Source organism: Macrotis lagotis, chromosome 1, assembly GCF_037893015.1.
Source record: "Macrotis lagotis isolate mMagLag1 chromosome 1, bilby.v1.9.chrom.fasta, whole genome shotgun sequence".
Lineage (NCBI taxonomy): Eukaryota > Metazoa > Chordata > Mammalia > Peramelemorphia > Peramelidae > Macrotis > Macrotis lagotis.
The window spans coordinates 729,733,469-729,877,647 of NC_133658.1; the positions used below are offsets into that span (position 1 = coordinate 729,733,469).

At 34.5% G+C, this 144,179-nt stretch overlaps 1 protein-coding gene across 1 annotated transcript; it reads left to right on the top strand.

Annotated features, from left to right (window-relative positions):
* The first annotated feature begins 20,974 nt into the window (after nt 1-20,974).
* On the top strand, nt 20,975-116,305 carry UBL3 (ubiquitin like 3). Its single transcript, XM_074216120.1, has 5 exons — nt 20,975-21,780; nt 105,143-105,251; nt 112,088-112,174; nt 115,106-115,183; nt 115,741-116,305. Exons 1-5 carry the CDS (start codon nt 21,754-21,756, stop codon nt 115,791-115,793), a joined length of 354 nt encoding a protein of 117 aa, XP_074072221.1. The 5' UTR covers nt 20,975-21,753; the 3' UTR covers nt 115,794-116,305.
* Nucleotides 116,306-144,179: the final 27,874 nt, after the last annotated feature.

The window sequence follows — 144,179 nt, forward strand, 5'->3', positions numbered from 1 at the left end:
GAAGAAGAAAAAACACAAACAAAGCAAAAGATTACCAAAAAAACCCTACAGAATCTGGGGGCACAGTGGATAGAGTACCAGTCAGGAGGACCTGAGTTCAAATCCAGTCTCAGACACATAATAATTACCTAGCTGTGTGATCTTGGCCAAGTCACTTAACCCCACTGCCTTGTAAGAAAAAAATAATTACCCAGCTGAATGACCTGCAAGTCACTTAAGCCCACTGCCTTATAAAACCAACCCCCTCCCCCCAAAAAAACACAGACTCCAAATGGATGCTATGTTCACTTTCTAAATTTTTCTTATGTTTTTCCTTCCTATCCCATAGTTTTCTTTCTTTTACTCTGGTCCTAATTCCTTACACAGAAAACTACTATTATGTAAATATGTTATACACAAATGTACATGTACAATGGTCACTTGACTGTTAACTTCTGAGAGAAGAGAGGTAAAAAAGGGAGAGTGGAATGAAATTATGGAACATAGATATGCATGTGGATGAATGTTGAAAAACTTTCATAACATTAATTGGAAAAATAAAATAAAATATCAATTAAGGGGGAAAAAAGAAAGAAAAAAAGAGCCTTTGCTCTTGTTGGCCTTAATTCACCATGTAAACCTATGGAGTTATTTGTCCATCTTAAATCTTTGACCCATATTTTAACCCTCCCTCTCAGATTTTGTCATGTGATATTTCCATGGATATGTCTTCTATGTCTTTATTTCAAACTAATGATAATAATAACTATTTCTAATGATTATTACAATTACTAGTATTTATTTAGCATTTATCATGTGCCAGGTACTATGCTAACTACTTTACAATTATTATTTCATTTGATTGTAGAAAAAACCCTGGCAGATAGAAGCTATTATAAGTCACAGTTTGCAAATAAAGATACTGAAGCAAATAGAGGTTAAGTGACTTGTTCAGACTCACACAGTTTATATCTGAGGCCTGCTTTAAATTCAGGTTTTCTTGACTCCAGACTCAGGAATCTAACCACTACACAACCTAGCTGCACCTGACAACCAGCCAAAAGCTGAGGACTGAGTTCTAGAGCAAAAAAAACCTACAAAAGACCTTCCTCCAGAATGGCTTTGCTACATTAAATAAGATTCTTTTAAAAAATAATTTATTTATTTATTTTCCCAATCACATATAAAGAAAATTTCAACATTCATTTTTGTAAAGTTTTATCTTTCCCACTCTAAGATAGCAAGTAATCTAAGTTATGCAGGTATAATCATGTTAAGTATATATTTTTTTGATGGGGTTAAGTGACTTGCCCAAAGTTATACAGCTAGTTAAACTTATTTTCATGTTGGTCATGCTGTGAAGGAAAAAATCAGAAAAAAGGGGAAAACCATGAGAAGGAAAGGAAAAAAAAAATTTTTTTAAGTGAAAATAGTATATTTTCATCTTCAGTCAGATTCCATAGTTCTTTCTCTGAATGGCATTTTCTATCACATGTCTTTTAGAATTATTTTTGATCATTTTATTTCTGAAAAGTGCTAAATCTACCATAGTTGATCAATGTACAATGTTGCTGTTAAAGTATAAAATATTCTGATTCTGCTCCCTTCACTCAGTATCAGTTCATGTCAGCCTTTCCAGATTTTTCTGAAATCTGCCTGAAATCATCATTTCTTATGGAACAATAATATTTCATTACATTCATATACCACAACTTGCTCAACCATTCCCCAATTGATGGACATCCCCTCAATTTCCAATTCTTTGTCATCACAAAAAGAGCTACTATGAATATTCTTCTAAGTGTACGATTTTTTCATCTTTTTTATGATCTCTTTGGGATATATTCCTAGTAGAAGTATTGCTGGGTCAAAGAGTATACACAGTTTTATTACACTTTGGGCATAGTTCCAAATTACTTTTTAGAAGGGTTGAAGCGGTTCACAAATCCATCAACAATGCATTAGTGTTCTAGCTTTCCCACATTTCCTCTAATATTTATCATTTCCCTTTTTTGTCATATTAGTCAGTCTGATGTATGAGGTGTGAAGTGGTACTTCAGAATGTTTTAATTTGCATTTCCCTAATCAATAATGATTTAGAGCATTTTTTCATATTTCTATAGATAGCTTTAATTTCCTCATCTGAAAACTGCCTGTTCATATTCTTCGACCATTTATCAATTGGGGTTGATATAGTCTTATAAATTTGACTCAGTTCTCTATATATTTTAGAAATTAGGCTTTTATCAGAAACACTGATTGTAAAATTTTTTCCACAACTTTTTGCTATCCTTCTAATCTTGGTTGTACTGGTTTGGTTTGTCGGTTTGATTTTGATTTTTACAAGTCAACTGGATTAAGTGACCCAAGTTTACCCAACCAGGTAATTATTAAGCATCTGAGGTTGGATTTGAACTCAGGTACTTCTAATGCCAGGGCCAGTAAATAGAGATAAGAGATAGTGGATAGAGATCCACTGTACCAACTAACTGCCCTATTGTTTTCATTTTGTTTATGCAAAAATTTTCAATTTAATATAATCAAAATTATCCATTTTTCATTTCAAAATGTTTTCTCTCTTGTTTAGTCATAAATTTTTCTCCTCTTCATAAATCTGACAAATAAATGATTCCTTGCTCTTCTAATTGACTTATGATATCACCCTTTATGCCTAAATCATGTATCTATTTTGATTTTTATCTTGTTGTGGAAGGGGAAATATTAAGGGAAATATTATCTGTACTCACCTAGCATATCCTGTGATCTTCTAATTTCCTTACCATTGTTATCTAGCACCCAGACCTCCTGAAATGTGAATATCTTAGCTTCTTTCCAAACTCAATGTAAATGTTTTAGTTTCTTTCCCAAACTCACCCCATGACTTCCCTTGACATTGGACACTGATATGATGGGAATCACATTAACTCTTTCTGAGATGTAAAGCCATTGAGAAAATGGGAGTAAACTCAACCCCCTACTCCTCCCTTAGCTTTCTCCTAGCATGCAGCACATGCTCTGCTCCCCTCACTTAGCTACCTGCCTGACCCCAGTCACAGTAGGTGTTAGCCACTCGTTTAACACCTCCCCCAATAGAGATAGCAGGCTAGGCTCCCTTAAAAACTTGCTCTTCCTCTCTGCCATGCTGTTCTTACCAGCTTAGCTGCAAGCATGTCCTTGCAGCTGCCAAGCCCAGTTCTTCCTTCCTTTTCTTAACTTCTCTATCCTTCTTAAGGATCTTACTGCTTTATTAAGGAAACTTTGATGTCTTTGAGACAGCCTATTTTGTTGTCTATATCTCTGTATTTTGAGATTTGTTACCATAAACATTTGCAGTAACCTGTGGATTAAAGTTCATACCTTACACTCCTGGATCAGAGAGCCATGTGAATTCTTCAATAATTGATGAACCTTCAGTGGTCTTTACAAGTCCCCAGCAATGCCATTCATCTGCCTGGCAACATTGGTATAGGGAATGAGGTAAACCTTTAAGCATGGTTGTTGATGTTTTGGATGTTGTTATTCAATCACACATTTACTCAGTTTATTGTAATCTAGCTCCTATTTTTCTACTTTGTTAACAAGGATTGAGATCAGTAAATTCTTGATTGAATTCAAAATACACCTTGGACACGTGTTAGTAGCAATACTGAGCTAAGCAAGGCACTTTATAAGTTTCAATTATCTCTCTAGATAGAGTTGGAATACTACTTTGAACTAAAATGAAGAGGGAAAGCATAGATGATGGTGGTGAAAAGTTTTGGAGGAGAATTGAATGAGTGCTCATCCTATAAGGTCTCTGTTTGCAATTAAGGAGAATAAATCATCTGCTACAATGGTAGGAAGATGGTAGAGTAGTATGAAACTTAAAGAGAGGAAAAGATTCGTAAAAGTCACTATAGGAAAGGAGATATAAAGTGAGGCAAAGTTGATATTAAACTAAATTCATTGAAATATGGATTCCACATCTTGATATATGAGTGAGGAATTGGAAAGAGGAGTTATGATAGCCAATGTCCTTTCTGTGTGGTGTAGGAGGGATAGGAGAAATAAGATTTGCTTTTTCCAGACACACTGTCCCTAAGGTACTTTTGGTGAATCAGAGAAAATGGCTCAGAGGAGGAGGGCAAAGCAAGGTCAGTATGTGGGTTCATCTGATAATTCTCCCATAAGAACTACCTTGTCTCATATACTCCTCATGAGAAGCATATTTAGGTACACTTAAACCTTTTAGACTGTCAGTGGAGAACACAGGAAGGAACTCTGCTAATTGAGTTCATGGCTCTTGTCTTTGTGGGCAGGAAAGTGGAAAATTTGCTAGCTAATAAACCATTAACATTTACTATCATTTGTAATGAAATTGTATTCTTCACAATAGCACTAAACTTGGTCATTGAGTTCAAATTTGGCCTCAGACACTCACTGCTGTGTGACTTTGGGCAAGTCACTTAACCTTGTCCTAGGCTTAGTTTCCTCTTTAGTAAAGGGGAGATAATAAAGGCATCTACTTTACAGGGCTGTTGTGAGGATTCAATGAGATAACATATAAAGCAGTTTGCCTTAACCTTAAAAATGCTATGGAGGCAGCTAAGTGTTACAGTGCATAGAGTACTGGGCCAGGAGTCAGAGCTTCAGAGCTGGTCTCAGATACTTAGTAGTATGTGACTCTGGGCAGGACAGTTAAGTCACTTGCCTCAGGTTCCTCATCTATAAAATGAATTGGAAAAGGTAATGGCAATTCATTTCAGTAACTTTACTAAGAAAAGGGGCCCCTGAAGAATCAACTGAACAACAGCAATAAAAACACTTTAATTGTAATAAAATAATAAATAAATAAATAAATAATGATAAAATAAAAACACTATAATTGTAATACTATTAGTATTTTATTTTCCAAACGTTTTTGCTGTACTTAAATATCTTTAGTGTTCTTTTTGTATCTCATATATAACAGATACTGTCAGTGATGATATAACAAAAACAAAAGCAACTAAATCAGGCTACAAAATCTGTAAGGGACAATAGTATCATCAATCTTAAGCAGCAAGGGATCTTAGAGACCATCAGTCTAATCCTTTCATTTAAACATAATAGGAGATAGGCAAAAAAGCCCAGTTGTGCATGTTTAGTTTGATGCACTGAAGGGCTGGTTTTTCTGTTGGTTTTTCTGACTTTTCTGGTCCCTATAGGATTTTCCTTTGTTTCTGAACTGGAAAGAAGCATGCATACAAAAGACCATAATGACTTGTTCTTACAATAACTATATTGTAAGCCCTTAGGTATGGAGAAAGTGGTATTGGTGGATGGTAGCAGCCTCCTGCTGGCAGATGACTATCTCTCCTGAGTCAACATAAATTTATGAGCTCATTAGCCCTGCTTTTGCTTCTGTCCTTACTGTGTATATTCTATCCTGCCTTAGTTGAAAACTATAGTGTAGTATTAGAGGGGTGGAGTAGCCTGTGACCTTGTGTACTTAAGTCAGGGCACCAGAAACAAGAGTCCATCACAGTGTTTGTAGGCAGCCAAACCTGGTGAAAGGTGATATCCAAAGGGACCACAAGCAAGGGAGCAACTTTTGTCTATCACCTGTGCAGCATTTGGAAGTAACCTTGGTAGGGAGAAAGTTTTATAAAGTTTTTGCCAGCAACTTAGTTTAAGCACAGTCTCCCCAGGCATAAAGGTGATATAGGAAAGAATGTGTTCCAGATCTGAGGAATTTGATTGTACTCTTGTTCTTTCTAAATCTTCTCAGTAAATAACCCTTTTGTCTCATGGAGAGGAAAAGGGGGGTGGAAAGGGAAGGATCAAATTTGGAACTCAAAACTTAAAAAAAATTCTAAATTCTTTTAACATGTAATTGAGTAAAATAACATTCTAAATATATTTTTAAAATATCCCTTTTATAAAATTCATTTGATGTTAATTGGTTAAATGATAATGTGGTGCTGATCAATTATAGAGATAATTTTGAGGAGATAATACTGAAGAGATAGTTAGCTTTGTGTGAATTAATTATTCAGGAGAGTAAACAGTGTGAAGAAAGACTGATTTCAATAAAGAGTAAAAAGAGGATTTGGTCAGTCAGGAGAGAGTAAATATGAGGGCAAATGCAGAGGCTGATTATGAAATCTGAAGCAAGTAAGACTATATGTGTGTTGGAGTCAGGACATAAGGACCAGTGTGGAAGAACACATCGGAAACTCATTTGAGTGAATGATATTAAAGGAGAACTTGGACCCCTCAGGAGTTCCCTAAATACCATAGTTTGTAAAGAGAGAGAGAGAGAGAGAGAGAGAGAGAGAGAGAGAGAGAGAGAGAACCAAATTTGCTCAGTTGAGATGAGGATTCATAGAGTATATGTGGACTACTTAACAAAGCTAATTCGAGGTCACTCAATATGTTAATGTTTGACTAGACACTCCTCCAGGTCTTCTGACTCCCCCTCACCCAGATTGGTATTATTATTCATGGTTCATCTTTATGATAATGGTGGTTGCATTTCTTGGCTGTGGTAACTTTAAAATTCAAGAGAGGGAAAAGTACTATCTAAAGCAAGTTCCTTAAAAGTAAGAAGTAAGATCTTTGGACAAATTACTTACCAACAAATCAGAAGGGATATTTTGATTCATTTGTACTCTTTGAGAAAGCATTTATTAAGTATCTACAGGTAGGTGATATTATAGATAAGAGCTCAGGGTCAAGATGGTCAAAATAATCTGAATTAAAATCTAGACTCCGACACTTAGTGCTTTGTGACTTTGGGCAAGTCATTTTTCCTGTTTGTCTTAGTGAAGTAAGGCACACAGAAAATGCTGTAACTGTTTGATACTTTTCTGTACTTTGGAGGGAATTCTCCATTCTTCAATCTCCTAAGCCACGTTGGACTCAAAGATCACCCTCTTTAGGAAAGGTTTAGTACTTGGTATGTAGTGTGTAGAATGCCACCCATGAGCAATGAGTCTTGTCTTAGTCACTCCTTGTGGCATACCTATTGGAGAATACCTGTAGCCAGGTACTAACCTATTCCTCAGGCACGATCCTTGTAGTCCTTAGCCACCAGAAAATTGTTTGAGAGGAAGACTTGTGCCAAATGAGCCTCCCTTTTACTGCTTGTTGTTCCCCTGCTAGAGCAAATTGCTCTCTCCCTTTTTTCTACTTTCTTCTCTTTAAAATTATATTGACCCCTGCCCCAGCTCCATGTGGTTGGATCTATGTAGATTGAAGCTTCTCTTCTCTTTCTCTCTTCCCTCTCTAAGCTTTTCTTCTCTTTTCCCTTTTGAACTTGAACTACTTCTTTCTTGTCTTGTAACTACCAATATGGCCCTCAAATCCATGCTGGATCCATGTGGGATCTTAGCCCAGTCACTTCTGTGACTGTTTCATTTGCTTTTCTCTTTTTCCCTTAAGTACTTTAACCTCATCTTTTGTTATTCACCCTGCCCTTTAAGTAGCTAGCTATCTTGCTACCTCTCCAGAGAGTCTAACCTGTGAACTTTCTATAATAACACGTGAACTTTGCAGTAGCCTGTGAATTAAAATCTAAGGCTTTCTTAACTCTGAGGTCATATGGTCTGTCTGAGTTTTTCACTTAGAATGAATCCCTTTCTCTGAGGTCACCCCATTTTTCTATCATCATTAGAATCCTCAATTGTAAAATGGGAATAATACCTACCTCTTGAAGGGCTATTGAAAAGATCAAATGAGATAATATTTGTAAAGTGTTTAACACAATGCCAGGCACTTTGTAGGTGCTGGCTATATTATTCTTTTCCTTCCCCCTACTGTATATTTATTATTGCATATTGGGGGTGGGGAATTTTTAAAAAATATATGTAATCTCAATTCTCTACCATGTCCTTACCCCTAAAGGAACTTAAAGAGTTTAGTTGGGAAAGCAACATTTACCCCTAAGAATAACTTTAAAAGATAATTTCAAGCAGTGGTATGCTGATAAAAATGTTTAACTATAGACTTTCTAGACAAAAAAAAAACTATAAAGTTTAAAATGCATTATTAACATTTTCTTCAGTCTAGACAATCAACAAAACAACAAATCAAGCCCTGATTTGTAATATTTGCTCATTTTTAGGGCATAAATGTTCATGCTAAAAGTTAAAAATTTGTTCTTCCAAGCCAGTACAAGCTAACTCTAGAACATTCTTGATTTCAAGTTACCAAATGATTAAAATAACTATTAGATAACTGTAAATGTACCAAGAGTGAGAGAGACCGACATAACCAAGTAATTTAAAGAAAGTTCAGGTCAATAAGAACTGAGTTCTTATCCAGTCTCAGACATTTACTATGTGACCTGTCTGCAAGTCACAAACCTCTGCTTACCTCACTTTCCCCAATTGTCAAATTGAGGTAAAAATAGCACCTTTCAGTGTTGCTATAAGGATCAAATGAGATAAGATTTGTAATGTTTAGTGCATTTCCTGGCACACAGTAGGCACCATACTCAGGCTAACTATTATTATTAGTTCAGTTGTTTAAAGTATACTCGTGAAGCCAAAGCCAGGGGTTGAGATCCCCATATTTATTTCATTTTGCTTTGCTTTTTAGCTAACTTTGACAGAAGGTAGATGACTCATTCAACAAACACTTATTAAGTACCTACTTGCTTTCTTTTTTTTTTTAACCTACTTACTTTCTAAGTGATATTGTATAGATATTGTTCTAGGGACTGGAATTGAAAGACAAAAGTCAAACAGCCCTACCTTTGAAGAGATGATACCGTAGTTTTGGGGGGACCACTCAACATCTAGAGATATTTGCAAAATATACATATGATAATTTGGGAAGGAAGGCACTAACAACTAAGGAAAGACTTCATGAAGGAGTTGACTCTTGAATTAAGTCTTGTAGGAAGCTAGGGGTTGTAAGAAAAGAAGAAGAGCCAATATATTCCAAGCTTGGGCAATATCCAGTGCAAAGGCATGAAAATAATAGAAGACTGAGTGCAGAGATGAAAAAAGTAAAGTTCTGCTTGTTTTAACTGTGGTATATAGAAACTATTGGGAAAACTCCTCAAAAGTAGGGAAGTTTGGGGCTTAAAGAAGAGCAAAAACTGAATTAGGTTAAAAATCAGTGGAATATTCCCAAAAAAACCTTCTTAGGGTTAACTTTCCTAGTGAAGTCCTCACAGGGTTAAGAAACATTAAGACAAGAGCAGACTATTATTCTTAGACTACTCCTAGAAAGACCTTGCATTCTAAGTTAGCCACCTATCTTATGATAAAACTATTCTTACTAACTGGGAGAGCAGTAGACTATTCCCATGGAAAAACCTTGCATTCCAAAGAAGTTCATAAGCCTCCTCTTGTTTGATAAGTACTGAATAGGATAGTAGACTTTTCTTAGAAGACCTTGCATACTCAGACATTATTTCATTTAGATAGATGAAACCATTCTATTCTTCTTTTTGTTACTGGGTAGATTTTTTTTTCCTAAAGACTATAACTGAGAACTCAGCCAATTGGGTTGGACAAGATGGGGCAAGGGCAGGGGAATGGCATTGAGCCATATAATCTTGCACTTGACTATACCTTGGATGCAGCTACTTAATCTTCACTACCTTTGTGAGACTTGGAGTGTGCCCTTCTCTGGAGAGTGCCCTTCTCTGGAGAAAAGCAAATTAAAATTTTCTTTTACTCAGACCAATCCCTGAAGATTTTGTTTAGTGTATGCTTATCACACACAAAAACACATTTATTGATAGTTCACTAAGCCTTAACCTTCAGCCAGTCTGCATGGCCAGAAGGCTGAACTTCCCACGTGTGGGATGTTTACTTAAATACCACTATCCTGGCATTTCTGGCTTGTCCAACCAAAAAATGGGTATGACTCCCACTATATGATGGGATAGGGCAAGGTGCAGAAGAGTCAGAGGGAACTCCAGGAAGGCCAGGTGGGTAAGGAGACATTCTAGTCTAAAGTCCCAACCCAAAAGTATACTTCTAGGGCTTATAGGTATTACAAGCTGAGCCTTTATTTTGATCTTCTCTTTGCAAGTGCTAATTGACTTAATTATCAGGAGGTACTTTATCTTGACTGAAATCATTGCTCTCTATTTCCTAATTTGATCAAAAGGAACTTTCTGTAATAACATGTGAATTTTGCAGTAATCTGTGAACTAAAATCTAAGGCTTTCTTAACTCCAAGGTCTTATGATTTGTCTGAGTTTTTCACTTAGAATGAACCCCTTTCTCTGAGGTCACCCCATTTTCCTATCATCATTAAAATCCTCAGTTATAAAATAGGGATAATACTTATCTTGAAGGGCTATTGTAAAGATCAAATGAGATAATCTTTGTAAAGTGTTTTACACAATGCCAGGCACATAGTAATTATTTGTAGTTATTATTTGAAACAGGACAATTTCCAATGATTTCTTATAGAAATAAAAGTTCAAAACTCATTCACCTTTGAATGAGAATAATAGAGAATAAATCTGGAAAAGGTGGGAAAGAGGAAATAAGCATTTATAAAGTACCTACTCTATGGGTTGGGTCAGATTGTGAAGGGCTTAACATACTAAATACTCAGTCCTAGAGGAGATAGGAAGTAAGTGGAGTGACATGGTTAGAAGAAAATTACTTTGACAGCTGCATGGATGAAGATTTGGAGTAAGAAATACCTAAGGGGAGGAGACCAAATTGGAGACTCTTGCAATAGTCTAGGCAAGAAGTGATAAGGGCCTGAATGAGGATAGTAGTCATGTGAGAATAGGAGTAATGGGCCAGAAGTTGTGAGGGTAGAAATAATATGATCTGGCAGTTGATTGGATAAATGGGATGAGAGAGACAGTGGTGGAAGTAATGTGGGGGAAATATTAGATGGAAGAATATGTTTTATAATTAATCTATTCCCTCTGCACTGATCATGTACCTTATACTGACTATTGTCCAAGTTATGAGATGAAATCAATATCAATTTCTATCACCTTTTTTATGTGTTGTAACTTCTTTTAATTAATCTCTATCTTCTTTCCAAAACCTGCATTCCTGAGTCTGAGTTGCCATTCACAAGAAACAACCAGCAGCTACATAATATGAGTGTAAAGAACCTTACCTTTCCTGCCCTCTCTCCCCAAGTCTTTGAACCACTACCTATCTACATATCCCTAATTACCTCATCTCTCTGCAGTCTAAAATACCTCCCATTGTTTGATACCTTCTGCTTCTTTAAAAACTTACTCCTTAGTTGAGTTACTTGTCTTCTTTTGGAGGGAATCCCACTCTGGGTGAGTGTGATCCCTTAAATAACCTTGTGTCCCTTTATCCTTCTTTACTAATTATCCCCTGACTGCTCATCTTCAAAGCTAGCTTGATCTTGGGGAGCATGATTCCCCAGCTATATCTTGGGGACCATGATTTCCCTTGCTCCTATATTTTTTTTCTTATTGTCCATCCTCTCATGGTGGTTTGGTTTGCTTAGGGATCAGGGACTCCCAACTACCTTTACTCTTTCCCTTAGCTTCTGCTATACTAATACTATAGCAATACTTCAATAAACCTTTTTTGTCCCTAAAATTTCTTCTGAATGACTCAGTCTTTTGGTTGATTTCTTTCATGTTCAACCTGGACATAATTTCTCAGCATCAGAAGGGAACAACCAGGATACACACCTGAGTTATTGGAAGAATCACTGAGGCAGGTCCTTGACTGAAACAGGAAAGTCTTGAAAGCAGTGGTTTGTATTTGTTCAAATCCAATTCCATTACTGGAAAAACAACTCAAAGTACATGCCCTTTTGGTAGAGCTAATGTGCTAATCAGAGTCAATTCTATCTAAGAAAGAACAGTTTTTGTTTTGTTTTAAAACTAGGTTTCCCTATCTCACCTAATCTGGAAGTTCAGGGCATGATTCCACTCTGATTTAACCTGCTCTATTTCTAACTTGGGTTTTTTTGCCCTTTCTTAGGCAACCTATTCCTCCCTCTCCCATATGTTCCCCTGTTCTCATTACATTAATGCTGAATAGTGTAGACACCTGATTGGCTTAACCCATTATAGCCTCAATTTCTCCAATAGAAGGGATTACAGGCATGTGTCATCATACCAAGAAAGTTAATATAGTTAGCACAAAATACATACTGAGAATTATGTTGTTCTGAACAATCAGGTAAAAGGATAAACTTACCAAAAAAGTAACACTAGAATATATCTATTTGGCAAGACAAGCACCCTTTAATTTTAAAGCAGACAATTCATATATGAATTAATTTGAGACTATTTTCTAAATTAATGGTCCTATGCCAAATGTTGTTACAAAGAATTTTGGAATATCAAATGCTCTAGCTAGAAGGCATTTTTATCAGGCATATATCTGAATCACAAACATTAAATTAGGCAGGAAGTTGATAGAATGACTGACATGCTGGGACTTGATGCCAAGTTGAAGAAGATGATCAATTCTTTGCATTGCTGTCTTGTGAAAGTTAGTCTTTGCTTCCCTAATGAAGCCTCCAATTGGCATGCTGAAAATAACTGGATGTTCCAGGTCCGGAAATACAATCATAGAATTCAGGCATATTGACAGTTGACTAACAGGTCTTTCTGATTCAAGAAATGAAATAAGGATGACTACTCAAATAGTCAGGCTCCAACCATTCTACAGCTGTGATCATTGTAATGTAAATAAATAGTATAGTGACTGTACAGCAAACTTACAGAGCGAATAAGAATCTTTGGAGACATCTTTCATTGATTGCTTGTTCTCTGTTTATCTTTAGTATAATGAGCAATCTGTTCATTACCAGTCAGTACTGCTACCTCATTCATTGACTTAAGACAATATACAATTCAGTTTATTTGGACAGTTTGGATTAGTAATGGATCAATCAATGATCAAGAATTCGCTCAGTATTTACTTTATGCTGAGGGCTGAAATAGGCACTCTGGAAATTAAAAAAAGGGGGGTTAACTATCCTTGTTCAGAAGAATTCAAACTAATAATTTCTGATGTTCAAATGAATTTTTCTTTTCATTGGGTATATATATTAGGTATAATTTCTTTTGTTTTACAGGTAGAAAGGAGATCTGTGCTTTTATTCCAGATTACTGTGATTAAGGAATGATAATCAAACCCCAATTGTCCATTGCTTCCTGAGTGATGCTTCACTGTGGCATGAGGGAGACCCTGGGTTTTTGAAGGAAATGGCAGAGAGATGAGAGTTTGGCAGGTCCTACCAAAGTGAAAAGGTTCTGAGACTGTGGGACTATTTACAGACTCTATTCTTTGAGGAACAGCTGCATTTCCAGAGACTCATTTTTCAAAAACTGGTCAGTATATGATGATATTTTTTTTTTTTTTGGCTACAACTCTAACCGTATAACCTTGTGTAAGTCTTTACCTCCCTGTGTCTTGATTCCTCCTCTGTAACCGATGCAGAGAAATGTGGGCATAGGGGGTGAAGAGATCAATTGGAGACAAACTTGGCAAATCTCTTGTTTGCATTATTAAGGGAATCTTCCTTCTTCCTTTATCATCTAATTTAGGCCACACCTGAGGGCCTGACCTTCAACCTGATTTGGATTGTACTGTCTTTTGGTGTGGCAGCCAGGGACCACCCAAAAGAGGCCCCTCCCCCAAAGACAAAATCTCCAATGTGGGATTTGGGTCACCCACCCCCAGGTCACCACCCCCTCCCATGGAGAATTTAAGGAGATCAAGAAAGGGGCTCCATCTCTTGACCTTCCAGACTCCTGCTGAAAACCCTGGTCAGTTGGCCTGACCAGTTCTACACTTTAAACTCTTCTTTTCTATCACCTTTTTTATGTGTTGTAACTTCTTTTAATTAATCTCTATCTTCTTTCCAAAACCTGCATTCCTGAGTCTGAGTTGCCATTCACAAGAAACAACCAGCAGCTACATAATATGAGTGTTGGATTAAGTGATCTCTGAAGTCCTTTTCAGTTTTAGAACTATGATCCTCTAAGACTGTCCGTTAAAATATGGAAGGATACCTATGTCAACAAAGGTATGTTTTTATTTTTAGCAATATTAATGTAGCTAAGCTAATACTAATAATTGTATTAAAGACATAGTCCTCCAAAGGTTTCTCCAACCAACATTAGACAATAACATTTCCAATTATATGATAACCAAGTCCTACCACAAGTCCCACCCAACTGTGACAAAACTGGACTCCAGATTAAATCCACCCTGATCCTCAGCCCAAGTCTTTGTCCTTTATCAGGGTTATTAAATATCCCTGAGAGATATGAAATACTTTATCTAAATAGTTCTTGCTTTTATCAATAGCAACTCATTCACAAACAGAAAGTATCAAATTAATTGCACCACCTAGTTACTTTTAAAACATAAAAGGGACAGACCAGGAAAACAAACCAACCCTAAGTTTTGTTTTAAAACTCAGCCAACAAGTTTAGTCATTCCCTGTTGATTGCCCTATTATAGCTGGTGTGGTGGTAGTGGTATTTGAATCCTAAATCCCAATTTTCACATCTAATCCCCTTCCAAATATAACATTAAGGCTCAATATTTTTCATTGCTAATTTAGATTCCGCCCGCCCAACCCCCCCATTGCTATATGTTTTTACCTTCCCTACATATATACTTCCCTTTTCCTTCCTTCCTTCCTTTCTTCTTTCCTTTCTTCTTTCCCTCCTTCTCTCCTTCCTCCCCTCTTTCCTCCCTTCCCTCCCTCCTCCCCTCTTTCCTCCCCTCCCTCCCTCCCTCCTCCCTCCCTCCCTCCCTCCCTTCCCTTCCTTCCTTCCTTCCTTCCTTCCTTCCTTCCTTCCTTCCTTCCTTCTTCCAGGAAGAAAAGAAATTTTCATCTGAGAGTTATCTCTCTGTAGAATTTAAACTCTGTAGAATTTAAGCTAGAGGGATTCAAGAAAAAAAATAACTTCTCTTCCCATCCCATTTTCTAGATCTAAGCTAGATTTTTCTCCCTCTTCCTTCCGGTCAGTCACTTCTCCTTTTCCTCTTCTCCCCCACCCCACCCTCATTCTGCTGGATGTCAAGGTCTTTCTGATGATTCAGTATCTTATCTTCATTGTACAAACACTTTACTGAGCCCAGTCTGATTATAGACTTAAGACTATGAAAACATAGATTTCAAAATAGCTGGAACTTTTGCTTCCTAGGAACATATATCTTTCATTTACAATGTTATCATAGTGTTCATAAGTTTCATGGGTTGCTGTTTTTTGGTGGAGCAACCACAAATTGATTATATCAAACTAATTACATCAAACCACAGAACATTATGGGGCTTTCTCAATAAAATCCATGATTACTCAAAAGAGATTCATCTAACAATCCAGAGGAAAAACTAAATGGATGAAAATATCTACTGTACAGATCATGACATACCAACAGACAGCGGTCCCTTGAGGTAGTCTACCAGTTTATGTATCTGTGACAGGAACTTTAAATGGACAAAGGGTTGGGTTCAAGATTGAGTAAAAGAAAGAAGTGGGTTGGTTTATACTTGGTATACTGTGTAGTGTTCTCATTAATTTCATACTTCCCAGAACAAAGATTCATTGTTCAAAAAAATTCAAATATATAATGGTTATACAGTTATAAATTTTGGAACAGAATGATCTTTAAGAAGTCAAAGTTATGGAAGACCCAAATAGCAATGGGTGGGTAGAAGTAGATTGCATCATCATCCATATAAGCAGCGAAAAGTAATTTTCCTAAAGCACATGTCTGATCAAGCACAATCTGTCCCCAAATCCTATCACTTTCACCTTCGAGTTGTCTCTCTTACATGTCTTCCTTTTTTTCTGTGTCACTGCCACTACCCTGAAGAAGGCCCTTATCCCCTTATGTCTGTACTATTGAACCAGCCTTCTGGTTAGTCTTGTGTTAAGTATCTCCACAATACAGTCCATCCTCTACTCAGCTGTAAAATTGATTTTCCTAAAGCATATCATGATTTGCTTCTATTCAATAAACTTCAATGACTCCCTGTCACTTCCAAGATCAAATATGAAACCCTCTGTTTGACATCCAAAGCCCTAATAATCTGTCCACCCTACTACTTGTCCAGTATATTTTTTTAGTTGTTTTTTTTTTTTGCAAGGCAATTGGGGGTTAAGTAGCTTGCCCAAGGCCACACAACTAGGCAATTATTAAGTGTCTGAGGTTGGATTTGAACTCAGGTACTCCTGATGCCAGGGCCCATGCTCTGTCCACTGTGCCACCTAGCTGCTCCTTGTCCAGTATTTTTATACATTAATTACTCTGAGATTTAGCTGCTACTTACTTGTCTTCTTCCTTTTCCTCTCATAAGACCTTCCCTCTCCCAACTCCCTACTTTTTCAAATCAGATATCTAGAACAATCTTCTCTGGACTTCTTCGCTGTCTACACTTTCTACAAGAATCCTTTTCTGATCCCTTTTAAAGCTAGTGCCTTCCTTCTTTTTTTTTTTTTTTGCAAGGCAAATGGAGTTAAGTGGCTTGCCCAAGGCCACACAGCTAGGTAATTATTAAGTGTCTGAGACCAGATTTGAACCCAGGCACTCCCCGACTCCAGGGACGGTGCTTTATCCACTGCCTAGTGCCTTCCTTCTTTGATTATCTCATGTTTATCCATGAATTGAAAAGTATGAGAAAAAAGAAATCCAAGCACCCCAACCACAATCCTGAGTCCACATTAGGGATGGATGAGAGATAGAGTAGCAGCTTCAGGGAACTAGGAAAATGAAAAAAAAACATAAACTTTTCCAGCACTGCTTTTGTGGCCTATGAATTCTTAAGCTACCCACCCAACATCTGTATGTTCTGAAAATATGTCCAGAAAGATGTTACCGGTGGAACATGTAGAAGAGATGGCATTTTCAAAAGCAAACTCCAGATTTAATGACAGTTGTCTGCCTTTACATAAAATCCACCAGTCTTTACATAAGGGAACAACAGAAGTAAGAATCAAACATCTTTTTGGGTAAAGTACAGAAATATCTGGGTCTAAAGATAATATTAACATAGTACATCAAATGATAGCCATAGGTCATCTTACAGTCATAGGACAGCTTACAGGTCATCATTGCTTCAATGCAAGAAGGCAAGTTAAATGTTTTATAATCGTCTGAAGGGTACTCATGGGCACAGCCCTTTGTTGAAAATACACAGGAAACTCCTCTGAACTACCAGTAACTGAATAGTTTCCAAGATAATTACTGAATGAGAGGCAACATAACTGACTCTTCCTAGAAGAGCAAATGCTCCCAGTGGTCAATAATAGTGAAATGTGGAAGACTTCAACTGGTTCCCTCCCCCCAACTTTCTGCATTCCCAGAGGGTAGAAAGAGGGGAAGGGCATATTTTGCCCTCTGTACACCAGTGTGGGGAACTGTGCTACTTATATTTGGGGAAATTCAGACATTAGCTCAACCCAAATTTTATGCTGGAAATTTTCCTGAATTAATTCCAGGTGGAAGTAGCTAGGAAATGTTTTGTTGTTGTTGATTTTTTTTGTCCTTCATTCTTGAAGAAGATCATAACATCAGGGAAGGTGATACCATGACAAGCCCAAGAATTGAATTTGAGTGAGGGGGTCCTGTGCTAAGTCACCAATCTCATTTTCTCCTCCAGAGCCATCTGGGTGCAGTGGCCAGATATGAGTCAGGACTACTGAAGATAGCCTGGGATGTGAGAGAATTAGGATTAAGTGACTTGCCCAAGGTCTCACAGCTAGTAAGTGGCAAATGTCTAAGGTTGGATTTAAGTTCTCATCTTCCTGACTCCATGGCCAGTGCTCTATTCACTGTTTCATGGACCATCTCCAAGTGTCATCCTGCTTCATAGCTGGCCATTGGATCCAGATAGCTCTGGAGAAGAAAGTGAGGCTGGTAGCTTAGCATAGCAACCCCTCACTCAAATACAATTCATGTGCTTGTCATGACCTCCCTGATGTCTTGGTCTTCAAGAATGAAGGTAGTCAGGCAAAGAAAAGAAAAATGATCCTTTTTGGTGGGTGGGAATCAAACCCCAAGTTTAATCAACTATATTCTATAGGGAGGTTCTGAGTCTCCTAAGCATTTTTTTTTTTTTAGGTTTTTGCAAGGCAAACAGGGTTCAGTGGCTTGTCCAAGGCCACACAGCTAGGTAATTATTAAGTGTCTGAAGCTGGATTTGAATGCAGGTCCTCCTGACTACAGGTTCTAGCCACCCCAGTTATGAGCCTCCTAAATGTATGATCAATCAAACTTATTATTTGATTGCCTACCAAATGCAAAAGTATTGCAGGAGGGTACTTTGAAAGAACACCACTGACAGGAGTCCAAGAAAGTAGATTTAAAAACCGGATGACCTTGGGCTAAGTGATTTCACCTCTCTTGGGCCTCAGTTTCCTTCTAAATAAAATGTTGAGATCAGAGTAGATCTCCCCTAGGTTCCTTCCAGCTTTAAATATGTGCTTTTAAAGCTGAGTTGGAGATGCAAAGAAGTAAATCATAGAGTCTGAGACCTTGAGGAGCTTACAGTTTATTCAGGGAAGCAAAACATCCACATGATATGTAAATAACAGTGTCAGAGATAATAAATACCAGTTCCATGAAGCAATACAAAATATATTAAAGGGTGGAGTAAGATTAATTGTCAGAGATACAAGGGAAAAAATTCTGAATTAGGAATCAGGAAACCTAATTTCTAGTCATCATTGTGCTTTTAACTATGTAGGCATAGTTATTTAACTATCTTTGCTCTCAGATTCTGTGAAAAGGGGTGGCCTTAGCCTAGGTGACCTTTCTCTAAAGCTCATTTTGTTGACCCTCTTGAAGACAAAGATAATAACTATTCATATCTTAGAAAGTCAGAAGGAGAGAGTACTGTAGGTTTGGCTAGTAATAGGGACATTAAAGAGAAGAAGGGAATTAAGCTGTTTTTTAAAAGAATGAATAAAATTGACTTAGCAGAGTTGGATATGTTTTCTTATCTGAAACGGATGGCTAGACCAGATAACCTCTAAGGCACAGCTTCTTAACCTTCTTGGTGTCATGGACCCTTTTGGCAATCTGATGAAGATTTTGGACCCCTTTTCAAAATCATGTTTTTAAATGCATAAAATAAAAACATAGAACAACAAAGGAAATTGATTATATTGACATTATATTTAAAATTTTTTTGAAACTTCAATTTTTTTTCCTTATCGAAGTCAATGGACTCCCCTGACTGAATCACAGATTAAGAACCCCTGCTCAAAGATGCCCTCCAGCACTAAATTTTATGGTTTTATGTTAGCAAAAGCACTTTTGGTAATGCTTCAAAACTAATGAATCAACAGGCATTTGCCAAGTATTTATGTTCCAGGCACTGTTGTAGGTGGTGAAAATTTCTGTCAGGGGAAGTAGAGAATCATACTTTCATGGGTCTTGACATTCTGTACCTCTTGCCACTTTATTAATGTTTCTCCTTGATCATTGTGGTATGTGTGACCACAGTCTTGATTAAATGGAAGGGTGGACTCGGTCCTATCCATGAGAACTTTATAAAACATGTTCAAGAATTCCTTCTTGAATGTTTTGCCAAACTGAACATGTCTTTAAACATTCCTCCACCTGGAAGGGAAAGGGATGGAAAGTAATGAAAAGAAAAAACTGATAATAAGAGTCTGGGTAGCTTGAGAATATAGTCCGGCTACAGGCTCAGGAAATATGCATGAGGCCTAGTAAACAGTTAATCTTATTTCCCTCCTATTCTCACTCTTTTTTTCTTCCACCACGGTTTTCAGTAGGAACTTGATCCATCTGCTTCCATTTCTGCATCTACCCCATGGGAAGGTCTGGTTTATTCCAAGCCAGTCTGTTAAAGCAGGAAGGCTACTTACTAGGCTGATATTTCTTGTTCTAATCAGAAATAAATTGGGCTGCGTGATAAATTGCTCTGAAGGGACATTGGGGAGCTTATTAAAATTAGCGATTGTTTCTGATATTTAAAATAGATATGGATGATTGGTGGGGAAATGATTCATTGACTGCAGAGTGCTTGGAGATACTAAGATAAGGTATAAGCCATTTTTCTTTTAAGACTATTGAGCAGCATATGATCATAGATTTTGAGCTCAGAGATCATCTAAGTCCAACTCCCTATCTATAGATTAAAAAAGCAAAAAACAAAAACTTCAGCAAAAGAACTTAAATGATTTGCCCAAGCTTTCAAAAGCGATAATTAGCAGAATTGGGATCTGGGTTCTATTCCTCATTCCTCTGACCCTTGCTGCATAGCAGAATCAGGATCTGGATTCTATTCCTCATTCCTCTGACCCTTGCTGCATTTTATTTGAATTGTGTGTGTGTGTGTGTGTGTGTGTGTGTGTGTGTGTGTGTGCATTGCATGTGGATACGTCTCATGCCACTTTTTTGTTTTATTTTTTAAATTCTTTCTTAGGTTTTTTTTGGTAAGGCAGTGGGGTTAAGTGGCGTGCCCAAGGCCACACAGCTAGGTCATTATTAAGTGTCTGAGGTCGCACTTGAACTCAGGTCCTCCTGACTCCAGGGCTGGTGCTCTATCCACTGTGCCAATCTATAGCTGCCCCCCCATGCCAACACCGAGGGGTTTTATCACGTCAGGAGGTGACTGAGTTGAAGACCTGAGTTCAGATTTGACCGCAGACACTCAGTAGGTGTGTGACACCCTGCTGTCGCAGCTGCAGAAGGGAGATGAGATCGGTGTATACCATGGGACCAATGTAAAGACTGACAGAGTGCCTTCGGTGGGGGGTGGGGGGGAATTGTAAAACTCAAAATAAATAAAATCTGTCTTTTACCAAAAATGGAGAGGCTCACAAGGTCTACCTCCCAGGTGTCGCTGAGGCTCCGAAAGCCTTAGCAGGCGTTCTAACAGCTGGTGCTGCCTCGGTGGCTGGGGAAGGCCTCGGCGAGGCTGGAGGCAGCAGCGGGGAGCTGGGGAGTCCGGGGAGGACGCCCCCCCCCTCTGCAGAGGGAACTACAATTCCCGTGATGCCTCGAGGGTGGTCTCCGCGGTGACGCACCGGTGTCGGCGGCGGGGAGGGGGCGGGGAGGGGGCCGCCGGAGCTCGGCTCGCCGCTCGCCGCTCCGGACTCGGCCAGTCGCCGCCGCCCGCCGCCGCCGCCGCCGCCATGTTGGTTTAGAGGCGATGACAGGCGGAGGCTGCTGCGGCTCGGGCTGAGAAGCCGGCGGCTGGGGGAGGAGGAGGAGGAGGAGGCGGCCGGAGCGCGCGGCGGAAGCGAGGGGCAGAAGCGGCGCCGCCCGGCCGGGACCCGCCTCCCCGGGACCCGAGGGCTGAGAGCGCGGACACTCCCGAGAAGCCGAGGCCATGACTGCCGACGCTCGGCTGCGCCGCGCGCGGGCCCCCTAACCCGCCGGCAGGCCGCCCCGGCCCGGCCCGGGAGTGAGTGAAAGTCGCGCCGCCCCCGGCCGGACCGGCCGCCCTCGGCGCCCTCCGTGTCCACATCGGGACATTCTTCTCCTGCTTAATGAGGACTTGACTCGGCAGCCGCCGTGAATCATCCCTGGGCTGGCAGAGGAGGAAGGAGGATTTAACCCCCTCCCACCCCGCTTCATGTCCGCGTCTCATTCGCCTCGGTCTACCTGGCACGACCGCCGCTGACGGGGCTCTGCTGCCATCTCTGGACTTGGGCTCCCGCACGCACAGAGCCGCGATTCCTCGGGATCTTCCGCACCCATCCAACCGTCTTTCTCTTAAAACCAAGTTTCTTTTTAAAAAGCACATCCCCAACTGGAAGCAGCCTTGGTTTGTGGTTTGAAGAGCCTCCGTGTTTCCCTTTAATCATCAGGGTATAAACCAAACAGCAAGATGTCCAGCAATGTTCCGGCTGATATGGTAAGCCAAGGATACGGTATTATTTGTTTAGGATGATTATTTTTCAGTCTCGTTTACCTGGGAAGGCTGTTGGGTGCCAAGGGGAACGGTTGATGGAAATAGTGATTTAGGGCACTAAAGTTGCAGCCTCTGATTTTTTTTTTCCTCTCTTTTCTACGGGCCTTTTTTTTTTTTGGTTTGGAGAATCATAAAAAAAATCAGAAGTAAGGAGCTCTTGTAGGAAAAAAAAAGAACTTCCTATTTCCTCTAGAATCAAATGTAAGAAACACTTCTATCGTCATGCTTCTGAAAGGTAGAGCTGGAGAATTGATATTTCCTGTTCTGGAGCAGTCAGAAAAAAGACAATCTCGCCTTCATCACACAAGATCATTAATGCAGTAGTTGCAAACTTGACATTTTCCAAGGACAGTGAAGTACTCCTTCTTCTTGGTTAAAATTATATGATGGTCTGTATTACAAGGGGTAGTTTATCGCTTTCTCTATCCCCACACGATTCCTGCCTCCCCCATTCCCCCGTTTACCGGCTAATATGTGTCGGGATAAGGGGAATGTTAAGCTGTTAAGGAAATCTCACCAAATAAGACAGTCATGATGTTAGAAATTTACATCAGTTTTCCACGACTTCCTGAAACTGTATCAAACATTTGATATTATTAGCATCCCTAGACATAAATAAATAAAACATTCACTACTGAATTTCGCCATATGTTTAATAATTGAAACAAAAGTATTCTTGTTTGTGGATGCTTTTGTTCTGTTAAAGGTTAAGTTGTGACTTTGTTGCCTAACTAGAATGCTGTGTGTATGTATGTGTGTAGGCTGACAATATGGGGTTCTTGGTGTGAAATTACGTGCCCTTCGCAAGAATAATATAGGCAAGTGTGGTAAGGAGCTTAAAGATGAATAATTTTACTTAGACTAGATTTATAGTTAATAAAGGTGAGATTAATAACCTTGTCGTCTGAAATATGGTAGTTTTTAGGGGTTTTATTGTATTCTTATAGAAAGTTCCAAGAGAATTGATTACACCGCAGGAAACTGCATTGATAATTTTTTTTGAAATGGAAAGAAAAATAATTTAGTATATGTTCACATTTGTTGAACTCTTAGCTTGATTTTTCATTTAATATGCCATATAAATGCAGAATCAATGTAAGTCTCTACTTTCGTGACCTCAGATGGAATTCTCTCCTCATGCTTTAAAAAAGTCCTTGCATTCTCCTTTAATTTCTCTCAACACCAGGCACACACATCCCAAACTCACACATGACAAAAATCATTTTCTCCGATGAAGGATGCCTGGACATGTTATCTTTCACTCTCCTGAAGTTGACTAGAGGGGTCTCTAGGTAGTGCTGTTTAGTGCTTTTTCTCTTGTTTGGTGATGAGTACCCTGTTGGTCTGGGAACTTCAGCAAAAGATTTTTGTCTTTAAAATTATCATTTGTTTTAGTGAAAACCTCAAATTTCTTTTTATTCTGTCACAAAAACCATATTGAAATAATCATACAATCAAAATAATGTTTCTGTTATCTGGGCCTGGTTTTACAGTTGGAGAAAACTGAAATGTGCGTAGCATTATACTATATTGTCCCTGTTACAGATGATTTGGGAGTACAGTTTCCTGGTCACAGATAGGGAATGGAAACTGCAGGTCAAATATGGAGATTTAGAAGGAAGGCTATAGGGTTTAATTTACTTTTCTGCTGTATTGGTAAATCAGTTTTTTACATTTGTAAATTAAACAGCATAATTTACCTTTTTTAGATTGACATTGTTGTAAGACCTTGGTGTTCAATAGTGCTTTGAGATCCTTTGATTAAAGAGGATGTACAACAAGGGCAAAGCCATGTTATGTAATGTGCATATAACACCTTGAAGTAGATGTTTCTGAATAGGCACTAGGGTCCAAATTAACTTGTTCAGAAGTTTTTTAATTGTTTTTTTAGGTGTTGGGATTTTACCATGTCATTTAAAGTTGTTAAATTTCTATTTGTTTTTAGAAAAATAAGCTATTACTTTAGTAAATTATTTAATTTAACATTAGACCAGGATTCACAACCCAAGTTACTTTGTGAAATCATATATTAAATATTGGTTAGAAGTTGTAGATTGATTATTCCCATATTTGCTAGACTTTATGAATATTTACTGTCAGTTTGTATTTACACTGAGTATTCAGAACCAGTGGAAATGGTTTTCCCATTTTTGTTAGCTTTGAAATTAAAAGCCAAAACTATACCTCTGAAACTAAGTTGTGTTTTGTTGCAACAAAATTCCCAAATTGATTAGATGTTACATTCCGATAAGCTTTTTAAGCATTCTGTTGGATTAGCACACTTTAGTTTCATTTGACCACATTTCAGAAATTCCAATATATAAAATTCTATTATTCTATTAGAAGGTATTATTATTATTATTATTATTTATTATTATTGTTCTCTTACATTATTGTAGTGAGAGCTTGTTATCTGGGGATGGTGGAGCTATGGAGCTTTATGTTTCTATCAACTGATAATTCATTTTTAAAGTTCAGTAGTCATTAAATCTGCTGATCTTTTAAAAAACATCTTTTAAAAAAAGGATATGGTTGTGACTGTGAGCCTTAGAAATACATTTAAGTCTTGATTTTGTATTTTGGTATATCTTGTGACTTACCTATTTTTAATTTTTTTTTATTCACCATATGGTATACTCATTTTTTCAATACACATTGAAGGATGTTTCTAGCACTAGATCTTTGATCCTATGAGTAAGGTGGGGTTTTGTTTGTTTCTTTTGTGGTTTTGGCATTTTAAAAATCACTAGTAATACTATATAAAGTATTTCAAGTCATTCATCTCATTTGATCCTCACAATAACTTTGTAAAATGTGTTGTTATTATGCCCATTTTACTTATTCAGATGCTTAATGTCATTAGGCTAATATTTGCTTAAAATGTTTTTAGACATTTGTTGACAAAGGAAATTCTAGCACTTTAATTTTAAAATCAGTATCATAATTTGGAAGTGAATCATAAAAGTATTCTGTATTTTAATTCAATTCACAGGATGCAGTTCCTAGTGGGAGAATTTAATGCTTTATTCTGGTGGTTCTTAATAATGGCTTGAATTATTTTGATGACTGTAGGTCATGTCAGCATAAGGCTATTACTCCCTGTCAGAAAGAATGTCAGTGGTGTAGACAGGAATGCAATTCATCTTTTTGGAGTGTTGGGAGGAGTACAACAAAAAATTATTTATATTTTCAAAAATGTTTTGGTTTGCTGTTTTTGAACTATTTGAATCACTGGACTACCATCCCCTGTTTTTTTTTTTTTTTGGAATTAGAATTGATGCAAGTCTGTCCTTTTAAAGAGCCTTCTGTAAAGTAACACCTGTCTACCTATAAGAGTAGTTGGGTGTTAATGAAAAAATTCTAGTAAAGTATTTTTATCTTTGAGGAAAAGTTCCATATAAGACTTTTTTGTTACAAATAGGACTAGCAGTTATAACAAAATTCTCTTTTCATGTTAGCTCTGGAGTGGTATGATATGAAGTTAATTTGAATTTTTAATGTTATTTGAGGCTTTGCACTTTATTTTTTTAAATTGTAATTTTTGGTTAAATGTTTATTCAGTATATAAAAGAAATAATTGGAGCCCTCTGGTGGACAAAATGTTATTTTACTTTGTAAATGAGTAAACCTGAGAACCTAGCTGTTTTTTTGAATATACTACTTACATCTAAACTAACTAAAACAAGATATTGCCACACATTAATCAAATTTCTTTTAATATGATATTTTTAATCTCTTTTTTAAAGCTTAGTTAAAATAGCTTGTTCAGAGTATGCATGAATAAAATATCAGTTTAGTTGTATAAAGCAATTAATCTGTAGAATAGAGTATTTTTAAATATCAAATAGTCATGCTAATAAAGACATCTCAAGCTGTAAGGTTCTTTAAAGGCTATACTAAGTACTGCCTATAAATATAGATAGATTGATAAATAATATTAGTAAATAGTATTAGTGTAAGATAATCACTTATAATTTCACATCTTTTTTTATAACGTTTAGGGTTTTTAAACATTTTGTGTGTTTTGGATTGTTATTAATAAAAGAGACGGTAAATGTCCATTCCTTTTTAACAGACTCAATTTAAGTGACCTGTTTATGGTGTCATGGCTAGTAAGTATTGCAGTTGAGACTAGAACCCAAGTCTTTTACATTGAGTAATCATCATATCAGAAACAGTGAGAACTCAAAAAAAATCTTTTTTTCTTATGATTAAATTATTTTCTTTGCTACTAATGAGAAAGATGAGCATTTTCCCCATTATAATGTGATTATTTATAGAGTATAAAACTGTTCATATTATCAGATATTCATAAAGCATACTTTTTTGGAACATAGGAACATAGACATGAAAGGAGCCCCAATGTTTCATAAATGAGGAAACAGAGGTATATACAGGTTAATGGCCTGACCAAGTTACATAGAAAGAGAAAGTAGCGAGACTGGATTTGAACTCAGGATCTTTGATTCCAGATCCAGATCTTAACATTTAAAATTTGAAGCATAGCTGAAAACTTTAAAACTGATTTTAAGTATGCTCTTTTGATTCTTTAAAATAACTTTTTCCTGGGCAAGAAAAAGACAAATTGTAATATATTAAAAACTTCAACTTTCTGAAATTATTTGCATTCCAGTCATTCTGAATAACTGAGTTATTCATAGAACTGGAGACTTAATCCCTTCAAGTATCCAAATGACAAAAATATTGGGGGTTTTTGCATGGAAGTCTTTGTAAAGGTTATTCTGAACATAATTTCTTGGTGATTCTGGGTTATAAATAGCAAAAGAAACATGCTATTTTATACATACACACATACATACTTATCTATGCATTTACATACTACCCAACATACCTTCAGGTTATTGAGGTGACTAGGATTGTTTTGAAATCATGAATCTTTTTATAATCTTTCTTTCTCCTTTCTTGGTATCCATTATGTCCTCTACATATTAGCATGTTTGTCTGTAATAGATGCTCTCATCCAATTTGATGCTTCTGAATCTGCTGTGGACTTCAAATTATGACTAAATTTGTGTCATAACTAAGTAAAAATACATTCCTGACCTCCTGTAAGTGTATAAGGATTAATGTGTGTATTAAAAAATAATTTTAGATTCTGAGGACTTATTATTGCTATCATTATTATTGGAGTTTTTGTTGTCAGAATTTTGGGTAGTTAAGGTGCTGCTGGGTATAATATTGGTATTTTGATGGGAAAATAGAATGATGTTATTAAATTTTTCTTTTAAATCAGAGATTTTAACTTATTGGAACATTGAATTCCTTTCATCTTGTATCTCTCAGTACTTCAATGACTTGATATTTAATCAGCATGTATATTTCTTCCACCTATGCAGATCATAACCCTTCTGTAATTTAAATAAAAGATCTTTGAGAGTTGCAGAAACCAACTTAGTTGTGAACCTTTCTTTTATCTCTCTACATCCGTATATCTATAAGATAGAAACAGTTTTGAATGATTATTCTAGAATGATATATATTTTTTTTTGACATAGAACTCCTCTCTCTTACTCTTCTGTTGGTTGGATTACTTTAAAAAAATGCTGTTAAGTCGCTGATTCTTACTTTGTTGGGATACAGTCTGTAGGGACATCACTGGTAGCTGGAAGTAGAGGAAGGAGGCAAGGATAAATCCTGCAGTTGGTACTCTTCATTCCAAAATATGTTGGCTTACCTAGCCCCAAAGACCAATTTCTAGTACTCGATCCACTATTTTATCTTGTATCCATATATCATGTATCTAGCCCTATTTCACCCTTTAACTCAGAATCATATTCTTATCTGTAATTACACTGAAGAAACTTTTGAAAACTTGATTTTTCTCCTGAAAGTTAGATAAATTTTAATTTAGCGTTTTTGTGTCCATAGACATATACAATATAGTATCTTTGACTTTCTTTTTCCTTACAAGGTCAAAGTAGAAAAAAAAAAGAGATGTGTTGATTAGAAAGGAATAAGGACTTCTCGGCAGGAGGGACCATAAAAGAGAATGTTTTAATTCCTCTTCCCTCTTTTTTACAAGAAGCTAAGCCTCCCCTATAACCCTCTCCCTCCCAAAAAACCAAAACAAAACAAAACTACCAAACCTCAGAAAGGCTGTGTGGGAGATAGCATTTTATTCCTTGGTGGCCTAGTGGAGAAGCAGCAGGTGGTGTCAGTAAAAAAGGGAAGTTTGTAGTCTAGTCCCTGAGGCTGGGGCAAGAAAAGAAAGGTGACTGGGAAGCTTGCCAGAACTAAAAAGTATTCTTAGATTATGTAGCTAGAAGCCTGTAAAGTACAACTCTGTATAGGCCTTTTCCAGAAAATGGGGTTCATAAAATTATAGACTGTTATGGACATGGAGAAGGTGAGGAGTGGGGAAATCTCCAATTATTCCGTTACTGAAAGATGGTGAAGCTTAATCAACCCCGCATCAACCTCCTTCCAAGCATTTTAGACAATTTCTCTGCTAAGTGATCTCCACAAAGAAAAACAAAAACACTCTTAAGGAGCTAACATTCTGACATTATATGCAAAATATTATGTACATAAGATACATACATATGTACACATCGACATACATATGTATATATGTGGCAAATTGGAGCATTTTTAAAGTTTCTAATATGTGCCAGGCAGGTTTCATATTTGGGGTCTCCCTCTCTGAAATTATGAAGTCATTTTCAAAAAAAAAACAAAACCCAAAAACCGTTGTTCAACTTCCACAAAGATTTACTAAATATCTAGTATGCACAGAACTAAAAGTTCAATATTGAATTGGATTGGTCTTTTGTGAAGAAGTTATGGAATAACAAAAAATGGTTTGAGATGGGAAAGCCTGAATAGGTTGTGATTTTGCAATAAGTACATTGAGAAGGAGGAGAGAGTTGGACCGGTTTTCTAACATTATTTTATAGTCCAACACTCTACCTAAGTTAAATTATGGGTTAAATAGGTTTTTGAGGTTGATTTCTAAAACCTATCTACCACATATAGCATTGTGGGAAAATGTTTTCAGAGTGCTAACTACTGACTTAGCTCTAAACTTAATAGAATATAACATTCTAAAATTGAGGACTACACTATTAATATTTCATCTGCTAAATCCACCTTTCTAAATGTAAAAACTGTTACCAAGTATAATACCAGTCAGTGCGTGGCAATTTATATAAATAATTTATGAAAGGCTTAGCAATGAGTTTCTATGACATTTTAATTATCTGTAATCTTTACAGCATATGGTTTGGCAATTTTTTATACAAATTTATTTTAATTTGTACCTTTTGAGATAATTCAGGTAAAACTGGCATTCTTCTGGGACCTTACTGTAGGAGGAAAATGTTCCTTCTATGAAAGAAAACTTTTAAAATTGGGCATGAGTGTGTCTTCTTTTTTTCTGTACAGTTTTATTCACCTGGCAATTCATTTTGTGTTGATAAAATCTTAACTCAGAGGAATGATACCTGGCATCCTGAACAACATGAAATCAGAAGAAACTGACCTGCCTGAGACTGCTGTTTTTTGGATCTATTCAGATATCTGAGGGTTCCCTGCAAATTATGTTGAGGCTATTGCCATGATACTGGGTTGGATTTTTTTTTTTTAGTAAAATTGTGACTCCCCTCATGGGATACTCCTTTGGCAGGTGGATTTTCATATTTATTTTTTAAAATTGACAGTTTTTGGAATAAGTACAGATGATTTAAGCTCTTTTGAAGGCCTTTATACTAAATTATATCATTTGGTGTCTTGAAGATAGCAGTTTATTATGTAATCATCTTTCTAAAATTCACCAGTTCAAATATTTAAACTCCTTTGTGATCCTTTCTTGTACTTAATATAGTAATTTTTATCTTTATTTCACTTTCATATTCTACCTTTTGTTGATGGTATTTACATATATATGTGTGTGTGTGTATATATATATACACACACACATGATTTTTTCTACTGTAACCTCCATGAGGAAAGATTTTCTTTTTTTTATATATTTCAGCACCTAACTTAATATCTTGCACATATTATGTTCCATAATTTTTAATTGATCTAATTTAAAAATTAATTATTTATTAATAAAGTTTATATTCCAAAAATGTCAGAAAACTGAGACAAACAGGATTAAGTGACTTGCCCAGGTCACACAGTTAGGAAGTAACTGAGTTTGGATTTGAAGTTAGGAAGCTAAGTCTTCTAGATCCCAAACTCAGTGTTCTATACACCTGCTGCTGCCTCATTTCCCTCTTAAGACCCACAGTGGCTGTTTATTACTAATGGAATAAAATATAACTTAGCATTTAGGACCACAAGGTCAGAGAAACAAATAATTTCACTTTACCTGTAGCTTTTTTTCTCCCTAAAGCAGATTCTCCATTTCTTTCAAACCAATATCATTTCAGCTGCCTCTTACTCAGTCTTCCCATTAAGTTAAATTGTTATCTTTCCTCCTTTTAGAATGACCTCTTGATTCCCACAGAAATGGTCAACTTCCTCCAAAGTGAAACTCAAGATTCACTTCCGAGAGATTTTTTTCTAACCATACCTTGGAAATAGCTAGGTGTCAGTACTGGACCTGTTAGCAGGAAGACCTCAGATACTGTAGGATCCTGGGAAGTCATTAATCTCTCTTTGCCTTAGCCTGGAAAAGCAGTCCAGTATCTTTGCTAACAAAACCCCAGGGACCTTGTGGTCTACAAGGTCACAAAGAGTTGGATACAACTGAACAATAACTGTCTCTGCCTGAAAGTGATCCTATTAAAAAAAAGTTCCTGTAACATAATTAGTGTCGCATAATCTAGCTCTTGATTTTATGTTACTTTCTGTTCTTTAGATTGTAAATCATAGTTTGTAAATTTCTGAAGATTTAGAACTGCAAGAATTTTCTATTTATTTAGTGTCTTTTACATTACTTTGCAGAGTGGGCACAAAATTTGATATTTTAATTGATATTCATATGTTAATATTTTTTCTTAGCTTTTCTTAACATTTGTAGCTTTTTATTTTGAAAATATTTGGTCAACTGTATTATTTACTCATTCTTTTTATCTCAACTTACTAACTCACCCAAAGATAATTACATTGTATAATATTTGAAATTAATGATACAGTATTTTCTTTTTTTTTAGATAAGTTGTGTATCAGAATTTTCTTGTTTTTGATAGCAAAACCATTTGCTCTTGGTCATGATGAGCATACTAAAGATAATGGCAATGAATTAGTTAAGTAAATTTAAAGAGAAGGTAATTCATTTATCTCTTTCATATCCTGACTTTTCTTTTCATGGTTTCAGCCTAAAATTAAATGGGAAGTTTTTGGGAATTTCGAGGAATCCTCAGATGACATGCCAAGCCAGTAGCAGATACAGAAAAAGTTTAGAAACTCAGAAATGCATAAAATATATGTATAGTATTGTTTAATATCACCCAAATTTTATAATAATGTACACTAAACATCCCTGAAAGAAAAAGAAAAAAAATTCAGACTTCTGGTACAAGGGGGGGGGGCAAAAAAATTTTAAATGAATTTTCCAGATTGTAGGGGTGCAGTTAACATAACCCCTGTGATATAAGGATACCTATATCAGTATTTATTAAAGCCATCTAATTGACAAGCATATGTATGTGACTCATGCTGGATGTGTTTAAATACATTTGTATAAAATTTATGGTGAATTTTGTCCTTTTTAAGAATGTATTTATAAAAGAATTTAAACAATTATTAGGTTGTAAGTTCCTTTAGGGCAAGGATTGTGGTTTATCTAAATTTGTAACTTCCCCAGTGTTTGAAATAATGTTCTACATATTATTGTTATTGAGTTATTTCTGTTGGTTCAATTGGGTCTTCTTGGCAAAGACACAAGATTTTTCCATTTTCTTCTTATTTTATAGATGAGGAAACTGAGGCCAATATGCTTAAATGATCTGCCCAGGGTCAGATTTGAACAAGGGTGACTCCTGCCCAGATACTCTATCCCTTCACTATTTGGCTGCCTAATAGAGGCTTAATGACTTGTTCAAATTCAGACAGTGAGTAATCAAGAGATATGGATCTCAAACTGAGCATTCTGATGTAATCATGGAATATCAAACTCAAAAGAATTAAAATTGTAAGTTTCATGACTGCATCACCAGAAAAATATAAAAGTTAAAAATTGAATATGTATTTCTGAGAGAAGCTAAAGTACAATGCTTTTGGAAAAAAAATTTATAGTTGTTGGGGCAGCTAGGTGGTGCAGTGGATAGAGCACCGGCCCTGGAGTCAGGAGTACCTGAGTTCAAATGCTGCCTCAGACGCATAATAATTACCTAGCTGTGTGGCCTTGGGCAAGCCACTTAACCCTATTGCCTTGCAAAAACTGAAAAAAAAAAAACAACCTAAAAACTAAAAATTTATAGTTGTTCATTGAAGAATTATACTGATAAGCTTGATTTAGGAAAATTACATAGTCTTTATTTATAGGTATGTGATATGTGTCTTAATGTACAATTCTTTTCTCAGCTTTGGTTACCTCATCTGTAAAATAAAGAAAATTACTTATATTACCCACCCTAGAGAATTGTGAGGAAACTTACATAAATCTTAAAGCACTATGCAAATTAAATATGATTGTTATTTTTGCTTATGTACTACTCCTTTCTTGTGTATGAATCATATAAAAAAAGACCTAATACATTTATCATGTTAATGTTTTATAGACACATAAAAGATTGTGGTGCTAAAAAAAGACAAGAGATTAATAAAATTTCACCTGGTTTTACAAGCATGAAAATTCATGCATGTCTTAATGAAAATGGTGTTACTTTAAAGTCACACTGTAAAAGAATAGCCTTATTTCCTACAAACCATATTAATTTTCATGCATAAAGAACAAAGTAAAACTTTTAAAAAAAAGTTTTTACTACCTGTAAGTATCTGTAAATGTGTAAAGGGGAAAAGACATTTCTATTTTCAAGGAGCTTACTATTCAGTTAGGAAGGAATCTAATATGTGAGGAGTAAGACTTTAATAGGAGTAGACTATTAAAGTGTATATTTCACTTTTCTCAGTGGTACATCTTTTCATCCCTCCTCAAACTTCCCAAGATGTTCCCTTCCTTCATTCTCTCAGTTGAGAATTTGGTTACCTCATATTTTGCAGAAAAAATTGAGGGCATTCATCATGTGCTCCATCTTAGTCCCTCTTCCCCATCTCATATGGTTTCTTCCTTCACAAGAAAAACTGGCCTTAATCCTTACTAAGGCTAAATCCTTTACTTTTTCAAGGGGCTCCCATTCCATCTTGTCTCCTTCATTAGATTATCCCCATTTCTTTCCCATTCTTTAACTTATTTTCAGTTTCTCCCTTTCTGCTACTCAATCCAAACTGCCTACAGACCTACCCATATCTTCTCCCATCCTGGAAAAAAGCCTCACTTGGTTCTCTCATATCTGCTAATTAGCATCCTATATCTCTTCTGTGCTTTTGTAACTAAACTCCTTGCAAGGGCTTTCCACAATACGAGCTTCCATTTTCAGTCCTCACTCTCTTCTCAGCCTCTTAAAGAGCTTCCATTTTCAGTCCTCACTCTCTTCTCAGCCTCTTAACGAGCTAACCAAATTTGCTAACTCCAAAGTTACTAATGATCTTTTAGTTGTCAAAACTATTGAATTTTTCTCAATCCTTATTTTCCTTGAATTCTCTGTAGCCTTTGACACTTGAAAACTTCAGTGTTAATATTTTGCTACTTTTGTATTCACTATGGTTTTTGATTATAATGAAAATTCAATGCTCAAATTATTTGTATATGCTACTTTTTCTATGTTACTTTTTAATGAATAAAAATGGTTGATTTTTAAAATTAAAAATATTGGCATTAAGTTTGTTTTTCAAATTAATTTTTCATGTGATATCTTTTAAAATATCACTCAAGAGAGACTATAATAAAGCAGATTATTCATTTTTTTTAACTTTTATTTGGTTTTTACCATGAAGGAAGCAGGCCTCTTTTTTCCTTGTGAAGTTGACTTTGTTTAATGAGAATAAATATTGATCTCTTGTCAATGAGAGATTTTTTTCAGAATTGAATTTACTTTGTGAAATTAATCTGCCTCATATTCCTAATCTACAGTAGAAATAAAATTCCAGAGTTAGGTATGTTTTGATCGATGAAAGTCTGCTCTATCACATATAATGATTTTTGATAGAAAACACCAAACTAATTTCTTTTATATTATCCTAGTTTTCATATTTGTAGTATCCTTACATGTAGTGCTTGATTATTGGTTAATTACCAATTAATACTGTATTGATTTGAACATCTATTATTTATACATAAGACCTATATGAAAAGTAGTAGTCTATAGACAAGTAATGAATTTAAAATGTTACTGCTTTTCAGAAGGGATCCTTAAATAGAAATTATAGTATTATAGTAGTTAGTTCCTGAGAAATGTGACATTGAATTATGGTATTGAATACCTTGATTAGGAATAAAGAGAAGAGTTTTTGGACAAGTTTAGCTTTTGTGATAATTTTAGAGGAAAAAAAACCTATATCTATATATCTGTGTCTTGTTTAAATGTGGTTTTTTTTTCATTTTATTTTATTTTAAATGTGCTATAGGGTAGCTGAGGGGCACAGCAGACAGATCCCCAGCCCTGGGGCCAAGAGGCCCCAAGCCCACATACCACCCCTTAGGCCCAGCATACAGCCGACCCTGTGGTCCCGGACAGGCCATCCAATCCCAGCCCCTTGCAAGAAGTAAAAAAGAGAAAATGTATTATATCTGACCATTCTATCTCCATGGTCCATCCTCTCTTCCATCACTCACATCCCCCCCTTCCCCCTGTTCCCCTTCTCTCCTTACTCCAGATGTCTATACCCCATTGAGTATATATGCTGTTTCCTCTCCTAGCCACCTCTGATGAGAGCAAAGATTCCCTCATTCCCCCTTGCCTTCCCCCCTTCCATATCATTGCAATAGCTCATTGTAATAAAGAAAAATCTTATTATATGAAATATCTTAGCCTATTCCACCTCTCCTTTTTCTTTCTCCCATTAAATTCCCCTTTTAGCCATTGACTACATTTTTACAATATATTATATCTTCAAATTCAGCTCTCTCCTGTGCTTCATCTATACAAGCTCCTTCTACCTGCTCTATTAAATGAGAAGGTCTATATGAGTATTATCAGTATCATTTTTCTATGCAGGAATACATACAGTTCATCATCATTAAGTCCCTCATATTTTCCTCTTCTCCTCCACTCTCTTTGCTTCACCTGAGTCCTGTATTTGAAGATCAAACCTTCTGTTCAGCTCTGGCCATTCCAACAGGAACATTTGAAATTCCCCTGGTACATTGAAAGTTCTTCTTTTTCCCCAGAAGAGGATGTTCAGTTTTGCTGGGTAGTTGATTCTCAGTTGCATCCCGAGCTCTTTTGCCTTCTGGAATATTATATTCCAAGCCCTACAAGTCTCGGTTGCATCCCGAGCTCTTTTGCCTTCCGGAATATTATATTCCAAGCCCTACAAGCTTTTAATGTAGTTGTTGCTAAGTCCTGTGTGATCCTGATTGCAGCTCTATGATATTTGAATTGTGTCCTTCTGGCTGCTTGTACTATTTTCTCTTTTACTTGGGAGTTCTGGAACTTGGCTATAATATTCCTGGGTTTTTTTTATTTGGATCTCTTTCTCAGGGAGATTGGTGGATTCTCTCAATTCCTATTTTGCCCTCCACTTCTAGGATATCAGGGCAATTTTCCTGTAGTAATTCTTTGAAAATGATTTCAAGGCTCTTTTCCTGATCATGACTTTCAGGTATTCCAATAATTTTTAGATTATCTTTCCTGTATCTGTTTTCCACATTAGTTGTTTTTTCAATGAGGTGTTTCACATTTTCTTCTAATTTTTCATTCTTTGGTTTTGAAGCATTGTATCTTGATTTCTCATAAAATCAGCAGCCTCTCTCAGTTCCATTCTACATCTGAAGGATTTGTTTTCCTCAGAGAGCTTTCTTATCTCTTTTTCCATCTGGCCAATTCTGCTTTTTAAAGCATTCTTCTCAACTTTTTGAACTGTTTTATCCATTTGACCTATGCTAGTTTTTAACATGTTATTTTCTTCAGTATTTTTTTGGATTTCCTTGATTAAGCTGCTGACTTCATTTTCATGTTTTTCCTGCATCTCATTTATATCCCCAGTTTTTCTTCTATCTCCCTCACTTGATTTTCAGTCTTTTTTGAGCTCTGTCATAGCCTGAGCCCAATTTCTGTTTTTTTCTTGGAGTCTTTAGATGCAGAAGGTTGAACTTCCTTATCTTCAGATTGAGTATTTTGATCCTTCTTGGGATCATAGACAATGTATTTCTCAATGGTGTTCCTCTTTTTTTCCTGTTTACTCATTTCCCCGGCCTTTGTCTGGTTTTGGGGTGCTTTCTGACCTTTTGAGTATTATTGGGGACCCCCCCCACAAGGATCTCCTTGTGTGAAGCTCTGTCCTCCCTCCTGGTTTGTGAATGACCACAAGCACACCCCTCTGCCATGGGGCTGAGTGGGGGCAGGGTTGCTGTTCTATAGGGGACCTAGACTGCGATTAGAGTCTGAATGTGGTCAGAGCCCCAGAGTCCTGTTCCAGGTACAGAGGACAGAACTCAGCAGCCTTTCTCCACTCCCCTCCGGAGGCTCAGCACTCATACCCTGGGGGCTCCTGTTTACCGACTCTGCCTCTTTCCGGTTCCTGGATCTGGGCTGTCTCTGCTGCTGTTCGCTGAGTGCCCTGAGGACTAGGCTTTATGTGCTCGCTCTGGCAGAGGTCCCCCTGCTGATCTCCCAAGTTGTGCCCAGTGTTCCCTGGGGTGTAGGTCAGGAAACTGCCCCTGCTTCCATGAGCCTCAGCTCCCAGTGCCCTGGGGCTGCTTCCTGGAGGCTGAAGTTCCTTCACTGTGGAGGGCCACCCCTCCAACCCTGGGGAGAGGAGCCTTTCTACTCTTTTCCAGGTTTCCTTGGTTGAAGAACTGCCTCACTGGATCCCTCTGTGGATTCTGTCTCTTGAAAATGTAGGTAGAGTCCTTAGTTTATAAGTTTTGAGAGAGAGCACCTAAGAGACGCTCCTCTTCTCTCCTGTCGCCATCTTGGCTCTGCTCCCCTTAAATGTGTTTTTGAATGTTTTATATATTACCAATTTTTGAAAATAAAATCTTATCATGATTATAATTAGCTTCTTTAAAGTGCTTAATGAAGTAGGCTGAGGTTTTGCAGTTTCAGTTCTCATGTATGCAAAGCTTAGCACTGCACAGTCATAGTAACTGGTAGACAGACATCACCAAATTGCCAAGCATTTACTAAGCTCTTCTTATGTGCCAACAGGCATTGTGCAAAGTGCTGAGACCACTAAGAAAGCCAAAAACAGTCCCTTCCCTCAAGAAGGGGAGACAACAGGTAAATGCTCTAATGGGTGAGACAACAGGTAAAATCTGCCTACAAACTAAATGGGAGATAATCTCCAAAAGAAGGTACATACATTAAAAGGCACAAGGAAAGGCTTCTTATAGATGGTGGCATTTTACAGAGGGATACTAGAAGTCAGAGACAGGAGGTGAGCACCCCAGGTTTGGGGGATAGCCAACCATTCAAACTGTATGGAGTGTCTTATTCAAAGTATAGGAGAAAAAAGCCATTGTCCCTGGATTGTTGAGTATATATAAAGGATAAAAATATAAGAAGACTGGAAGGAGCGAAAGACCAGACAGATTATGAATGCCTTTTAAAGCCTTTGATTTTAGAGGCAATAGGGAGCCACTGGAGTATATTGAGTAGGGGGATGAAGTAAGTCATTTTAGGAAAATGACTCAGGCGGTTGAATGAAGGATGTACTGAGAAGGCTATTGCAATTTTCCAGGGGTGATAAGGGTTGTATCAGGTTGGTAGCAGGGTCAGAGAATGGTGCAAAGATAGAATTAACAGGACTTGGCAAAAGATTGGTTATGGAGAAAGAGAAAAGAGTAAGGAGTGGAAGATTAGAGGTTGCTTCTGGCAGCGATAGAGAAGTTAGGAAGAGATGAGCATGTAGGGGGAAAGAGGAATAGTTCCATTTTGGACATGTTGACTTTAAGATGTCTATGGAACGAGCATCCAGTTCAAGATCTCCAATAGCAATTAAAGATGTGAGACTGGGAATCAGGAAAAAGGTTAAGACTGGATAAACAGATCTAGGAATCATCAGCAGTATTATAGAGTGAAAAGAGTTCCCAAAACAAAGCTTTGGAGTAATCATCATCATCTTGAATATTCAGCAAAGCAAACTATAAAGAAGATATTCAGATAGATAGGAGAAGAGATAGTAGTGTCACAAAAATCTTATAGAGAAGCAAGTATCAGAAAAGAATGATGATAGTGTTAAAGGCTGTAGAGAGATCAAGAAGGATTATAATTGAGAAAAGGTCAGTATATTTGGTTATTAAGAGATCATTAGTAATGCTGAAGAGAGCAGTTGCAATTGTATGTTGAGATAGGAATCCAGATTTCAGAGATTAAAAAAGAGAGAAGGAAAGGAAGTGAAGACAAAGATCACAAGTCTCTTTCTGGAGGACATTAACCCTGAAATAAAAGAGAGATAGAGGATTACAGACAAGGGACATGGATATATCAAGAAGATTTTTTTTTATGGATAAGGGAGTCATGGGTATATTTATAAACAAGAACGATCAGCCAAAAGTCAGCGAGAGGGTGAAGATAAATGAGAGAGTGGGAATCAGTCAGTATTAATTGCTGCTTATGTGCTAAACTATACTAAACTCTGGGGAGACAAATATTAAAAAAATAAAGAAAAAAAATCTTTATTCACATGGTACTTAAATTCTAATTGAGGAAGCCCAATACATAAAAGGAGCTGAAAGGGATTGGGGGAAACTGGGAAAGGTGGAGACATGGTGGAAAACTCATTAGTCCCAAAGATGTTCATCTAGGTGAAAAATAAGGTGAGATTTTGAACTGAGGTTTTTCCTTAAATGGAGTTCAAGGGTTTGTGATGAGGTGACTGATGAGATCTGGCTGGATGATGATGTTTTCCTGGGGTTTGGTGGAAAAGTCAGAGAAGTCCCAAAAGTAGTGCAGCCTGGTGAGAAATGAGGAAATGGGAAGTGAGGGAAAACAGGGTGGTGATCAAGGGATGGAATGTGATCACTTGTGGAAGCAGAGGTTTGCCTTGGCATTGAGAAGGGCTGCCTCTTAATGTGAAGCAAGAATAAAGAAAGATGAAATGGAAGGGACCTCAAAGGTTCAAAAGTATAAATCTTTCTTGATCATGCTCTTTCACTATTGTAAAGAGTAAAATGACCCCCATTGGCAATCTATTATATCCTGCTGCCCTTCCCAACCCCATACAACCAATCTCAATACTTAATAGTAGTGGCTTATGGTTCCTTGCTTTGGTAAGTACTTACACATAAGACTTTATTAAATAGAGATAGTAACACTTGGAAAACAAAATAGAAATCTGTTGTGTTTACAGGTCTGACAGTTTCACAGATTTTGAAAATTCTGGTTAATTTTTTAAAAATCAAAAGAAAACCTTCAAACTACTTTGCTTATATTTTTAATTCTGTATCTTATCAGACCATTTTTTGAATTCAGTATGGTAATGGCTCACTCAGTATCAAGAGGGGAATTAAATAAAAATTCTAAGTTAGGTTTTGAAATCCTTTAGTCCAGTCCTTTTTATGGAGAAATCACCTCATCTGTCTCCTCATCTTTAGTCACTTTGGGTGTTTATTGTTCAGTTTTGAACAACTGTGTCAATTGCATGTAAGGAGAATGGTTAATTTGTATTGGTACATTATCTTTGTTGCTTTATTATTCCACAAAATGAATCCACACTCATGTTTGGTTGCTCCTGCTGCCATATCTTTGATTTTCCTTCTTGTCTTTGGAAGGAGTTATTTGTTTTGCTAGATAATTGAAATGTCTTCCTCTAAGAGACATTTTCTGCCTTTTTTAATATGAGTATCTTTTCTAAATATGTTTTATGTTTTGCTTGACTTATTAATGAGTGTAAACTGACTGTAATTTAATCTTATTGATGGCAGAGTGTCATAAATAGTTGTTATACTGTTCTGTAATGAAATGATCTCACCAAATGATCCCAAACTACTCAAATTTTTGAAATTTTGTATCTATTTTTCCTCTCTTTCCCTCTTGTTACCTCCCACTTTTTATTACTGTCAAGATAATTCTAAGATCACTAGATTTATTAGGACTATGACTAAAATTAGAGATAATGGGCTGAGTGAAAGGACTAAAGAAATCTGAGTAAATTGCATAAACTTTAGTTCATGTATCCTGTGACAGATCTTTTAGGTTTACTAAACTAAAGTTGTTTTACTAATAGTTTTGGTAGTTTTACAGACCAGATGTCTTTTTTTTCCTTCTCTGGTTCTCTGTTAGGATCTAAATATCTGATTGTGTCGGTTAAATAATGTGTACAAGAATATACATTTACCCAAACATAATTTTCTCATCCTCTTCATCTTAATTTTAGATTTTATCATCTGAGTGGTGGCTTGGCAACTCTTCCTCATGTATTATGATAGTTGCTAAGGATAATTATTGATGCAGATGTAGGTAAAATAATTGACACTAGCAGCATACCTTGACATCGAAGACTAATGACTTGTTTTAAGAGATCTATTCTTCAAATCTTTTATAGAAATAGATTGAGTATCTTTAGAAAATTATTCCATAAAAGATTCTTTAGCAGGGGGTATTTTTTAATCTTAAAAATTTATATCTTATTTTTATATCAGTTATTTACAAATAGATTCCTTCTCCTCCTCAACAAGCCATCTCTTGCAACAAATATTTAAAAAAAAAGAAAAAGGGAAAACAGTTCAGCAAAACCAGCCTAACATATTAACCACGTCAGACCTTATGTATAATATTCCAAACTCCCCACTTCTTCATTAAAACATTTTCTCAGTTAGTCTCCAGAGTCATAGTTGGTCATTTTAAATTATATAGTATTCAGCATCTCCACCCCTCTTCCCTATTCAGAGGGCTTCCCTTCTAGTTCTTTGCTGTGACAAAAGTGCTACAGTGAATATTTTGGAATGTGAAGGATTTTCCTGTCTTTTATTAACATGGCATATGCATATATATATATATATATATATATATATTTATGTAGACTCTCTTGATCAAAAGATTTGGACATATTAGTCACTTTTTAAACATATTTAAATTGCTTTTCAGATCATTTAGGGACCAATTCAGAGCTCCAGTAATAGTATATTAGTATGCCTGTCTTCCTACAGCCCTGGAGGGTTTTCTTTTAAAGAGGAGTTCCCTAGTGTATTTTAGTGTTGATTTAAAGAGTGTTTACTTGATAAATATGTATAAGGTAGGGGAGGGGAAGTTAACTGTAAAGAAGTTTTGAACTAGAGCTAATTGAAGATCAAGGAATATAAAACAACTTTCAAATAATTGGAAAACTGTGATTGCTCTTTACAAAATTGAATGCAACTACTTTTACAATGTTTAATTTTTTTTCTTGGTTGATAGCAAACACAAACATTTCCATATACAAAGAAAGATAAAGAACCCAAAAATCTTACTGAATATAGCTTGACTTTTCAAAAATTATACACCCAGGTCATTGTGTTTATTGTAAAGCTATTTCTCACTTTTCTTTGTTTTTCTCTCTGAACCTTGAGGAATCTTTCCTGTAACATTTTAAAAATTTTATTGATTTTCTTTCAACAATGAAATACTTCATTGATATTTAATCTTTTGTTCATTTTTTTGGTATCACTATTCTTATTCACCTCCAACCCCCAAAACTCCTATTTCTACATCTTCTTTGAGAATGCTTAGACATTACCTTTATGTCTTTGATCCTCTTTGAGGATAGAAGAGCAAACAACATTCTAAAAAGAAATGTCTGACCTTTTAAATTTTCTCAGTAAGTTTTCATTGCATAGAACATTTACCAAGGCAAAATTTGCTTTGTGGATGGTTGTGTTACTGTTGAACATCTAACCAAAGCTCTTTATCATAAATACTGAAAGGAATCAGATTGCTGCACTCAAGAATAAAGCAAAAGAGCTCAGAAGTAGTGCTAAAACAGTTTTAAGATCTTCTGGAAAAAATCTTATATCTAAACCAGCTATCCATCAGAATTCTTTGAGCTAATATTTGTTGGTGAATATGTTTTTGAGCCTAAATGCAATATGATAGGTTTTGACCACTTTGTAAGATCAGCATTATCTTAAGAACTAATAATAACTGAAGACTGAGGTCTTATCTCTCTTAGATCAGGTAAATCAGTTAAAAATTTTCATTGGCATTACTAAACTGAAATTTATCAATATGCTAGGGAGCATGAATGCAATGATTCATTTTTTTTTAAAATTCAATTTGAGTTTGAGTTTCAGATTGTTTCATTACCTCTAAACCCTCCTCCATTCATTGACAAGATAAGGAATAGAAAACTCATTGCAATATGAAATAATAAAAAACAAATTACTGCATTCACCATGTTTCTAAAGAAAAAATAAAAGAAAAAATATTCTTCAGTCAGCCCACAGAGTCTATGAGTTATCTCGCTGAAAGTAGTTGGCATTTTCCTATCATGAGTCCTTTAGAATTATGGTAGGTGATTGTGTTGTTTACCATTTTCAAGTTTTTCAGAGTTGATTTATTTTTGCAATATTGCTCATAAAAGTGTTTTGATTCTGAGCTTCTCACTTTGCATCACAGTTTATATAAATCTTTCCAGGTTTTTCTGAAACCATTTCCTTCATAATTTCTTATAGCACAATAGCATTCCATCCTATTTATATACTTTAATTTTTTTCAGCCCTTCAATTGATGGGTATCACTAAAGTTTCTAATTCTTTGCTATCACAAAAAGAGCTGCTGTAAATATTTTTTCCTTTTTCTTTTTTTCCTTTCCTTTTTGTTTTTTTCCTTTTCTGTAATGGAAGCCAATATAATGGGTGTGAGATGGTCCCTCAAAATTGTTTAAATTTGCATTTCTCCAATTATTAGTGATTTACAGCAATATTTCACATGTCTATTGAAATATTTTAGTTCTTCCTCTGCAAATTGCTTATTCATAACCCTAGATCAATTTTATTCTATTTTATTTTTCTAATTACATGCAAAGGTAGTTTTCAACACTCATACATCTGCAAGTTTAAGAGTTCTACATTTTTCTACTATTTTCCCTTCCTTCCCTCCCCCTTCCACATGGCAGTGAACAATCTGGTAATGTACAATGTACATATACAATCGTGTTTAATATATTTTCTTATTAGTCATGTTGTGAAAGAGAAATTAGAACTAAGGGGGGGGGGACATGAGAAAGAAGGAAAATTAAAGTAGTTTTTAAAAGTGAATATTGGGGCAGCTAGGTGGCGCAGTGGATAAGAGCACCGGCTCTGCAGTCAGGAGTGCCCGAGTTCAAATCTGGCCTCAGACACTTAATAATTACCTAGCTTTGTGGCCTTGGGCAAGCCACTTAACCCCATTGCCTTGCAAAAAAAAAATACCCCCCAAAAAGGTGAATATTGTGTGCTTTGCTCTGCATTTATACTCCATAGTTTTTTCTCTGGATGTAGATGGCATTTTCCATTAAGGTTTCTCAAAATTGTCCTTGATCACTGAACTGCTGAGAAGGAGCTGCAACTACCAATAGCTGATCATCTCACAATATTATTAATGTTTACAGTGTTCATTTGGTTCTTCTGTATGCATCAGTTCATGCAATCTATTTGTAAATAACTGATATAAAAAATAAGATATAAATTTTTAAGATTAAAAAATACCCCCTGCTAAAGAATCTTTTATGGAGTAATTTTCTAAAGATACTCAATCTATTTCTTTAAAAGGTTTGAAGAACATCTTGAAGACAGTCAATCTGCTTTCTGTGTCTACATTTATCTCTTTTCTTGATTCTGATCATCATTCAACTGAAACTGATCTCTTAATTGCCAAATTTAATGGCCTTTTATCAGTTTTTATTCTTCTTGACTTCTCTCCAGTTTTTGTTACTGTTGATTACCCCTTTTTTTGGTATAGTCTTTTCTTTCTAGGGTTTCATAACATTGTTAGGTAATAATTAGAGGTGAATATGGGATATGCTGTTATCACATAACAGATTTATGCAATGAAAAGGTGCAAAGCACTGAGCAAGTCAAAGGATGATCTAAATATTTTCATTTTATGTTATAGAAAGACTTATTCCTTAGAAATTTATAGTATATATCCTAATACAAGAATCATATATTGTCAAGTATAATTTTGTTGTTTATTTTTCATTTGTGTCTAACTCTTTGTGACCCCATTTGGGGTCACAGATTTATATTATACAATCTCACCTGGGCCCACAGAGCCACTAGGCAATTCCTCTAAACTTCCCTTGTTAATTTACTTATTCTACTCTTCATATTGACTCTTCCAAACTTACCCCTTTTTTCTCAAATCTCCTATCATTTCTCTCTCTGATCTTTTCAGCTGAGGACTTTGCCTCAAATTTTAGAGAAAAATTTGATCGTTGGCTATTCGAGGAAAAAAGAGGTAATGATTTAAAGTGGTTTTGAGAAAGCAAGAAGAGGATGCTCACTCCTTGTTACGTATTTCTGTACAAACCAGGTGACACAGGGAATAGAGCATTGGGGTTGAGGTCAAGAAGATTTGAGTTCAAATGTGATTTGAGGCACTTATTATCTGTGTGACCCTAAGCAGATTAATCAGTCTGCCTCAGTTTCCATGTCTGTAAAATGGGAATAATAATAACATCTATAAGATAATGATTGTAAAGCAATATAACAGTGCTTGGCACATAATAAATGCTAGATAAATGTTTGCTATGATTGTGATTATTATACAACTCTATTTCTAGTTATTACATAATTATTCTTACATAATTATTCCTCATCCTGTTCATCTGAAACTCTGATAAGATCCAAATGATGTAGCAGAAGATAGGAATGGGGACAGATCTCCCATTTTTCAGTTTGTTCCTGGCAAAATCCCTGATAAATAGTATCCAAATCCATACAGCAGTCAAGTCTTCAGAACAGCTTCATCTTTTCTTTCCTCACACTTCCTACTCTTCACCTGCCATTCTCAAAGCCAGATCATCAAGAGAGATTCTTAGAGACCTAAATGAAGTTTTATTTTCCTACAATATTGTGAAAAGATCTGGCATAAAACTTTTTATAATCTGATTTTTTTTTAACAAGGCAGTGGGGTTAAGTGGCTTGCCCAAGGCCACATAGCTAGGTAATTATTAAGTGTGTGAGGCCAGATTTGAACTCAGGTACTCCTGACTCTAGGGCTGGTGCTGTATCCACTGCGTCCCTAAAACTTTTTATAATCTGGAGTGACATGGCCAAGAAAGTTGAACAGGTTGAGGAGTGCTAGATGGATTGTGGTCTCTATATTTGGTTTCCCTCTTTTATTAATTTATTTATTTTTGGCAAGGCAATGGGATTAAGTGACTTGCCAAAGGTCACACAGCTAGGCAATTGTTAAATGTCTGAGGCCGAATTTGAACCCAGGTACTCCTGACTCCAGGGCCAGTGCTCTATCCACTGCACCACCTAGTTGCCCTGTGGTTTCTGTATTTGGAGGGAATACCCATATCAGTGAAATTATAGGCTGATTAAAGTATTAAAATTACAAATGGAGTCTCATTTATGAAAATTAAAAAATGCATACTATAAATTCTATTGGACTTAGATGTTCTATTTTCATCCTGTAAATCTGCAGGAATTCCCTACACTTATGAAATCACATACCCCAAACTTTGCAAAACAGTGTAAAAGGCACTGTGTTAGAAATTGAAATACAAAAGGAAAAATACAAAATCAGTCAATGAATCAAAGTATGTAGGATTTCTCTTTTTTCTTTAATGGCTACACTTTGTAAAAAGAAAGTCTTACTTATCTTTTAGAATTTACAAACTGTTATGCTTGGGCATTAGAATCAGATACATGCTCCTGTATATAACTACATTTAACAGTTCAGTATTGTGTAGATATAGGAATTTCTATGATTAAGACAATAAAATATTTTGGAAAGCTATAAAATAAGCCTCAAGATTTAGTATCAGTTCTTGCCCATGCCTTCCTATTATAAATATGACTATAATATGGGAAATAATTAGACTTCTATCTTCCTTTTTATTGAGCTTTTAAAAGATAATTCTTTTTTTGTGACTGGTCATCTGACCCAGAAAGTTTGCTCCCTTTTCCCTTTTCTTTGCAGAGATTAGTTATTATTTAAATAATTGATGTTAAGTGACTCTGAATTCCTGTAGTGTAAGGGCCTTGCAGATCTTATTAATTGCATCTTCCTGACTAATGAGGATGTGTGTGCTCTTGGCTCTTGGCTTCCATAGTCAATACGCATAGCTGTGAGCTGGAGATCTCTGACTTTTTTTTTTTTATAGATCTGGAGATCTATGGCCATTTTTCTTTTGTCTCTCCAGTATACACTATCTTTTCTCAAATTTTTACTTTCTCACCTGTTCAAAAAAAGTTACAACAGTGATCAAGTCAAGCATGTCTCTTGCTGGGTTGGGACAATTTTGTCATTGTAAGTTGAACAAAATAAATTCTCTGGAGATTAGCCTGCTATAAGAAGGGTTGCCTAAGGGACTTAATTCTATATATCCCAACTCTACCAGTTGCTTTCTCTTTCTTAGGAACTTCACTAAATTGATATCCCTGTTTTTCATCTGCTTTCATTTTGCTCTTCCACTTCATTAGACATTTATTAAGGGCTTGCTTTGTATGTGTAAAATGATAAACCTCATTGCCCAGTGGATAGAAGGTGCACTTTAGAGTCAGAATAACCTGGCTTCAATTCCTGCCTCTCACTCTTACTGACTTGGTGACTCAGGCTAGTCACTTAATTTTTCAGGGCCTCTCTCAAACAATTCTCAAAGGTTCCAAAGTGTAGAACATTTGGTAGAGAGAATTAGCAAAATATTGGTAGAGAGAATTTCTTTACAAGAAACTTTCTTTATGGATAAAAACCTTTATGGGATGCCCCAGCTATTGGGGGGGGGGAGGTGGCATTATGCTAGATAGAGATAGTTTGAGATGAAAATGAACCAACAGGAATTTATATGCATCTTCTAACCTATGTATGTTATCAGAAACTGTGCTTAAGCACTGAGAGTACCAAAAATCCAAACTCTCCTTGCCCTTGAGTTTATATTCTTTTTTTTTGGACTTGTTAGCATTATATTTTTTAAATTAAATATAAAGATTATTTTCAGCATTCATATAAGAAAGTATTTGTTTTTCCAACTACATGCATTGATAGTTTTTACCAATCAGTTTTTTTGCAAGGTTTTATATTTTACATTTTTCTCCATTCCCTCCCCTCTTCCTCTGACAGAAAACAATATGACATAGGCTCTGCATTCTTAATCATGCTAAACATAGATCCATATTGATCATGTGTGAGAAAAGAACTAGATCCAAATGGAAGAAAGATAACATTAGAGAGGGAAAAAATGACAGTACATAAGCCAACTTTTAAAAATTGAAGATGATAAACTTTGATCTTCATTTGAACTCCACAGTTCCTTCTCTGGATATGGATGGTATTTTCCATTACGAGTCTTTTAAAATTGTCTTTGATTATTGTACTGCCATCACCCCATATTGTTATTAGTTTGTATAACATTCTTCTGATTCTGCTCATCTTACTCAGCATCAATTCAGGTTTTTCTGAAATCCCATTCTTCATGATTTCTTACTAGAACAATAGTGTTCTATCACATACATATACATATACATATACACATACACATACATATATATATATATATATATATATATATATATATCTCACAATTTGTTCAGCCTCTCCCAATTGATGGGCATGCCCTCAATTTCCAATTCTTTGCCACTACGAAAAGAGCTGCTATGAATATTTTTGTACGAGTATGATTTTTACCATTTTTCATGATCTCTTCAGGATACAGACTCAGTAGTGATATTGCTGGATCAGAGGGTATGCATAGTTTTATTGTCCTTTAGGCATAATTTCAAAATGCTCTCCAAAAGGTTGGATCAGCTCACAATTACACCAGCAATGCATTAGTATCACAGTTTTCTCACGTCCCCTCTGACACGGATCATTTTCCTTTCTGGTCATATTGGCCAATCTGTGATGTAGTACTTCAGAGATGGTTTAATTTGCATTTATCTAATGTATAATGATTTAGAGCAATTTTTCATATGACTATGATGGCTTGATTTCTTCGGAGAATTGCCTTTTCATATCCTTGGACCATTTATCAATTGGGGATTGGGTTTATCTATTAAAATATATATATATATATATATATATATATATATATATGTATGTATATAAATTTTTTTTTTAGGTTTTTGCAAGGCAAAATGGGGTTAAGTGGCTTGCCCAAGGCCACACAGCTACGTAATTATTAAGTGTCTGAGACAGGATTTGAACCCAGGTACTTCTAACTCCAAGGCTGGTGCTTTATCCACTACGCCATCTAGCTGCCCATGGGTTTATATTTTAATGGGGAAACCTAATGTATATAAAATGAATATATAGAAAACAGAAATAGAACTAGTTTCTGTTCTCTTATAACTTTTTTATCTTCTACCTTAAGTTCTATACTATTTAACTTTTCCTTCTTTCCTTCCATCTAATTGTAATTCCTCTCTATTCCTTTCATAAATATTTGATGAAATGAATTGAAGTGTTCTTTTATTCCTGGAGCTGGTGCTACTGAACCTCCCTGTTAGGGTTCTCTCTACATCTTTCTTTTATATATGCCTTGGGGAGGAAAGAACCAAAGTTTCTTTAGGAGCTAATGAAAGATTAATGAAGTGAAATTTCATTTTTTTCCCCCTTATGTCTATTCATTTTCACCTTCACCTTAGAAACACAGAATATGTAGAAGGAATCTTAGAAATCATTTCATTCAAACTATTCATCTTACAACTGAGTAAATTTGAGACCTGAAGAGAGTTAATTGATTTTCCTCTAGTTATATAAGTAGTAAATATCAGGGCCAGGATTCTGGCCCAAGTGTCCTAATTAAATTCTGTACTCTTAATAACACTAACTGCCTCTCATCTTAACATGTACTTCACACACAAAGTCATTTTAGGTTGTTTGTTGCCAGGGTGTATAATGTATTTACATTATTAGGCCAAACAGCAGCTTTGGAACAATCCTGTCCTTTGCGTTTCTGTGTGTGTGTGTGTGTGTGTGTGTGTGTGTGTGTGTGTGTGTGTGTGTGTGTGTGTTTATAAACAAACAAAAAATACCAAGATTTAGAAAATTAAATCTAGAAAGTCCATATGCATATATGTAAGTATGTATGTATGTATGTATGTATGTATATAAATCCTCTACTTCTTTTTACATATGAGAACATTAAGCCCCAGAGAAATGTGACTTAAAGAATGTTACATAACTAGTTCACAGTGCTAGGGATTTTTGAACCTATACTAATTACATCCAATATGTACTATGTTATTTTTCCCCAAAGGTCTGAATTGTTTTAAGTTAGACTATCTCACATCTGAGCTTTTTTGGGTTTGCTTGCTTAAACAGATGATCATAAAGAGGGTTATTTGAAATCATAATATAGCAACATCATGCATTTTTACCACAACAAGAAAATACTTCTTTAGTCACATCTTAATAGTTTTTAATTCAGATCAAAGTAGACTTTAATAATTTTCTAAATTGAAAAAAAAAACCTGCCTGAGATCACACTTGTGATTTCAAGCTTTATTAATTAGAAAAGCAGAATGGTAATAATACTACCATATGTTAATTAAATTTATTTCTAGGAAAATTTCTAGAAAATTTCTAGAAATTTCTAGAACAATACACATAAGTACATCATTTTATTTTATTAATAATTACTAAGATAAGTAACAATAAGAACTATGGAAAGGGAAGTTAGGAGGGATTGGACACAACTTTTTACTGTTAATTGAAAAGATTTTGGTTTTGCTTTGAATTAATGAAAAAGCATTTATTACTGAGTGGTATGTACCACATTTTTGCCTTTCATTGTTTTCTCCAGCATAACACAGTTTCTGGCACATATGAAGTAATCATTAAATGTTGACTGTATGTCACTGTATATGTAAGTTGATTTAACACTGGACTAATCATTAGGAGTACATATGTAAGCAAGAATAGGAAGAGACTTATGCAAAATGGAATTAGAAGGGAAGGGGTGGGGCACACATATGACTGAGCATATCATGGATTGGAAGTGGGGGAGGTCTGGTTTTGGGTAAAGCTCACCTACCAGAACTCAGAGACATTTGGAACATCTAGGAACAGATTTCTAGATGCTTGAAAAGTGATGAGAATGGTTGCAGGTAGCATGGCTTGGTGTTGCACTACTGAGAGGGGTGGGAGTGAGTGTGAGAGTGTGTCCATGTGTGTTTTTGTGAACTTAAGTAGGGAGATTTGAAACAGAACACCTGATCTCTATGGATCCTTTGCGTTTTCAACACCTTCATTTGGAGATACTTGTCTCTTCCTTTAGCTCTTGTTGGGGAAAAAAAAAAGCTCGATAGTTAACCTATCATGCAGTATTTAGAAATGATCAATCTGTTTTTAAAATTTTCCTAATTTCATTAGGAAACTATAAATTGGCTTTTAAAATTTAATTTTTTAGCTTCCACCTAATCCAAAGAACCAGAAAGTAGGTAAAATCATAATTAGGTTAGGTATATTTCATAAATTTAAAACTTTGAAAATATATATTGGCCCACTGGTATATTTAATAGTAAAATATACTAGAAGCATATTAAAATTAAATATACACTTGTATGATAGGTATTTACAGAGAATTAGTAATTCCCTTTAAAATGAAATATTTTCTTTAATTAAAATGAAGTGCCTCATTCTGTCATCACTCCTTTTCTGAATTCTCATCTCACTTGACTTTAAACCTTTTTCATGCACATTATATGGGTAGGGACCCATTCTTATTCAACGTTGAATTACCTTCAGTACCTTGGACAGTATCTTGTCCATATTAGGTGTTGGAAAATTGTTGAATGAATAAATTTTATTAACCATCTGTTTTGTTTGAAGCTTTAGTGGAAAATGATGTAGAAGAATATATTTGCATTTAGAGAGTAAAAATAGATTCTTGTAATTTGTTCAATTTATCAACATAAGTATCTGAAATTCATTTAAATACTTAGTAGTTTAAGAAGTTATATCTTTATTTAAGCAGTACTAAGGGGACATTTTCCTCAATCAAGTGCCATCAATGCACAAGGAAAATTATTTGCAGACTACCCCAGATTATTTCATTTTTTATTATTATTTTATTTTATTTTTTATTTTTTTAGATTTTTGCAAGGCAATGGCATTAAGTGGCTTGCCCAAGGCCACACAGCTAGGTAATTATTAAGTGTGTCTGAGGCTGGATTTGAACTCAGGTCCTCCTGACTCCAGGGCCAGTGCTCTATCCACTGCACCACTCAACTGTCCCAGACTACCCCAGATTTAAAAAAAAAAAAGAACAGTTTCATATCTAAAATATCTTTCAAAATTACTTTTAAAAGAATGGAATACTTAAAACTATATAGAAAAAATGGTACATTTTTTTTAAAAAAACATCCTTCCCAGTTATATCTAGTTGACAGAGAAAGAGGGAAAGGATAAAGACAAAGATGAGAAGAAAAGGTGGGGGAGGTTATAAGTTTCAAGGAGAACATGAAGAGACAAAATATTTGGGTACCTATTAGACTGTCTGGACCTTTCCAATTCTCAATCAGTATGAACTTTCTGAATCAGAGTATGAAATCCTTGAGATCAGCAGCTGACTTATGTTTTTTATCTCTAGGGCTTAGGACTGTGCTTGACTCATAATAAGTGCTTAATAAATACTGTTTTAATTCACTAAGTATTCATTTTAAGTCTTGTTATTTTGTGTAGCTGAGGTTACAAATTAAGTTATTGACTGCTACCACTGACCTGTGAAGTCATTAGTTCTTCAGCAGAATGCAATCTCCTTTCTGCATCCAAAATAGCATATTTTTTTTTAAATTTTAAGGTTAATTTTAAAATACAGATTTCTTTATTTCTGAACATTGGTTTTGCACAAAATAGGAATTTGACAAACTTTTTTTTGCAAATTTACTTTGGAACTTTAGGGTCTTAATTTTACCTACTCTTGGTAGGTGCTTTGACATTAAAAGTTCTCAAATTATCTTCTTTGAAAGATTAGAATTGACACATTTGACTTAAACTGGACTGGTTTTAATATAATTATTTCCAAATAGTTTCTTTTGTCTGAGTCTGGTATTGTATCAAATCCAGAGGAGTGGATATATTTTTGCCTTAGTGCAGGTTCTAGTGTAGGGATAAACATATAATAAGAAGCAAAATGAATCCACCAAAAGCAATAGAGGGGAAAAAAGGTCTTTAAAAATAGGAACATTTATTTTTATTTTAACACCTATTATGTGCTAGGCTTTATGTTAATATACTGTGGACAGATAGAAAGAATGAAACAAACCCTACTCACAGGGAACATATCCATATCTCTTTAATTGCTCTTATCACATAAGATTTCTTCTGAGTATGTTGTGTTTAGATTTGGACCAAGGTTTCTACTTTTCCCTTGAATCTTTTGTTTTATTTTGATACAATCTTTTTTAGAGATAAGCACATAATTTATAGATTTAAAAAAATTTTTTAAAAAGAATTCTTTGAGGTTTTATGACATTTTAGTTTATCCCCCCCCCCCCCCCCGAGTTTGGGACATGGAAGGAATGTAGCTAAAATTCCTTTCATTTTTAATAAAAATAGAATTATGGAATTTACAAAAAAGAGCAGTTCTTATACAGAATGCTTTTAATGAATGTCACTTTTAGATTTCATGCCTTCTTGCAGCTTATTCACGTTTATTGGTTACATAAGGAGAATTAGACCTCATTCAAAACTTAGTGTGCAATATTTTAATTAGAAAGCCTGGTTTTTGGAGTAGGTAAGAAACTTTGGGCAACTAAAGGGCATCAGATAGTAGGAGATTGTAGGAAAGGCATACTTGCTGACCCCAATAGGGAGGGAGGAGCCATTGTGCCACTGAAGTCACTTAGACTCCCTGTATTCTTTACAAAGACTCCTTTTTCTCAACCCCTATCCTGCTGGCACAACTAGGTTAGATATCAGGACTAGTTTGAAAAGTTGAAAAGCAGTTTACCTCAGTTTAGCTTAGTTTTTTTACCTGACCAGAAAGCAGCTAGGTAACTAGTGGACTAGAGTTATGAAGACTTTGAGTTCCAGAGACACTTGGTAGCTGTATGACCCTGGAGAAATCACTTAACTCTGATTACCTCAGTTTCCTCAGCTGTAAAATAGGCATAATAATAGCAATATCTTCCATATTTGTTGAGATCAAATGAGTACTTCATAGAGTGCTTTGCACACAGTAGGTGTTTAATAAATGCTGTTTCTTTTCCTCACAGGTTAGAATAGTCAAGTAACTCCAGTTGACCATGGGCTAGATATTGAAGAAGAGGAGAATTGATGAGATACTTTAGGGATCCTAAGCTATTAAGCTCTTAGGATGAGTAGTAGAGTCTCTTTCTAGAAGTATAAGCTCTTAGAGAATACTTTTCAGTCCCAAGTTAGCTTCCCCTAGTTATTGTAGTCTTTAATTTTGTTTTTTCATTTTTTGGTCCCCAGGGATTAATGTCTTTTTTTTTTTTGGTGTTACTAGCACATATTTCTTTCTAAGTCTGCTCCCTGAAGCCTTAGTGGTTAGGAATATAGTTTCAGTTTCTTTTTATACTTCTGACCCTGCAGAAAGCATACTGTTCTTTTGATATTTTCCAGGTTTTGCTTTATTTAATATTAGTTATATCTGACTAACAAGGCAAGGAATACTCTCTGTCCTTTTACCTTTTTTTCTTTTCATTTAAATCCTTTTAGAAATGAATGATTTGCACATAGATTCTATGAATTTTCAGTGATTTGTAAAGCAGTTCATTTAGTTCAACCCCTTCCTTTTACATGTAAGAAAAATTTAGTCCCTAGAAAACTTGTCCAAAGGGGAGAAGGCATAAAGCTGATTGATGTTCACTGGTGTATCATACTTTTTCTCATCGAGAACATTATTTCAACTGAGGATTGGGTTCCTGAAGTAGTTAGCATTAAGTAAATTGCAGCTAAGAATATCAATTATATCTTATAAACAGTGAGCTATAAATTCTCTCTGAATCCCTGTATTGTGTGGATTCTGTCATTTTAAATAGTAAAATTGTCTCATCTCACAGAATAAACATAAATTTATAGTACACATTGATAATTTGAACATAAATCACAAATATTACATTGCATTTTAAGAGAATGTAGGTATTTCCTTCAATAAAACTTATGTGCCCTAGATATCTTTTTAGGTACTTGGGTGAAAACAACCTGCTCAGAGGTAACTAGGAGGCTCAGTGGATCAGAGCATCAGAGCATCAGCCCTGGAGTCAGGAGGACTCCAGTCTCAGACACTTACTATAAATAGCTTTGTGACCTTGGGCAAGTTACTTAACACCATAACTTTGCAAAAGAAAAAAAAAAGAAAAAGAAAACCTGCTATCTGATTATCTAGTAATAATATCATTATAATATAAAAATTGCAATTTTATCCTATCACAAGTTTAATCTAATCTTAATATGCTAGCATTTGAGTTAAGTTTGTAGGAAGCCAGGAGAAAGAGTTTTGTAGGCATGAGGTATAGCTGAGAAAAATAAGAGTGAGAATGCCTTTTTTGAGGAAAAAAGGGGAAAAAATCAATGTTACTGGATCATCCTTGGAAGGGAAAAAATTGAAAAGGAGACTTGGAAAGATAGGGGAGAGCAAGGTTGTGAAGGTTTTAAAAAACTAGATAGGATGTTTTGTATTTTGGTTGAATTTTTTACTTGTATAAATAATGAAGCAGAGGAAGGCCTCTAAAACATTGGGTTTATTATTTAACTTTAATTTATGGAAAGATATGTCTAGGAATTGCACTAGATGCAACATAAAGAGTTTTGTTCTGTCCTGGTGGCAGTTTCTGGTATCGATCTAAGTTTCATTTTAGCAAGCATAGGTATCCAAGATGATTTTTATTAAAATTTTCTATTTTTTCTTATATACACATTTCATATGTTTGCACATTTGTTATAGGTAATGCGAATTAATATTTTTAAAAGGAAGGGCTTTTCATCCTCTGATTCATTCATAGCTACAAGTTCAGTTGCTTCAAATCAGACCAAATAAAGGACTTGGATAATTTCTCTGTCTGGCATCATATTGACAGTTAATAGAGTCCTTTACATTTTTGTGGAAAGGAGGTTTGTTAATCCAAAGTTTCAAAGAGTTTCAAAAAGTCTTTCACAAAATTGTTAAAAACTCATTTTAAGTTATGTGTTGTAGTTTTCTTATGTTTGGACATTGGTGGAAACTGATAGACTCAAACATACAAGACCTTGTCATCTCAAAAATTACTTAGATGCCTTCTGCCAATTTTGTTCTTTTTACCCCTGCTTCACATGGAGAGCTGGCCCTTTTCTTTGCCAAGCAAAACCTCTCTCCTGCACACACACACACACACACACACACACACACACACACACACAAAGTGACCTCATTCCCTCCTATCTTCTCCAGCAAATTGTCACCTCTTATCTTACTTATCTTCAATCTTTCCTTATTTACTGACTGCTTTTCTGCTGCCCACAAAGTCTACCCTACCCTCTTTCAATTCATCTTTCTAGTTATGATCCAGTGTTTTCCCTTCAGTTTATGGTTGATGTCTTTGAGAAAGTAGCCTGTAATTACAACTACAGTGTCCATTGCCTTTCCTCTTATTTTCAACTCTTTGCAGTCTGACTTCTGATCTGAACTTTTAATTGTCATATCTAATGACAAGAAGTAGTTTAAAATCTCAGATAATTCATAGCATCACTTCTTGAGGGGAAAAGTGGGTGCCAATCAATTGAGAAATGTCTAAATAAGTTGTAATACTTATTTTTTGATGTTAAGAGTAAATGTGAATGAAGATTTCGGGGAAGCATGGAAAGACCTATATGAACTATTGAAAAATAAAGCAAGTAGAGCCAGAAAACAATTTATAGAATAACTAAAAAAATGCAATTAAAGACAAGATTTATTTTAATGGCTAGTCTTGGTCCAAGAGAACAGATGATGACGTAACTAGATTTTCTCTCCTTTTTATAGATAGAGGGAAGTTATGAATGCAGTGTTACAAATTTTATAAGAATTTAGTTGCAGGGGCGGCTAGGTGGCACAGTGGATAAAGCACCGGCCTTAGAGTCAGGAGTACTGGGTTCAAATCCAGTCTCAGACACTTAATAATTACCTAGCTGTGTGGCCTTGGGCAAGCCACTTAACCCCATTTGCCTTGAAAAAACCTAAAAACCTAAAAAAAAATAATTTAGTTGTTATGTCAATTAGTGAATACTTGAACTAAATTATCTCCTTGGGTATATCTGTTAATAGTATTTTATATGTATTTTTCATAAGGGAACTAACCGTGTTTGGGAATAGGCTTCAAGATTGCATTTTGTTCTGTGCTTTTAAAAAAATCAATAATTAATAAATGCAGCAGGTATATTATAGTCCCTGTACTTTTCAATCAGTTGAGTGTGACTAATAAAGATGTGGTCTGATATGGAAATATCTTCTTCTATTATAAAAGCTATTAGGGTAATCAATCCCTATGTATGAAGGGATATAAGCTGATTGCCATCTGGAATAAAAAAGAAATTTTTCCATATCCACTATGGTACAGAATTGTCTAATTATATGAATAGCTTCATACCTTTTATGAAGAGAATTATATTGTATTTATTTTAGTATGGCAGATACTCTGCCCCTGTTTTTCTAGGTTATCCAAATTAAATAATGGAATTATCCATAAGATTTTGTTTTAACATGTGCCAAGTATATACATTTTATTGCTAGGTAATTTCATGAGAAGTGTATGTTAACTACCCTTTTAACCATTTACAAAATATGTAGATGCAGAATTTATAATTCTGAAATGAAAGACTATGCTGTGAATAATCTAATGATTGTGCTAAAAATTTTTAATTACTTTGAACAGAATTAGAAGTAATCATATTTTCTGAGAAACATGAAGGAACCGTTTAAATTGTGTAAAATTTAGTCCTAAGATGAGAATTCTTATGGAAAAAATATTTTCTTCTCCATTGTCCTTATAAAATGACAAACATTTTTGTTTTGATATTTAGAGCATATGTTTTATATAAAACTTTAGTACTAGTGTTTCAGAGATATTAAATACCCTTTAATCATTTCATCTTTATAGATATTTTTGCTTGTTTAGTCTAATTGAATTGGCCTTAAGATTTGGTTCCAGATGGCAGTTTTGATAGTTAAATTTCTGTTTCTTTCAAGTGTGTTAAGGAATCTCTTATTTCTAAAGCAAAAGAATATAAGCATTTATAAACTAGTCTTCCTGCCTCTAATTTCTCTTTATATTTCAGCTTGTCCTATACACTATGGCCTTATTAAACTTTGTGAAGCAGAGTTCAGATCTTGTCACTACTACTTGGAAACCATTTAGAGAGTTATGTTCCAAGTCTGGAGTATTGCTTTCAGTCCTGGATACCATTTTGGAAAAACATTAATAAAGTAGAGCTAGGCCCTGAGGAGTGCAATCCCAGTTGGTGAGAGTGCTGATAAGTATTTTATCACCAGAAGTCTTCCCAGGGAGTCTGTGTTTGGTGCAGGGTAGACTAGAATGACCCTGAAGGATCCTTTTCACCAGAGATTGTATAATTCTGTGAATCCTGTCATGTAACAGCAAATTTGTACTAGAGGTTGAAGACTTGATGAGAATGGAGTTAAGATAACAGTATGTCATAGAGCATATTAGGCATATGTAGTAGAAATTATAATTCTCATAAAGAATTCTTTCTTAGTGTTCTATTTCTTTGAGAGCTAGAAAAAGGAATTGTTGAGATGATCTAGTTTCCTCATTTTTATAGTTAAGGAAACTTTGCTGTAGAAGAAATTAGGTGATTTTCCCAAGTTCACAAAATTTGTTTGTGATGGAACTGTATGTCCATGATTCAGATTAATTTCCACCTTCATTAGCCAATTTACTAGCAAACTCAGGTTAAGGAATTGCTCACATACCTAGGAATTTCCTTACTCTATACTCAGTATTCTCTTACTGCTACCTACCACCACGGGATCAGTCCTTATTACCAACTATCTGGATTATTATAGCAGTCTTCTGAGGAGTCCTCCTACCACCATTCACTCCAACTCTATATTTTTCCTACTGTAGTCTGTCAAATCTCACACACACACACACACACACACACACACACACACACAGCCTTGTCTCTTCTAAGCTGTCTTATAGGAAAGTTTAAGTTTCTTTGTCTATCAATTAAGACTTTATTCATTGGCTTGAGAGACATGTTTGACTTAAGTAATAATACATAAGAAACAGTAAGATGAAATAGAACAGGAAAGATCACAGTATTTAGATCTGAAAGTAAGCTTAAATGGGGGTACTAAATTGTCTCCTGTGTTTTATGCTTCAGTCAAATGGATCTCTCCAGACCCTGAACAAGAGACTTTCCTACCTTTATACTTTTCTTTAAGTTTTTCTCTCCTGTGGTCAAAGTATTCTTCCTCCTCTTCTTGTTAACTTTCCACCCACCTTTTAAAGCCCATCTGTGTTTCTACATCCTCCATGAAACCTTTTTTTTATTCTGTCAAACCAATAAATGACCTCCCTTTCTCCTCCAGACTTCACATAGTGCTTCTGTAATGTTATCTGTGTAAATGGATGTAATTCATTCAGCAACTATTTAGTAAACACCAACTATGTGCCAGCCCCTGTGCTGAATCCTGGGGTTACAAAGACAAAAAAAATATACCCTCTGACTGTTCTGTTAGGGACAGAATCTATACCCATATTAGTAAGTAATATATGACTTATGGAAGGAAAAACACAAATAAATGCAGGAATCTGGAAAGACTTTGCATTAGATAGAACACATGTGCTGAATTTTGCCTTCAAATTGTTTCTATTTTACAGGTGGCACAACTGAGGTTCAAAGAGGTAAATACTACTATTAAGGATTCTAAGATAATGACACTAAAATTGCCAATATCACAGGGTTGTGAGAAAATAAGTTTCTAAATCTTAAAACCCATAGAGATGAGTAGTTATTATTTTGTATGATAGTTATTTGTTAAATGCACATTATCTCTGTTCTACATTATAAACTCTATGTGAGTAGGGATTATGTCTTATAAACTTTACATTTCTGTAGTGTCTAATGCAATGTATTCAAAAGACTAAATATTATTTTAATTAAAATTATTTAATTAAAATTTTTATACTTTTTATTTTCATTCAGTCATATTTTACTCTTCCTGACATATTTGGGGTTTTCTTGGCAAAGATATTGGGATGGTTTGCCATTTCCTTCTCTTGTTTATTTTATAGATGAGGAACTGAGGTAACTGTGGTTAACTGACTTACCCAAGGTCACACAGCTGTTAAATGTCAGTTAACTGCCCATTATACTATTCAGTAGTATTGTGCTATAATATAGAACCTTGCCAAAAAAAAATTGTTAACAAGCTAATAACACCCTTCACTGAACAATTATGAAATGTGCAAATTTGTTTATGTGAAATTAATTCCTTCCCTACATAATCAGTTCCATGATTTTGAAATTTTGTGTATCAAATTTGCTTTGAATAATATTCCATTGAGTATTAAAATTTGGCTCTGAGATGCAACACCATAGAGTGGAATTCTGTCTATATAGTTCAGGGGTTTGTTTTTGGACTCAACCCAAGCAAGTTTAGTCATTGAAATACCAAAGGGAGCTCATTATAAAGTGTTCTCCCCTTGTCAGTTCTATGGCAAGGATTACTTTTTAAAAAAGTGATAGACTAAAATTGTACTGGACTGCCAACCACTTCCTTAGGAAATATAAAAAGGAATGCAAATAGATGAAATAGTTTTCTGTGACTTGGGTTAAATAAATTTTTATCACATCTAAAGATAAGGAGCTGTAAATCAACTCTTGATTGATCTTGTGCCAATATCCAATTTGTGTATTTTTCAGTTTCTTGTTTACCTGACTTTAGGCCATCATAACATATAAGCTTATCCATTTTTAGTTAGAAGTAGGTTAAACAAAAGAGTTGAAGCTCATTCCAGTCAATTTTTGTACTTTGTTAGTGTCTCGTTTAGTGGAAATGTTTATTAAAGCTATTGATTCAAAAAAGGGAATTGAGTTAGATATGAATTTTAACTTTCCATTCTAATGCTGTAGCTCAGAGTGTCAAATACTGGGCCTTCCAAGTCCTGCCTGAACCAAGTTAAAATGCAGTTGGGAAATACTTAACAAAATAATTTAAAAATACAGCAGAACATAGTTAATATGTGGTTTCTAAGTCAACATGTAGCTGTTGATATGCACTCTCTCCTCTCTGACACAGTGATTAGAGATTGGACTCTGATTTATTAGCTTTATGATCCTGAGCTGATCACTTAACTTTGTTTGCTTCATCTGTAAAAAGAGTTACAGAAAGAAAGAACAAACTACTCCAGTATCTTTGGCAAGAAAACCCCGTATCTGACTACAAAGAGTCAGACATGATTCATCAATTAAACAACAAACACGTCTGTCTATCTATCTCTGTCTTTCTTTCTAGTTTGGTAGCCCCCATTTCTATTGGAGTTTGACACCACTGATGTAACACTTCACTGTAAGTTAAAACTGGACCATTAAGAGGATTCAAAAGTTTAGCTCAATGGTGCTTGAGTATCTTGATTTCTTATGTAACATATAAATCATGAAAAAATGCAACTTGGTTTTAAGTGGAATAAAATTTGTTAGAATTTATGTAACTAGATACATGTCTCCTAATTATTTTAGAGTAATGTACTTATTCTAATGATGCTACTATTTCTCAAAATGTTTTTTTAACTCTTCTTTCGGAATTATTTTAGAAGCTTCTGAATTTTTGTTTTTAAAGTATTCTCAATCCTTTGAAGATGACTTTCCCATTCCTGCAATCCTGCTCTTATAGAGAGAATAGTGTCTCCTGGCTCCTTTTAAGTCCTAGCTAAAAATCCACCTTCTACTAGAAGCCTTTCTCCATCCCCCCATGCTAATACTTTTTCCTCAATTGATTATTTCCAGTTTATTATTATGAATGTATAAATAGATATGTAAATTTATTTTTCTTTACTTCTCTGCATTATTTTCTATTAATATATGTGGTAGGTAAATCTTTGAAGATATTAGTATCAATATAATGTATAATACTTTAAAAGGTTCTTTTGAGACATTAGAAAGTCATAAGAGAATTGCTAAATTTAGAGAGATGCTTTTGTCTTTTTTTTGGCCTTTTGGCCTAAATAACATGGCCTATGTACTCATTCATTTTTCTAGGGACGTTTCTTCTGTACCTACTGTGATTTGTAAGAGACTGCCTCAGGTAATCATGGTAATGTTCTCTTCCTCTGTAGAGTGAATAGCCCCCTGATGATTTTATTGACGCACTTAGGGAAGAAGGTACTTGTAGGGAGATCTCATTAAAAGTTTTAATAATACTTTCACTAAAGCACAATCTAAAGAGAGCTAAAATGTCTCATGTTTTGCACTTCATGTCTGTAGTACTGTTTTGATATCATGTTTAAAAGGTAATGTGTTTTAAATATGGTTTAATGTTCCATTCATCACATTTTTGTTCATGGATGAATTCAGTTTTTGCCCAGAAAACTTTGATAATGATGAAAATTTTCCTAGAGAGTGGTATCAGGTTTTTAAAAAAAATTGTAGCGTGCCTTAGTTATATCATTGATGTTTGAAAATAGTAGTACAAATTTGAACAAAAAGAGACCTTCATATCCAAATCTTTTTCGGATATTTTTATCTGTTCTATTTGCAAGCTGTTTTGAGTAATGTTTTAACTATTTTTATTTGTTATATTTCTTTCCTTACCTAATGCCTTTCTTTCTGGAGTTTTTTTCTTTGGTAAATTCATAAACTTCAGGTTTCTGTAACATCGGCATTGCTTTGGAAAAATAATTTTAGATCACAGGTGAAACATTACACTTTCACTGCTATAGGATCCCCCAAAATGGAGGTGGCCAAGGGCAAAAATACAACCTTTTGATAATTAGTTTGCTTTAAACACTTTTAAACAAAAACTCATTTCTCAGTAATTCAACCTGAGAAACTCTTTATGTAAAATTTAAAATGATGAAATAATTGATTCTCATGAAATTGATGAAGATAGGTTACCAAACAGGAATTTCCTAAATTTCTCTTTGTACTTTTCTTGTATGTGAAGGTATTGTGGAAAGAGTTGAACTCAGTCCTGGATTCAAGTCCTGTCTCCTCCATTTAGTAATTTTGTGTCTTGACCAAGACACTTCCCTGAGCCTCAGTTTGCTCATTTTGACTTCATATTATTGGGAAGTTCAAATGGAGTAATGAATATGGAAATAGCTTTGAGTATTGCAAAATGTGACATTGCTATACTACCTATACCACAGAGTTAATATAATAGGATTGTAGATTTAGAACTAGAAGGAACAACTAGTCCTGGGCCTTTATTTGCTGTGGATGAATTTAAGCGGGGGGAGATAAGGTGATTTTTCCCAAGACAGCCCAAGGGAAAGAATCTGGAAGTGGACCTAGGTCCACTTTAAATTCAGCACTCTTTAAACCTTAAAAGCCATTTCGGATTTGATTTGTTTTTCCATCTATTACAGAATGATGCCAGTTCCCTGATTCCCTACTGCCCATAAAATGAGCAAGTTGGCTTTGATTCTGTGAACAGCTTAAGCTGAGAAACTTTAAAATGCAAGTTAAAAATAAGTTTTGGAGGAAGGGGCAATTTCTGAAATACACCTGAGAGTAGGCACTAAAAATTTTCTAACTATATATCTTTAGGAAATAGATGGATTTAATTCTCCATTTTTATCTTTTTTTGAATTGGATTTTTGATTTCTTTAGTATAGGTAATTCCCATGAAGGGGACAAATCAGGACTTAATCTACAGTTTATAGTCTTAGTTGTCTGGAGGTTAAATGACTTGTCTAGAGTCACACTGCCTATATGTTTTAATTTGGGTCTTCCTGATTCAAAGTCTGCCTCATTCATTATGCCATGTTTCCTCTTGGTTTTTTTTTTTATATTATTCATAGGGGAGAGGGGAGGGAATAAGCATTTATGGAACACTTATAACATGTCAGACCATATACTAAGGCACTTTACAGATGTGATCTCATTTGATCCTCACAACCTTGGGAGGTGGGAACTGTTATTATCCCCCTGCTTTATAGGGGAAAAGACAAGGTAAGCAAAGGTTAAATGACTTGTGAATTCATCAGCTCAAATTTGAACTCAGGTCTTCCTGTTGCTAATCCCAGTGTTCTTATTATATTCACTATGCCACCTTTAAAATGTTTTTATATATTGCATTTTACAAAGAGGAATGAATAATTCAATTGAATTCAGACTTCCCAGTTATATCTTCAAGGGTTTGAGTCCTAATTTTATCATTTACTAATATATCTCTGAGCTCAGTTTCTAAATCTGTAAAATGAGAGGGTTGAACTAGTTGATCTACTAGTTTTTTTTCCTGTTTTAAATTTAATATTTAAGAAATGCTTTATTTTGGAAACATGAACAAAATATTTTCAACTTCAAAATGTTTTCAATTTTCAATTTCAGAAGCAAGGAGTATTACATTTTCAGATATAATGAGGGTATATAAGTATATTATATGACATACACATAAAAATAATATCTATAGTAATTGCCATCATTGGCATTCATAAAACACTTTAAGGTTTGCAAATCATTTGATATGTATTATCTTATTAGAGTTTTACAAAAGTCAAATCACTCAACCCTGTTTACCTCAGTTTCCTCTTCTGTAAAATAAGTTGGAGAAGGAAATGGCAAGCTACTCCAGTCTCTTCACCAAGAAAATGAAAGTTGAATATGACTGAAAACAAAAAATTATCATTAAAGCATAAAAGACAGGTATGTTCTCATTTTATGAAGAAATTGAGACTTATAGAGAACACGAGTTGCCCATTCTCATATAGCTAATAAGTGATAGAGGCAGAGCCCATCCATGCCTTTCTAACTACTCTCTCTGCTATACATTCTTTGTTGTTCAGTGCCCCATATGCCTTTAAATGAATTTTCATATTTCAAAAGTATTTATTTGACCATCTTGAATTGTATTAATACAGCTTGAGATAGACCATTCCTAAATAATATTCAATTTTTGGGTTCCTTATTTTAGTTGGGGAAATAGATAAAATAGTATATTTAGAGAAGTGATCAAGAATGTCATGAGAAATAGTTGAAGGAATTTGCTGAGTCTGGTTTGGAGAATTACATGTGATGGTTATCTATAAATATTTCAAATTCTTTTGTATAGAAGAATTTAGATTTATTTTTTGCAACAGATGTCTGAAGTATGGATAAGAATTATAAGATTTTGTTTCTATATCATTCTGTATAATAATGGAATGGGCAACTTTGACAGATAATGAATCAATTCCTTATCCTTGCATGTTTTTAAAGCCTGGATTAATCCTTGTTAAGAGATATCATAGAAGATATTTTGCCTTATCAGCAGTCAATCAACAAACACTTTTTATATACCAAGTTCTGTGCTAGAAGTGGGAATGCAAATGAAAGCAAAAAAGAAAGACAGCTTACATTCAAAGGGGGAAAACAGAACACAAAAAGAAGTCAAAAAGGGTGAAGGAAACATCCTTTGTGGGTGCTGGTTTGCAACCTGGTGAGAAATGAAAAAAAATGACTGGCTTAGGTGCTATCCTTAAAGATTCTGGAGGATCCAGTGAGAAACAGGGCATATTGGTGTAAGGTGTGAAAGTAAAGAACTTAGAGGGCCAAAAAACCCATAAAGGTTGTGATTCTCTGATTATCTACTCTGTTTAATATTGTGCTATGCTCTATAGGGAATCAAAAATAAGGAGTTTACAGTTTTAGGAAGGCAGTCTTAGCCACACTAAACAAATAATACAAATAACAATTGTAATTGAAATGTAAGCAATCATTAAAGTAAAACTATTTTGTATATTATGTATTCTTTTGGGAATAGGACCATCCTAATCTGCTTTAATTCTGAGGTATGAAAACTGAGAAATGACAACTAAATATGAAGCACCTTGTGGTGAGAGGTTGAAAAGATTCTGTAGCTCATGCCTTCAGCCTTTCAGCACATAGCTGCATTTTCATTATTAATTTTAATTGCCATCTCTTGTACTAACTCCGAAAGTCTCTCTTCCTTTGTTATAGCCTTTAAAAACATTCAATCTAATATATTCTCTCTTCTTTTCTCCTAAGATAATGATTCTCCTAAGATAATAACTGAATAGTCTCATTCTAGTTACAGTACCATAATAAGCATAAATATCAAATTATGTCTCCATTTTTATTTTAAATTATTTTCTCTGTTGTCTTTTAATTACTTTTTCATTTTGGTTCACCTGGTGGTGCTGGCTAACAAAAACTTAATTTTAAGGTTCTTGAATCAGGTACAAAAAAATTAAATATTTATCATGTGGTAGAACAGGTTGGGTTCCATCATGAAACAGTTATCAAAGTAAGATCCAAAAATTAGCATCTAGGATTCTAAATCCTTAGGAATTGTAGGTATGATCTAGTCTAGTGGTTCTCAAAGTGAGGTCTGGGTATCTCAAGAATCCCCTTTAGGGGATAGGATGTCAAAACTATTTTCAAAATAGCATTTTAAGACATTATTAATTTTAGTATGGTAAATAGCAACAGATATTATCCACATAAGCAAAAGGTCTTTGAAGGAATATTTTCCTTAAATAATTTTGAGATGTGTTAAAGTGATCTTGAACCTAAAACGTTTGAGGACTGCTGATTCTAGACTGACATAATTTACAGATAATTTAACTAAGATTCTTATAAATTATGAATTATCCAAGGTCAGACTGTTCATCACAGAGCTGGGAATGGAAAGCAGGTCTTCTGACTCTAAGGTTCTTCCCATGATACCATATCGCTGGTCTTTGGTCTTTAAATATAGTTGTAGTAGTTGCAGTGATGGCTATCAGAGGGCATGGATTTCCTTAGCATCTTAGTTCTACTCTACCTTGAGTTCAGTCCTGTCCCACTTGGTCATACTTTTTGCATTTATTGGAATTTGACTGGTCTCTGGTCAGAGTTCCTTATTGTTATCACATTTTAACTGTTGCACATTCTCATGGACAATCCAGATTTGGGAAAGAAGTCCATCTAGACATCTAAATGTGGAAGTCCAGATTACAGTGATCCTGTTATGAGAATGTTTGTCCTTCATTTTCAAAGAAGACCACGACATCAGGGAGGTGATGCCATGTCAAGCACATGAATTGGACTTGAGTGAGGGGTTGCTGTGCTAAGTCACCAGCCTCATTTTTCTCCTCCAGTGTCATCTGGTCCAGTGACCAGATATATGGATTCAAGGCAATCAGGGTAAAGTGATTTGCTCAGGGTCACATTGCTAGTAAGTATCCTGTGTCTGAGGTGGGATTTGAACTCCTTATAGACTCCAAGAGCATTGCTCTGTCCACTGTGCCACTCTGGTTACAACTTTTGTATAGTGAGTGACTAACAGGATGCATCAAAAAAAAAGGACAACTAATAAATTGTATTTGCCTGAGTGAAGAGATGAAGCTACCTACCCTCAGAAAGGACCATAGAAGAATCTGGCAAGTCATTTGAGGTAAAGCCATGACGTTACCTTTAAAAGTTAGATATTCACTCAATTTGACTGACTGAAATTATGGTCTTTATTCTAGCTGAGTGATTTGGTTGTTTGCATTTTTTAAAAAGATACTTTCATCCCTGAATAATTTAAGAGAACCACAAAGTAGCACTTTAGATTTTACACACAAAGCAGTGTTCTGAGAGTACAGCTGACTGATAGTTCACTACTTATTTATTTGATTTCTTTAGAGCCTACACCAAACATAGTGTAAATATTTTTAAAAATATGAACCCCAGTTTTCAGATGTAATACTAAAGACTTTGAGTTGCTAACTAAAGGATGGCAGTTAGAATGATTAATTTTGAAAGAACGTTGTAGAATAGGTCTTTTCAAACTTGGATTGGGAGAAATAATTTATTAAGAATGGGAGAATTCCGAATTCTTTTTCTGAAAGCTGTATATCAAGTCCTAATCTCTTTTATTAGTTTTACTCCCTCATTATCAACTGTTTTCTGGATATCTTTCTTGATTCCTCAGAGGGGAATTCAGTATATTCAAATTAAAGTTCTTCATTTTCCTTCATAAATCCACCCTTGCTCCAAACTTGCCTATTTTCTATTGACAATGCCATCATTCCACCCAGGTTCCCAACTCCAGTCATCCTCAAATTTTGTCTCCCCTTCATTTTCTATATCTAAAAACTTTGCAGGTCCTGTTAATTCTATCTCAACAGCATCTCTTGTAAGCATTCTCTTCCTACTCATTTACTGCTTCTTCCCCTTCACCTAATTCATCTTTTGCCTGAATTCCTACAATATTTTCTAATTTGTCACCCTTTTCCCAATCCCTTTTCTCCAATTTTCCTTCACATGGTATGAAAGTAATTTAATATACTCTTTTCTTGGTATTTAAAATCTTCTGTGTTAAATTAAGCTGGTATTTCATCTAAGATAGTGATCTTTAAATTTCTTTTATTTTGCACACCTAATAGTAAAAAACTTTTTAGAACATTCTCAGTATGTGTATATACTTCATTTGTAAATTTATAAACATATATTCATATTTATGAACATTTTAAAACAAGAAATTCTAAACTAAGATATGAAATAGTTTAAAACTAAATTTGAGATAATTTTAATAAATGATACCAAAACCCTTTTTGTTCTCAATAAAAATTAAAACTTTTTGGTAAGTAATATAATTGAATAGCCTTTTTTAAAATCGGGTAAATATTTGTGATATATCAACTTGAATACTTGATTTTCAGTACAGTTTATTTTGATACTTGGTTTTATTGGTTATCATAGCTGACAAATATACCTGATGAAGATAGCTAGAAACAAATGAAAGAGGTGTGTGTCATTGACTGTGTTTGCCAAATATTAATATTAATTTTTCAATCATATTCACCAACTACATGAATTTTTGTTGAAGATTGATCATTAAATGTTCACCTTCCCTAGAGACTGTTGCTATAATGCTAAACAGAAGGTGTTACATTAATTTTTTTTTTTATTTATTTAAGGCAGTGGGATTAAGTGGCTTGCCCAAGGTCACACAGGTAATTATTAGGTGTTTTAAGTCAGATTTGAACTCAGGTCCTCTTGACTCCAGGGCTGGTGGTCTATCCACTGAGCCACCTAGCTGCCTCCATTTTGAAAATTTTACGGTGGAATTTATGTCCCACTGAAATTCTTCATTTGGGAAGTTTTTATAAAAGTTAGGAACTTTTATTTCCAAGAACAAGAATTTGTGTGTTGTCCCATGTCTCGCCTCCCCTCCCTCTTCCCCCTTCCCCTTTTCACAGCTGAAAATATGCAATTTTCAGCAACAAAAACATTTTAGTTGTCTTGCTGATTTTAATCCCTCCTACTATCATTTACTTATATTTTATGGCATGAGGTTCATTAAGATGGTTGATTAAAAAAAAAAGACATAATTTCAAATAATAGTCTCTAAGTTTTAATTTAGGGGATGTCTGACTTGTCAGAAAATCAACTAATCAGTCAGTGTTTCAGGCTTTATACTATGACCAGATGTTAGTGCTAAGTATTGAGGATACAAAGACAAAAGTAAAGCAGTCTGGGACCTCAAGAAATTTATATTCCAATGGAGACAACAACATTATGCATTATGCAGAATATGTATAAAATAGAATCCTAGGTTCTTTGGAGGGATAGGAAAGCCCTCAAAGATAATGGAACCAGGAAAGTTTGTAAAGAAGATATTGCTTTAGCTGCATCTTAAATTAAATCAGGAAATTCAAGAAGTAGAGATAATAAAGGAAAGCATCCAAGGCATGAGGGACAATCAATGAAGGGCATAGATAGAAAAGAGGAGAAAGGAGGAAACATTTATTAAGCTTCTATGGTGTACTTGGCACTGTGCTAAACACTTTATGAATTTCACTTGATTTTGGGGTAGGTATTGTTTTAGCCCCATTTTTACAGTTGAGGAAACTGAGACAGATTAAGTTACTTTCCTGGGGTCACACAATAAATGACAGCATACAAGAGATGGATTATTCCAGCAAGAAGTCAATCAGTATTCTCAGGACCCAGAACTCAGAGGAAAGTTTTAAGAAGACTGGAAAAGTAAGAAGGAAGAGACCTAGTCATGAAGAGCTTTAAATACTGACAAAAAGTTTATATTCAATCCTTGAGAAAATAGTGAGTCCACTGGATCTTGTGGCATGCAGGTAATGATAGGATCAGACCTAGGTTTTGACAAAATCACTTTGTCAGTTCTGGGGTGCATTGCTTAGAGTGGGGGGGAAAAACAGGAACTAGGGAGCAAGAGCAAGATTTCTTTCAACAAACATTACAACCACCTTGGTCTGTTGCAGCAACATCTTATTTGGACTTTCCACGTTGATATTCCTAAAGTAAAAATTTGATCATGATAATTGCAGTTTACCTTATGCACAAGGGTGATAATAATAATGTTTTTTAGCATGAGTAACTTTATAAGTTGTAGGCAAAAGGAGCCTTAATTGAGGGCACACATTTTATTTGTAAAGTGATCTGGGCAAGTCAACTTAACTTTGCCTGTTTCTTCAGCTGCAAATTGAGCTGGAGAAATAGGAAATATTATAATTATATAATAAAAAATAATAGGAAATGTTACAGAAATAGGAAAGGACTTTTTAAGCAATTGGGAAAAACAATTGCACACTCAGGTTTGTTAGAGAATACTTCTCTTCCCCATTCCTATATTAGCCTGTGACAGCTGTGATCCAAGCAAGGAGTTTATGTTTCCCTTTTATAGTATGTGCAAGGCCTTGTGGTAAAGTTCTCTTAAGGAACTCCCAGTCTAATAATGGAGATAACATGTAACTAATGTAGGAGCAAATTATATTCAGGATAATTTGGAAATAATCAACAGAGGGAAAGCTAGAGAACTAAGTCCATTGAGAAAAGCTTCCTGTAGAATATGTGAATTTAGCTGGGACTTGAAGGAAACCATGGAAGAAGCCAGATTGTGGAGATGAGGAGGGAGAGCATTCCAGGCATGGAGGACAGCTAGAGGAACATCTCATCTCATGAGATGAGATAGAGTGTCTTGTTTAAGCCCTGTGTCATTGGATCACTTGATTACATGGAGGAGGTGGGGTATGGCGTAAGGTGTAGGTGGTGGTGGTGGACTTGTAAAAGGAAGGAGAAGTAAAGTGTAAGAAGTCTGGGTACATGGAGCCACTAGGGTTTATTTTACTGAGTGACATGGTCATACTGTCACTTTGGAAAGATCACTTTAACATTTAGGTAAACAATGAATTGTAGTGAGGAGAGAATTATGTTCTTGACCAATGGTGCCACCTAGTGGCCACCACAAGAGTTGTCTGAATGGTCATCCCTTTCCTACCCTCTTCCTCACCCTTTTTCCTCTCTCCCCTCCTCCCACTTGTGGGGTGGTACACAAGTGCTTAATTTTCTTTATTGGTATTCTGAAATTTAAATTCACTTTCAGGTAATCCCTTTCTTTCACATTCATTACTATCCTTTAACTTTTTCTTCTTTTTTCTCTAATTCTTTACTAGTTACTAAAAAAAAAAATTCAAAAATAATTGACAATATTATAAAAGGCACCATAATAAACAGTAGAAACTAGTTCTGGTATTGCTTCATACAGAGTTCATATGCTAGAAGAAACACAAAATACCATTTTCCCCCAGAATTTGGATTGTTAAAAGCAAACTGCTTTATTTTTCCTTTGAAAAAAAGTATGTTTTCTGTTCTCTATTTAATTTATCCTGTAATCATTGCACCTAATGCATTAATTACCTTCTTATTGTTAATTGTTACTGTCTTTAAAGATTAAAAAAAAAACCTTCATGATTCTGGAGTAGAAGTTTACTATTTTTTTTAGATTTTGACTTTTTGGTACCTTATCAGTTATTTTAAATTTGAAGATATTCAAATGTATGATTGCCAGATTTATTAAATGCAAAATTCAAAAATAGAATTGACTTGTTTTGATTTGAAGTGGTTTTGAAAGGTTATATAAAATCCACTGTGCTCAATAAGGCATATATGTTAAGAAAATATTTTCTTTTCTATAATACAGAGTGAGCAAAATTTTCCTGATCATGGGGCAAGTATTTATTGCTCATCTCCTTTATGCAAAATATTCTTCTGGTCACCAGAATGACTTAAAGAAATATAAGTAAATTCTCTTCTTCCAAAGAATTTATAGTTTAACTAAAATAATACACACATGAAAAGATAATAAAAATACAAGGCAATGAATTGATAAAGTACCAAAGAACGAATGAAAATTAATATAAGAAATTGAGTGTTACAGAATGTCTTTACTAGATGGGAAGAGACCCTTGTTCCTTGCTTTTGTTCTGCTAAGTCCTCCCAATGATGGAATTTGAACCATGAAGAATAATTAGCATGGGGAAGATGGGATTTTCTTTTTTGTTTTTAAATTTTTATTTAAGGGACAATGGGGTTAAGATCACACAGCTAGGCAGTTATTAAGTGTCTGAGGCCAGTTTCAAATTCAGGTTTTCCTGACTCCAGGGTTAGTGCTCTATCCACTGTATCACCTAGTTGCCCTGAAGATGGAATTTTCAATGGGAGACATAGGATTACAATACCTTAGTATGAGCTAGATGTCTGAAAATATGACAGTGTGGATGGGGAGTAAGGAATCTGTATTTAAAGGGAATCATTAAAAGTTACATTATCTCCTATCTGTCAAGAAGCATTTATTAAGTACTTGATATGTTCTAAACACTGGAAATGCAAACACAAGCTGAAAGAAAATTGGCTCTCAAAGAGTTCATATTTTTTTAATGACAAATTTATTAATTTATTTTTCCAATTATATGTAAAGATAATGTTCATTTTTGTAATGTTTTCTCCATCCCACCCTTCCCTCCCTCTACCCTAGGTTAGCATGGAATTTGATATAAATTAAACATGTATTATGTTACACATATTTCCAAATCGGTCAGTTGTGAAAGAAGAATCAGAACAACAACAAAAAAACTATGTGAAGGATAAAACAAAAAATAAATTGAAGAAAGTGAAAATAGCTTGAATCTACATTCAGATTCCACAGTTCTTAACCTGGATGTGGATGGCATTTTCCATTGCAGGTCTTTTAGAACTATTTTTGATCATTGAATTGTTGAGAGGAGCTAAGTCTATCATAGTTGATCTTTGTAGAATGTTGCAGATAGAATGTACAATGGTCTCCATTCTGCTTACTCTATTCAGCAATTGGTTATGTAAGTTTTTCCAGGTTTTTCTGAAATCTGCCTGGAGCTCACATTCTCTTTATAGATAAAAGGGATCTGATAAGTTGGGGGTGAGGCAAGAGATGAGTGAGAGGGAAGGAAGAGGAAAAGAAAATACTGCTATCAAACTTAGAAGAGACTTGTAGAGGAGTGAGCATGGCTGACCTTGGCTGCTCATCTTCTTCAGAGGTTCCAGGAGGAATATTCCAATTAGAGGGAGAGGCCAGAAGAAGTGGATTTCAATGTGATTTCCAGGGCCAGATGGAGTGAACTTTCTGAGATCTGGAATGTTCTTGGTTGCAAGAAATCTTTTTTCCCATTTGTAGGGGTATTTTTGAAGTTCTGCTTGAGCTTTTGTTGGGCTTCTTGTGTCTCATTTGCAATTAACATGGTTTGTCCTTGGTTCCTGATGCAGACAATGCCTTCTGTATTAGAGATACTATTAAAATGCTGATTAGTACAAATTCGGACTTTTCTCAAGTACTTTGTTAGAACTTGAGAAGTAGGGAAGAAACCTAAGGAAGCAGATGAACCTTGGGCTCCTTCCTCTTCCTTTCCTACTTTTCAGAGCTTCTGTTTCTTATTCTTTAGCCTAGAAACAAAAAACACAGATTATGGAGAGTAATCTATTATATAGAGAACAGTCTATTAATTCTGCGACATTGCCTTTAGGGAATGAATGGTGATCCATTTGAATGCTAAAGATTTTTAGATCATCACTTAAAGTTTCAGATGAGACAGCAATTCAGTAGAAAGAGCACTAGATTTATAGTTAGAATCAGGGTTCAAATAAATCCTGTCTCTTCCAGTTAAGGGTATGAATTTAGGTAAATCACTGAATCCCATTGGGTCCAAGTTTCCTTATTAGGTAAATGAGGAGGCTCCAGTAGGTGTCCTTAGATTCTTTCTGTCAGCAAAATAAAGGCCTGATCGGCTTCGGTAACCCTAGGAATAAAAGATAAGTCTTATGAATGAGAGATAGCATAAAGGAATAATAACTAGGATCCTAGTAGCAAGATAGATGGGATCTGTAACAAAGAATGATTCAGTAATCCCATCCAATTTTAGTAATTAAGTATATGGGCTAATATTAACCATTGAAGAATAGAATACATTTTCTCTTACTTAACCTTGATGTCTAGCTTCTAACAGTGCTATATAGCACTGATCTTAGAGTCATAAGACCTGTTTTCAGGTATTTCCCTTTTTTGTACATCAAACTGTGTGACCCTGGACAAAGCACTTAACCTCATCTGTAAATTGGGAGTAATAATATTTATACTTTTCATTTGATCTGACTATTATAAGAAAATACTCTAGAAATCTTTGTTAAACATAAATATGACATATCCTTCTTTTTGAAAATGTGATAATAGAGAACTCTGTGATTATATATATTCTCCAGGATATAGTTTGAAGCATATCATTAGAATAATGCCTTAAGGGTTCAAAGTATAATCTCTTGAATATTCTGAAAATAAAAGGAATGAATTAATGAATAAGATGAAAAGGCATTTTAAACCCTTCTTCCAGACCAGATAGGTCTGGGGAGGTAAGGGGAGTCAAGAGGAGCTAGAGAGAAAGAAGGGAGAAGAGGAAGGATACAAAAACAAAAAAGCAAGGCAATTCTCCTACCCTATAGTAACTTATATTCTAATACTGTTTTAATACTGGAAGATAGCACATATAAGGAAGCATAGTAATCAGAAGAGGTATTTTGAGGTTAAAAAGTCACCTGAGTGGAGCCAAAGGGTGTGTGCTTTATAGAAATACTGGATTTGACTACTGTATTTCCCCATATAAAAGATGCACATTAAATTTAGAGCCAGAAATTTGAAAAAAAATGTATTACATAAAGTTATTGAACTCAAGTTTTATTCATCATTAAATTCAAAGACCTTCTGCTCATAACTTTCAGTCATCTTTTGGGTAAGTCTGGTGTGTGAACACATGCTTTGTCCATTCTGTTTCATGAACCTGAAGCACCAATTGTGTTATCCTTTGAAATCAGTCCCTTCTTTTTCATCAGCAATTCTTCTGGGCTCATGCTGAACCATTTTGGTGGATGCGGGAATTCCAGTGGTCCTTTGCTCTTCAATCCATCTCTTCAATTCCCTCTCTAACTCAGGCCATTTGACTGACCTGCCTTTCATGGCCTTCACCCATGGTGTTTTCAGGAGGGTTTCTTCTTCCAGTGGACAGTCTTGGATTGTTTTCTCAGTTGGAGGAGGATCAAACTGACATTCAGCAGCATGATTTCCATTCATTTGGCAAACTGGATCACTTTTAGTTCGAATTCAGCACTGCCTGAAAATCGTGTCTGAGACATTTCTAGGCAGAATGTGGGAAACCATAACCTAATGTACTGGTAACAAATGCTAAACAATGAGTGCAAAGATAACAAGTTTGAAAAGCAGGAAATGCAAGTAAAAAAAATTTACAACCACTGTATAAGATGCTCCCAGTTTTTAGACCCTCCAAAGGGGTGTGTCTTATACATAGGGAAATATGGTACTTTTCTCAGAGCTAGTGGAGAAAAGGGAGTACTATGAGGAGTCATGAAAATGACCAGAGAACAATGTAGTGGATTGTTGATAAGGTTGATCAGGTAAGAGAGTATTTTTAACACCTGTTAATTCAAGACAGGTGCTACAGTGCCCAGTTAAAGGTGAAAAATGATTAAAGGAACCAGAAAAAGTGGCATAAAGATGGTTTCAGATTTGAGTTCTGGGTTGGGCAGATATGGAGAATCCTTACAATCTGACATTTAGAGCTGCAGGGCAGGATTCTGAGGCTGGATGGGAAGCCAGAATATAAAGAAGGAAAGGGAAGCATTACATATGAGATAAAAGCATGGAGCCAGAATTCCAAGGGGCAGTCAGTGATTAGAACTCTTGGCCTGGAATCAGGAAGACCTCAAATCCTCTAGCACTTACTTCGGGGAGACCCTGGACAAGTCACTTAACATGTTTTTGCCTCGATTTCCTCAATTGTAAAACAGGGATTATAATGGCATCCATCTCCCAGGGTGGTTGTGAAGATCAACTGGTGTAGTATATGTAAAGTGGTCAGCATGGAACCTGCACATTAAGGGACCTCCCTTCCATTAAATATCTTCCAGAGAATTGTTTTTATATATCTTTTATGGTAATGGTTATCCTGAATTATTATTATAGTTGAAAAACTTCTTTTTGAGCATTATCTGTTTCTTCCGGATGATAATTATAGCATAAATAGTAAGAGGCTATCTTGATTAGAATCAATAGAATATAACTGGAATGATAGACTAGGGCTAAGGGTTAGGCCTGAATCAGGCTAATTCTCATTTTAAAATAGTTTTCATTATTTGTTTTGTAACCTTGGAAACTCATTTATGAACGCTGGGCTTTCCTTTTTCTATAAAGAGAGACTGCCTGGCATAAAGAGTAGAATCCTTGCTTTGGTGTGAAGAAGACCATCTTTGAATTCCCCTTCTAATAATTTACCAGTGTTGTGACTTTGGCAAACCACTTCACTCCTTAGATCTTTGTCATCTGGAAAACAAACATATTGATATTAGTCCTTAATACAGTCCTTACTGTAGGGTTGTTGGGAAAATCATAGGATATGCAAACTTCAAAGTGCAGTAAATATCAGCTTCATTATTTTTCATTTCAATTTTGTTTCTTGGACAAAGAAATAATCTTTTTCATAATTCTCTGAAGATAGAAGGTAATAATTTAATTTCTGAATTGAATTTCCATTTTTCCGCCCTCTATAATTTTTCAGACATGGTCAAAAAAAATTTGCATTATGAATAATCCTTCCTTTCTGATAATCACTTTTCTCATTTGGGTTCCCTTATCCAATAAGTTACTATATTTAATTTTTATTATTTTTCATTTCTAATTTATACTTTTGTATTACTTAGCTCTCCTGTATTTCCTTTTAACATAGCTATTGACATTTTCTTTGCTTTCTTTGTTCCCGTTTTAAATTATTGCTATACTTAACATATCCTAGTTTTTCAGAGACTATTATAAAAGATAAGGTATAAACTGATACTTTCATCTCTAATGATTAGCACCTGGGTAGAATAAAGTGGGTTAACAGAGCTGTGATGATATCCTCAGAGAATATGTATCAATACAAGATTTTGTTACTATGACTGATGTTTTAATAATAGAAAAGCTAGACAATAACTTTTATATTGCATATATCTTACACACTTTGCTTTCTTCTTGATATGTAGTTCTTTGTAGCCTCTATAGTTTGTCTTATTTATTCCTATATACTGATAGGTTATTTATTAAATCTCAGCAAGCTTGCCTGAAAAAATCTAGTGAAACACAATTGTAACTACATTTATTAATATTCCCAAAGCTATAACTTACAGATAATGCCAATTTTTAAAAAGATGATGTCATAGCTTGTCTGTGGCACCACTAAGTGACAGTGTCTTCTAGTTTTAGGTTGATGCAAAATAGCTATTTACAGCTGAATAGATTATGAGAAGTTTGAAACAATTGTTTTCTTGATAGAGAAATAGAATGTACTCTTCTTAACTAGGAGATCTTACTGTTATCTTTGCACAATGAATTATCTGACAAACATTGGAAAGAAAAGGATGATTTTAAATACTGAATTCTCTTTCTCTTTTGTCACCATGTATTATGCCTTATCCCTTTATAGCATGGCATTTGGAATAAATGCAATAATTTGTTGTAGAACTTTATTCTTTCTATAGTATTCCTCTAAAACACTTTTAAAAGTATTTTCTAGATTACTATTAGATAATCAATTTCCCCTCTGTATTTGAATATCTTGGTTTATGTGCACATAGGTGGAACTTAACTAGTTTTAGAAATATTGTCTAGCAACTTAGTTAACTTTTATACAGTACTTTAAGAATTACAAAGTATTTGCTCTGTGATAACACTATTGAAGTAGGTAGTATGTAATTATTATCTTTTCAAATGAAGAAAGCAAAGCTTAGAAAGTTGAGTGGCTTCCCCAGTCTTATAAGGCTAGTAATTAATACATAGTAGAGTTGAGTTGTTTGTATTAAATATTTTAAAATATATACATCATCATGGATCATACTGTCATAGATCTAAAGCTGGAAGGGACTGCAGTCATCTAGTCTAGCCCCCTCTTTTTTACAGGCAAGGAAACAGATCCAGAGAGCTTAAATGCTTTTACTATGTAAATGGAATTGAGATTCAAGCTCAGTTTTTCTGACCAAGGAAAGTACTCTTTCCACTGTATCACACTTCTCCTTCGGTATGTTTTAGTGTTTTTAAAAGAAGCATTTACTAGTACTATTAGTATTATAAGTAATATAAATAAGCCTACCAGCTTGGAACAAGAATAATAAAAGATACTGAGTAATACTGGAGGGGAAGGGCTTATCTTTGGAGTAAGGAGCATTTATATTTAAATCTTGCCTTTGACCTAGACTAGCTTGTTATCCAGGCAGCTAGCTATAGTGCATATTGTGTATGCCATGCTTGGAGTTAGGAAGATTCTTTTCCCCAAATTCAAATATGGCCTCTGATACTTGTTGGTTGTATGACCCTGTTTGCCTCAGTTTCCTCATCTGTAAAATGAGCTGGGGAAGGAAATGACAAACTACTCCAATATTTTGTTGAGAAAACCCCAAATTGGGTCCTGAGGGTTGAATATTACTGAAAAAACTAAACAAACAAGAACAGGTGTGATCATGGGCAGGTCACTTAATTACTTAATTCTTCAGACTCTCTGTTTATGAGTTATATATAAAAGTTGTCCACTGGCATTAGTTGGAGTTTCTCTCTTTAAAGTTTCTTTTTTAAAAAAAATTATTTAAGGCAAGGGGGTTAAATGACTTGCCCAAGGTCGCACATTAAATGTCTGAGGCTGGATTTGACTCTGTGCCACCTAGCTGCCCCCCTTAAAGTATCTTAAAATCATAAAATCACTTGTCCAGACTAAAAAAACAGAATAAGGTAACAATATAATAATAAACCAAATAAAGACAGCCCCAAAGAATATAAGAAAATGAAATGGATCTCTGCTTCACATAATTTTGAATAAAACAACACAATATCTGGCTTTAGAATGCAATGTCTATCTAAGTTTAAATAATTTCTGTTACAAGAATTCCCACTTAAAATTTTAAAAGGCTTTGCTCAAGAATTTTTATTTTTATTTTATTTATTTTCCTATTCCTCACTGCTAGGAATGAATACCAGCACTTCTAATATGCTTTATTAGCCTAAGACAAGTTATTTTTTTTTATCAGAATGTGTTGTCAAGAGTGTGGCAATTGAATTGATTTAAGAGTACTTTCCTAGTAGCTAAGCCCAAGTATGGGATTGCTACTTGCTGTGCTGTGTGTTACATTTTAGAGTCAAAAGAGGTTGTAAATAATCTAGTACAGGTAGCACAATGCATGATGAATTACAGGATATTAGGAGATTTCTTCTTTGTAGTCTGGTTACCCACTCTCAGAGCCCTATGCCAAAAGAGCAAAGCAATCAAAATTTTTTTTTGTCTCCTCCTTTTCCTCTTCTTCTCATCAGAACCTACTGTCTTGAATTTTCCATTAGGGCATATGTCCAGGTCCAAATAAAAAATCTTGCTCTATCAGTTCAAAGAAGTTGTTATTTCTACCTAAGTAATTTCTTCCAGGATGTGTCCCACAGATAGATTAAGGGAGGAGTATACATTTAAAAATGTATACATTTAAAAAGAGAAATACCTAAATGAAATGCTAATTTATAAAATAGTTAATTTTTGGTCTAGAAGCCTTGCTGGGTTCATGTGAACTCTGCTCCTCCATTCTCTTCTTAAACACACACACACACACACACACAAACTCAACCTCTTCACTTATGAAACAAATATTTTTGTCATTTAATATTAGTTTGAAAAATGAAGACTACTTTAATTCTAACAATAGAGAAAGAAACATTTTTATATAGGACCTCAGAAGTCTAAGCTCTGGGGAAATAAAGATTTAAAAATTAGCCTTTGGCCACAAGAAGTTTGCCTTCTTTTGAAAAGGGTCAGCTGTAAAATAGAAAAATAAATACAAAATAATGGTGGAAGAACACTGGTAACTAGAAGGAATCTAGAAAGATCTCAGGGAGATGTCCTTTAGATAAGCTTTGAAGGAGATTAGGGATTCTAAATTAAGGTGGTGAGGAGGTAGTATGTTTTAGGCATATGGGAAAGGTTATGCAAAGGCTGTTTCAGACTTGTACTGTTCCATTGCAAAGCTTTGTACCATAATGTAAGAATGCTTCATATTTCTTATTAAAATTTTGATTGAAAGCCACTGGTATATAGCAAACTAATGAGTGATTTTAAAAGAAAAGAAATATATTAAAGAGGCTAGCTAAAACTTAAATCTACTTTATCTTAAAAAACTTTCTGAGTGAATATATATGAAATTGATTTAATTAAAGTTGCCGTGTGTAATATACCTTATGGTAGCTTTAGATGATACAGAGATGAAAATGACATAAAACACTATAATGCAGGGTGGAATATGGCAAGGAGAATGAAAGATCCAGACAAAATTCTTTAGGAAAAATTTTAAAAGGAAAAGATAACTTTCAGATGAGGATATCCTGAAGGCTTCATCGAAGTGTGATGGACCTGGAAGGAAAAGAAGAAAATTTCAGTCAACAGAAGAGAAAAAAGGGCATTCCAGTCATAGTGAGTAGCCTAAGGCAGTTGGAAGCATGTAGGACAAAGTAAAGGAATAGACAGCTGTCCCATTTGTTTGAAATATAGAGTATACAAAACAGAGTGGTACATAAAATGATTACAGAAGGTCTTAAATGCCAGACTGAGATGATGTTTTGGGTTGGGTTTTGTTTGTTTTTTAGTTTTAATTTCTGTGATTTTTTACTAGGGTGATTAGGGTTTAAATTTGTACTGATACATTGCAAAGCTCTGTACATTAATGTTGTAGGACTTAGATTTAATATCTCATTAAATTTAAAATCTTGATTTTTAAAATCATTAGTTTGCTAAGATTTTTGATTGGACATTGGCAAAATAGATCTATGCATTAGAAAAATTGTTTGAGCAGCCATCATATTTGGAGGCAAGAAAGCCTGTTATTGTAATTGAGATAAGGAAAAATAGGGACCTTATCCAAGGTGACATTAGCCTTAATGGAGAGGAAAGGAGAAGGGTGAGAAATAGAATTGATGGGATTTAATAACTGATTTTATGTAAAAAGTGAATTAAGAGGTCAAAAATAAAACCAAGATTTTGAGCATGGGAAACTGACAGAATTGCTCTGTGGAGTAGAAATTTTGCGAGGAAGAGGATGATTTTAGTGTTGCATGCATTTGAGGTTCTGATAGGGAAAAGAGCTCTGGCTCTTGGAGTCAAGAGCTGGGTTTAAATCCTGCTTCTCTTTGACCTTGGGAAAGTCAGTCTCCCTGGGCCTGAAGATTCTTTATTGAAGAAATTGTCCATAGATGCCAAAGTGAGTGGATAGAATGGAATCCTGAAGACTGGAGTTCAAATATGGCCTCAGGCACGTTCTAACTGCATGACCCTAACCAAGCCTCTTAGCCCCTATTTGTATCAATTTACTCATTTGTTAAATAGGAACAGTTAATCACTCCTATCTCCCAGAATTGTTGTGAGTATCAAATGAGAGAATATTTGTAAAGCTTTTAGTATACTACTTGGTACATATAATAGGGCTTAAATAAATGTAAGGCAATATAATTATTAGATGTCTAGTTGCAATTGTTAATCTAAAACTCTGAACTATGTGGGATGTAAATAGATTTGGGAGTCATCTTTGTTTAAAAAAAAGATAAAATTGTACTGATTTTTAGACATAAATTTTCCAGAAGTAATTTAATATTACTTATATAAGCCTTGACTGACTTAGAAATAGCCTGACATAATTCTTCTATATCCTCTATCATGACTCTATCCTAAGATAATTTGAGGTAACATATTGTAGGAATCTTGAAGAAGAAAAATCACTATGTACAAAACAAAAACAACACAGTTTTGAATTGGCTTTATAGAATAAACATAGAGTAAGTCACCAATCTCATTCCTTCCTGGACCACTCTATGGGCTTAAAGGTATTGCTCTTTTCCCTCACTAATGTTTCTTAATGGAGGATAGGTAATTGCTTCATCCTCATTGTTTTAAGGGAAGAGGAAAGAGTCTGCCTTTAGTTGAATCAATAGCCCAATTACTATAGAATTAGGGACACAATGTTAAAATTGTTAATCTTTGTTCACTTATTTGGTTACCATCTTAATATAATTCCTTAAGAAAGGCCTTTTGGGGGGTGGCAAGGTGGCATGGTGGCACAGTGGATAGAGCACCGGCCCTGAAGTTAGGAGTACATGAGTTCAAATGTGGTCTCAGACACTTAATAATTACCTAGCTGTGTGGCCTTGGGCAAGTCACTTAACTCCGTTTGCCTTGCAAAAAAAAACTAAGAAAAAAGAAAGACCTTTTGTCCTCACTTTCTAAAGGAAAAAACCTAGAAAGGGTATTTTTTTTTGTTCTTAATATTTACAGTTTTGCTAAAAAAAAAAAAGACAATTTTGACTATGCTTCCATGTCTGAATAGAAGTGATAATTGAAGCCATGAAAAGTAGAACATATAAAAGGTAGTAGGTTGAACATTGATAACTTAAAATCCTGCATAAAAGATTAAAAAATAATGCAAAGGTTGATGCAGAGCAAGATATTTAGGCTTACTTTGAGCAAAAAATATCAATTATCTCAGGACAGAGTGGGCTGACTTGAGAAGTAGTGAGTTCCTGATTACTAGAGGTCTTTAAACAGAGAGCTAGATGACCAGTTAGTAGGTTGAAGAGAAGTGGATTGGATTAGATCAGGACTGTCCAACCTTACTTTTAAAAGTTTTTTATTGAGGGGTAGTTAGGTAGAGCAGTGAATAGAGCACCCACCCTGGAGTCAGGAGGACCTGAGTTCAAATCAGACCTCAGACACTAATTACCTAGCTGTGTGACATTGGGCAAGTCACTTAACCTCACTGCCTTGCAAAAAAAAAAAAAAGTTTTATTGAAACAATAGACAATATTTTGATTTGCCATTATTCATGGTAAGGCTTGATATGACTTTGGTTAGTCCCTTCTGCACAGATTATCCTATACCTGTCACTGTAGAATCCTTAAAGTTTGTTATGTGAGGGAAACTATTATGCAATTATATTGAAAACCAAATAACAATTAGGGGCTTATCCTTTTTTCCCTATTTCTGTCAGGACTTTACTCTTGAAAAGGTTAATCAGTCTCTGAATCTATGATTGCTGTCATGCCACCCTTCCTGAACCCTAAGCCATCTCCTCATTAACTAGTTTGTCTGGACCCCACCAAAATAGGACCCCAGCTTTTTCTTTACTCTAAACAGAAGTCAAATCGAGCTGGTTGATATTACCCAGAGAGATTTGTTGTTTGCTTGGTTCCCTTCTTTAAAGTTTTAAAGCCACCTGGCTCATGAAGGAGAAATAAAACCAAAGAGAACCTAATCTGGGTGCCCAGATTGATAGAGAGGGCTCAAAGCTTATGACCTGACTTTGTTTTCAGTTGACCTCCCCTCTTTGAGATGTGATATTCATAAGGGACTGATAACTGAAATGAGTATTTAAGTACATTACTGGATATGAATGTTCCCATGGTCTTGTTAAACTCAAGGAAAATAACAAAGGCACATGCCTATCTCCTCGTTAAATTTCCACCAATTAGGGTGATCTTTTTCTGGTTACAGGAGGGCCCAATAATGTACTCTCCGGTCGCAAAAAAGGGGAGACAGAACATTTAAGATGATCCAAGGCCTTGAGTCTAGCTAGGGTTTTGGTTTTGAAGAGAATTATTGACCATCAGTTTATTGATCTTTAACTAATAAATTACTTTTTAATTAATAAGCAATAGCATTTGATATCTCTGTGTTATCTGGAGAGCAGGGAACCTGATGAAAGCCTTTAGGATGAAGGAGTTCTGGAATTGCTCATTGAAGGACTTAATGGGTAGAGAATTTTTTCTGGCAGGCATACCAGGAGGCTCCATCTACAAGATCAAAAGATAGCCAGCCTTAGTGGTGTTAACTAAAAGAGGAGTTCTGTTTATATATATATATATATATATATATATATATATATATATATATATATATATATATATATATATGCTAGGTAAAGAACTGATCTCTTGAACAAGAATAAAAATAGATATTAATAGGATATTAATAAGTGGTGGACTATTTTAATAGGTCTGTAATGAAGAGGCTTGATTTAAGAATCCTAATGCTCACTAGTGGATGATTACCTTTTATTACCTCAACTACCTCATATAAATGATTCACAAATTTAGCTTCAGCTCCCTTTTCTAATCTTCAACCCTATATCTATAACTATTATATTTATAAACCTATATTTATTATTTTTAGATAATTGTGATTAGTTATAATAATAATCAAATGGTCATTTATATAACATCTAATATTTTTCATGCATTGTCATTTTATTCTCACCAATAACTTGTGAAGCAGATATGACTAGTATTATTAGCTGTTTTCACAAATGAGAAACTGAAACTCAGAGGGGTTGTGATCATCTGTATTCACAATGGCAATAAGAAACAGGAGGAGAATTTGAATTAGGTGTCTCCTGATCCTAAGATCACCATCAGTCACCGCACCACATCATATTACTTCTTTATGTCAGTACTTCCCAAGTACACATATGTAAAACTGAAGTCACTTTCATCTCCCTAAATTTACCACCTGGGTGAATTTCTGAATAGTCCCATATCTCTTCCTTGACTTCCTTATTCTCACACAAATAACTAAATTATATTATTTCTTCTTAATCTTTGTAATTTATCCTTTCTTTTAAGTTCTAGCTGCCACCTAATTCATACACTTAGTTCTTTCCCCCAACTCTAATTCATCATTAACTTCATCACCCTCTGCTAAAAAATATGCATTGTATCCCTAGGACAAAGATAAACTTCCTTAGTTTGATTTTTAGTACTCTATCATCTATTCCCAACTTAACTTTTCCAATTTACTGATCTCCAACTTCAACTTACTCACTCATCTTTGAACCTTTAGATTTCTTTCTCTGAGTGCCTTGTATTCTTCTATGTCCAAAATATATTTACCCTTCATGGTCTAGTTTAGATTCTTCCTCTTTGATGATTCATTCCCTAATCTCTTACTCCTTGAACTTGAATCTCTCACATTTAAGGAAGACTACCAGGATATGGAATCTTTTTATTCACATGTGTCTTTGTATTTTCATGAGTTTAATAAGACCATGGAAGCATTCATATCCAGCAAAGTACTTAAATATTCATTTCAGTTATTTTTTATATTGGCCGTAAGTTATGCTTAATTATCAAAGCTCAGTGATTTAGACTTCTGGCATATTTTTGTCAGATTGCCACAAAATAAACTGGAAATCTATAACTGCTAATAAAATTTTATAATCTGTAATTGTTACACTGAATTGAGTTTGTCTATCACTACTTCCATATATGACTCTTGATTTTCTCTGTTAAAAGTAAATCATAATGCTCATTTATTCAACAAATATTTATTGAGTACCTACTAAGTGTGCTAACTGCTGTGCTAGGCGCTGGGAATAAAAAATAAAACAAACAATTCCTGTCTTCAGGAACAAAATAACATGGAAATTTTTCTTTCCTTTTGCCGTAGCTCATGTTAAAGAATGACTAAATATTAACAAAAAACTAATGTTCATATTATAGAACATAATAATTATATGTATATAAAATAATTGAATAACCAAGAATCTGAGACGCCACATGTAATATAAATTTGTTATCTCAAATTGTATTTTAAAAATCTGATTAGATGGTTATTTTTATAGCTTCAACTCTGGGCTATGTTCATGATTATAGGTTCTGTATTGTTTTGGTTGTGTTCAGGCATTTTGAGATATTTTGTGAAGACTATAAGAATTAAAATTTGAGTATTAGAAATAATTTGTGTTTATAATAAAGTTTCTTAATAGAGTTTTGTTCTTTTCAGTCAATCTATTAGAAGTTAGCAAAGTTCACTTGATTCAAATATCCCACTCTGTAGCCTCTGGCAAGTCATTTAACTTTGATAGGATCCCAAGCAACTGTCTTAAGATTGGAAGTTTCAGATCTGCATTGGGAGAGGGAGTTTTCTTGCCACTATTTCTCCATGGCAGTGAAATCACAGAGAAAGAGTAAAACAACAGAAAACACAAATCTGACTGTCACTGTCATTCTTAATATTAGGATTTTCATTGTTTATCATTGAGGCTATATAGAACCAAATTCTTCAGCCTGAAATTCAAAGTACTTTATGATGTAGCTTCAACCTGCCTTTCCAGTTTGCCTATCATTCTCTTTCCTGTACTTTATATTCCAGCCAAACCATCATCCTGTGCATTTGCATTGTCCCCTAGGCCACAATGCCCTTTCTTCTCATCTAGACCTCTTAGAATCCCTGTAAGATTCAGTTCAGGAAATTTTCTTGATCCTTCACAATTGATATGATTTTTGCTTTCTTACTTTACTTTGAATATATTTATCTTTGTGAGTGTTGTATCCCTCAGTAAAATGTAAGCTTCTTGAGAATGAGGACTGTTTAGTTTTTTTTTAGTTTAGTTTAGTTTTTGTCTTCATTCCCCTAGTGTCAATATAATAACATATTTAGTAATCCTTGATAAACATTGTATTTGAATTGAAAAAGAAAAATCCTTCACTTCATTATCTATTCTTTAAAATAAAAGCTCAAGAAGGGCCTTTATTAAGAAACAGCTAGTTAATAGGATATACAAACATGAATTTGTGATGGAATCTTTTATTATATAATCTAGTATTTTGAATGTAAGACTAGAAACATCATTTAATTTCTAGTTCTCCAAACCAAAAGTTTCACTAAATTTCTGAATGGTTACCTTATTGTAGTATTCATTCTTAAGTATAATGCAGTAAAGCATAATTATAATAAATAAAATTTTAATTAGTTAAAAAAAACCCAACCCAAACACATTCAAAAGCTCCATGACTTTTTCTGTGTGGTGCTCTCTTCAATGACCTAAGATTCCAAATGCTCAGATCCAATCATATTACTCTTTTGTAGTTTCTCATTACCTACTGAATAAAATATGCATGCCTTATCCTGGCAGTATGCTCTCAACTTCTGTCTAATTTATAACTTCTCTCCCTCAGACACTCTAGGTTATTCATCTATTCCTCAATTATACCCAAGCACCCAAATAGGTGTTTTACTTCACCTATTCCTCACTTGTACCTTTCTTGACAAAATGCATTTGTACATCTGTTAATCCTTCTGTTCCTTCAAGGTAACTCATCCGTGTCATCTAAAAATCATCTTTTGGCTAAAATGGTTCATGCTACTTTGACCTTTCCTTTGCATTTAATCATATTTGTCAGTTCAATTCAGTTTGGGAGATATTAAGGCAGAGAGAGATACAAAGTTGATATAATTTCTATCTATAGTCTTTGAATTTATAGCATGTTAGGGGAAAATAACATTCATATAACAATAGTATAAAATGATATATCAGTGTGTGCAGAGTTTAAGGAAAATATAATTCAAGGAAGACTAAAGAGATCAGGAAATCTTCCTGAATGAACTGGCATTTGAAAATGATCTATAGAATAAGAATTTTACAAAAAGAGGAGAGCAAGGAAAACATTCTGAGCATGGGAAGTAGTATGTGTGTGATGGGGAAAGTATATGCATAATGAAGAGAAGTATAGTTTAACTGAACTGTAGAGTACATGTTTGAAAGAAAGAAGGGAGCTAAGAGAAGGTAAGGTTACTGTTACTTATATTAGTTTAGGCTAAGATTGTATTTGCTCCTTGAAGCTTAAATACTATTGGTTTGTTTAATATTAAGCTTGTGGTCAGCTAAAAGTCTTAGCCCTCTTGATATGAACTACTGTTAAACTAGGTCTTTTCATTTATAAATATGTAATTGACTAAATGCAGGATTTAAAATTTAACAGAGATAAATAGTATTTTATTGTTTTAAGCCTTTTATTCTAGCATGTGGGCATAATTTTGAATTTTATTTCTATTATCCATCATATTAACATCTGTACTACCATTGTATAATCTTCAGTTTAATAAGGATGACTTTGTCTTCATCGTGAATATTAAGCAATATAAAGGGTTCCATGATCTTGTCTTTTTGAGTTACTCTTTTTAACAGAAACTTTGGATGAGAGTTTGCAGGAGATCCTGAAGGTGTCAAGCATGAAGCCCCTCCCCAAGCTGACATAATTTGTTGTTTGCATCCTGAGTGGGATAAATGTGATTCTTGGACCTTTTTTGCTTTTGTCTCAATCTCTGTAATTGATTGGGTCCTGTTCCTCTAGATACGAATAAAGCTTTCTCTTCATACCTTGAGAGATCTCTGAAATTTATTTAAGTGGCAATTGTCCCACACAATCCCAAAGTGGATTCCGTTTGTTCTTGGAAGCCAAAATAGGCACCAGCCTGGTTACATTAGACTAGAAAATGGCTTGTACAGTTGAGACTCTTGTGTATCTTCTGTGATCTAGCAGTTCTCAGGGGAAAAGAATGAGACTTGCTATCTCCTTGCTCCTCTTCTTCAGGAGGGATGTTGTACTTTTCCTACCTTTACTGCACCTTTCCCCTTTCCATGCCATATCCCTTTAGGTAGTAATTTGTGTTTTCTCCTCTTTCCTTTGTCCTGCTGTCATTAATATGTAAACTTCTGTATAGATTGTGAACTCTTTGGGTTATGCTTGTTCATTATAAAAAGAAAAACATAGTTTTCACATAAGTTTTCCGAAGATGTGATGCTCTGTTGATAGCCTGTGCTGAAAATGGCTGGTTGGATGCACTATGCATGCATATAACCTTCATCGCTGTCAATAAAAATGTTGAATGATAAAATTCAAGGGGAAAGAGCTTGGTGGCTAACTACTGAAGATCTCTTTCTAGGTTAACATTAATCAAAACTCTTTGGTTGCTGTGATTTCATAGGTCTTGAAATTGCAGTCTTATACTTACTTGTCCCTGATAGTAAATTAAGCCTCTTTATTGAAGGGATATACTCAAAATTTGAAGAGCAGTCACAAAGGATAGTTGAACATATCTGAGTTGCCTGGTCCCTGGCAGAATGTAAAGTACTTAGGACCCCTGTAGACATGCCTTCTCCTTCCCTCTATCCCCCCTCAGTGAAGTCTGACTGGTTTCCTTTTAGGACAGGGAGCCTAGAACTTAGAACTGGGCTGTTTGATCAAGGTTCAGTTCCAGGTTTTAAGCTTCCTTGGTGCTTCTTTGTTTACTGTATTTCTTATAACCAATTGAGGTTTTTTTTTAACCATCTTACTGAAATCAAGATAATTCTAAGTCTTCAGAATTCCCCTTATCTCCAATTTCTAGTTGCCCTATCACAAAAGGGGGAAATAATAAAATTTAGCATTTAAGATTTGTAATAATAAACTAATAACAAAGATTTAAGATTTGCAAAATCTTTTGACAAATGTTTCATTTTATCCTCACAACAGCCTTAGAAGGCAGGTGCTATTATTCTCATTCTACAGATGAGGAGACAAGCTGACAAGTTAAAACATAACTTTTCATAGTTATGTCTTAGAACAGATTTTAACTCAGGTGTTCCTGACTCCAGATCCAGTGTGCTGGATCCACTACACCACCTGACTAGTTTAAACCAGATTAGTTTGGATGACTTGGTTAATTTAGGAATCACACTTTTTCCAGTTGTCCATATATTTACATTCTAAAATTTTAAGCCTTACAATTCTAGAATTTTAAACCTTACCTAGTTCCCCTTTAGCGCTAGTATACAATTCTTTGCATGCTGTGTACTGTATTAGATTATGAGCTCCTGAAGGGCAGGAATTGTTCTTGACTTTGTATCCCCATTCCAGTCCCCAGTGACTGGAATATAGTTGGTACCTAATAAATTATTGTCCATTTGATTTTCCCAGAGATTGACTATAAGCAATGAGTCAGTATTTTCTATTATTCATCTTTTCTTTAAATTAAGACATTTGCCTATATCAGTGTCTTAATCATGGTTTGTGGACTTGGATAGGAAAAAAAATTACATGTTTATTTCAGTATAAATTGTTTTTATTTTATACATTTAAAAAAATAACATTCTGAGAAGGGATTCATAGACTTCTCCAGATTACTATGGGTTCCATGACACACACACAAAGATTAAGAACCCATGTTCCTATTCTCATATAATTGTCAATGATTTTGTGAAATCTTTTTTTTTTTAGTATTTGCAAGGCAAATGGGGTCAAGTGGCTTGCCCAAGGCCACACAGCTAGGTAATTATTAAGTGTCTGAGGTCAGATTTGAACCCAGGTACTCCTGACTCCAAGGCCGGTACTCTATCCACTGCACCACCTAGCTGCCCCAATTTTGTGAAAGCTTTAAGTTATTTTCATACCCTGGAATGTAATTATTCTAGATCTACAGACTTGTACTGATCTAAACCTACTAATATACTACTTACATAGTAGAGATTCAAAAAAATTTGTTAAATGAAGAAATGAAATTTAAGCATCTGTGATTTCTTGCTATCCATTTACTTTAGCCATCAGATCCTTCACTCAGTGCCTCTGACAGTATTTTCTGATTTATTTTTGGAAGGAAACCTTCATTTCTTCTATTTGATTCAACAGTTTATTTTGATTACAATATCATTTTGGTTGGGTTTTTTTCCTATTTTTTTTTAAAGATTTTTCAAGGCAATGGGGTTAAGTGGCTTGCCCAAGTCCACACGGCTAGGTAATTATTAAGTGTCTGAGCTCGGATTTGAACCCAGGTACTCCTGATTCCAAGCTGTGCTCTATCCACTGCATCACCTAGCTGCCCCTTTCCTCTTATTTTCATCAAAATTCTTCATGCTATGAATTCTGCTCTCATGGATATGGATTTCTCTGTACATATACAACTTTTCAACCTTTTCACTATGTTTTTGAATGAAGTGTTCATTTTTAGTCATGAATTCTGACTCATAAGCCAAGGTGGTATCCATGAGATGGCATTTTTCCCTTGCTTTAAAATTCTGTTTACTTTATTGTTTATATGCTGTATTTAGTATATAAAATTCATTAATAAATAATAATGTAGTAAGTATAAAGACCACTAAGTTTGGTCTTTGAAGACTAGAGTTCAAAATATGCCCATGGAATTTATAAACTTGGACAATTCATCTAAACTTCCTATATCTCTCTTTTCAATTAGAAAATGAGGGAATTGGATTAAGTGACTATTTGAAGTCCTTTCTAGGTCTGGATCTATGAGCTTGTGATTTCATAGCTATAAAGAAATATTATAGGATTGCATAGTATTTGTTAAACACACATGATGCAAAACAAAGTAGATAATTCTTTGACTTGGATCTCATCAGTGATTGACTTTCTTAACCCCCATAGATTTTAGTTTCCAACCCACCACTTGATCAAAGCTGGCATAGTAAAATGGAAGACCTGGGCCCAGATCCACCTCTGAAATTTACTCAGCTCTGGTGGGCAAGTCACTTTCCAAAACTCAATTTCCTAATCTCTAAAATGTAGATGATACATAATACTTTTAGTGCTTGCATCATAGAATTTTCATAAAGATCAAATAGAGAAAAAAAAATTTTAAATGCTATATAAATGCTAATTGTTATGATCAGTGATCTCTTTGGAAAAGGGATTTTTAAAAAAAATTTATTTAAGGCAATGGGGTTAAGTGACTTGCCCAAGGTCACATAGCTAGGCAGTTATTAAGTGTCTGAGGTTATATTTGAACTCTGGTCCTCATGACTCTAGGGGTACTCTTATCTACTGCGCTGATAGCGCTGGCTGCCCCAGAAAAGGGGTTCTTAACCTTTTACTGTATCCTGGATCTTTTTGACAGTTTTGAAGCCTTTGAATTCCTTCTCAGAATTAGGTTTTTAAAATGGATAAAATAAAATACAGAGGATTACAAAGGAAATAAAGTTTATTGAAATATAGTTATCTTGATAACATATATTAAAGTTTACAGATCTCAGCTTAAGAACTTCTTCTTAAAATCGTGTAAAGAATTTTAGAACTGGAATTAACCATAAGAGAGTTTCCCTGACTTGGGGTACATATATGGTTTTTAGAATAGAAAATAGTAATAGAAAAAATAACACAGAAAATAGAAATAGAAAAAAATAACACAAAAGAAATATTTAATTCCAAAGATCAGACTTGATTTTCTCTTTTAATTTAAACAATTCTGAATAGGAGACATTTTTAGCTCTTAATGTCCTTTTGTAATTTTGAATTTTAAACAATTATTTTTATAAAATATGTGGAGTTTTGTAGCAACTAGTAGAGATCCAGTGTTATCATAGCAGAGTTTCACAATTGTTTTATCTCTCCTAAATCACTAGTCTCCAAACTTTTGATTTTTTTGTACCCCATCAATAAAAATTTGGGTCTATGAATTACATACTTTAGATTAAATATGTACTATTATCTAACCATTGTGTATATTATAAAGTTTATAAGAATAGAAATTAAGAATGATGAAATAAAAATGAAATGGTATTTGATTCCTAAAGTTTATAGATTGTATGGATTAAAGCAATAGCATTACCAAACTAGCATTATAATAAGATCACTATGAAAATTATGAAAAAGACTTAAGACAGGGAGATCAGGTACGAAACTATTGTACATTAGAGGTTGAAGGAAAGTGAGGAATCAGAGAGGACATGGAAGATGTAAGAAACTGGGTTACTAGAAGGATGGTGATACCTTGCATGATAATAGGCAACTTGTAAGATACCTGGGTCATGGTGGAACCTAATGTAAGGACATCTGATCCTGATCACAATCCATCATGACAGCTCACCCTGTGTGACTCGCTGTGTCCCATCCAGAGTGGAAAGAGGGTGAGGCAGGCCCAATACTCACAGGTCATTGCCCCCAAGAGCAGAACATGCTCTCTATGGGGTGGTCTAGAGGTAAGGAGTAGGGACAAGAGTTTTCTTATGGAAATCTGTGGAGATTAGTTTAGGTTTTTAACTGTTCTTGAATGGTCAGTATCAGTTTCAGAGGTTAGGAACTTGTATAGTAGTCAGAGGGAAGGAATTTTGGGGGATAAGGGTAGGTTTGGTTATATTTGTGACTGGCTTGATAATTAGCTGTGGGGGAAGGGAGGATATGTCAGGCCTTAGGCTCTGTAGGGTGGCTTCTGGGTCTTCAGTATCTTCAATACAGCTTTGGAGGCTATTCTGTATTAAAAAGGTGGCTATATCTTCTCTTTCCCTTTAATAAGAGTTAAAGCAAAATAATTCTTCTCCCTTTAAAGGAGTAAATGTTGGCCATGTCCTGTAATATAATAATATTGTGTAGAAAAAATATAGACCTGAGTTTGAAATAATTAATATTACTGCTTGAGTATTGAAAACTATAAATGTGGAATGATTCAGATCATGTATTGGTAAGACATTTATTTCAATTGATATTTTCCTTTTTTTCTCTTTAGTCTCTTTATGGCTTTCTCTCTTTGAAGTACAATAGTTATAATGGAAATCGTAGTCCTTTGAAAAGGAATTGAATAACATCTGCAATTATGGTATGGTTTCATTTTCTGAAGGTGTTAAATAATTTTATCTTTATAAGATGTGCTTTAAAATATCTTGTTAAAATATGAATATTGTTTCTTTTTAAAAAATTAAATAATGCTTGAAAGACTTTTAGAATGATAAATGTCCTGAAATCACATTCTTATAAATAACTGATTCTCTTTCCCCACCCCCCCTAGTGTATTAAGATAATTTATTTAATCTTAAAGCAAAACTATCCCTGTGAAGGGGTGAGGAAATGTTTACATTAAATATCATTGATTAAAAATCTGATATCCAGGATACATAAACACTGACACATATGAGACTATCTAAATTTATGAGCTGATAAGTGTAAAAGAAAAATGAATCACTTTCAGCAGAACAGTTTCAAACTACAAATGACAACACAGAAATGTGCTCTAAATCATTAAAATATTCTGGAGGACATATCTTAGGTTTTAATTTTTTAATTGATTTCTTCAATTTATTTTCTGAAATGGGGTTATTTATTTTATTTCTTTTTCTGTTAATCTGGGTAAATATTCATCCATTTTACTCAGGTTGTCAAATTTATTGGCATACAGTTGGACAAAATAGCTCTGAATTATCTTTAATTTCCTTCTTATTGGTGGTAGACTCACCCTTTTCATTTTTGTATTCACTTTAGTATTATTCTTTCTTTTTTTTAAAATCAAATTAATCAAGGGTTTATCTATTTTATTTGTTTTTTTATAAAACCAACTCTTTTTAAAAATTTATTTATTTTCATCATTTATGCACATGTCTATTTTTAAGTTACAAAATAATCTTTACACCCTTCCTTCCCACTACCCCACCACCCCCCATTGGCAAATGGGTTAGCATTGTACATACGTATTTTTGATAAACATATTTACAGATTAGTTATTTTTGTTATGAGGAATTAGAATTAAGGAAAGAGATATAAAAGATATAATTTTTATAAAGTGTTCATCAGATTCTGAAGGGTTGAGTTTTTGTCTTATCATTTTTAAAGATTGAAAGTTTTGCTTCCTCATTGCCAATTCTGATTCTTTGAATTTCTTTTTCTTCTCTTATTGTTACAGCTACCATTTTTAATACTATACTGAATAGTAAGGGTGATAATGGGCATCCTTGTTTCACCCCTGATTTTATTGGAAATGCTCCAACATAAAACCAGCTTCTTAATGCAGTGGGGCAGTGAATAGAGCACTGGCCCAGGAGTTAGGAGGACCTGAGTTCAAATGCAAATTAGACATTGGACTAAAGACTGAAGCAAATACCGTAATTTCCTTAAGTATCTTATGCTTAATCTGGGGAAACAGTTTTTAAATATGCAAGTGTAAAGGAATTTTGGTGGGGGAAGCACCAGCTGAGTTTGACCTCACCTCTTAGTATAATTCCATTCCCTAAAAAATAGGAAAAACAATCAGCTCAGAATAATTTTTTATTTTGTATTTTACATTCAAGTTATATCTTAGGTATTATTTTTTTGTGTGTCTGCTGTTCATTAGTCTTCAGACAGAAGAATATTGATTACTTATTGCCAAATATCTCAAAAAGATAAAATATCTCAAAGATAATTTTTAATTTAGGTGTTAATTTTGAAGAGTGTTTTTGAGCAGAGGTCTTATCTTTGGGAAAAAAAGAGTGTTTTAAAGTTCAGTTTGTTTGATTCTCTTGACTCAGAGGCCCATGTGGCATAAAATCTCAGATACTGACTTAAGATGGATCTCTTATCTGAAGTTTGAATATTCTCCAGCATCTAGCATAGTGCTTTACCTGCACTCATTTAATGTTTAATATTGTTGTAGGGGCATTGGTTATTATTGCAATGATGGTAGCTTTACCTATTAAATATTTGAAACCAAAATTCAAACCTAGGTGGTATAATCTGTTCTCCTATTTGCTATGTTCAAGTTTATAAATATATATTTTATTTTTATTATATATAATATATAAATTTATTATAAATAATATATAAGTATAAATCAAAAGTAAAAATTAAGTATGATAAATATAAATAAATAAAATTCCAAAACATTTCTCTTACTAATTTGTTCATTCTCTGAACTAGAAGTTTATAGGTAAGTATACTTTCAAAACGTTCCCAATGTATGAAATATAATTGTAATATAACAAAACACTGCATACACCACAACATTCTTGATTCACTAATATATAATTAGCAATGGTACCTTAAAAGATGCTTCAAATGTTAATTACACATATCATTAATGTTCTAATATCTATCATAGACTTGCCTTTCCTTGTTTTATGTCATATTAATGAATATGATATTTGAAGTTTTTAACAAATATTCACTGATTAGTAAAAATCATAAAACACAGTGAAGTTAAATGTTTCTATTTAACTTGAAGAGGTACACATTAGAAATGGCTGACAAGTATTTTTATTAAAGATTTTATTTATTTTGAGCTTACAATTTTTCCCCTAATCTTACTTCCCTCCCTCCACCCCCCACAGAAGGCAATTTGTCAGTCTTTACATTGTTTCCATGGTATACATTGAACCAAATTAAGTGTGATGAGAGAGAAATCATATCCTTAAGGAAGAAACATAAAGTATAAGAGATAACAAGATCAGACAATAAGATATCAGTTGTTTTTTATTTATTTAATTTTTTTTGGTCTTTGTTCAAACTCCACAGTTGTTCTCTAGATAACAGATGGTATTCTCCATTGCAGAGAGCCCCAAATTGTTCCTGATTGTTGCACTGATGGAATGAGCAAGTCCATCAAGGTTGATCATTGCCCCCATGTTGTTGGTAGGGTGTACAGTGTCTTTGGTTCTGCTCATCTCACTCAGCATCAGTTCATGCAAATCCCTCCAGGTTCCCTCCTGGTTTCTAATAGAACAATAATATTCCATGACATACATATACCACAGTTTGCCAAGCCATTCCCCAATTGAAGGACATTTACTTAATTTCCAATTCTTTGCCACCACAAATGGGGCTGCTATGAATACTTCTGTACAAGTGATGTTTCCACCCTTTTTCATCATCTCTTCAGTAGTGGTACTGCTGGATCAAAGGGTATGCACATTTTTGTTGCCCTTTGGGGGTAGTTCCAAACTGCTCTCCAGAGAGGTTGGATGAGTTCACAGCTCCACCAACAATGTATTAGTGTCCCAGATTTCCCACATTCCTTCCAACTTTGATCATTGTCCTTTCTGGTCATATTGGTCAGTCTGAGAGGTGTGCAGTAGTAAGTAAGATTCTTGAAGTAATATCAATTAGAAAGTGAGACCAATTAGAATGTGATGAGAGAGAAATCATATCCTTAAGGAAGAAATATATAGTATGAGATATAGCAGAATTACATAATAAAACTTTTTTTTTAAATTAAAGGTAATAGTCCTTGGTCTTTGTTCAAACTCCACAATTCTTTCTCAGGATACAGATGGCATCCTCCATCACAGATACCCCACAATTGTGCCTGATTGTTGCCCTATTGGTATGAGCAAGTCCATTAAAAATTGATCATTGCCCCCATGTCACTGTTAGGGTGTACAATGTTCTTCTGGTTCTGCTCATCTCACTTAGCATCAGTTCATGCAAATTCCTCCAGGCTTCCCTGAATTCCTGTCCCTCCTGGGTTCTAATAAACAATAGTGTTCCATCACATACATATACTACAGTTTGTTAAGTCATTCCCCAATTGATGGACATTCCCTCAGTTTCCATTTCTTTGCCACCACAAACAGAGCTGCTATGAATGTTTTTGTACAGGTGATGTTTTTACCCTTTTCCCTAATCTCTTCAGGGTATAGACCCAGTAGTGGTATTGCTGGATCAAAGGGTATGCACGTTTTTGTTGCCTTTTGAGCATCACTCCAAATTTCTCTCCAGAAAGGTTGGATGAGTTGACAGCAATGTAATAGTGTCCCAGATTTCCCATAACCCCTCTAACAATGATCATTATCCTTTCTAGTCATATTGACCAGTCTGAGAGGTGTGAGATGGTACCTCAGAGGAGCTTTAATTTTCATTTCTCTAATAAGTAATGATTTAGAGCAATTTTTCATATGACTTTGGATTGCTTTGATCTCCTCATCTGTAAATTGTTTTTGCATATCCTTTGACCATTTAACAAGTATTTTTATTTTATTTTATTTTTTATGTTTTGACAAATTTTTTTTTTTTTAGATTTTTCAAGGCAGTGGGGTTAAGTGACTTGCCCAAAGCCACATGGCTAGGTAATTATTAAGTGTCTGAGGCCAGATTTGAACTCAGGTACTCCTGACTCCAAGGCCGGTGCTCTATCCACTGTGCCACTTAGCTGCCCTTGACAAGTATTTTTAAAGAATAGTGTAGGATAAAAGTTGAAACCTTTTTAACCATTGAGAAAACTAGGGTTAATCTTAGATTTCTGGCTCTTATAAGGTACAATAAATATCACACATGTTGAAATCTGTGTAAAGTCCATTAATTTTTTTGTTTGTTTGTTTTACTGATGAGGGACATGGTAAGGTATGATTGTGAGGAAAAGAAATTACATCAACCTATAAGTAAAGTCAAAGAGAACATCTCAGCCCAACTTATCACTCCTGATATCCTGTAGTGACAATCTCAGCTCTATAATGGCACTATTCATGGCCCATTGTTATATGCATCAGCCTTTCCTGAAATCTAACCATTTAAATACTTTCTTCACATTTTCCCTTATCCTCATACTGACCTTTCAAGGTAGGCTTCACCTCTGAAAGAATTCTACTGAGTCTAGTGAATTGCAGAAAACTTTAAAAATATAAAATTTCTCTATGTGATAGGCGGTACACTACCTTCTACAATTCCATTTTATGTCTTTTCTGTGATTCAACTTGATAAGCAGATATGATTATTCCATCAGTCAATAAACGTTTTTAAGTGCCTCCTTTACCCCAGGCCCTGTGCCTGGAGATATAAAGGAAAGTAAAAGACAGTGTTTGCTCTCTAGGAACTCACATCTAATGGGGGAAATAACATGTAAGCAGCTATGTACAAACAAATTATTTATAAGATAAATAAGCACTAGAAGTGAGAATTTGGGAGAGGCTTCCTGTAGAAGATGAATTTTTAAGCTAGGACTTGAAGGAACCCAAGGAAGCCAGGATGTGGGAAAATAACCTGTGAAAATGCCCAGAACTGGGTGGGAGTTGGAAGGTCTTATGGGAGAAGACTGGTATCACTTTATAATAGAATACCTAGGGAGGAGAGGAAGGGTGTAAGAAGACTGGGAGTGTAGAGGAGGCTAGGTTATGAAGGACTTTGAGTACTGGAGGATTCAGCTAGAGTTTTTGAATTTTTTTAAACAAGGAATGACTGCACCAAAGATTTAGAAGCCATTTTATATTGATTAATTCCCTTATTTTATAGGCCTAGAGAGGTTGACTTGCCCAGAGTCACACAGGTAGAAGGCGACTGAGTTCTCTGATTCCAAATTCAGCCAGCATCCTGTTAACTATATAAATCTTTGAAATTTTATATACAAAAATGTTCTCAATATTTCATAAATATTTACAGAATAAGGAACATGATATTCTGTATCAAAAATGTCAAATGCAATACTTTTTAAAGAATTAAATACTTTTTTCCAACTACATGCAATGGTAGTTTTCAACAATCATTTTTTGCAAGGTTTTGAGTTTTACACTTTTCTCCCTTCCCTACCCTGAAAGCAATCTAATATAAGCTATACATGTATAACCATGCTAAACATAGATCTATATTATTCATGTTGTGAAAGAAGAATCAAATCCAAATGGGAAAAAAAAATTAGAGAGAAAAAAGACATAATCCAAACACTGCAGTTCCTTCCCTGGATGTGGATGGTATTTTCCAACACAAGTCCTTTAGGTTTATCTTTGATCATTGTGCTGCTGAGAACAAGTCTATCACAATTGATCATCATGCAATGTTGCTATTAACATTACAATGTTCTTCTGGTTCTGCTCACTTCACTCAGCATCAATTCATGCAAGTCTTTCCAGGCTTTTCTGAAGTCCCAATTTCTTATAGAACACTAGTGTTCTATCACATTCCAATACCACAATTTGTTCAGCCATTCCCCAGTTGATGGGCATCCCTTCAATTTCCAATTCTTTGCCACTCTGAAAAGAGCAGCTATAAGTATTTTTGTACAAGTGGGTTTTTTTTACCCATTTTTGTGACCTCTTTGGGGACACCAACCTAGTAGTGTTATTGGAGCAAAGGGTATATCCAAATTGCTCTCCAGTGTATCCATATTGCTTTTCAGAAAGGTTGGATCAGTTCAAAATTACACCAGCAATGCATTAGAGTTCTTGTTTTCCCTCATTCCTTCAAACATTGATCATTTTTCTTTTTAGTCTAGTCTGATAGATGGGAGGTGGTAACTAAGACAAGCACAACACTCTTGAGAGAGGCAGGAACTAGATTAAAATGCAATGGAAAATATTTAATAAAATAGATAAAAATATATTAAAATATTGTTAACATTGCATTTTAAAATTCAGTCAGTATATGGCCACAGAGAGCCTTATGTACAGATTAATGGCCCCAGTTTCTATTTGACACTACTATTCTACATCATCAGCAGTTCCTGTTGCCCAAAGAGTAGTTATAATTTAAAATTCAGAGGTTGGATAAGAATAAATCGAATCCTCTAGGAATTGTACAAGAGAGTGGAATCTATAGTTCACATTTAAAAGCAAAAAATCATCTTGAGTGTGTTTTTATTTTTAGACAGGCATGTATACTAAATGTGTCACTAGGTTATAAATAATGTTCTTAAATTTAATCTGTTGTTAAGGCAGCTGTCTTTTACACAAACTGATTTTTCTCTCTAAAATACTTGAATATTGAAGTTAGTCTAAGATAATGAAAATATTCATAATTAAATGGATATTTTAAGTAACCAAAGCATCATCTTAAAATCTCAAATTTAGAGAGAGCCTCAGAACCCAACTGTTAAACTGAACTTTTCTCTAATATCAACAAACATCATCATTCAACCTTTGCTTAAAATCCTTTTGGCAAGGAGAATCCTTACCTTTTGGATCAGCCCATTCTATATTTGTTCACGTCTGTATTAGGTAGAAAGACTTAACTAAGGGAGGACTGGTGGTAGTGGTTATTAAGTGCTTATATTCGATGCAGCATAAAAGTACTGAAATAACTCTCTGATAACAGAATTTATCAGTTATTTATTAAAGTATATTAAAAATGTAGCTACAACCAATAGCAAGACAACCACTCAGCTGTTTAAATTTTCTATTATAAAAGTATTTGTTGCTCTTTATTTTTTGAAAGCAAGATTATAGTAACTCACTTTTAATGTTTTTCATCATCATAATGCTAAAATATAATTGTTGAAATACTATGATAAGTTCATGTTTTGGGCCAAAAATCAAGGCAGCCTTCTGAATGTAACCTTAGGACAAAGATTACACTCACTATGGTTTTGAATATAGCAGTTTATTCACCCATTCTCTTTCTTCATTTGGAAATTAGACCCATTAGTATTAATCTACTTTTACAATACAGATTTATTCATGTTGCTTTCCAAAACACTTTATAAAGCCAACTATTTGACACTCAGGAAAAAGGAAACAAGAACACGGAACTTTAAGCTTCTCGATTTAAATTGGGGGAAAGGCTAAAGGACCAATATCTATAAATGAGCTCAGTCTTTTCTTATTGCAAATCATGTAGCCACAAGTTGATATTCTTTATTGCAATTAAATTGCAAAGAACTCAACATTTATTTGACTCTAGAGCTTCAGCTATGATTTTTCTTTGTGAAAGATACTAGAAGAATAATGGAGAACATAAGAGTAAAGTGTTTCTATTTTTAAAAGAATTACTCTCTTCATTCACCCAACACATTCAGAATTGCATTTTGAGATCAAAGAAGCTGAAAGAAATATTGCCGTGACATGTTTCAGGCAGCTGGTGCACAATCTGCATTCAGCAAGTTAGGATGTGTTTTATTTTAAATTGCAGGCTTGAAGTCTGCAAAAAAAAAAAAATACAGACTGAAAAAACCCTCCCACTTAGCTATTTTCAATTTAGAACAGCTCTAGTGTTCATCAGAATGGCAAACGTTACCAGAAATTAATTTATTCCATTTCCCCTGGACCTGTTTCTTATAGCCAAATATTATCTTTTAAATAAGTAATTTTTAAAGCTTTTGTAAATTGTTATATCTTATTGATTAGCTCAGAACCACTTTTGAATTCTGGAACTGATATGCCATCTGAATTGCTAGAATTTTATACTGTTAAATAGCAATGGACTATATAAAGCTTTTCTTTAAGCTATTGATTTTGAAATGTAGAAGGAAAGTGGGTCAAGCCAATTGAAGTCTATAAAACATTTGATTGGTCAGTTTGTTATATGGAATGCTAAGAATTTTGCATTAGCCCAGACAGTAAGATGTATTTCTGAAGGAAGTTGCTTAGTGTTTGTTTTTTTAAGTTTGGAAGAGATTAGCAACTTCCTGGTTGTTTTGTTTTATCTAGACTTCTAGAACATCTTCATATGCTTTTGATTTCAATAGAATTTTTATATATTGATTATTTCATAAGGAATATCACATAACCTTAAAAAATAAAACCAGGAGGCAATAAAATCTGAAAAAATTGATGGCAAATGAGAAAATTGAACTTATTCTAATCATGTTTCCTTAATTTCCCAAGCATTATTATGAATAGATGACCATATTAATTGGTTCTTTTTTCATTCTTTATATCAAATATGGAGTCTTCCATTCTTTACAACTCAAGAAATATGAAGCTTGCATATTATTTTTTATTTCTGGTTTCTTAGTCACATCTAAAATAAGATATCTGCAGTCAAATTCAAGAAAAATTATTCCAAAGGCTCAGACTCCACATGTCAATGCTAAAATCATCTTTCTTTTCCCCCTAAATTCACCCCTTTCCTAACTCTCCTATTTATATGATGGGTACCATCATCCTTTTGTGGATTCAGGTTTTCAACCTAGGATTCTCACTTAATAATTCCCTCTCATTTACTCTCCATATCTAGTTAGTTGTCAAATATTGTTCTACCTATACAAACTCTCTACCATTCACCTTCTTTCCACTTATATCACAATCATCCCAGTTTGGGCCCCAATTAACTCTTTAATGGACTAATATAAAAGGTTTGGAATTGATCTTTATACCTTTGGCCCCCAGTTCTTCCTTTACATGACTACAAGATAATATTTTTAAAACAGATCTAAAACTGTGCCACTATCTTCTCCATTCAATGACTCCCTAATACCTTTAAGATCAAATGCACATTCTTCTCATTTAAAGTTTTTAACAATCTAGCTATAGCCTAGCTTCCCAAACATGTACATTTCTGCCTCTCACTTTGTGTAGTCCATCCAAATTGGCCTACTTGTGGCCCTTCACATACAGTATTATTATCTCTTATCACTGATCTTTTCTACAAGCTGCCTCCTGTACCTGGAAAGAATTCCCTTAACACTGCTACCATTTAGAATTCTTTGTTTCCTTCAGTGATCAGTTCAGCTGAACTACTTTCCACCTTGAGATCAACAAAGACTATAATTCTCTCCACCTACTAATGCTTCCTTCCCTTCATCCCCTTCCCCCAATTGCCTTGCATTTAACTTTTATGTATTATTTCCCCCCATATAATATATAAGCTTGTTATGGAGTGAGGGACTATTTTATTCTTGTATTTGTATATATATATCCAACATCTTGTACAGAATCTGTACCTAGCCAGTATAGTTGATGCTAATAAATTCTTGTTGATTAATATCTTAGTTTTGCAATAGTTGAGATCCTTTTGGTTATGGATTGAACTAGATCCCTTCTGATTCAAATTCTGTGATCCCTTTCACTTAATAGGAAATTGGGTAGGACTTGTGATTTCTTATGTATGGAAACTTCTTATCACTGCAATTCAGCTTCTTTTCTGCCACTTAATTAGGAGTTATCCAAGTATCTGTCTCTGAAAAAATCGAACCCTGGTCTTATTATTATTATTATTATTATTATTATTATTATTATTATTACAGGATTGCTACATTACCTCTCATCACTTGATTATCTAGGGGAAAATGGCATTCTACTTGAAATTTTCAGTCTGTAGATTTAATTTGTTTTTATTTGCTCTGCTTAAGATATTTTTATAAGTGTGTTAATTTCTTTCTGGTTCAAGCTTTCTTTAAACTAGATTTCATTTGCAAAATTCTTATACTTTTTATATTTTTCCTATAAATCATTTTTATTAAATAATTGACAATACCTACAGAAAAATGATTCATTATTTTATTGTTTCTAACTTGCTATAAAAAAACTTAGGGTAAACTTAAGTTCTGATTTTTTTTCAACTTTAACAACAGATATTAGTGAGATCTTTCTAGAATTTCTCCTATCCAATTAAATCTACAAAATAATGCCCTATGTAGAAACTATCTTATAGATGACTCCTCTTAAAAAGAGTAATTTGAATGAGATCCTATTATAAACTAATTTTAATTCTTCAAAAAAGAATTAACATTGTAACAAATAGCACAGGTTTATATAGCACTGTTTATTTAAAACCCTATAAAAGTTCTATTTGTATAAAAAGTTCGGAAGGTTTAAATTCATCTTAGATTGAGTTAAAAGCATACAAGCCTCTGTAGTACTAGGGTTGTAACTCATTTAGCATTAATGACAACCTTATTAAGATAGTTTTTAGTTCCTTCATCAAAAAGCTCTCTATATTCAAACTGTATGCGTTAGTATATATGCATAAAAGTAAAGTATGCAAATGTGAATCCTGATCTTTATGTAAATAAAGGTCAATTTTAGGGTAAATAAACATAAAAACATATTCTCAATTATATTTAAGTATTACAGGTTTTGTCATTTGATAAAGAAAATAATCAAAATGGAGGTATTTGTGTTTTTGTTTCTTTTTCTTTTCAAAAATTTGTTCATTTCAGCAATAGGAATTCAAATTCTGACCTCTAAAATATAAAAAGGGTTCCTGATTAATGTTACTCCATTACAGTCATACCACTAATATATTATTTCCTTAGATCTCATTTTTAAGTGAAATTATGCTATCTAGCTTAGACTAGAAAATCATAAATATGTTAAAAGTCAAGATATTTGCATTTGTTTCATTATAAGACAAATTGTGTAATAGATATCAGTTTATTTAATATAGGCCCTAGAACCTTAACAATTATGCAGAATTTTTTTTCACAAAAATAATAACTGATGTGATTTATTTCTGGTTTTCTTTTATATTAATGTTTTTCAATCCAGGGTTTAGTAAAAAAAAAAAACTTAAATAACTGTCCATATTGTTGAGAAGGAAGCAATAAGTTAATATCTTAGTTAATGAGGAGTGTTTTAATTAGTTAAATATTTTTTGTTTATGTAGTGAAACTTCAGAGTAGAGATGGAATAATTCTTTAAAACCTTTTTTAACTATGTCTAGTTGTATTTAATCTCTCCGTTTTATGTGTGTGCATCTGTGCACATATAATGCACATGTGTATATATATATATATATTTAGCAATCACAAATTTTCTTTCTAAAATATAGTGTCATGACTGACAATCTATAGATTTTTTTATTTTTTAACTAATAATAATGGTAAAATTACATCAAAAAAGTAAATATCTTGGGAGGTAATTGTTTTTTCTAAAGACATGAATTTTAAAACAAAATATCAGGGGCGGCTAGGTGGCGCAGTGGATGGAGCGCTGGCCCTGGAGTCAGTAGTACCTGAGTTCAAATCCAGCCTCAGACACGTAATAATTACCTAGCTGTGTGGCCTTGGGCAAGCCACTTAACCCCTTGCAAAAACCTAACCCCCCCCCCCAAAAAAAAAACAACAAAATATCAGTGTTTTGAGGATATATGATGAGAAATGCACACCTTTAAAAACAATTCTTTTATGTGATAGATTTAAAACAAGTCTAATGAGACTACATTTTTATTTCATTAAAAATGGTCTTAAATGTCAAAATATTGCAGTTTTGTTATTTGAGATACATTAAACTGGATCAACCCGAACATTTTTTTGTCCTAATGGTTGTAATTAAATTTTAATCACATGATTGAATTAAAAGACTTTCCTTGATTACTTTTTAACTGTAAAATAGCAAGCCTTTTTTTTTCCTTTCAGATAAATTTACGACTCATCTTAGTGAGTGGAAAAACTAAAGAATTCCTGTTTTCTCCTAATGATTCAGCAGCAGATATTGCAAAGCATGTGTATGACAATTGGCCAATGGGTGAGTAGCCTTTTCTCATAATGAATGTTAGATTCGCTGTTTATAATTTAGAATAACCAGTATTGGGTGTAATACCAGTGTTGGATGAACCAATCTCTAAAGTTCTTTACAGTTCTACATAATAGGATTTTATGTCCATTTTTAAGGGAGTGGCACATTAAGGGAACTGAAATAACAATGATGACCATTATTATTATTATTATTATTATTATTACAGAAAATTTCCCTTTTCTACCTTCCTACCAAGAAGTTCACAATGTAATTAAGAGTAAAAATTACCTATTCTCATAACCTCCATTTGGATTTCCTCTACCTTGGTTGTGTCTATAATTTTGCTTTATGCTTAAAATCATTTTAAGTTATCGCCTCGAGTGCAGAGACAGAGATTCTAAATTGCTAGCTAACTTAAACTTGTGGCAATCTCATCAGTCTTCAGGAGTTAAGGCGAGTCCCAAAGAATCTTATTAGATTCTCTGTGAAGTTTGTCATTTTTCTGTTCCACTTCTTGTTGATGCTGTTAGATATGGTAGCACAATCAGAATGAGTAACAGTATAGTTCATCCTTAAAATAGAAATTAAAATACCTTTAGCAGTCTACCACTTTGTATTAAATCTCTCTGTATCCCTTTTTTCCTTCCCTGTGAAAAAGGCCATAAGATAGTTTCTTTAAAAAAAATACCAAAATATTGGGGGCACCTAGGTGGCTCAGTGGATAGAGCACCAGCCCTGGAATCAGGAAGATCTGAGTTCAAATCCAACCTCAGACACTTAATAATTACCTAGCTGTGTGACCTTGGGCAAGTTACTTAACCCCACTGCCTTGCCAAAGCAAAAACAAAAAAATATAAAAATATGGCAAAAAAATTTAAGTTCAAGCAAAACCTTTTTTTAAAAAATTGGAACAAATGTGTATTGAATTATTATTATTAATCATTATTATCATTATTATTATTATTATTATTATTATTACATTCTCTTGCATACCATTCAAAGCTATTTTTCAAAGACCATTTATAATTAAAGGTTAATAAGACTTTTCCATTGTGGAGAATCATGAGATTAGGAAGTCTGTTGGTTTCTTCTTTGTGTTTTTTTTTTTAAAAAGCCAGTTTGACACAGCCTACTTCTTAAAATAAAAACCTCTCTTTGGCACAAAATCTCCATTTTCTATTAAATTTTTTTCTGAAGTAGATTTCTCTCCTGAGACTCTCCCTGCAGTGTGTCTCTAATCTGACTATCCTTTTTCTTCTGGACTTTTCTAAGCCCTTTTTATGTGAGACTGAGTGATAAGACTTTTTCAACTGATTTAATTTAGTGTCATAAGATGAAGCTAGTAAATGACTTTGAAAAATGGGATTTTTTAAGGACAAAACTTTTAATGCAGAGCCACTTAGGTATATAAAAATTAATCACTACTTTGTCCATCTGCCTGTAATCAGGAGAAAGTCGGTCCATGAATTCAAGCAATTTTATCTGAGATTGGGGCTAGGACAGAGTTTTCTATTCACTCAAACAACTTCAAGCCTCAGACTGTTGGAAAGTAGGGGCAGGAGAATATATATGTGACTGGAAAGTACTTAGAGTTGGAGTCAGTGAGTTTTTGAAAGAATGAGGCTAAGGGAAATCAAAAGGAAACTAATTGAAGAAGAATCACATGAAGTATGAAGAAGAGACAAGAAAATAATTGTCAGCCTTTTCAAAGTCTGCCTAGCCCCTTGTTCCAGCAACTGTACAAGGAACCTTGTATTATTTGTATTTAACTTATTCATGAATGAATTTAAATATCTTCTCCAAAATCCTACTTTTTTATTTTTACATTCCTTATTTCTGCTAACAATTTCCTCAAACACAATTTCCTCAAACTTTTACTTCCTCCTGATAACCAAATTAACAATCAGTTATTCTGTCTTTGAAATGTTCTTCCTTTCCATTTCTTCAATCACTAGCCTAGTTAAGTTTTCATTTTATCTCTCTTTGGGTCTGTTGTACTCACTTGATGTCTCCTTTCCTCTAATCCATTCTGTACTGTGCTACCAGAACAAGAACAGTCTTGCCAAGGTACAGCTGTGATTAGAGCATTGCCCTGTTAAGATATCTTCCATGACTCCACATTGATAAAATTCAAACATAGTCTAAAATTCAAAAGTTTTCACCTGCCTTTCTAGCTTTAACTCCCAGTACTTTCTTTCAGCATTGTCTTTTCCAGACAAAGGGGTAGCTTTGACTTGACTTTTCCCTTAGTGAAATATTTTCCTAAATCTCTTTTTATTGATATTTCAAGACCTATCTCAAGTTCTAGCTTCTCTGTGAAGCTTTCTCTGATCCTGATTCATCCGCAGCAAAAATAGGAAAGATTACTTATATCTGCCTATCCCAACACTATTGTTGTGAGGACCTAATTTTATAAATCATGAATTGTGTTACATAATTGTGAGCTATTATATTTTGGGGGGAGGCTAGTGTTGAACCTCAAGTCAGGAATACTCATTTAAATTTTAGATTTAAATCTGGCCTTAGATACTTAGCAATTGTAAAATGATTTGGAGAAGGAAATGGCAAACCATTCCAGTATCTTTGCCAAAAACAAAACCAAACCAAACCCAAATGGTGTCACAGAGTCAGACACTGCTGAAACAGTTGAATGACTAAAATTAATACTATTATTTGCATTCCTCTTTTTGAACCTTATCACAATCTTTTTTTTTAAGGTTTTTGCAAGGCAAATGGGGTTAAAGTGTTTTGCCCAAGGCCACACAGCTAATATCACAGTTCTTTTTTTCATTATTTGTGTACATATTTTATAATCTTTTTTTGGAAGGAAATAATTGCTTTATTCACTTTGATATTCCCTTGTAGTAAACTAAAATTTATACATTATTGCCATAAAAAAATTATTGAGTACAATGAATATCTTTAAAACTTGCCTTTTTCCATATCAAAATTTGAGTCAGTGACACTTTTTGGGGGGGGGGGGGAAGTTAATTAGGGTTAAATGACTTGCCCAGAGTCACATAGCTAATAAGTGTCAAGTATCTGAGGTAGGATTTGAACTCAGATCCTCTTGACTCCAGGACAGGTGCTCTATTCATTATGTTATATAGCTACCCCAATCAATGACTTTTTGATTTAGGATAATTTTGTTAATGATGGAAGCAATTGACCTTCCATTTCATTGGATCATATCATTTAAATAGGTTGTGGCTAAGTCATTAAGGATTACAATAGGGCTTAAAAAAATTTTAGGGGTACTTGAAAATAAGCGTATTCATATAATTTGTTATAGCTTTCTTGTTCTTTTAAATTATTAACAGTAATAGATAAATCTCTTTGGAAACCATTGAAGAATAATAATGCCTTGTATTTGTATAATACATTGGATCTAGAAAGCATTTTCACATGTTTATCTTATTTGATTATGTATAAAGCACTGGATAGAAATAGAGATAAGATGTTTTCCATGCTCTGAAAGATGTTATAGCTAATAGGTATATTATTATTCATAAATGACAATAATGAATAATAGAACAGGATGGAGCATGAGAAGAAAGTGTTATGTAAAGTCCAAGGAAGAAAAGATCAAACAAAAATAGTTAATCTCCAAATTATTTGTCTTGGACTATATTATACTTTCAGATAAGACTAGTTTTTTTCATAAATAATTATCCTTGATCCAAGTTAATGATAAAATTAGACTCTCCCTTCTCCCTCCTTCACCCCTTTCTCTCTGCCCCCCCCCGCCCCAGCAGTCCTTGATATGTGACCAAGGAAACTATTTTGAGAATTTGTTGCAAATAATCTCCAAAGTCACATATCTGTAAATGAGAATATTGATGCCACACTAGCAACTTTTGTAAGAATATTTGATTCTCATCCTTGCACTTCAGAAGAAATTAAGTACCTAGGAGGTGGCATAGTGGCGTAGTGGATAAAGCACTGGCCCTGGAGTCAGGAGTACCTAGGTTCAAATCCAGTCTCAGACACTTAATAATTCCCTAGCTGTGTGGCCTTGGGCAAGCCATTTAACCCCCGTTTGCCTTGCAAAAAAAACCTAAAAAAAAAAGAAATTAAGTACCTACTGTCTTCAGAACACTTTACTGACAATATAAAATAAAAATGAAACTGTCCTGCCCTCAAAGAGCTTACATTCTACAGTGGAATCTGAGTCATAGAAGACATAGAAATAAATGAATGAGAACACACACACACACATGCGCATGCGAGGAGGTAGGGAAAGAAATGGAGAAGACCATCCCTGAGGAAGACTTGAAGCTTTTGGTAAGGAGGAAGTTTGTTTCTTAGATCTGTTAACTTGTATCCTTACCCAGGAACACACCTAACACAGCATCATTAAAAATAGGAATTTTAAAAAATCCTAATTCAAATAATTCTATCTTTTCTAATGTAGAAGATAGTTCACAGTTGTTTAATATATTCTCCTTAGTAGTTTGTGAAATAGTTGTTATTGAAAATACACGATTTTTTTAAAGTATGCAGAAATAGGGATGGGATGTGAGATTATTGCATGTACACAACAGAGTCAGTTCTACCACCTTCAAATAATTTATATGCCTTCTGTTAAAGGGCAGCATCAGGATTTAGAGTAGCTTTTTTTCTGTGAAGGGCTACCTACATTGAAAGAAATTCATTCGGATCCATTGATGAGTTGTTATCCATTGCACAATTCTTCCAAGAGAAAGATAAAACAATTCAACTTCTTTTTGTAAATTTATTTTTAAATTTTACAATTTTTCCCCAAATCTTGATTACCTCCCTCCACCCCCCCCAGAAGGCCATCTGTTATTTACATTGTTTCCATGCTATATATACATTTACCTAAATTGAATGTATTGAGAGAGAAATCTTATCCTAAAAAAAGAGCAAGATTATATAATAAGATAATGTTTTAAGATAATGTTGTTTTTTTTTTAATTTAAGTAATAGTCTTTGGTCTTTGTTCAAACTCCACAATTCTTTCTCTGTATACAGATGGTATTCTCCATCATAGATACCCTAAAATTGTCCTTGATTGTTGCACTTATGAAATGAGTAAGTCCATTAAGGTTGATCATCAACCCCATGTTGTTATTATTATGGTGTACTGTGTTCTTCTGGTTCTGCTCATCTTGCTCAGCACCAGTTCATTGCAGATCCCTCCAGGCTTCCCTGAATTCCCATCCCTCCTGTTTCTAATAGAACAATAGTGTTCCATAACGTACATATACCACAATTTGTTCAGCCATTCCCCAATTGATGGACATTCATCCAATTTCCAATTCTTTGCTATCACAAATAGAACTGCTATGGATATTTTTGTACAAGTGATGTTTTTACCTTTTTTCATGATCTCTTCAGGGTATAGACCCAGTAGTGGTATTGCTGGATCAAAGGGTATGCACATTTTTATTACCCTTCAGGTGTAATTGCAAATTGCTCTACAGAAAGGTTTAATGAGTTCACAACTCCACCAACAACGCATTAATGTCCATAATTTTCCACATTCCTTCCAACATTGATCATTGTCCTTTCTTAAGTACAAGAAACTTAGAGGCAGGGACAATTTTCTTTTTCTTTGCATCCCCAGTACTTGGCACAAGGCTTAGTGTATTTAAATACTTGTTGAGTTAATTAACTAATGGGGGAATAAAATACTTTTAAATTTAAATAACTGAGTTTACCATGTCTAAATATTGTAAATAACTGAATTTACCATATCTAAAGGTTCCCCATTCTTGAGTCAAGCAAATTATTTTTTCCATTTATTGACTTGAATTATTCTTGTGTTAGATTTTACTAATCCAGTGCTAAAATGTCTTTTTTTAAAATTATCTAGGTGGGTTTTTTTAATTGTTTTTTTTAGGTGACTAGTAGGAAAAGTTAAAGTTCATAATTTTTTCTAAATCATTGCAGTTCTCAGATGAATAAATAACTCTTTAGTGTCTTACTTATCTAGGACACTCTTTATTCCAGAGAGATTCTCCCTCTCCCCTCCCAAAATCTTTAAAATTTAAAAGAATAACAAGAATCTTCCAAACTTTTGGTACTCCAGAGAAATTTTCATCTCATATTCTGTGGAATATGTATGCCCAGACTTAACAGCAAGAATGCTTCTTCTGAAAGTTTTTTGAGTTGTGAACAGGATATAGCATATTATCATTTAACAGCTGGCATCTAGTTCTTCTGTGTTGAACTGACAACCAAAAGAGATGCAAATTTTTAAATATCTACTCTTAAATTTGTTTTCCTACTCAGTGGAAATGTATCAACGTGTGTTTTTTTTTAAATCTCATAATTCTATATGGGTCTTTGGTTTCAACTTGTACATTGATTTTCATATAGAGCTGATATAAATTAAAGTAATTTCTAATTTTTTTTATGGGGATAAATTCTTGCCTCATATATTCTTTTGGTAATCTCAGAGTTTTCCACTGGTTCCATTGTGGCTAAATTGCTCTTTATAAACCCTTTTTTCTTTCTTTTTTTTTTAAGTTGTTTTTTTTTTTTTGCAAGATAAATGGGGTTAAGTGGCTTGCCCAAGGCCACCAAGCTAGTTAATTATTAAGTTTCTGAGGCCAGATTTGAACTCAGGTACTCCTCACTCCAGGGCCGGTGCTCTATCTACTGCACCACCTAGCCGCCCCTATAAACCTTTTTTTCAAATAAGAACAGGATTGAGTCTTAGATATTAAAGAACATTAATATAGTAGCCACTGAGTTTCAAATGAAGTTAAGATTTTTCCTTGTTGAATTTTGGCAAGCTTGAAACTGGAACAGAAAAATACAATATTCCCTATCTATCTTTTGGAATTCATATGACTAATTCTCTGGTTTCTTTTCAGATTGGGAAGAAGAACAGGTTAGCAGTCCAAACATTCTTCGACTTATCTATCAAGGACGATTTCTACATGGAAATGTGACACTAGGAGGTAATGAAATCATTTTTGTAGAAGAAATTAACTATTGAGTGGTAGGATTTGTTTGTGGGTTCTTTTAGGTTAATTTCTGTTTGTTTTAGTATAATTCCTTCTTAATTTTAATATTTTGCTAAACTTAAGTATTTAACCCCTAAATATTTCATCTCTTATGAATCAGCCTCTTTTCTATTATTCTTAGAAGACCATATGGCGTAGTTGGAAGACTCATTTGAGAGGAGCACTCTTTAATTTTATCTTAGGGCATCCTGATTTTGTTGTAGTATTTTTGTTAATTTGTTGGAATAATATTGTGGTCCTAATGTGTTAAGAAATAACTTAAAAATAATAATGAAATACTGTCTCTAGGGTGGGTTTGCTAGTCATGTGAGATGCAAAAATAAATGAGTTTTTACAAGAATGTTTGTAAAATGCAGCTCGATGGTGCCCCCTTGTGGTTCATATTTTCTATAATTTGATTTCTTTTTGTTTTAAATATTAGAATAATCATTTAATTGAATTTTAGAACAAGATGAGATCTTAGGAGATCTTAGGAGATCATCTGATCCATGTCCCTCATTTTATAATTAGAAAACTGACCTCTTGAGAAGATTGACTTTCCCAAAGTCATATGAATAGTAGTAGGTGTAGGGTAGAATTGTAATCTCACTTAGAATATGCTAACCTCTCAGTACACAATCATAATTTGTATTTTACTGTAGGATTTATGTGTCCATATCAGTTACTATAATATTTGCTTGAATTTAACCTGATGGCTCTGTTCTTCATTCTTAATTCAATTAATGATTTACTTACTATATACTATTGGGATAGGCATCAAAGATACAAAGATGAAATTTAAAAAATTAACCTCTCAATGTATTTCTATTCTACTGGATAAAGTGAGTTATTTAGGGGAGAAAATATACTTCTAAACTTCCAAATTCAGCCATAAGTCTGCAGTACGCATGAGTTAAGTAAAATTAGATGGAAAAAAAAAGTAAAATGAATTTCTTCTTGTAATTTCTCCAAATTGGACTTTTTTGGAACTCTTTTGGTTCTCTGTCTGTCTTTTGACTATTCTTCCTTATTTTCCTCTACCAACAGATCATCAATATCATACCCTTTAAACTATGGGGACCTCCAAGTTGCTGTCCCAAGTCGTCTTGTCTGTCTCCACACTCTGTCTTTTAGTAGACTCATTTTTTTCTCATCAGTTTCTCATCTTTAGATAGATGACCTACAGTTTGATAGCCTCTATATATCCAACTTTTCCCCTGAGTTTTAGACTGTTTTCACCTATAGCCGATAAGATATTTTAAACTGGATGTTTTGTGGACATCTTATACTCAATATGTCCATAACTGAACTCATGATCTTTATCCCTAATCCTCATCTCTTCCAAAGATCCCTGTTTCTGTCAAGGGTACCACCATCTTTGGAGTCTCCAGGTCCATAAACTTGGCATTATCCTGGAATCTTCACTCTCCCTTAAGTTGGCAAATCTTGCCTTTTCTGTCTTTATATTATTTCTCACTTGTGACCGATTCTTTCTATTCATGTAGCTTCAAATGTATTTTTCATACTCCTCATCTCTTACTTAGATTATTGAAATAACCTTTAAATTGTTCTCCCTGACACTGGTCAATCCAACCAATCTTGACCATGTGACTTCTCACTCAGGCAAGTTCAAGAGCTCCCTGTTGTCTTGGTGGTAGAAGGTAAAACTCCCTTTTGCCTTCTAAAATCCTTCTCAACTCAATCTCAGACTATTTTTTTTTTAGCCTTGTTGGACAGTACTGCCCCTTTAATACTCTGATTCAAATGGGTGAAGACTCTCAGGACAGGGTTGAAGGTTGGTTCATATATCTGAACATGGTGCAAAGGAAACTGAGGAGAAGCAGGAGAGATATGAGCAGAAGTGTAGACAAGGACTAGAGATATCTTTAGGTGTTTGACTATTAAAGAAAGGAGAGCTATGGAAAGGGAGCTTCCTATTTTAAATAATCATTTAATGTCCTCAGATTCTTGCTAATTGGGGTGCTAATTAATACAGACATGGCAGTCTGAGAGAGCAGGTATGGGAGGAGAAAAGAGTCCAGTACCCACCTTTCCTTTCTACTACCAGCCTTGTCCACATGTCCATGAAACATGGGCTCTGATCTGTCCCTTTTTTTGATAAGGGTAGACAAAAAGGTCTTGGCTTTTTTTGTCTGGGGCTAGGCTTCGCCTATACTCAGCAAAAAGAGAAAGAGACTGGATCCTTCTCTTCTCATACCTGTTATCCTAGACTGGCCATATATGTATTAATTAGCAAAGCCTCGCCACAGGCAAAAAGTCAGAACCTTTTGTTGTAGAAGGAAGACAGGTATCTAAACAAACCCCAGTACTCATTTCCACTTTTGATTCTTAGAAAGATGCGGCAGCTGGGGGATTATTCTTAAATTGGAAAGGATTAAAAATTTATGGTAATAAGATCCCCCTGCCCCAATATGATGCTAATTAGGGGAAAGGTTCTTGGTTGTTACTTTCCCCTTTAAAAACATAAGTATATGGCTAAGTTTGTCTGACATGAACCAGATCAAATGAAATAACCTATGTGAAATGAATAGCTTTTAAAAATGTAAAGCATTATAGAAATGTAGAGGATACTGATGATAAAAAATTATTAGTTCTGCCCTTAATGTCTCTAGTTTTATATTTAGGTGTTACCCTTTTAATAATAGACCATAAGCTCCATGAAGAAAAGGATAGTGTCTTGTTCTTCAAAAACATTCAATAATGCCTTGTACATTTTAGATAAATACTTGTTAAGAATGAGTGAATGAGTTAATTTTTCTGTTTGTTGGTCAGGAGCATATATTTCATCTTTAAATTGATGGTTTCAGTTCTCTCTAGTAAAAAAAAAATTAATGTATTTTTAACAAAGTACTCTTTTTCACACAGCATTAAAACTTCCTTTTGGCAAAACAACAGTTATGCATCTGGTGGCTAGAGAAACATTGCCAGAACCAAATTCTCAAGGTAAGCCCTAAGCTGTATTTTAGAGGATCTAACTAGAGTCACATAGGCAAGCATTCAACATTGTCTTGACTTTCATTTGACTTTTTAAGGGACAGTTAGGAAATCTTCAGTTATGAATAGTTCTTGTCAAGCAAACAATCTAACATTCTGGGACATGTTAACATTTTTAAAAAGCATTTATTAGAATACTTTAGAATATATAAATTGTTGCTCAGCCCTTTTCAACTCTTTCTGATCTCATTTGGGATCAGATGATGTCATTTCCTTCTCCAGCTCATTTTACAAATGAGGAAACTGAGGCAAACAGGGTTTAGTGACTTCCCGGTGTCATAGAGCTAATAAGTGTCTGAGGCAGGATTTGAATTCAGAAAGTTGACTCCAGCCCTGACACTCTACCTTCTTGTGCCACCTTGTTGCCCAGTACATATAAATACAGAATTTAAAACTTGTATTATGCATTAATTTGGATAGAATTGTTTTTTTGTTGGTGTTCAGTTTTGTTTTTTTTTTCCATCAATTTCTAGCATGTAAATAAGTGTTTTATTCATTATTCACAGGTCAGAGGAACCGTGAAAAGACTGGAGAAAGCAATTGTTGTGTGATCCTGTAAAAACTGATGTTTCTGCTAAGTATGGTGTAATATAAGTCTTTGTCTTTCATGCTGCTGGGATAGAAGAGATCCAACATTGCTTCAGACATTCTTAGGAACAGTCTGTAAATCCATGGAACTGAAATATTACATGAACACTGTTGTTGCATTCTCTTTTACAAGAAGAGATTCAAGAACATTTTCACTATGATTTTTTATTTCTAGTTATTTTTATGTTGAGCAGTCTTATAATTCATTGGTTTTTGAATGCACTCAATCCAGGAAAAAAAAATTAACATGTTATCTTCCATAGCAGAAACCATTTTGCTGCCATAAAAATCTTCATCTAGAAAACTAATAAATCAAGCGTTCCAAATGCAATTTGCACTAAAAATGTTTGACATTAATTTGTTATTTTCATCAACAGAATTTGTAACTCTTTACTTGACACCTAGAAATAATCTACTATAAATTCTATACTGGAAAAACACTCAGCAATTAATGTTTGTTAATGACCAACTTTTTTTTTTTTTGGATGGAGAAGGGGCAGGAGGAAAATGGAAAATAAACAATACTGTTCATTGAATTCTACCAAAGTTAATCTTGGTGGCAACACTGGCCTAGGATACTAACTAAACTGAGTGTGACTCTATTTTAACTGCAACAAATGAAAAAAAAAAAAAACAATGTGCCTGTTACCTAAAGCACTCTGCAGAGGGCTGTTTAATTGTTTTCCTTATGATGTGCACTCTTTAGTCATACAATAGCTGAGTGCTTGTTCATACAGCACAAATAGGGCAAAGAGTGTGTTTCCTAGCCTTAATATGGGAGGGGTAATTTCCTGTAGTCCATAGGCTTTTATTATTGTGCAGAACTATTAGAAAATTTCATCTATTGATCAGTTCTATGTATTTGAATATCAACAAATTGATGGTTTTTTTCCAGTAATCTTTTCTCATCTGTACCTTAGTGTCCAATGTCATGCTTACTCATTAGACATTTCAAACAAATTCTTAATATTTAAAAAGTTCTCTCTGCCATAGTTCTAGTTTTATTTATGTAATCTGCATTTGGTATTAGTGCTTGCAATTGTATTAAATCAAAAGCTGATTTTTAAGGCATAAATGACTTAAAGAGATGCCATTCTTTTGTTTCATACCAATAATTTAAAAGTTGATATGCTCAAGAAGTTTGCACAGCACTAAAGCATGAGCTAGTTTCATCTAAATCTGTAAAAATATAAAAGATTTTATATTTTTTCACTGGGAAGAAATTCTTCCTGGGTGAAATTACAAATATGTGTAGAATATATTTAATAAAAATCTTATAAAATACTTAACTATAGAATTTAAATATAGATTGGCGTGTAGTATAATAGAACAATATTCCATATAAATAGCTTTAGCCTTCACAGAAATTAAAGTCACAGGCTGACATTGTGTTCTGTATTTAATAAGTGTCCACAGCCCTTAAACACACATGTAAACATTACCAGATGGCCAACATCATTTAAATGTTATCAGGTTATTTTATTCATTGTTATTGCTTTGATGAAAAGCTTTATATGCAGTAGAGCTACAAAAATATTGTTCATACTGATCAGAATTAAATTTGTATAGAGCAGAGTTTTAAAACAAATTGTAAATAGTACTAAACATTTTCTTTCTTCAACCTGTACTGATAAAATCCTCCTGTAAACTAAATAAAAGAATATTGTAGTGCATTTGGGTGATAATTTTAGAGGTCCTTGATTAGATCAATATTGTTTAAACAGTTCTCATCATGGTTAAAACTATGTTTTCTATTGGTATTTTCTTCTGAATCTTGTTTTTTAAATTACTTAATATAGTATTATTTAGTTTGTGATGTGTTCCCAATGTATTTCTTTGGTATTTAATCTGATTTATTTCTGCACAGTAACTACAGTGAAGAAGTTTATGTAGTCTGTGCTTTCATTAAAAATATTATATTCATAGATACTAAATATTTATACTCTTTTTTTGGTTTTGTTTTGTTTTTGCTATAGTACACATAAGAATCAAAATGACGCAACATTACTTGGTTAGGCAAGTGTCCCATCCATGACCTTTTGTTAGACTATTACAAGTCTCCTATACAAGTCTCCTTGCTTCTGTTCTCTCCCTACTATAATTTATATTTAATTGTATATCTGACCTAATCTTTTATTATAAATTATGTCCTGATAACTCCTCTTTCTTCTTTACCTCTACATCCTACAAAATGTATGAGGCCTCATTGCCAAAAATGGTACTTAAGTTGCACAATGGTTAAAATTGCACCAGAATCAAAGTAGTAATACCAGAGATTTATAGGCACTTAATTTAGTACAAGTACACAGCCTTGAGCTTGGTTTCTCAACTGTATCTTATATCCTTGAATAGTTTTAATCTGCTCTTGGAATAAGGTTCTCAGGATGATAAGGGTCTTGATCTTCACAAAAATGTCATTATGTTTCTGGAGCCTCTGTTAACTGTGGTTTCTATTTAAGATATATATTATTTCTGTTCTTGACACTTAAAAAGGCTAAAATCTAGCATTATCATGCATTTAAATAAGGCTTACCCCTAACACTGAACTTAACCAAAGTTTAAAAGTATTTTCCTGTTAGCTGAGGGTATTATAGAATGTTTAATAAAATGAGATTAAAATTTGCCCCCCTTCTTTTGAATAATTTCCTTGGCTACTTTTGTTATATATTTTCTTCATCTTTTTTTTACCTGTTTATCATTTTTCTTCCTTTTTTTCAGATCTTCAGAGAATTTACCTTTGCAGTATCTATTAATTGAATCCAATTTTTTAAAAAAATAGAATCTTTCATTCCTGTATTCTGATAAAATCCTGACTAAAGTGCATAGCATAATATTGTTTGGCTCATGGGACTTTGGGACTTAATTTGAGTTACTTGATATACAAAAAGACCATAAATTTTTATACAGAAAGTGAACATAAAAAGAGTATGTCCATTTTAGCTCTACCTTTAAGATTTTTTAAGCTCATTCCTAGCAGGTCTTCAACTCTTTCTACTGTTACTATTTACTATTACTGTTGTTTGATCATGGCAGCCTGATTGATTACCCATGGTGGATTTGGTTTGATATTCAAAACTACTAATAAAATAGAAGAGGAATAATTTAGAGGAAAAATCTTGGACAAAGCTAAGTGGAAGAATTCTTAAGTTTAAAAAAATATCAAAACAGAAGAGTAGCTTAGGGTTGTAAGGCAAATTATTTTATACTTTGGCAACTATGTATACTTCTGAATTTCTTTGTTTATATGATTAAATATCAAGTCATATATATATATATATATATATATATATATATATATATATATATATATATATATATATTCCAAATTAACACTGGAAGGAATTTTAAGTCAAAAATAGCAATAAACTTGGACTTTCTACAAAGTCTCACCTCCTTCAAAGGAAAGTACCAGCATAAAATTATAGAATCATAGAGGCAGAACACCTGAATTTGTATCCTAACTCAGGTACTTAACTAGCTTTGTATCAAGAATCAAGTCACTTAATCTCCTTGAATCTTCTCAGCTTCCTTATCTGAAAAATTAATATGTGCATATTTGTGTTTCATAGAGTTGTGAGAAAAGTTTTATAAAATTAAAAGGCCTGTGTAAAGATGGATTTTTATTATTGTCATTGGCTTAGAAAAGAGAGACCTCAGAGAGCTTCTAGTATATGACATCTCTAACAAGTAGTCATACAGCAGCTAACTGGAAAGAGAGCCCATTGTGCTTTGGAACAGTTTTTAATATTGGGCAACTAAATCCCCACCTGTGCACAATAGCCAACACTGTCTAACGAGTGTTTATTACCATTATTTAGCTGACCCTTGCTGATTTTTCTTAGTACCATTCAGGAGCAATTTTGTCGATTAGTTTTTAATGATTTTCCACTTGATGTTATTATTTTTTAGAAAAATTTTATTTATTTTGAGTTTTATAATTTTCCCCCTAATCTTGCTTCCCTCCCCCCCACCCCCCACCGAAGGCAGTCTGTTAGTCTTTACATTGTTTCCATGGTATACATTGATCTAAGTTGAATGTGATGAGAGAGAAATCATATTCTTAAGGAAAAAAAATAAAGTATAAGAGATTGCAAAATTACATAAGATATTTTTTTTTTTTTAAAATTAAAGGTAATAGTCTTTGTTCAAACTCCACAACTCTTTCTCTGGATACAGATGGTATTCTTCATTGCAGATAGCCCAAAATTGTGCCTGATTGTTGCACTGATGGAATGAGCAAGTCCATTAAGGTTGATCATCAATCCCATGTTGCTGTTAGGGTGTACAGTGTTTTTCTGGTTCTGCTCATCTGGCTCAGCACCACTTGATATTATTTTTAAATCCACTAACAGAGGCACAACAAAGGAATAATTGTGAAACTAAATGTCCTTAGCCTAACCTTCCTCTTCAGTATTTCTGCTTTCTCAGAATCCGTGTTTTTTAACTTTTTTGGGTGTGTGGTTGGAGAGGCAATTGGTTAAGTGACTTGACCAGGGTCACACAGTTGGTAAGTGCCAAGTACCTGAGACTGCATTTGATCTCAGGTCCTCCTGGCTCCAAAGCCAGTGCTCTATCCACTGTCCACCTAGCTAAACCATTCCCTCAACCTCCACTTTTCTTAAAATTCACAAGTCTCTGTTTTGTCCTTTTGGTCAGTTTTCTTGGTTATACCACTCTTTTCCCCTGTATGATTTTTGACTTTTGAATCTGAAACTCATCTCCACAGTTTCTGGTACATAGGTAATTCATAGCTTCATTTCTATACTAATTTGGTAATACTTATGTCTCAAATTTCTACACTAATTTGCTAATATATATCCTCAAACCAATATCATGGTACTCCTCTCATCTTTGCTTAAGAAACTAATGGGACTTATATTAAACTGCAGTTTAAGGATCTTGTTATCTGTTGTTACTAATTTTGCTACTCAGTGCTTGGTTATGGTTTCTTTGCCATACCCTGATCAATATATCTTCCATATTCAGATTTCTTTTTTCTTTTTTTTTAAAACAGAAGTAGAAAATGCAAAAATTTTAAGCTTTTCCCTAATTTTCCCTAATTTTTCCCTTCTTATTTATTGAAGAGTGAAATGTCTAAAGGCCTTATGCTAAAGAAAAGCGCTAGAATTGTCATTTCCAATACTTTTTCACTCAGAAATATGTCCTGTCTTTGAAATTTTATTATTCCATAATTAAGTGAATTGAAGTATTAAAAATCCAGTCAACAGTGGTCAGCTGTCATATTTCAATGAATTGTCAAATTTCAATGACTAAAAATTAGTTCCAATTCCTAAACAGATGGATTACTACATAAATCACAATTTTATGTTATTCTCACCTTCCTCCATTCTCTCAATTTCTACTTTTTCTTTTTCTCAAAAACACCTGTGGATCAACTATTTGAGTTTCATAGATGCCTCTTACTCGTTAATCCATTTTAAAATTATTTTGCTAACCTTATTCCTCTGTAATGCTAAGACCATATTTCTTGATACTTAGATACACAAGGATATTAGCAAATTGAGAAATGTACATAGCTAACACTGAATCTAGAATACATCTCATTTCTAGTGGTTCCTTCCTAGGGAAAGAATGGAAGATTAACTAGATCAAGGTAGGGAGAATGCATTGTAAATGAGGGAACAGGTGAGCCTATGTCCTCTCTAATCAGTTTCTTTTTCCTAAATCCATTTTCTTCCACTCAAACAACACCATCAGTAAACCTGTTTCATTTCCTTCCCAAGCAGACCTTTTCCTAGATCACACCTATTCATAAAATTTAAGATACACATCCATGTTTTATAAACATGCCTATTTGTAAGAATCGTTAAGTTCATAGTTTTATAGTAACAGAAGGATCATCCCTGTTAGGATTATATTAAAAATCTCAGAAGCTCAGTTTGAAGGAAGCATAGAGGTCATTTATTATAAACTTTCTAAATAGGAATCTCCATTATAGCTTCCCCAACAAGAATCCATCTAACCTTTGCTTAAAAAGCTCAAATAAAGTTGCACAAAACTCTCATTCACACCCATCTTTTCCACTTTGATATGTTAGGAAATTTTTCTTTAGAGTGAACTGAAGTCTTTCTGTAACTTGTTATCTGATACTCCTAGCTGTATTATAGGCTCACTTCCTTCAACCAGTTCTTGTATAATAATCTTGAGACTTCCTATCAATTTCACATCATAAATGTTTTGTCTTAATTTGTGCCCAGAATTTAGCCTAATCCTCTCATCTGTCATTTGACCCAAATAATAAAATGGAGCCTTCTGGATTCTGGACACTTTCTTTAACACTGTCATCACTTTGACACTTAATCACTGTTTTCTTGTCTATCAACATCTAATTATTTGTATACATTGGACTTGCACTATTGTACCCATTATTATGCAAATGATGAAAGGAAAAATAAAGATTGAAGTAGGAACTTAGGTCAAATATATTCTGCCTCTTCTTCACTGGGGGCAACTATAACCTTGGGTTCAAATGAGGTAGAGAATCCTCCCAACTCTGCCCTAAATGTTTTAATATTTTTAGACATCAAAAGACAGATAGTCCTCATTTACTTAGGTATCCTAGAGAAACTTAACTTTACTGATGGATTGGTTCTTGTCCTTCATTATCAAAGAAGACCAAAATGACCATAACTTTGTTAGTTCAAAAATTTATTTTAAGCATTTAAAAACCTTATACAAGCAGGTGATCCACCAGACTGCCAAAGGTTGTCCATGACAAGAGAGCCCCTCAATTACAGAATCTAAGCTCCCTTCTAAATCCACTCTAAATCCTTTGACCCTATGAACTACAGGCAACCCTAATGCTACCTGAGATAGCCTTTAGAAAAAATAATTCAGATCTAGCTAAAATCATAAAATCTCAGAAGTAGAAGGTATATCTCGATGTCATTTAATTAAACTTGTACGTAAGAATTCCTCCAAATGATAACTCAGTTTCAACATATAGCTCTTTAGCGAAAGGGAATTTACAATATGTCCTAAGACACCATTTTCTATTTTGGGAACTTCTCTTAGGAAGCTTTTCTTTATATCAATTTTAACTTTTTAATCCATTGCTCCTGGTTATGACTTTTTTTAGCCAAGCAAAAGTGGTCTATTTCAATTCCACATATCAGTTTTTCAAAAACTTGAAGATAATTATAATTTCCCCACAATCCTTTTATAGGTTAATCATCTTCAGTTCCTTCAACTTAATGACATGTTCTCCACTCTTCCTTACCATCTTTCATGTCCTTTTTGGAGTTTACTCCATTTTGTCAATGTCTTTCTGAAAATGTGATTCCCAGAACTCAATTTTCCAGCTCTGACCAGAGCAGAATTTTGTATCAATTAATTTATTTAGTCTAATGTCTCATTAGATTTCATTAGAGGTTATTTCAGATTATTATTCAGAGTAGTTTAGGAGGCTCAATGAGGAGAATAGTGGACTTAGAGTCTGCAAGACCTGAGTTCAGATATGGTCTCAGGCACTAAGTGTGTGACCCTGGGCAAGTCACTTAACTATTGTCTGCCTCAGTTTTCTCATACATTAAATGGGGATGATAATAGAAATTACCTCTTAGGGTAATAGTGAGGATAAAATGAAATCATATTTCCAGCACTTAACTCAATCCCTGACATATAGTAGTCAATTAATGTTTGTTAATTGATTATAAGAGCCCTTTACAAATCTTAAACCTATGTAGCTTGCCTGAGCCTACTGACCACAAAAATCCCCAACTTATTTCACATTTATATGAAACTTATTTCACATTTATATGAAACCCATTCTGTACCTGCCTGGGCAACTAATTTGTTGAACCTGCTGTAAAACCATGTATTCCTAATAAAATCTAGCTTATTAGATTAAGGCGATCATTTTGGCTTTTTAATAATTTTTGGAATCATGAATCTTATTCAGTCTCTTGGATATTCTCCCAGGTTTGTCTCATTTAGGCCATTTCAAACTTAAGGTACAACAAGTATTCACAAAAATAACTCATTATCTTGCTCCAAAATCTATTCCTCTAAAAGCTTCCCTATTTCTTTCCAGGGTCATTATCTTCAATCCCTGAGTCAGATTTGATTCCTCACTCTTTCCTGCTGCAAATCCAATCAACTGCCAAGGCCTGTCGATTTCACCTCCATAAATCACACCTTTTTCTCTAATCACTCACCTGTTCTCCTTCCATCTGTCACCTGCACTATTGTACTAGCTTTCTAATTGACTTCCTGCATGCAGTCTCTCCCTTTCCTTTATCCTCCACATAACTGACAAAATAATAGTCCTAAAAGCACAGGTCTAACAAATCAGTGCCCAATTTGATCAACTCCTGTGCCTCCCTATTGCTTCCAGGATCAAATTAAAAACTCCTCTGTTTGGCATTTAAATTCCTTCAACCTACCCTTACCAGTCCTATTAGGCATTCTTCATACACTCTATTATACTGCCAAATTGCTTTCTGGTGGGGCAGCTAGGTGGCGCAGTGGATGGGGCACTGGCCCTGGAGTCATTAGTACCTGAGTTTAAATCCGGCCTAAGACATTTAATAATTACCTAGCTGTGTGGCCTTGGGCAAGCCGCTTAACCCTGTTTGCCTTGCAAAAACCTAAAAACAAAATTGCTTTCTGGCTGTTCCATACACATGGCACTCCATATCCCATTCATGTCCACCTCTCTGGACTGTTCACCAGAACTACCATGGACTAACTCCTCATCTCTACCTCTTGTCATCCCATTTCCTTTAAAATCAGCTCAAATGCTACCTCCTGCATGAGTGCCTCCTCCATCAAATATTACCTTTGTTAATTTGAAAACATATGTATCTACAAAATAATTACCACAATAAAGTATAAACTCTTGGGGGCAGAGACTTTAAGTTTTGCTTTTTGAGTCCATAATGAATAATATGTCATAAAGTTTTGTTGATATAGTATCCTCAAGCTTGATAAACGTTTTATCTGTACCTAAACCATCTGAATCAATGACCAAAGTTTTATAAATCACAGAGCCAATGGATTCCTGAGAATATAGATTAGAGATGTTCTAGACTGGCTCATCCATTAATGATTACCCTACTAGTAATTAGCAACTGGGATGAAAAATATATGATTGTTCTATTATCCAATCCACATCTCTCTCTTGTGAGGAAAATTTGTGAAATACCTACCAGAAATCTACTTACACTTTGGCTAAAGCATTTCTCTGGTTTACCAACCTCTGATCTGTCAAAAAAGTAAATGAAGTTAGTTTGGAATGATCTATTTGGGGGGGGGGGCAGGATAAGGCCTTTATTTCAAATAAACTATTTCTGTTAATGATAACAATAAGAAATACTTTTTTGAAGGTGCAGAATAGAGAGTAGAAGCAAAAAAAAAACTAATCAAAGGATTAAGGAGACTGATCCTGGGTCCTCTTCCTCCATTATTATTAAGGTAAAGTTAGCATTCTTTAACTAATTTTACTAAGATGCCACAAAGCATTTCATTTCCAAAGTATCCACATGTCACAAGGATCCTAATAACAAACATAGCTTAATTCTATTTTTAAGTCAGTCAGAATATCTTAAATCAGACACAAAATAAATGTTTAACATTTTAACTCTCAATTAGAGAAAAATCTTCCATAGAAAGTTATAATTCCAGTTGATTTTTTTCTTTTTAAAGTCTCCTTGCTTAAGACATGAGAGAACATCAGCAAAATAAGACGAACTGAGTTCCTAGACTTAATTAGATTCTATTCTAGAGACAATTTGATTATTCTAGTATTAACAACTATTATTCTGAAATAAAATTTATAAGCCAATATTGGATTATTAATAAAATTTGAAGTCAGTCCTGTAAACACTGTCAGTATCAGATGTAACCCAGGCCACAAATTGTGGTTTGCTGTTTTTTTTTAAGAACCTTTTCCTTGAGCTACCTTGATACAAAATTATTTTACACACACACACACAAATTCCAGGTCCATCAGAAATACTTGGGCTTTTTGTCATGGGATAGAAGCCAACGACCCTGTCATGCCAACATGGCATCCCTCCCCCGAGAACCATGACAGTCATTTTAGCTTATCAGAAGGTGATGCTGATATTTGGCCTTATAAATAGCCCATGAGAGAAAGGAAGAGGTGGCAGTCTCTGCAAGTTCAAAATGGAAGATGACTGGAGAAGAAATGGGCTGAAACCTATGGCAGCTGAAACCTATGGCAGGCTGATTCCATTCTCTTCTGTGTTCTAGAAATCTCTAGCCTGCAGCACCTGTCCTATTTTTCAAGGTCTTTTCAGCAAGTGCTGACAGAGGAGTTCAGCAATCACACTTGCCAAGTCTTTTAGTACTTTGAAGGTATTTCATTAGGATCTTTGTTCAATAGCTTTGTCCAAATGATGAAATATGTTCTAAGACAGGCTGAAGCTGAACTATTGATGGAGTAACCATGCCCTCTTTTCCAATATTGCTATAGGTCTTTCAGGTATTCCAACACCTTTGCATCCTCTGTGTCAAAGACTTCACAGCAAAAAAAGATGTACAGAGAGGAGCAGAAGGGTCTCTTTCAATGAGGCAGGCATAATTAAAAGGGCAGGTACCAGGGAAGTGGAGACCAACAGAGCCAGGTAGTTTAGCTTCACCATTTAAGCTCCCTCAAACAAACCTGAAACCAAGTAACATTCTAAGAGGAATTCCATCACTGTGCATTCTAGTGATTGGAGTCCTAAAGCCAGATTCTAATCTTAGCATGTCAGAAAAGAAGCCCAGTTGGAACTAGGCTCCCCAGATCGCTACATAGAGAAACAGGGCTCATCCATGCACTCCTCAGCAGGAGATAGGACGCTGAATAAGTGACTGGACTCCAGGATTAGGAGAATTGAGTTCCAGATCTGAGACCATCATCCCACTGGGGCTGATCAAGGTCACAGCAAGGGATGACTAACTTTAATTTAGGGTTCATACAAGTAAACAGGTTCCATCTATGGCCAGAACTTTAAAAGGACCACTAGGGGTCTGAGACAGAAGCCAAATTGGAGCCCAATACTAATCACACTATCTTAACAGGCAATGGCATGCAGATTATAGTGGGCACAGACCCAAATTAGGCCTATCCAAGCCATTGATAAGGCCAAGGATTGGCCTGAGAACAAACCCCAAACTAAGAAATGTGTATAGAAATAATGGTAAACAGGAAAAATCAAATACATAGAGAAAAAATACTATCTTCATTGTTAAGAGAAATTCACAATTGAACTAAGAAGATGAAAGTAAATTCAGAATAGCTACAACTAAGAGCCTTGGCAGGGAACAAAAAGGCTTGTTTATAAAGACTACAAGATAATGTAATGGATTTAAAAAAAAATTTTTTTTTGTCCTTTGTTTTTGAAGAAGATCATGACATGGGTAAGGTGATGCCATGGCAAGCACATGAATTGGATTTGAGTGAGGGGGTGCTGTGCTAAGTCACCAGCATCACTTTCTCCTCTAGACCCAAATAGATCCAGTGGCCAGAAAGGAATCAGGATGACTGGAGATGGCCCTGGATGTGGGGCAATCAAGATTAAGTGATTTGCTTAAGGTCCCTCAACTAGGAAATGTTTGAGGCTGGATTTGAACTCCTTTGCTCCTGACTCAAGGCCATTGCTCTATCCACAAAACAGAGAGAAGAAATGATTTGGGGGGGGGGGGATTACAAATAAAATGAGAGTACATTAGGGAAAAAAAATGAAAGCAGAATGAATAGCTTAGGACAGAAGGTGAACTATCTAGTGTACTCCTTGAAACACAGAATGAAGCAAATAGGATTCAGTGACACCAAGAGTTCAGTTCTCCAGAATAACAAAAGGTATTAGAACAAAGCCAAAATATTGAAATATTACAATAAAATATAATATATCTACTATCAAAAACCACTAACTTGTAAAACATGTCAAGGGAAGATAATTTAAGAAATATCTAACTCAAGCTGTGAACTCATCCAGTCTTTCTGGAGAGCAATTTGGAATTACCTTCAAAGGTCAATAAAAATGTGCATACTCTTTGATCCAGCAATACCACTACTGGATCTATATCCTGAAGAGATCATGAAAAAGGGAAAAAACATCACTTGTACAAAAATATTCATAGCAGCCCTGTTTGAGGTGGCAAAGAATTGGAAAATGAGTGAATGTCCATCCATTGGGGAATGGCTAAACAAATTGTGGTATATATACATTATGGAACACTATTGTTCTATTAGAAACCAGGAGGGACAGGAATTCAGAGAAACCTGGAAGAATTTGCATGAATCGATGCCGAGTGAGATGAGCAGAACCAGAAGAATATTGTACACTGAAGAGCAGCATAGGATTGATCAATTTTAGGGTATCTGTGATGGAGAATACTATCTGTACCCAAAGAAAGAATTGTAGAGTTTAAACAAAGGCCAAAGACAATTTACCTTTAATTTAATTTTTTAATTTAATTTTTAATTTATATTTATTTTATTTTTGTACAAATAATGTTTTTATACATTATTAAAATATTCTTGTTTAAGAGTAAACATAGTACCCCTCCCCCCAAAAAATATAGACTATCATGAGCAATAAAATAAAGAGGAAAAAACTAAAATTAAAATAAAAAATAATAATAGGGCCAGCTAAGTGGCACAGTGGATGGAGCACCAGCCCTGGAGTCAGGAGCACCTGAGCCCAAATCTGGCCTCAGACACCTAACAACCATCCAGCTGTGTGACCCCTGGGCAAGCCACCCCAACCCCACTGCCCTGCAAAAACCAAAAAAAAAAAAAAAACCCCAAATAAAATAAAATGATAATAGTAGTAGTAGTAGTAGTGGTGGTGGTGGCCAGGTGGCACAGTGGACAGAACACTGGCCCCAGAGTCAGGAGCACTCAGATCCAAATCTGGCCTCAGACACCCAATGATCACCCAGCTGTGCAACCCCGGGAAAGACACCCAACCCCATCTACCCCGCAACACCCCTCCAAATAACAATAATAATAATAATAATAATAAATGTGTTTCAGTCTGTGTTCCAATACCACCAGCTTTGTCGTGGGTGGTTCACATTCTTTAGGATAAGTCCATCACAAAAGCTACTTCCATAATTTTCCATTGTTGCCATTGCTGATCACAACTCCCTCCATTCGTACTTCCCCACTACCATATACTATATTTTCTCTCTCCTTTCATTCTGTCCTTCTTCTTAAATGTGCTGTAGGGTAGCTGAGTGGTGCAGCAGACTAATCACTGGCCCTGGGGCCAAGAGGTCCTGAGCCCACCTACCACCCCTAAAGCCCAGCATACACCCGGCCCTGTAGTCCCAGACAGGCCATCTAATCCCAGCCCCTTACAAGAAGTAAAAAATAAAATGTATTATATCTGACCACTCTCCCCCATGGTCCACCCTCTCCTCCATCACTCACATCCCCCACCCATCCCCCTGTCCCTCTTCTCTCCTTATTTTAGATGTCTATACCCCATTGAGTATATATGCTGTTTCCTCTCTGAGCTACCTCTGATGACAGCAAAGGTTCCCTCATCCCCCTCACCTTCCCTGCTTCCATATCATTGCAATAGCTCATTAATATAAAAGAATCTTATTATATGAAATATCTTAGCCTATTCTACCTCTCCTTTCTCTTACTCCCATTACATGTCCCTTTTATCCATTGACTTCATTTTTACAATTTATATCTTCAAACTCAGTTCTCTCCTGTGTCTCATCCATAAAAACTCCTTCTACTTGTTCTATTAAATGAGAAGTTTCCTATGAGTATTATTAGTATCATTTATCTATGCTGGAATACATGTAGTTCATCATCATTAAGTCCCTCATATTTTACCCTTCTCCTCCACTCTCTATGCTTCACCTGAGTCCTGTATTTGAAGATCAAACCTTCTGTTCATCTCTGGCCATTCCAGCAGGAACATTTGAAATTCACCTGGTTCATTGAAAGTCCATCTTTTTCCCTGGAAGAGGATGTTCAGTTTTGCTGGGTAGTTGATTCTTGGTTGCATTCCAAGCTCTTCTGTCTTTTGGAATATTATATACCAAGCCCTATGAACTTTTAATGTAGTTGCTGCTAAGTCCTGTGAGATCCTGAATGCATCTCCATGATATTTGAATTGTGTCCTTCTGGCTGCTTGTAATATTTTCTCTTTGACTTGGGAGTATGGGAACTTGGCTATAATATTTCTAGGGGTTGTTTTTTTTTTTTTGTATCTCTTTCCAGGGGAGATTGGTGGATTCTCTCCATTTCTATTTTGTCCTCTGCTTCTAGAATATCTGGGCAATTTTCCTGTAGTAATTCTTTAAAAATGATGTCAAGGTTCTTTTCCTGATTGTGACTTTCAGGTATCCCAATAATTTTTAAATTATCTTTCCTGAATCTGTTGTCCAGATCAGTTGTTTTTTCAACGAGATGTTTCACATTTTCTTCTAATTTTCAATTCTTTTGGTTTTGAAGTATTGTGTCCTGACTTCTCGTAAAATCAGCAACTTCCTTCAGCACCATTTTAGATCTGAAGGATTTGTTTTTCTCAGAGAGCTTTCTTACCTCTTTTCCCATCTGGCCAATTCTGCTTTTTAAAGCATTCTTCTCCTCAATAACTTTTTGAACTGTTTTATCCATTTGGCCTAAGATGATTTTTAACATGCTATTTTTCTTCAGCATTTTTTTAGATCTCCTTGACTAAGCTGCTGACTTCTTTTTCATGTTTTTCCTGCATCTCTCTCGTTTCTTTTCCCAATTTTTCTTCTAGCGCCCTCATTTTATTTTCTTTCTTTTTTTTGCAAGGCAAATGGGGTTAAGTGGCTTGCCCAAGGCCACACAGCTAGGAAATTAAGTGTCTGAGACCGGATTTGAACCTAGGTACTCCTGACTCCAGTGCTTTATTCACTGTGCCACCTAGCCACCCCTAACAGAGGACTTTCAAACAATTTGATCAATGCTTGTGGACATGCATTAATAAGCAAACACATAACCCTAGAGGAAACTCAAAATGTAAATAGAGATGAACAATTGGAAGTGACAAAACATTCCAGTAGAGAGAAAGGAGACAATTGTCCCTACAGAATCCTAATATCTTCAAGGGTCACAATGGGAGTTAAATTAGACAAATAATGCTGAGTGACTTCTGCTTTGCTGGTTTTGAGAGGACAGAAAAAGAAGAAGAATAGTAATACACACACACACACACACACACACACACATGCACAAACATACTAGGGAAGGAATGAGAAAGAAGGAGATACTTTCTTTCCCTTGAATGGTACTAGAAAAGGGTATACAAACATGAAGGAAAATTGAAGGGAATAGGCATTTAAGACCTCACACTTATCTGATCTGAATAAAAAAGGGGTTAAACATACTGACATACAGAAAAGAATAATATAAAAATGCATTAAATTCAACAGAGATTTGTCAGGGATCAAAAGAAAGGGGAAATATAAGAGGAATAATGGAGTCAAGAAGGGCATAGTTAAAAGTAAAATTGATTTCAGTTTCAGAGGGTTATTCATTAAAAGGATAATTAAAAGGAAAGTAATATATAAGAAGTAAAGATCAGCCTGGGTCTAACCTTGGTAAAGAGAGGAGGGATGAAAAATTAGGGAACGACCTGACTTTTGGATTTCTTCCACTGATGAGATTCCTTCTCTTTCTCTACCCCTTTCAATGTAAGGGAGAAAAAGAAAAAAGCATAAGAGAATATGGTAGAGGGAAATGTAAAATTAGGAATCATAACTGTGGATGTGAATAGAATGAAGTCATCCATAAAATAGAGAGGCACAGCATTAGATTAGATAGAAAGCAAAACTAAATGTATTTTATAAATACAAAGCATATTTGAATTATGAAGATTCATAAAAAGTTAAATTTAGGCACATAGGAACTTAATATTATGCTTTGAGCAAACTAAAAAAAGAAGGGGTATAAAAGAAAACAAGCATGTTAAGTAAAAATAGACATGGTTAAAAGGGATAAGCAAGGAAGCTACAATAACAAAGGAACTATAGATAATGAAATATCAATTTTATGTGTATGTATGTATATATATATATGTACACACACACACACACACACACACACACACACACACACACACACTAAATGACCTACATCTGAGTATTGAAGGAAAAGTTAATCAGATTGCAAGAAGTCAGAGAGCAAAACTCCAATTGTTGGAGACAAATCAAACAAATATAAATAACAAAGAAGTTAAGTTCAACTTGGAATTTTTAAAAAAATATGATAGATCTATGGTAATTGCTGAGTAGGAATTGAAAAGAATATGCATATTCCTCTGCTATGCATGATGCCTTTAAAAAAAGTGATCAAAACTAGGTCACAAAAACCTCATAAACAAACATAGAAAAGCAGAAATGTCTAATACATCCTTAACTAATCACAACACAGCAAAAACTTTAATCAAAGCCTTTAAACAAATGATTGAGGGGCAGTTAGGTGGTGCAGTGGATAGAGCACTGGCCCAGGAGGACCTAAGTTCAAATCCAGCCTCGGACACTTAATAATTACCTAGCTGTGTAACCTTGGGCAAATCACTTAACCCCATTGCCTAGCCAAAAAGAAAAAAAAAGAAAAAATTAATAAATTAGTCAAACTTTAAAGAAGATTAAATAAATTAATCCAAAAGAATTGGTAAGGCAAGAAAAAAATCAAATACTATAAATAACTTCATAAGTAAAATGACAAAATACCAAAATTTGGGAGCTTTAGCCAGAGAGATCCTGAGGGGGGCAAATTTAAATTTCTAAATACTTCCATCAATTATTCTGAAGAGCAAGGGAGCTTGGAATGCAGCCAAGAATCCACTATCTGGCAAAGCTGAACCTTCTCTTTCAGGGGAAAAGATGGACATTTAATGAAATGGAAGAATTCCAAAAATTCCTGATGAAAAGACTAGAGCTAAATAGAAAATTTGGACATCATACAGGAGGTTCAAGAGACACATGAAAAGGTTAAAAAAAGGGGGGGTAAAGAAAAAAAAAACTGCTGTCCAATAAATTGAAACTGGCTATATCCCAGCATGGGAAAAAGATTCTCTTAACTCTTGAGAATTGTAATTCTAACAGAGAGAATATACCTAGCCAGAAGTGATGGACATTCATGACCTATCCATGAGACTGCTATCCAAAGGGATGAAACTGGCTATAACCCTGCTTGGGAGAAAGACTCCAATAACTCTCAAGAATTGTAACTCTATTAGATAGAATATACTCAGCTAGAAGTGATGGATACTCAGAATTTTCTAACTCAGAATGATTTAGAAATACCTCCTCCTTAAAAAAAGAGGACAGGAAGGAGAGGGGAGGAGGGAGGGGATTGAATGGAGTAAATCTCATTACATTGAGAGGTACAAAAGACCAATGGTAATAGAGGGGAAGAAGAGAGGAGATGAGAAACACCTGAATCTTCTTCTCATCAGATTTGGCTTAAAGTTAATTTACACACATACTCACTCAGTTAACTTAAATACTTCCATCAAGAAAGGATAAAAAGAACACATCAATGAACTGCATATACAGCTAAAAAAATTAGAAAAACAACAAATAAAAAATCCTATATAAATACAAAATAGAAATTATTAAAATCAGAGAAAAGATAAACATTTTAAAAAATTAATTCAAGAATAAAATTAGGATCTAGTTAATTAGATTTTTTCAAAACTGAATAAAATAACAACCATTCTTAACTAATCCAATTTTAAAAGACAGGAAAATAAAATTGTCAATATAAAAATGAAGAAAGGAAAATTCAAAACAATTGTAAAAGAAGTCAAGTTAATTATTGAACTATTTTGCCCAATTATATGACCAAAAAACAGATAATAAGGGAAATAGATAATTACCAAGAATATATAAAACACTCAAATTATCGGAGCATTAACCCAGATTCTGAAAAAAATCAACAAATGGTCAGAGGATATGAATTGGCATTTCTAAAGGAAAAAATATAAGCAGTCAACATCCTTTGGGTAAAATACATTAAACCTTTAATAACAAGAAAAATGCCAATTAAAACAATTCTAAAATTCCATCTCATACACATTAGTTTACCAAAAATTATTTTAAAGAATAGAAAATGACAATTGTTGAGGGAGCTTCAAAGGATACACATACAAAAGTACTGCAGATGAATTGTGAATTTCTCAAATCATTCTAGAAAATGTCTCAAAAGAACTATTCATATCTCTTGTCTTCATAAAAACACTACTAAATTTATAGTTTCAAAAAAATTAAAGAAAGAGGAAAAGGACCTACACACATACATACACACACACAAACAAACACAAACAATATTTTTAGCAGTTTTCCTTATTATGGAAACAATGATGCTATCAGCTGGATAATGGATGAACAAATTATGGCATACAAATGTGATCAAATATTGTTCATAAGAAAAAACAAAAAAGGACAGATTTGAAGAAAAAAGAGACTTGTATAAACAGATGAAGAATAAAATAGAGAATTAGGAAAATAATTTATAAAATGAATTCAATATTGTAAATTAAAACAATTTTGGGCACAGCTAGATGGTGGGGTGGATAGAGTACCAGCTCTAGAGTCAGGAGGACCTGAGTTCAAATTCTGACTCAGACACTTGCTACTTACTACCTATGTGAATTTGGACAAGTCACTTAACCTCATTGCCTTGCAAAACACAGACAAAAAAACCAAAACTAAAAAGACCCATCCCAAAATTAAAACCCAATTTTGGATGATTTAAGAACTAGGATAAATAGAATGACCAATTACAACTTGAGAAAATTAATGATGAAGAAGATATAGACAAGCAGGGAAATGTTGGAACTACCATATTAAATCTAAAATTTAAAATTATGACAAACTATGTATTTCTTTTAAATTAAAAATTTTCTATTAAGAAAAACTCCCCATATAATGTGTACAATGTATAGTTTCCCATACAATCTTTTTTGTTTTCTTATACATAATCCAAATCATTATATATGTATGTGTATATATATGTGTGTGTGTGTGTGTGTGTGTGTGTGTGTGTGTATAAATACAAATATATACTTTTAATGGTTATTGTCTTTTGTTCTCAAAGAGGACCAAAATGACATCACTATGTTGTGGTTAAGGTACAATGTATCCAACTGGGACTGATCATACCAGTACAAGCTCAGAAGGTTCTACCATGTGTCAGGCATGAATAATCGAGATAAATATTTGGAGTAGAGATGTCTTTAAATTTACACATCTCATATTTACTTCTATTCTGCCTTGATCATAGGTCACAGCACTTTTTTTGATGCAGGCAAGTCATGTTAGACAGTACTGGGCCAGTGTTTCCCATTTCTCATAACTGATTCCAAAGTTATTCAGAGAGACCTTGAGAGTGTCCTTTTATCCCTTTTTCTGAATTCCCTATGAGTGCTTGTGAGTTCTCCATAGAATATCTTTCAGGCAAACATATGTTTGACATTCAAATAATGTGGTCAGCCCATTGAAATTGTATTCTTCAATGGAGTTTAAATACTTGGTAGTTCAATTTGAGAAAGATCCACATGATCTTCACAATCTTCCTAAGACAATTCAAATGGAAGCAATTCAATATCCTGGCATGGTACTGGTAGACTCTCCAGGTTTCACAGGCATGCAACAATGAGGTCAGCACAATGACTCTGTAGATCTTCAATTTTGTAGTCAGTCTAACACACACTTTCTCTTCTGCACTTTCCTTCAGAGCCTCCCAAACACTGAACTAGCTCTGGCAATGCATGCATCAATCTCATTACATATCTGTACATCCCTGGAAAGCATATTGCTAAGGTAAGTGAACTTAACCACAGCATTCAAAATATCTTAATTTGCTATAACTGATGGTTCTACATATGGAGGATGGTGTAGTGCTGATTGGTGGAGAACTCTGTTTTCTTGGCATTAATTGTTGAGTCAAAATTAGCAGAAACAACAGAGAATCAAACCAGAGGCTGAGTATCATCATCTGCAAACAAAAAAATCACATATCAACTCTTTCTCTAGTTTTGTCTTAGATTGTTGTCTTTTCAAGTTAAATAATTTATCATCAATGCAGTAGCTAATCTTGATGTGGTTTTCATCTTTGTGGAAGGCATCTGACAACATTGCTGAAAATATCAAGCTAAAAAGCATAGGAGCAAATGTACCCAGCCTTGCTTCACTCCAATGGTAACTGGGAAGGCACAAGTGTATAATCTATTATCCATTAACCAGGTAAGCTCACTTCATGGAAACAGAGGTTACAATACTGATGGACTTCTCTAGGCAACCGAATTTTGTCATGATTTCTCACAAGCCCCCACAACTGAGAGTATCAAAGGCATTGTTTGGAACAATGAATATTGTGTACAGACGTCTGTTCTGTTCTGGAATTTGTCAAGCAGCAAACCCCATATCAACCATTCCTGCAGGCTTAATGGTTATTGGAACAAATTATTCTCATCCACCCATTCTGCCAAGGGGAAGCTTTCACATGCTTGGGGTAGACACCCCTCTAATTCATTGATGGGATTGAGATCCTTTGGTTACCTTTAACCTGGTTCAGCCCTTTTGCTGAAATGATTTACCAGGGTGTGGTTGCTGTGTTTACTACAGATTCTTGGTGCTGCAAATGAGAGTGGGTTAATCAGGTGGACACCAAAAGTGGTTAAGAAACACTGAAAAGAACTTGGCAACCTTCATACCAGAGATTAGTCTTCCCTCAACCCAAAATATACTCCTGAACCACAGATGTTAGCTATATATATATATATATATATTTATAGCAAGGTTATTTGTTTGTTTTCATGGGGTTATTTGTTTGTTATCTTTTTTTTTGTTTGTTTTTTCTCTTGCTGATAGTATTTTTTAGGGGAGAAAGTTTTTGGAGGGTAATTTTATGATCCCCCCTCCTTTGTCTTAGAGAAAAACCCAAGCTATGTTTGACTCCTTTCTGACTCACCCCTCTTTTCTTAGGGCTCTTTCATGTTTTTTTTCCCTGAAGATTAAGAATTTCAGAAACTCTTGCTTTTCCTTCTAAACTAGGTACTCTAATATATTTCAGGAAGAATGATTCAACAGGATCTTAGAAAAGGGACTTATTACTCTGTTCAGTCTTTCTAGAGGTTGACTTCAATGAAAAATGAAGATTCCACATCTTTTCCCAATTGTCTGTGTGTGTATGTTTGTGTGTGTATTCTCTCAAACCTTAGTCCTTCTGAGTATGTGTGTTCCATATCTAACCATGGTCTGTGTAATTTACTATTATAATTTGTTAAAGCAAAATTCCTAATGAAGTTATTTCATCATGCTAACTCTTCTTTTGAGAAATAATAGTTCATATACTTGTCTATGAGCTAGATTTATCCTGATGATTAATGTACATATTAATTATCTATACTTAATAAATTTACATTTTTGTTTTCAATAAAAGATCTTTGAGAATGTGTGAATTTTTGCATGCGATCCAATAAGATATACAGTTGCAAAAACAAAAAGCTTCTAATGCCAGAAGAGAAGTAAAAGAAGCATATATTTATGAGAGGTTTCTCAAAAACACAGGGATAGAAATTGGAACCATGATTACATTGGTGATGTACCAAGCTACACTCCCCATAAGGTATTTGACCAATGCAGGCCAGCACTCTTTTTTTGCAAGTTACAGTTTAGAGAGTTGTATAGGACACAGAAGTTAAATGGTCACACAGCCAATATATACCAGAAGTAGGACCTGAATGAAGCCAGGTCTTCCTGGCTAACTTTCTATCCACTGTGACACATTGCTTTTTCAAAAACACAGGGAATATAAATTTGGCTTTGCAATCCAATCTCAGCTCCTTTAACTCTAGTTAGCAAGGTCCAGTTCTAGCTCTCAGGGAAAAACCCTTTCCATCTCTAGGAAAGCTCTTGTTACTTGGTAGTAAGTAAGGCAGTTTATCCAAAAGTATATTATTCTGCTGGTACTTGAGTGATATAAGAAAAAAATAGGTGTAGAAATTCAAATAAAATGGAGGATCACTTTTTTCCTAATCCCCACTAATGAGAGACAGAGAGAGACAGGGATACAGAGTGACAGACAGAGACAGAGAGACAGAGATAGACAGAGAGACAGAGACAGAGAAAGACAGAGAGACAGAGGCAGAGGGAGGAGATCCTAATAATTTGTCAGAGATAAGAGTTTCCAGAAGTCAAAAATACAAGAAGTCAGACACTAAATTTTCTAAATGACTTGGAGAAAGACTTTCAAAGAAGACCTAAAAAGCAAAATAGAAGAGAATGGAATAATACATTCCTAAAAGCAAAGGATCTCAATATTCTTTTTAAAAAATATTTTTTATTTATATACTTTTCCAACTATGTGCAGTATTAATTTTCAATAATCATTTTTTGAAAAGTTTTGAGTTTTATATTTTTCTTCCTCCCTCCCTTCCCTTCTCTCTCCCCCTGACAGAAAGCAATCTTATATAGGTCATACATGCATAACTATGTTAAACATAAATCCATACTACTCATGTTGTGAAAGAAGAATCAAATTGAAATCGGAAAAACATTAGAGAGAAAAAAATGAAACAACTTTTAAAAATTAAAGATAGTAAGCTTGGTTTGCATTTAAACTCCATATTTCCTTCTCTAAATAGGGATGGTATTTTTTCTATCACAATATTCCTCAATATTCACATCACAATAATTTTCTCGATATTTTTAATATAGTGGAAATAATTTTCAAGTTCATATTATACTTCTAATTTGCTATTTTGTAATATCTATCTATCTATCGATCTATCGATCTAGCTAGCTAGCTAGCTAGCTATATATAATAACTAATCTCCTTTCTCAGGAGAGTTTCAGTCTTTATATTCAATGACTACAATGAAACAACAAAAAGCACCAAACAATAAAAGCAATGTAATAAAATTATAAAGAAAAATGCATTTCCCAAAGAAGAGAAAAGAGAAGATACTTCTACACTTTTACAGAGGTTAGGGGTCTGACAGGATGGGTTGTTCATGAATATAGAGTACTGAACATATTACCTGACTTTTTGAATATATTGATTTTTTTGTTGATTTTTTTCCTCTGCTTTAATCATTTTTTGGGAGGCTGCCTCTCTGGTAGGAGGGAGAGGTAGAAATTTAAGGGAAAATATAAGTAATGCAAAGACAAAAGATCAAAAAACTTATTTAAAAAAAGAAAGATTAGAGAATTCTCATTTGCATGCCCCTAAAAAAACCCACACTAAGATATATACTCCACCTAGGAAATTATAGTGTTAGTGACATGTGGGATAAAGCTGCCTAATATATAAGTCTAATATATCAGCTTCAAGGGACAAAACATCTTTTAAGAAGCAATTTTATATTAGGTACTTTTCCCTTTTCCCTACATTGATCATTTTTATCCATTTTAATTTTTATTTATTTTTCTACTTTGATGAATTTTTTATTAGATTAATAGATGCAGTCAATTCAATTGATTAACAATGGGGATTTTTAAATTGATATTTCATTTTATTTTTCTAATTACATGTTATGAAAGCTTTTCAATATTCATCCACATGCAAATGTATATCTTTAAGTTACATTATTTCCTTCCACCCATCCTTCCCACCCACCCCTTTCCTTCAGTGGTGAAGAGTCAGGTGAATATTGTACATGCACATTTATTTTTAACATGTTTACATATTAGTCATTTTTGGTATGAGGAATTAGAATTAAGGGAAAAGAAAGAAAGCCATGAGAAAGAAAAGAAATACATAAGAGAAATTTTTAAAAAGTGAATGTAGTGTTCATTCATATTCTGAAGGGGCTTTTTGATTTTGTTTTGTTTTCTTTTTCTTCCTCTGGATGGGGATAGCAATGTTCACAGCCAGTCTCCTAGGGTTGTCCCAGCTCTCTGAACTGTTGAGATGAGCTGCATCCATTAAGGTTGATCCACTCACAATGTTCTTGTTAGTTAACATGTACAATGTTCTCTTGGTTCTGCTCCCTTCACTCAGCAACACTGAAAAATTATTTTAAAAATATAGAGGATCTCCAAACAGATTTTATCAAACCAGTCAAGTCTAAGTGCTCACTAGTACCATAAACAAATAATTCTTAACAAAAGACTTTCTCTGAAGCATGTTTTATCATATGTGGCTCATTCTACTTCATCTACCATGTATAATTTATAATCAATTGGAAAGCCTTGTGAATTTGTCCTTTAAACTATCTCTTGTATCTACCGAGAATCAAAAAGAATTTCTATATACAACTTCTCTGCTTCATCTCCAGCCATCTGACATTTTCTTAAAGAATTCTAGTCACATAGCACTTGCTACTCCAAGGACAGTCCTCTCCATTTTGGAGATGTTCTACTTGCTGGTAAATTCCTCCATATAGTAAAGCAAAACAGACCTATAATATTCACTCATTGGTTCTGTTTCTGCCCTAAGGAGCCAAGAAAAACTACAGCCATACTTTTTTTATTCCCTTTGGTAATAGGTTAATTATCTTAATATTATGCTAATTATTTAATATCTTAGTCACTTTAATAGCCTTTTAGTTAACCTTTCTTATTCCAGGATTTCTCCTAGCAACTTCTTCTGAACTTCTTTAAATATCGCATTCATCATTACATCACTTTTTTTTAGTCACTCGTAGTCAGTGGCTTTGTGTTTCTTCCTTTGCCTTATTTTCAAGTCTTTCATAATCTATCCTCATCTTAAGTTTCCAACCTAATTTTTCACCAGTTCCAAATCTGTATCTTCCACTAGTTTTGTCAATCTTTCTACTTATCTCCAATCATGCATACTCATTTCCCCTGCCTTTTTCCCATCCAAGTTCTACTTATCTATCAACCTAGCTTTCATAATTAACTCACTATTCTATCACATTTTGATGTTTACAAAGCATTTCCCATAAGTGAGTAGTGGAATTATTATTGTCCCCACCTGATAGATGAGAAAACTGAGCTTCCAAAAACTCAAGTGGCTCATCTATTAAGTATCTAAGTCTAGATTCGTACCTTGATCCAGTGACTTCAAGCTGAGTATTTTTTCCATAATAAACTATCTCACATAATAGAAAAAGCTATGAACGGAGAGACTTAGAATAACTGATTCAAAATAAAAAGTCTCCCTTCACCTAGATATGTCAGTTTAAATAAGTCATATAGCCATCTCTTCATCTAGATTATCTCCATGGTTCATTAAGAAATAAAATTTTGTGACATTATGATGTCACTTCTTGATTCAAAAGTGAGCTTATGAATGTATATTTATTTTAGATTCTATAATACCTCCATTTCCTAACACCTTTCTCTCAAGGTTGATTGGGCCCACATGGAATTGTTTATTTGAACTGCTAGGAACTATAGCTGGCATCGTCAAACTTTAAATGATGAAGAACAGAATTTTTTCTCTAATATGATAATTCTCCTAAGAGAGAAGTCATTTCTTTATGGACGAAATAAACAGCTTGCATGTGTCCAATTACCCAGAGTACCCATTGGGACCTTCTCTTGGAGAGCTAACAGTACTCCTACTGAACCAGTCTTAGTCTGATTGTTGACACTCCAAACCCACTTTCTGCACACATTCCAAGGGAGGCTGATTACCAGGCCCAGAGGAAACCACACACAAACTATACTGGCAAACCCCACACTAAGAAACAATTGCCTTTTGAAACTTTGAGGGAAACATTTCTTTGGCAGAACCATTAAGTCATTGGGTTAAATCTTAAATAACCCTTTTATTTCAATATGTTGATAATTTAATGACTCTGTGATCTCATCAATGTGGGCATTCCATCCCCCAGGTCAGTTTGAAACTCATCCACAGTTCTTCATCTCTTGAAATTCTTGTCAAGGTTCTTTCTTTCTTTCTTTCTTACATACATACTGTATGTCCAACACCAGAGGGCAATGTGGGTGTCGGCCAAGCCAAGTTGCTTATTCCTTTCTATTAGGATCTCAGAGCAGCTAATTACTTTTTACCTCTAGGTTTCACCCCTACACTCTTGATCCTGAATTCCTAATTTGGAGTCAAGGGATCTCTTTGGATGTGACCCCTAATCAAGTCACTCATCTGTCTCCAATCCCTTCCAATTTCCATTGCCTTATATTCTTCATATCACTTTCAATCACTGGTATACAATGTTGCTATTTTATAAAATTTTTTAATCAAAAATGGTAAAATAAACACAAAAAATGTTAATATCAACACATTAACCATTTGCATCATAAACTGATGCAACTTACTTAAACAACAGGGCTGGGGGGGGGGGAACTCTCAAATTTACTTCCATGTGGGACTTTAGCCAAAAGGTTCCCACTTATGAAATAGGCAATCATAGAAGACTGCACATAATGAATGCAGAAACTATAGGGCAACTGGTGCCTGTCTTAAAAAAGGAATGCACACGTATGAAAGGTGAAGCAATGGGAGTATATTTCCTTACCACGGTTTGTAATTTTTCCATTTCTCTGCGTTAATCATCCCCACCATTCCCTCTCTCTCTTTCAAAAGGCCAAGGTCCTAACATTGATCTATACTTTAAGCTGCACCTTCATTAGAAAGTATTTCCTAATGCATAAAGTCACCTAGGTCAGCACACACTGGAACCTTGTGGCAAGCACAGCATCATCCCTTCTCTTTCTGTCCCTCCACCTACAAAATTCTGCTTCTTTGGAGGCACCACTTGGTCCTGCAAGTCCTTCAATTTGGAAGGAATGCAGCTACAACACCGAGGCATTCATCCCGAAGTTCCTTTAATTGTATATTTGAATATTTGTGAGCATACTTTATAAGTACCATAATTTAGTTTATAATATAGCCACAGGTAATTCACCCAGCTTCAATGGCAGAGTGGACATGAATTTACCTAATATTATGTACTCTTACATCAATCCATTAACACCTAGTTTATGGGCTATTCTTCGTGTATCCCACACAACTGATTCTCCATCACTCTTCCCTCTCATTCAATAGAAAGCTTGACTAACTTCCCAAAGGGCAATAGATGGTTGCAATGCATTATTTTTATATTTTCCTGACCACTATCTGAAGTGATTTTTGTAAACTGGCTTTGATTGTTTTATCTTTCACTTAACTTGGGATAGAATGACTGGCCATTGTTCTACTACTTTGAATGTACCAAGCACAAGACATTATTCCACCATAGCTTGACAATGAACTTGAGTATTACTCATATCATTATTCAACTTTTCTGAGATGAGGGCAGGGGCCTCTATTGGTTCAAATGAGTTGATTGTTAAACTTTTAGTGTGCTTATTTATACTTTGGTAATCAGAAAATGCTACAAATCAAAGCTTGGCTTATTATTTTGTTGATCATTTTGATTAGGAGATAACAAGCTCTAGTCCTAGGTTCAAATTCAGTCTACATTTTATTTCCATCTGTCCCCTGAGTTTAGAATAGTTTCTATATCTTAAAATAAATTTTATTGTATTCAAAAATGTAAAAGCCAGTCTTGGCTCTTAGATTTAATAATTCAGATTAAACTCAAAAATATATCTTTCCCTTAAGAGAGGTGGTTGTTAAATATTTACTAGCACATACTGACAGGAGTTTTACTTGGATGATAGGCCTTCAGAGTCAATATCAGTATTGAGATGTACTGACTGAATCTTGATGGTTTTTTCATCTTCTAAGTCTTCAGAGCACCAATTAATAGGTAATTGTGGTTCTTGCCTAAACATCAACAAATACGGAGGTCAAGTTTGTAGGTTCAGTCTTGGTAGTATGATATGTATGCAGTAAGAATGGCAGTCAGTAAACAATCAACAAGAATTGATTATTTATGGACTAGGTACTAAATGCTGAGAATACAAAAAAAGAAAAAAATATGGTCTCTACCCCTAAGAAGTTCACATTCTATTGGAGGAGATAACATACAAAAAAATATGAACATGTAAGATATGAGAACAACATAAATGGAGGACCATATTATAGGTGGGGATGTGGTGGCTGAGGGGTGGATGAAGTGGGAAAGGACTATTGCTTTGAGAAGGTGGGATTTGAGCTAAGTGTTAAAAGAAGTCAAGAAATATCCAACATTAACTTCACTGAATCTTCTGCTCAGGCCTCAGTTTTGCCAGTAAATTTTTGAAATGTGGTATGTGCCTCAGAGTTTCTATGGGTCATATTCTTAAATTGACTGAATTCTACTAACAGATGAAGACCTTCTCATCTTTCTCTGCCATGAGAATTTGATGGTATTCATTGCATTGGAGCAAAACAGAAAATTGCTGCTCCCAGCCTTGCTAAAGTATGTTGGTCTACTTTCGTTCTCTTGTTCCATGTATCATAGCATAGATACACAAGGATCTTCCCTCTCTAGTTCCTTGTCACCATGGTGGAAGAGGCATG

Excerpts from the sequence above, each read along its gene's own strand:
- UBL3 (XM_074216120.1), top strand. The coding sequence starts at position 21,754 with ATGTCCAGCAATGTTCCGGCTGATATG. Across the intron at positions 21,781-105,142 it reads GCAATGTTCCGGCTGATATG|ATAAATTTACGACTCATCTT; the intron begins GTAAGCCAAGGA and ends TTTTCCTTTCAG. Across the intron at positions 115,184-115,740 it reads GCCAGAACCAAATTCTCAAG|GTCAGAGGAACCGTGAAAAG; the intron begins GTAAGCCCTAAG and ends CATTATTCACAG.